This window comes from Coregonus clupeaformis, chromosome 18 (genome assembly GCF_020615455.1).
Source record: "Coregonus clupeaformis isolate EN_2021a chromosome 18, ASM2061545v1, whole genome shotgun sequence".
NCBI lineage: Eukaryota > Metazoa > Chordata > Actinopteri > Salmoniformes > Salmonidae > Coregonus > Coregonus clupeaformis.
The window spans coordinates 21,672,627-21,793,364 of record NC_059209.1 but is presented as its reverse complement, the minus strand read 5'-3'; the positions used below and the strand labels follow the sequence as shown (position 1 = coordinate 21,793,364).

The window sequence follows — 120,738 nt, the reverse complement described above, 5'->3', positions numbered from 1 at the left end:
CGCCAGGGACTCAAATCCTGCAGTGCCAGACGTGTCCCCCTGCTTAAGCCAGTACATGTCCAGGCCCGTCTGAAGTTTGCTAGAGTGCATTTGGATGATCCAGAAGAGGATTGGGAGAATGTCATATGGTCAGATGAAACCAAAATATAACTTTTTGGTAAAAACTCAACTCGTCGTGTTTGGAGGACAAAGAATGCTGAGTTGCATCCAAAGAACACCATACCTACTGTGAAGCATGGGGTGGAAACATCATGCTTTGGGGCTGTTTTTCTGCAAAGGGACCAGGACGACTGATCCGTGTAAAGGAAAGAATGAATGGGGCCATGTATCGTGAGATTTTGAGTGAAAACCTCCTTCCATCAGCAAGGGCATTGAAGATGAAACGTGGCTGGGTCTTTCAGCATGACAATGATCCCAAACACACCGCCCGGGCAACGAAGGAGTGGCTTCGTAAGAAGCATTTCAAGGTCCTGGAGTGGCCTAGCCAGTCTCCAGATCTCAACCCCCATAGAAAATCTTTGGAGGGGAGTTGAAAGTCTGTGTTGCCCAGCGACAGCCCCAAAACATCACTGCTCTAGAGGAGATATGCATGGAGGAATGGGCCAAAATACCAGCAACAGTGTGTGAAAACCTTGTGAAGACTTACAGAAAACGTTTGACCTGTGTCATTGCCAACAAATGGTATATAACAAAGTATTGAGAAACTTTTGTTAATGACCAAATACTTATTTTCCACCATAATTTGCAAATACATTCATAAAAAATCCTACAATGTGATTTTCTGGATTTCTTTTTCTCATTTTGTCTGTCATAGTTGACGTGTACCTATGATGAAAATTACAGGCCTCTCTCATCTTTTTAAGTGGGAGAACTTGCACAATTGGTGGCTGACTAAATACTTTTTCCCCCACTGTATGTAAACGAGTGATATAGAAATGTAAATATATATACAGGTTAAAAGTAATGACTAAATGTTCCACCCTTAAATAGAGTTGTGAAATGTTCTTGTTTTAAGTATGATTAGTACTTTCTTGGTAGTGACTAATTATTACACTCCGAAACTGTGTGAGGTGTGTTAGAATCTACTACCCGGTCATGTGTGAGCGTAGGGCAAGTTGAGATTACATTGTGTTGCTGTTTGGCAATGTGAGTGGGAGTTGGGCCGGACGGTGAAGAGGAAGAGAAACCGTTAGGCTTGGAAGAGAGTATGAAATTTGTTGCAGGATATTGTGAGAACGGCGATAACTGAGGAATGCAGCCTGCCCGAGCAGGGAGTAGACTATGATAAGAACATGTGTGTGTGTGTGTGTGTGTGTGTATAAAAGATGGACTCTGAAATTGTGATAACAGAATTCTCTGAATAAAGACCTGGCTATTGCAGTCTGGGATCTCTGTCCGTTTCTTGATCCAAAAGCCTTACAACCTTTTGGGAGACGCACAGAGACACTGAAATAGTTAGTTAATAAATGATCTTAACAACGAGCTATTTCTGTATTTTATTTTCAATAAATTTGCTAACATTTCTAAAAACATGTTTTCACTTTGTCATTATGAGGTATTGTATGTAGATGGGTTAGAAAAAAATATATTTAATCCATGTTGAATTCAGGCTGTAAGACAACTACATGTGGAATAAGTCAAGGGATATTATACTTTCTGAAGGCACTGTATCCATTGATTCTTGAAGAATATAACTTATTTGCCGTATCCCATCAGTACCCAATAAAACCCCATATACTACCCACCATTGTGACCTGTACGCTCTCGTTGGCTGGCCGTCACTACATATTCGTCGCCAAACCCACTGGCTCCAAGTCATCTATAAATCACTTCTAGGCAAATCCCTGCCTTATCTTAGATCATTGGTCACCATAGCAACACCCACCCGTAGTATGCGTTCCAGCAGGTATATCTCACTGGTCATCCCCAAAGCCAACACCTCCTTTGGCCGCCATTCCTTCCAGTTCTCTGCTGCAAATGACTGGAACAAAGATCGTACTTTTTGGAGAAATGTCCTCTGGTCTGATGAAACAAAAATAGAACTGTTTGGCCATAATGACCATCGTTATGTTTGGAGGAAAAAGGGGGTTGCTTGCAAGCCGAAGAACACCATCCCAACCGTGAAGCACGGGGGTGGCAGCATCATGCTGTGGGGGTGCTTTGCTGCAGGAGGGACTGGTGCACTTCACAAAATAGATGGCATCATGAGGAAGGAAAAGTATGTGGATATATTGAAGCAACATCTCAAGACATCAGTCAGGAAGTTAAAGCTTGGTCGCAAATGGGTCTTCCAAATGGACAATGACCCCAAGCATACTTCCAAAGTTGTGGCAAAATGGCTTAAGGACAACAAAGTCAAGGTATTGGAGTGGCCATCGCAAAGCCCTGACCTCAATCCTATAGAAAATGTGTGGGCAGAACTGAAAAGGTGTGTTTGAGCAAGGAGGCCTACAAACCTGACTCAGTTACACCAGCTCTGTCAGGAGGAATGGGCCAAAATTCACCCAACTTATTGTGGGAAGCTTGTGGAAGGCTACCCGAAAAGTTTGACCCAAGTTAAACAATTTAAAGGCAATGCTACCAAATTGAGTGTATGTAAACTTCTGACCCACTAGGAATGTGATGAAAGAAATAAAAGCTTAAATTAATTTTTACTAGGATTAAATGTCAGGAATTGTGAAAAACTGAGTAAATGTATTTGGCTAAGGTGTATGTAAACTTCCGACTTCAACTGTATACACAGTATCCTGACGGTAGGTGTCCACTGACGAAATATGCAAAATTCCAGAAAATAAGAGGGTCTTTTTTTTCTTTTTCTTTTTTTAACTGTATCACAATAGAGTCGTAAACAAAATCACAGCAATCTCACAAAATAACAAGTCAGTAAAAACATGAACACTGCACTCCAATCAAGAACTGTAAAACTGCTTAAAGCTAAAAGTGAATAACTATGTTTTATGTTTATTCAGGTAATGCTGCTCCATCCTCATCCACTGGCGCTTCCTCGACCCGCTCCTGAAAGTCACAATAACACAAATTGGTCATTATTTTCCGTAAACAATTGATCAAAATGCCGGTTCAACATTGACTCCCTACTACATTTATTTTGTACTAGCACAATAATTTACCTATACTGACCGACTGGATTAAAGTGAAGTAAACATTTTTTTTTTTTATCATACCTTTCTATTACTCTTGAGCCTAGCTGGTGCATGTTTGAGAGCGTCTGCTATTTTGTCATCTACCTCTTGGTAGGTAGCCTTGGGGTGTGCTTTCAGGGACGCTCCTATGTTGTGAAAAATAATTGAAATGGTACATCCCATGTCATATCATTACTTTTCCACAGAGGTTGGGTATTGTCCCTCTCGTCCCTCATAGGCAGTTTTGGCCATGAGACCTCTCTCCTTCACCTTTCCTTTGTCCTCTCACTCCGATCTTAACAGGTGGTAGGATATCACATTTAGTTTGTAACTGCCTTGTTACTGATTTAAATCATTTGAAATGTTAATAAATACACATTTGACTTACCATCACTTGACCAATAATACTATCTACTAAATAATAATAAATAACGATCTAAACTTGTGTATTTACTTACTTGTGACAGCATCATAGATTGATAGCTCATTGAAGGCCCTCTTCCCCTTCCTGCCCTTCAAGGAGTAGCCTGTCCACAGCTCCTCTGCTCCAATTTTCATCATTCGTCTGATTCCTGAGCCCAGGTCCGGGCCACAGCAGAGGGTTGGGTATCGGATCTGATAAAAAATTAAATAATACAAAAATAATTCCCACTCATTTGTGTGTTCCTCAGCTAAAACAGCTGGCCATACAGTTCTGATTGATAGTAATGAGAAATCATTTTTGTAGTGTATCATGTAATCATGGGCTAAAACTTGTGTAAACAGGCAGAGGCTGATCATTTCTTCTTAAGATAAGTTAAGTGTTAATTGGGAAATCAATCCAAACACTAAATAGGCATATGGCATATACAGTGGGGAGAACAAGTATTTGATACACTGCCGATTTTGCAGGTTTTCCTACTTACAAAGCATGTAGAGGTCTGTAATTTTTATCATAGGTACACTTCAACTGTGAGAGACGGAATCTAAAACAAAAATCCAGAAAATCACAATATGATTTTTAAGTAATTAATTTGCATTTTATTGCATGACATAAGTATTTGATCACCTACCAACTAGTAAGAATTCCGGCTCTCACAGACCTGTTAGTTTTTCTTTAAGAAGCCCTCCTGTTCTCCACTCAATACCTATATTAACTGCACCTGTTTGAACTCGTTACCTGTATAAAAGACACCTGTCTGCACACTCAATCAAACAGACTCCAACCTCTCCACAATGGCCAAGACCAGAGAGCTGTGTAAGGACATCAGGGATAAAATTGTAGCCCTGCACAAGGCTGGGATGGGCTACAGGACAATAGGCAAGCAGCTTGGTGAGAAGGCAACAACTGTTGGCGCAATTATTAGAAAATGGAAGAAGTTCAAGATGACGGTCAATCACCCTCAGTCTGGGGCTCCATGCAAGATCTCACCTCGTGGGGCATCAATGATCATGAGGAAGGTGAGGGATCAGCCCAGAACTACACAGCAGGACCTGGTCAATGACCTGAAGAGAGCTGGGACCACAGTCTCAAAGAAAACCATTAGTAACACACTACGCCGTCATGGATTAAAATCCTGCAGCGCACGCAAGGTCCCCCTGCTCAAGCCAGCGCATGTCCGGCCCGTCTGAAGTTTGCCAATGACCATATGGATGATCCAGAGGAGGAATGGGAGAAGGTCATGTGGTCTGATGAGACAAAAATAGAGCATTTTGGTCTAAATTCCACTCGCTGTGTTTGGAGGAAGAAGAAGGATGAGTACAATCCCAAGAACACCATCCCAACCGTGAAGCATGGAGGTGGAAACATCATTCTTTGGGGATGCTTTTCTGCAAAGGGGACAGGACGACTGCACCATATTGAGGGGAGGATGGATGGGGCCATGTATCGCGAAATCTTGGCCAACAACCTCCTTCCCTCAGTAAGAGCATTGAAGATGGGTCGTGGCTGGGTCTTCCAGCATGACAACGACCCGAAACACACAGCCAGGGCAACTAAGGAGTGGCTCCGTAAGAAGCATCTCAAGGTCCTGGAGTGGCCTAGCCAGTCTCCAGACCTGAACCCAATAGAAAATCTTTGGAGGGAGCTGAAAGTCCGTATTGCCCAGCGACAGCCCCGAAACCTGAAGGATCTGGAGAATGTCTGTATGGAGGAGTGGGCCAAAATCCCTGCTGCAGTGTGTGCAAACCTGGTCAAGACCTACAGGAAAAGTATAATCTCTGTAATTGCAGACAAAGGTTTCTGTACCAAATATTAAGTTCTGCTTTTCTGATGTATCAAATACTTATGTCATGCAATAAAATGCAAATTAATTACTTAAAAATCATACAATGTGATTTTCTGGATTTTTGTTTTAGATTCCGTCTCTCACAGTTGAAGTGTACCTATGATAAAAAATTACAGACCTCTACATGCTTTGTAAGTAGGAAAACCTGCAAAATCGGCAGTGTATCAAATACTTGTTCTCCCCACTGTATGACAACTGCATTTCGTTGACATTAAGATATTTGGATTCAATAATATTGCAGGTTGCAATCTTCTCTCAAATCTGGACGCATTCAAGGGGCTCTTGATAAACAGCTAACTTATTTTTGTCAATTGCTGTTAAAATACTACTTGATGTAGATTTCACATTTTCTACAAACAGATACATTTTAAATGGCCATCCCTACCATTTTCTTTCGATAGTGGGAGTCTTTAAGTGTTTCACAGATATCCTTCAGTTCCTCATTTGTTTCTGCTGGGTTTTGCAGCATTTCAAGTTGCCCCAAGGATTCCGACTCCTTTGGCTGCCGGGCCTCTATGGCCTCCATAACTTGGTTCAGAGCAGTCTTGTACGGATCATCTACAGTTTCAACATTATCCTCATCTCCACTGCTTGAAGATCGGCAAAATAATAAAGACTCAACAGTTTAGCTGCAAGCAGCGTGACGATACAAGCCATGAGTACCAGGCAGGACATGTATGAAGGCCATGTGAAATACCTCGATCAAAATATCCACCCTTCATATATATTAGTAGTTATTGATAACCATATATCTGCTGACAGCCATACAATTTGGAATTGATGTTGATAATACAAGAGAAGCAACATTTTGTAACATATAGGCTAGCATAATATACCTTTAATGTATCCAGCGGGCATCTCAGAAGCCACAGGCTCATCAAGCAGGGATGGCAGCTCTTGGTCTAAAATATAAGTAAAAAATCATGCTGTTATTTAAACTTTCTACATTTACGATTTCGAGATCAATATCTTGATGGCTAAAGAAACCTGATTCTGATGCTCTGTCTTGGCCAGCTTCTTCCTGGCTGCCACTTGGACTAACTGAGAAAACAGAAGGAAAAAAATTAAGACATACTTTGCATGCTTTTGAAACTGGCACAGAACCAAAAGTGAAGGGATGTCAGGCAGGAGCTCAGTGGGAAGGTTAATGAATCCCAACAAAAATAGATGCTAAGCATAATTTTGTTTTAAATAATGCTTTTAGTTTGATGGCAAATGCATACAGATATTTACAAACATTGCATCACACTTGTGTTTTACCCCAGAAGAATAGGGTGATTTCACTACTGTTGTAAATACAAGTTTCACCCATACACAGCACCACAAGTATTTGGAAAGTTCTAACAGTATGCACAAAGTAGTAATAAGACTTTAAATAACCTAATATGCAGAAATGTGATGGTATTCTATTGAGTGGCTTTGTAAGTCGTTCTGGATAAGAGAGTCTGCTAAATGATGTAAATGTAAATGTTTGTAAAGCTATAATACTTCATAAAATTCAATTGTTTACCCTAACAAACTACAACCAGACACTTACTGTCGCTCTGGCTTGAGGTGGCACATGGCCTTAAGTCCTCTGCATCTGCAACTTCAGAGAATATCACAGATGTCAAACCGTTACCACATTTACAGTACACATTTAACAGATTTTCCTGTTCATCCCATACAGTTGGTGGGAACAGAACTTTGAGAAAGTAGGCTTGTTTATCAGACTTCAAACATTATGTACCTTGTAGGGTCTTTTCAAAGACAGTGGCTCTTGAAGTTGCTAATAAAAAAAATAAAAAGAACTGTTACACTTTGGTAATGTGACTAATAATCAAGTATGTCAAGATCAGATGGGTGTGGTAATTTCTTGTCATATCAACTGTCATTAGGTTATGATTTCATGCCGTCTCAATTTAAGACTAGTACTTGCATTAACTGTAAGCTTTTCTTCACCCACATACTTGAATGTGTGTCAAACCTACCATCAACTTGCTGATTATACATTTAATGACCTAGTAGCCTAATGCAGGATCTTACCACTAGGGGCTGGTGGAAGCTGGGGCACTGTAAGCTGGGCTTGTCTGGGTTCATTTGTCTTTTTCTGGAGTGCTTCACTTCCATCATCATCTTACGAAGCACAATACAAAAACATAGACATTTATTTCATCTACTTCCTGATGCATGTAATACACACAATGGAATAAGAGCAGTTAAGAAATCCTCACCAGGTGGCTCTACATGGAATCTGATTGGTTTAGTCACCGCCCTCTTCGCTGGTTCCTCATCAGATTCAACATTGGAGGTGTCAACCCCCCATTTGGCTCGTTGCTCTGCCACAGAGTAATTGTCTGTACGTGCAATAAACATAGTCATAAATACTTTCCTATTAACACTGGCAAAACAGGGTATTGAGTATTTGTAATTCACATAGTAATACTTTCAGCAAATACATATAGTACTTAAGAGGGGGAAGTTCCTGACTCTACTGACCAGGAGTGGGTTGCACCAGTTAGACGCTAATAAGGCGTAAGAGATAAATTGGGCCTACCTACGCCCGACATAATGATTTAGAAAATCGAACAAGATGCAACATGACTAGTCATGAAACACTTACCTTGGAAACTAGTTATAGATTTATACTATACGTCTACCCCACATTACACTTAGCTTTTGCTACGCCAGGGTGTAAAAACTATTACTTACAACCAGGTGGTGACACAGGTTTACGCCTGGCTTAGAACATATTCTACGTTGGAACTAGCCTTACGTATAGGAGTATGTTCAACTGTACATTGCAATATAAACGGGAGTGGATGGATACAGTAAAATATTATTTTACCAGTGGATGAAATTATGGAAATTCTGTACTTCTCCCATAATATTTTGTTAGGCCGGTCTCCTCTCTTAATCATTGTTGCGCTGGCATTTCTTGGCCAGTAGCAACACAGGACCTGAAAGATATGAGACACTGTTTAAAGTTAACTATTTATCCATCTCTTTGCCAGAAATGGGTAAACCATTTAACTGATCAACTCACCCCATCTCTCTTCTCCACCCATTGCTCTGGTACAACTTCAACAGTGTTCTCTTTGACAAAATGTACAACATAATAACGCTGTGTGCCCTGTGCAGAAAAACAAAACACCAATTCCACACTGTTCAGTCTCTTGTTTTACCAGCCTTGAGTCACAAGGACTCCGCGTGTAAGATTCCAGATGCTGAAACACCCGGCAGAGGTAAGTATCAGAGGCATCTTCTTGGCTCACTACATCACAGCATGACCTATCATTAAGTATGTAGGCATTGTTTGGCCGTCTCATGTTGATGACCTGTTGGCGGGGAGAAGCTCTAACTGTGCGTTCTTGCACTCTGTGGTCCTCTGTAGCTCAATTGGTAGAGCATAGCGCGTGTAACGCCAGGGTAGCGGGTTCGATCCCCGGGACCACCATACATAAAAATTTATGCACACATGACTGTAAGTCGCTTTGGATAAAAGCGTCTGCTAAATGGCATATTATTATTATTATTATTTTACAAATTTGCACAAGTGGCTACCTCCCTGAACAGACCATCTTCTTTAGTTGTTGCAAGTAGTTCTCAAACTTGAAAGCACTACAGTTGTCAAGGAAGCCATGTTCTTCAGCATCAGCAGTGAGGTGTAGGAGGGAGTGAACATTATACACAAGAAATGTGTCTCCATACAAAACCCTTCCCTGCTCCACAAAGAAGTTCAGTAAAGCATGAGCATAGGCACTGTGGATTGAAGAAAGTTGAGGAGAAACTAAAATGCACATGGCCACACTGAAGGCCATGAAGTGTGTGTACTGTTCTTTAGACAATATTCTTCTCAGCACTACTTTCCCAGTATAGAGTAGAAACTGTCTGAATTCTGTGGCCTTCCAACGGTCAAGATCATCCAATCCCTGTGGTTTGCGAGCAAAGCAGTCTGGAAATGAATCCTTTAGTCGGTTTAGTCGTTGACTGACCTTGACTTGCACCAACGACAACCTGGCCCCAGTCTTTCCCCTAGTCAACATCATCAAGAGCTTCCGGGTTACTCCGAGGCAACAAAGGTGCATATAGTCAATTGGGAATGACTTCACCATATCAATGGGGAGGATGCAAAAAGGAGAGGTTTTCCCTTCATGGTGATGTTCTGGCTGTACCAATTCCCTAAAGGATTTGTCAGTTCTGAGACACAGGTTTCTTACCTGTGGTACGTCATCCTCCCATCATACCTGCCTTTTTGTGTGCACCTGTCACAGCCATAGTAGCCAGAATAAATATTTATGCATTTTACCATGGCTTTTGCAGGTGCATCACATGTTACAGAACAAACTTTCACTTGCAGTGTTGTGTCTCCCCACTTCAAGCCGGTCTGCATCAACTCTTTAAGCTCCAGCAAAGTGTCATTGAGGAATTCCAGGGAGCTTGGTTTCGATGATGCCATTGCAAGTGACAGGAAACACTGTGGGTGGTGATAGATTGATGGAGCACAAAAGACCATAAAGCCATAACGACATATTGGTACTTTTGAACAAAGGGAGACCGTCCAGATTAAGGGATATTTCTAAAACATTCAAATCTCCAACCACAGATTGAGGATAGATGCTTAGATGTTTCAATAATGTGGGGATTTTTTTTTTTTTAAACTACTCTCACTTAGGGGCGGACAACATAAAAAACTATTATATTAATTATGCATGTTGTAAAATGAAACGCCTTATGCCTTAAATGCTTATGGATTAAGAAACAATTAAAGGGTTAAAACAGAGCAGAGACATTTCTTTAGTGCAAATGCTGTGCTTCTAATAATGGATGGTGCCCTCTAACTCCCTGCAGCTGGTCTGGGTATGTCAATGACATGTGATGGAGCTGTGTGGAGATAGGAGTAACAATGGAACTAGTGTTGTCACTTCTTTGTGTTTATGACCTGACACACATAGTCACATGCACATAGTCACAAGGAAAAACCATAGCCACAAGGTCCTGGGAGGATGGCTGTTGGGAAAGGTTTAAATGTATGTGGTTGAGAATGAGTCACGCCATGACATGTGTAAACCATGTTTAAGTATTAATTGATATGTTTTATAATGTGTTATGAAATGATAAGGGTAAAACAGAATGAACATGATTGATACTTTGTACTCCAGATGCATGCCTGGATAGTGAATATAGTCAATACAGAGTGTGATTGTTCTTTAACGTATGTATATAATGTTTTGAGTCACGCCACCAATATAATGAGATAAGTGACAGAGGCCCCATTTAGAGAAGCGCACGTAGCCCTCGTGAGTAAACAACATGTGACACCGAAGGATGTTAATCATGTACATATAATGGAGTAACTGTGTAGGTTGTAAAAGCATGACTATGCATTTGTGGCTGTATAAAAGGAGAGCTCCGAGTCAGGGAAAACAGATGTTCTGTAGATCATCTCGGCTTTTCGTTACTTTGTGTAATAAAAGTCTATCTTCATTCTACAAAAACTCTGGAAGAAGTATAGTGGTAATTATCCACGACACTAACTCCACCTTCACTTTAAATCTGACAAACTCCACATTAGACTTGACTTCAACAAAAACATTGGTATTTTCTAGGAGAGTTCTAGCAGTGGAAGGCAAATCTGGGTGACCATTAGACTGCAGCATCTTCAGAAGTGCATCAACAGCATTGTGTTTCAATTGGAAATCACTTATCCAGGTTGCCAGGTCCTCTCTGAAGGTAGAATCTTTTTCAACGTCATCATTGTCAGAGTCAGTTGTCTTCTGAATTGCACAACCAGCATTGGCTTCAGTCACTGAATCTATGTCACTGTGTGATGGCAGTCTTGGAGGAGTACCACCTACTGCCTCAAGCTCACCATCTGACTCTTCCTCAGCGTGTGTTGGCAGTCTTGGAGGAGTACCACCTACTGTCTGAAGTTCACCATCTGACTCTTCGTCAGCATGTGTTGGCAGTCTTGGAGGAGTACCTTCCACTGCCTCAACTTCACTATCTGTCTCAATTTTGCTCTCAGATTCAGTAGAACTGGTATCTTCACTCTTCGTGTCAGACTGGCTGATGAGACTAGATCCACTTTCATTGTCATTGTCTTCCTTCTCTACCCTTTTTTTCTTGAGGTTAGTTTTCTCCCTTGACAATTTAGTCCAGATTCTATTGTATTCTCTCTTTCTTGAAGTACTTGACATCCGTGTTACACCAGTGGATTTAACAGTCTGAAAATGATTAAACAATGATATGACAATGGCTCTACACATACAGTACAAAATGAAATTGGACTGCCTTACTTGTCCATTTAAAATGAATAACCTGTTAGACAACACGTAGGTTTACCTTTTTTGAAGACATTTTCAATCTTCAGAACACTAAGTAAAGAAACGGAAAGAACATTAATCTCTACTACCCAAGACGTTATCAATAATATCCATCTAGAATCAGAACTTAAATGAGGAAAGAGGTGACTACAGCTTCTCAGGCTATCGTGACACTGCAAGGCATTTGAATAATGTTGGTGTTATAGAACGGATAAATTGCACTTTTCATTATCTGGATTGTGCAGATTTAGTCAGCCCTTTAGTAAAAATGTATGTATCAAGCCATATTCTGCATTATTTTTTTTTTACATGCTTATGCTAGTAATAGACCAAGAACACTTGTCAATGTTGTTCTTCATCAGGACCTAAGAACACGATTACTGAACCCTGTAACACAGGCTGTGGTTACACACGGCACTATCCAAGTAACGTAGCTAGGCTAAACTATCTATTAGCCAAATGGCTAATTAGCTAACTGGCAAGCTTCCTCGCTAGTTAGATAGCCTGACATCATCAAAATGTCTTTATCTGGGGAGCTGGGAGTACACTAACTAACTTGGTTTAAATAGTACACGCTGGATAACTTACCTTTCGTAAAAAACTTCCAAGAGGTGAACTGTGTTCGGTCAGTCGGAGTCGATGGCGTCTTCGCTGTTCCGCTGTGTTGTTTCGCTGTTCAGCTGTGTTGTTTCACTTTCACCAATTAGTACCGTAGGTGTTTCTTTCTTGCTCCAGCCTCAGTATTGTTAGTTGCCACACCCACTTTTATATTTGCAATGACGGATAATGGAGTCAAAAGGAATATTCAGGATGAACCGTCGTCAGGCCACCACTACTGCTAGCTGCTTTATAATGATTTTTTAAAAGTATTATTATTGTTATACATTCATAAATTAATATAATAAAAATATATAATTTTTTGGTATCGTTCCCTCTTCCATAGGCCTATACTGAGGTCAAAATTACATTATGAATTTCCATACATTTATTAAATCGGTAGAATTATGGAAAAATAAATTGCAGAGGGGAAGAGCTGGATCCACTTCCTTTACTCCAAGCACAAGTATGCTGGCCCCAATATATTGGGATCTAAAGTACTTATTTAGAACGTAACAAATGTTCCTACACACTTAGAAAGACAACGTTACAAGTGTACCACCATGTCACGCCCTGGCTCTGGGGACTCTAGTATGTTGAGCCAGGGTGTGAGTTTTCATGTGTGTTGGTTCTAGTTGTTGTGTATCTATGTTGGCCAGGGTGGCTCCCAATCAGAGACGGCTGTAGCTCGTTGTCTCTGATTGGGAGTCATACTTAGGTAGCCGTTAGGCATTCATTCATTGTGGTTTCTTGTTCCGTGTTGGTTTGTGTATGTAACCAGAGACGTCACGTTTTCGTTTTGTTGTTTTGATCGTGTGATCATTATATAAATAAATATGTTCGCATTCAACGCTGCACCTTGATCCTCCTCTGTTACCGACGAGCGTGACAGAAGAAACCACCAAGACTGGACCAAGCAGCGTGTCCAGGAGCCATCGCCAGGGAGATCTCTAGCAGATCTCCTTCGCCTCCTCGACTGGGTCAAGCCGGGTGAGGAAGAGAAGGGCTTGACATGGAGGCAGAAGGGCGAAAGGCTGGCGAGGGACATGGAGACCAAGTCAGTGGTGCGCTTCGTCAGCCCGGCTCGGCCCGTTCCTGCTCCCCGCACCAAGTCAGTGGTGCGCTTCGTCAGCCCGGCTCGGCCCGTTCCTGCTCCCCGCACCAAGTCAGTGGTGCGCTTCGTCAGCCCGGCTCGGCCCGTTCCTGCTCCCCGCACCAAGTCAGTGGTGCGCTCCGTCAACCGGCTCGGCCCGTTCCTGCTCCCCGCACCAAGTCAGTGGTGCGTTTCGTCAACCGGTTCGGCCCGCTCCTGCTCCCCGCACCAAGTCAGGGGTGCGTTTGCGTCAGCCCGGCTCGGGCCGTTCCTGCTCCCCACACCAAGCCAGTGGTGTGCGTCGTCAGTCCGGCACAGCCCGTGCCTGTTCCACTGGTGCCTGGTTCAGCACGGGTCAGCTGCTTCACGCCGGAGCTAGAGCAATCCGCTCCACCAGTGTGCAGTCCAGCTCCGGTCAGCAGGGCCAGACCGGACCAGGGGTACTTTGGGGGGTTAGAGAGCGAGTGGGGATCATGCCCGAGCCGGATCCGCCGCCAAGGCGGAGTGCCCACCCGGTCCCTCCCCTGTGGTATTTGGTTGGCGCGGTCGGAGTCCGCGCCTTTAGAGGGGTACTGTCACGCCCTGGCTCTGGGGACTCTAGTATGTTGAGCCAGGGTGTGAGTTTTCATGTGTGTTGGTTCTAGTTGTTGTGTATCTATGTTGGCCAGGGTGGCTCCCAATCAGAGACGGCTGTAGCTCGTTGTCTCTGATTGGGAGTCATACTTAGGTAGCCGTTAGGCATTCATTCATTGTGGTTTCTTGTTCCGTGTTGGTTTGTGTATGTAACCAGGGACGTCACGTTTTCGTTTTGTTGTTTTGATCGTGTGATCATTATATAAATAAATATGTTCGCATTCAACGCTGCGCCTTGGTCCTCCTCTGTTACCGACGAGCGTGACACACCACTTGACTTACAGACGATGTTCCAAAATGTATTTATATCATTCCGATTGTAACGTTATATGAAGACAAAAACCATAGCTCTAAATGTAACCTTATGAAATGGTCCTAGGATATCTCCAAAATAACATGATATTCAGAACCTTTCATGGACTACCAAGGAACGTTTTTAAAGTCCCTGTGATGTCTGTATAGCGACCAGATATTTATAACCTCTATAATACTTCTTAGAAACATTATGAATGTGCCTACAATGTCCCAAATGGGCTATGACATTCAGTACCTCTGGAAGACTTAAGGGGAATATTACAAATGTCTCAGTTAGGTTCCTTGTTACCTGGGTACACACACACAGCGCAACCTGAGTGGAATAGGCTATCATCTGTCCGGCAGCAAGAGAGCGCAAATGTTAACTGGTTGTCCATGGAGCAGCTCACAAAAGAACGACAGCAGTCGGGAAGGTAGGAAAGACGTTTCAATATATGATATCTAATAGTAAATGCTAAGGCAACAATGTGTATGCAAACCAGGTATTTAAAAAGTTTGGTCTGAAGTCTTGGTTAAATCTTTGCGATGAATAATTCAGTCCTCATTCACTGTTTGAATGACATTTTCCCCCAAAATGATTCGATGATGATTTGTATCAATCATGTCGGCATTTGTTTTGCAAACTCTGCCATAAAATCCCGCTATGCCCTCCGACGAACCATCAAACAGGCAAAGAGTCAATACAGGACTAAGATTGAATCGTACTACACTGGCTCTGATGCTCGTCGGATGTGGCAGGGCTTGAAAACTATTACAGACTACAAAGGGAAGCACAGCCGCGAGCTGCGCAGTGACACAAGACTTCCAGACGAGCTAAACCACTTCTATGCTCGCTTCGAGGCAAGCAACACTGAAGCATGCATGAGAGCACCAGCTGTTCCAGATGACTATGTGATCATGCTCTCCGTAGCCGATGTGAGTAAGACTTTTAAGCAGGTCAACATTCACAAGGCCGCAGGGCCAGATGGATTACCAGGACGTGTACTCCGAGCATGTGCTGACCAACTGGCAAGTGTCTTCACTGACATTTTCAACATGTCCCTGACTGAGTCTGTAATACCAACATGTTTCAAACAGACCACCATAGTCCCCGTGCCCAAGGACTCTAAGATAACCTGCCTAAATGACTACCGACCCGTAGCACTGACGTCTGTAGCCATGAAGTGCTTTGAAAGGCTGGTCATGGCTCACATCAACACCATTATCCCAGAAACCCTAGACCCACTCCAATTTGCATACCGCCCCAACAGATCCACAGATGAAGCAATCTCTATTGCACTCCACACTGCCCTTTCCCACCTGTACAAGAGGAACACCTACGTGAGAATGCTATTCATTGACTACAGCTCAGCATTCAACACCATAGCGCCCTCAAAGCTCATCACTAAGCTAAGGATCCTGGGACTTAGCACCTCCCTCTGCAACTGGATCCTGGACTTCCTGACGGGCCGCCCCCAGGTGGTAAGAGTAGGTAACAACACATCTGCCACACTGATCCTCAACACGGGGGCCCCTCAGGGGTGCGTGCTCAGTCCCCTCCTGTACTCCCTGTTCACCCATGACTGCATGGCCAGGCACGACTCCAACACCATCATTAAGTTTGCCGACGACACAACAGTGGTAGGCCTGATCACCGACAACGATGAGACAGCCTATAGGGAGGAGGTCAGAGACCTGGCTGTGTGGTGCCAGCATAACAACCTCTCCCTCAACGTGACCAAGACAAAGGAGATGATTGTGGACTACAGGAAAAAAAAGAGGACTGAGCACGCCCCCATTCTCATCGACGGGGCTGTAGTGGAACAGGTTGAGAGCTTCAAGTTCCTTGGTGTCCACATCACCAACGAACTATCATGGTCCAAACACACCACAGTCGTGAAGAGGGCACGACAAAGCCTATTCCCCCTCAGGAGACTGAAAAGATTTGGCATGGGTCCTCAGATCCTCAAAAAATTCTACAGCTGCACCATCGAGAGCATCCTGACTGGTTGCATCACCGCCTGGTATGGCAACTGCTTGGCCTCCGACCGCAAGGCACTACAGAGGGTAGTGCGTACGGCCCAGTACATCACTGGGTCCAAGCTTCCTGCCATCCAGGACCTCTATACCAGGCGGTGTCAGAGGAAGGCCCTCAAAATTGTCAAAGACTCCAACCACCCTAGTCATAGACTGTTCTCTCTGCTACCGCACGGCAAGCGGTACCGGAGTGCCAAGTCTAGGTCCAAAAGACTTCTCAACAGCTTCTACCCCCAAGCCATAAGAGTCCTGAACAGCTAATCATGGCTACCCGGACTATTTGCACTGCCCCCCCACCCCATCCTTTTACGCTGCTGCTACTCTGTTAATTATTTATGCATAGTCACTTTAACTCTACCCACATGTACATATTACTTCAACTACCTCAACTAGCCGGTGCCCCCGCACATTGACTCTGCACCGGTACCCCCCTGTATATATACCCTCCCTACTGTTATTTTATTTTACTTCTGCTCTTTTTTTCTCAACACTTACTTTTTTTGTTAAAAATAAATGCACTGTTGGTTAAGGGCTGTAAGTAAGCATTTCACTGTAATGTCTGCACCTGTTGTATTCGGCGCATGTGGCCAATACAATTTGATTTGATTTGATTTGATCATATGTAGGCCACGTCACTGTACATTGTAGCCTAGGTTACAGAAACAACGCTAGCCAAACACAAAGGTCTCTTGCTAGATGAGCAATTAAAGGGCAACTACACACGAACGCCATGTTATGAATAGTTTTTCATGTTTTTCTGTCAAAATAGCCTACTCTGTGAGTTCTCTCGGAGGTAGACTGTCTGTCAAAAAGTGGTCATGGTGCTGGCAGGCTTAAATAATAATGTTAAATCAATTGTACTAAGTTGTTGTTCTTTTTGTTTTTGCTGTCACAGTTTACCATAAGGTGTAGAAAATTACTCTGATGGCAGTTTGCAAAACAAATGCCCACATGATTGATACAAATCATCCTCATCAAATCATTCCTGGGGAAAATGTCATAGTACTTAAATAGTTTTCTGATTTTTATTTTTTAACGATACAAAACATACACATACAACCAACAGCATACAAACATCAACAACATCACACCTGCTTAGACCCACCTGCTCAAACCCCCCATCTCCAGCGCCCGCATCACTCTCCACCACATGGCCTCAAACTGCACCATTTTGTTTCTCTTCATCGCCCACGCACTTTCAACATTTAGATAATAAAGCATTTGACCTTTCCATTGTGTTAATGATGGAGGATTGGTTGATTTCCAGTTTTAAGTATACGTTTTTCAAGATGATTGACGAGAAAAGTATCATCCAATCCATCGGGTATCTCACTGCACCCTCATATGCCATGTCTTGAAATATGCAGACAGACAGACTAAAAGCACATTTACATTGTAATACTTCTAACAGCCAACTTTCTAACTCTGCCCATAACCTTTCTGACTTTATAGCATTCCCAGAAGGCATTGATTATTGAGTCATTGTTAGTTTTACACTTAAGACGTCTGCTAAATGACCAATTTATTTTATTTTATTTAAGACATGACTCTGCCATTGTGCTGTAATTCTGCTATGGAAATACATCTATTTCCTATTACCAAGACATTTACAGTTTTTATGCCTTTAGTTTTCCATGTGGACCAATTTATTGGTGAATTCTGAAAAGCTATCCAAGGATTGTTCCATAGGGTTATGTTTTTAGGAAGTGATATTGGTTCTTGTAGAATACGTTTCATTTTCTTCCATATTGTGATAGTGTTCTTAACTATGAAGTTGTTAATGTTCTTAGCTGTATCCTTTGAAAATATGTACCCATTGTTCCTCTTTAGTGCATTTAACTATATGTCGCAAGTATAAGCCTCGGGTGGCGAGTTGATACAATTCCATGTCTGGAAGGTTAAAAACCCCCTCAGACTTAGGAAGATGTAAAACTTTCCTTTTAAATTCTATGAGTTTTATTTGCCCATATAAAGACCTTTATGACCGAGTCTACTTTTTTAAAGAATGTCTTCAGTGGGGTAATTGGTATTACCGAGAATAAATATAAAAACTTTGGAAGTCATGCCATTCTGAATAAATGTATTCTACCTGTATTAGATTTATGGGAAGATTGTTCCATTTAATTAGATCTGCTTCCATATTGTTAAGTAATGGGATTAAGTTATCTTTATATATTTGTTGTTTGTCACTTATTAAGCCTCCTAAGTATTTAATATTTTTTGTGGTCCACTTAAAGGGTTGCTGTAGATCATGAGTTATTATTTTTCTTATTGCCATTATTTTGTTTTATTTCCACGTTAATTTTATATCCTGAGATTTTAGACTATTCTGAAAATATTTTTAGCAAGGGGCGGCATTGAGTTTTCAATGTTGGTCAGGTATATTTGGAGATAACCTGCAAATAAGTTTAGTTTGTATTCATGTTTACCAATACTGATACCTGTTACATTTGGGTCCAAGTGGTTCAATTGCCAGTGCAAACAGGAAGGGGGAGATAGGACATCCCTGTCTTGTGCCCCTTTCTAAAGTAATTTCATCAGATAATGTATTATTTGTGTATATTTTTGCTTTAGAGCATTTATATAATATTTTTATTGAATTTAAATGATTTCATCTGGAAAGTTGAAAGCTTCCAAAGTTTTGAATAGAAAAGGCCATTCAAGGCCGAGTGGCACAGCGGTCTAAGGCACTGCATCACAGTGCTTGAGGCGTCACTACAGACCCAGGTTCGTTCCCGGGCTGTGTTACAACCGTCCGTGACCGGGCGGTGCACAAATGGCCCAGCGTCGTCCGGGTTAGGGGAGTTTGGCCGGCGGGGCTTTACTTGGCTCATTGCGCTCCAAATCAAATGTTATTGGTCACATACACATGGTTAGCAGATGTTATTGCGAGTGTAGCGAAATGCTTGTGCTTCTTGTTCCGACAGTGCAGCAATATCTAGCAAGTAATATCTAACAGTTCTACAACAAAAACCTAATACACACAAATCTAAGTAAAGGAATGGAATTAGAATATATAAATATATGGATGACCAATGTCATTATCATTATCAGAGTGGCATAGTCTAAGATGCAATAGACAGTATATTCATATGAGATGGGTAATGCAAGATATGTAAACATTAAAGTGGCATTATTAAAGTGACTAGTGTTCCATTTATTAAAGTGGCCAGTGATTTTCAAATCTGTATGTAGGCAGCAGCCTCTCTGTGCTAGTGATGGCTGTTTAACAGTCTGATGGCCTTGAGATAGAAGCTGTTTTTCAGTCTCTCGGTCCCAGCTTTGATGCACCTGTACTGTCCTCGCCTTCTGGATGATAGTGGGGTGAACAGGCAGTGGCTCGGGTGGTAGTTGTCCTTGATTATCTTTGTGGCCTTCCTGTGACATCAGGTGCTGTAGGTGTCCTGGAGGGCAGGTAGTTTGCCCCAGGTGATGCATTGTGCAGACCGCACCACCCTCTGGAGAGCCCTGCGGTTGTGGGCTGTGCAGTTGCCGTACCAGGCGGTGATACAGCCCGACAGGATGCTCTCAATTGTGCATCTGTAAAAGTTTGTGAGGGTTTTAGGTGACAGGCCAAATTTCTTTAGCCTCCTGAGGTTGAAGAGACGCTGTTGCGCCTTTTTCACCAAACTGTCTGTGTGGGTGGACCATTTCAGTTTGTCAGTGATATGTACGCAGAGGAACTTAAAACTTTCCACCTTCTCCACTGCTGTCCCGTCGATGTGGATAGGGGGGTACTCCCTCTGCTGTTTTCTGAAGTCCACGATCATCTCCTTTGTTTGTTTTTTTACGTTGAGTGAGAGGTTATTTTCCTGTCACCACACTCCGAGAGCCCTCACCTCCTCCCTGTAGGCTGTCTCATCGTTGTTGGTAATCAAGCCTACTACTGTTGTGTCGTCTGCAAACTTGATGATTGAGTTGGAGGAGTGCATGGCTACGCAGTCATGGGTGAACAGGGAGTACAGAAGGGGGCTGAGCACACAACCTTGTGGGGTCCCAATGTTGAGGATCAGCGAAGTGGAGATGTTGTTTCCTACCTTCACCACCTGGGGGCGGCCCGTCAGGAAATCCAGGATCCAATTGCACAGGGCGGGATAGAGACCCAGGGCCTCAAGCTTGATGATGAGCTTGGAGGGTACTATGGTGTTGAATGCTGAGCTATAGTCAATTAACAGCATTCTTACATAGGTATTCCTCTTGTCCAGATGAGATAGGGCAGTGTGCAGTGTGATGGCGATTGCAGCGTCTTTGGACCTATTGGTGCGGTATGCAAATTGAAGTGGGTCTAGGGTGACAGGTAAGATGGAGGTGGTATGATCCTTGACTAGTCTCTCAAAGCACTTCATGATGACAGAAGTGAGTGCTACGGGGCGATAGTCATTTAGTTCAGTTACCTTAGCATTATTGGGTACAGGAACAATGGTGGCCATCTTGAAGCATGTGGGGACAGCAGACTGGAATAGGGAGATTGAATATGTCTGTGAACACACCAGCCAGCTGGTCTGCGCATGCTCTGAGGACGAGGCTAGGACCTGGGCCGGCAGCCTTGCGAGGGTTAACACATTTAAATGTCTTACTCACATCGGCCACGGAGAAGGAGAGCCCACCGTCCTTGGTAGCTGTCCGCATCGGTGGCACTGTTTTATCCTCAAAGCGGGCAAAGAACTCATTTAGTTTGTCTGGAAGCGAGATGTCGGTGTCCGCGACGTGGCTGGTTTTCCTGTTGTAGTCCGTGATTGTCTGTGGCGGGCTGGGCGCCTGCAGTCTGACTTCGGTCGTCAGTTGAACTGTGTTTCCTTCGACACATTGGTACAGCTGGCTTCCGGGTTAAGCGGGCGGGTGTTGAGAAGCGCGGTTTGGCGGGTCATGTTTCGGAGGATGCATGACTCGACCTTCACCTCTCCTGAGCCCGTTGGGAAGTTGCAGCGATGAGACAAGATCGTAATTGGATATCACGAAAATCACGCTACTTTGTCCCAAAATTTTAAATAGAATTCTATGGGCAAGGCGTCCATTCCTGGTGCTTTGGTCCCAGTGTCTAATATTTATTTTGGGTGATCTCTGTTTTAAATGATAATTTTTTGTCTGCTGATCATTTCTTCAGGGTTGTTGAGTCTAACAACAACCCTGAAGCCCTGTTGTTTAATTCTGATTTATATAGATTTTCATAGAAGCTTTTAAAATTGTCATTAATCGCGTTGGTGTTTCTAATTAACACATTTGTATCTTTATCTTTTAAAATTATAACTGGTTTGGAATGTATTCGTTTTGTGACGGCTGCGAGATGTTTACCAGGTTTATTTGTCATTAAGTAGTATGCTTTATTTGAGTTTAACATGTAGTTGTTGGCTCTCTTCAAAAGTAAAGGATCATATTCCTGATTAAGTTCTGACATTTTTATTTTCTTCTTTACCTTGTAAAGGTTTTTTATGGGCTTTTTCTAAGATATTTATTTTTATTTTTATTTCATTTGAATTTCTAACTCAGATAAAACTATTGCAGAGTATGAGATTATCATTCCCCTAATGTACGACTTAAAAGCATACCATATTCTGTCGTTAAGTGTATTTTCTGTTGGTGTAATTAAGCATGGTACGGAAGAATGATCAAATATCACAGATATATTTGAACCCAGTAAATTGTATAGTGCATTTTTTAAATAAAAATATGTAGTCAATTCTTGAATAGATTTTCTTACTTTGAGAAAAAAAGCAGTAGTCTTTTATAGCTGGGAATAGTAATATCCAGGTGTCCTGTAAATTATTTGTAGAGATCACATTTTTCAGCCTCTGGAGGCTCCTTGAATTTGCCTTTTTTATTGCTATGTCTGTCAATCTTATCGAATGTATCATTTAGATCACCTGCTAAAATAATAGTTACTGTCTGGATTTGATCTAATATAGCTTGAATTGTATCTAAAAACACCAGATTTTGCCCTGGTGGGATATACAATGAAATATATATGTATTTTTCACCATGTAACGTACAATTCAACATTAGGAAAAAGTCCTTCTTGGTCTGTGTGCTGGGATATGAGGGAAAAGGGTGAATTCTTATTTATCAGGATGCCTTCTGCTGTTACTACAGTAGGTGGCAGCATAGGCCTCTCCAACCCAGCTCCTCTTTAAATATTAAATGTATCCTTTTTTTAAATGTAGCTCTTGCAGGAAAACCACATCTGCTGACAATTTCTTTAAGTGTTCAAGAACCATATGCAGGTCTCCTTCTTCCTTGTCTTCTGTTAAGGACAGTATTCTCATGTTGTTTCGTCTCAGTCTGTTTTCTTGCTGGTCCAGTTCATCTTCTAAAGTTTGCAACTTTGTTTCCAAAATGCGAATTTTGTTGTCTTGTTCATTCATGCGAATGCCTTGTTTGTGCGTGTCTAACACCATAGCCTCTACTTTATTTTCGAGCAAATTTACTTTTGTAATAACAGATTGTAGAAGTTAGTTTGTTTTGGTGTGCATTGAGAACATTTTAGCTACGTTTTCCTGGATAGCCTTTAACTGTTCATTACTCTCATTTGCGTCTCCAAGTTGCTCCTTGTCTTTTCCTCTGGGGGAAGCCATAGTTTTTTGGATTTGCGTCGCGTTGCCGCTTTACCAACTGATTGGTTCGCTGATGTACATAACTGATCGCTCTCACTCTCCCAGTTACTTGGGGATATGTTGATTTGTCGATTTTAGAGGCTTGATTTAAACATTGTTGTCTGGTTTCTACATATAACCACAGTTTTCTCGGTACAAAACAGAGCTACTCACTCCCCATGCGTCCTATCAGTAGACGCATGCGCCTCCTTTTTTTTACTTGAGTAAATTACAATAGAAATAACAGTACTTTTACTTAAAGGGATACTTTGGGATTTTGGCAATGAGGTCCTTTATCTATTTCCCCAGAGTCAGATGAATTTGTGGATACCATTTTAATGTCTCTGTGTCCAGTATGAAGGAAGGTAGTTTTGTGAGCCAATGCTAACCAGCATTGGCACAATGGCTGGAAGTCTATGGATATGTGCTAGCATGCTATAAAATACCTACAATATTTACAGAGCTCTCTGCCTAGGCTACCTCACGGTATCATGGTAACCACGGAACCAAATATATACAGTACCAGTCAAAAGTTTGGAAAAACCTAATCATTCAAGGGTTTTTCTTTATTTTTAATATTTTCTACATTGTAGAATAATAGTGAAGACATCAAAACTATGAAATAACACATATGGAATCATGTAGTATCCAAAAAAGTGTTACACAAATCAAAATATATTTTATATTTGAGATTCTTCAAATAGCCACCCTTTGCCTTGATGACAGTTTTGCACACTCTTGGCATTCTCTCAACCAGCTTCACCTGGAATGCTTATCCAACAGTCTTGAAGGAGTTCCCACATATGCTGAGCACTTGTTGGCTGCTTTCCCTTCACTCTGCCGTCCGACTTATCCCAAACCATCTCAATTGGGTTGAGGTCGGGAGATTGTGGAGGCCAGGTCATCTGATGCAGCACTCCATCACTCTTCTTCTTGGTAAAATAGCCCTTACACAGCCTGGAGGTGTGTTGGGTCATTGTCCTGTTGAAAAACAAATGATAGTCCCACTAAGCGCAAACCAGATGGGATGGCAGATCGCTGCAGAATGCTGTGGTAGCCATGCTGGTTAAGTGTGCCTTGAATTCTAAATTAATCACCAATAGTGTCACCAGCAAAGCACCCCCACACCATAACACCTCCTCCTCCATGCTTTACGGTGGGAATTACACATTTGAAGATCATCCGTTCACCCACACCGCATCTCACAAAGACACAGCGGTTGGAACAATAAATCTCCAATTAGGACTCCAGACCAAAGGACAAATTTCCACCGGTCTAATGTCCATTGCTCGTGTTTCTTGGCCCAAGCAGGTCTCTTCTTCTTATTGGTGGCCTTTAGTAGTGGTTTCTTTGCAGCAATTCGACCATGAAGGCCTGATTCACACAGTCCCCCCTGAACAGTTGATGTTGAGATGTGTCTGTTACTTGAATCATTTATTTGGCCTGCAATTGCTGAGGCTGGTAGCCAGTTTCATCATAGCACTTGATGGTTTTGCGACTGCACTTGAAGAAACTTTCAAAGTTCTTGACATTTTCCAGATTGACTGACCTTCATGTCTTAAAGTAATGATGGACTTTCGTTTCTCTTTGCTTATTTGAGCGGTTCTTGCCATAATATGGACTTGGTCTTTTACCAAATACGGCTATCTTCTGTATATCCCCCTACCTTGTCACAATACAACTGATTGGCTCAAATGCATTAAGAAGGAAAGAAATTCCACAAATTAACTTTTAACAAGGCACACCTGTTAATTGAAATGCATTCCAGGTGACTACCTCATGAAGCTGGTTGAGAGAATGCCAAGAGTGTACAAAGCTGTCATCAAGTCAAAGTGTGGCTATTTGAAGAATCTCAAATATAAAATAGATTTTGATTTGTTTAACACTGTTTTGGTTACTACGTGATTCCATATGTGTTATTTCATAGACGTCTTCACTATTATTCTACAATGTAAAAAATAGTCAAAATAAAGAAAAACCCTTGAATGAGTAGGTGTGTCCAAACTTTTGACTGGTAGTGTGTGTGTATATATATATACACGTTCCTATCCACCAATCAGGGCTGTGTATGTAAATATATTTACATTTGTATTAACATGCCCACACGATCAGACTTAGCGTTTCAATTGCAAAAGGAGGCTCAGGGAAATTAATGATAATACATATGTGTGTATTGTTTTCATGAATAGACACACATAATTATTTATTAGACACAGTGATGACTTAAAAATAAAACGACTGCTTGTTGACTGTGATAAAGGCACTGGATTATGAGCTGTCTTGTTTGCTAAATAAACAAACGAAATAGGCAGTGACATGGCGAGAGCTTGAGACTATAAGGCTCTATCTGCATTTTTGTCAAAATGTAGTTATTGCCATAGCCTTGTTCTGTTCAGTGTTCTCTACCTATATAGACGTTGAATTGACTTCTGTGCCCAGTGGGATGTTTTCAGACTGTGTTTTACTTTCCTTGTCTCTCTGTCGCTTTGTCACAACTAGGTTGTGTTCATTTAGCACCAAACTGAAGAAAACGGACTGTTCCCAAAAATATTTTCTATGTTTTCCGTTGTGTGCCCTTATGAACACTGCCCTGATCTGAAGGGTTTAGAGAAGTGAAAGCAATATGAATGAGATCCAGCTTGTCGTTGGTTTCTCCATTTCAGAGGCCATGAAAGGAAGATTGGCATAGCCAAAACTTGACAGATATTGGTCTGCAGTGTCATGAGTAGTTAAGTATGCACCCAAGTCCATTTTAATGACACCACATCAAACACCAGTGGATAATTGGGCAATGTCTGAAATATTAATCAACTCAAAGTCTGCATAGTAAAAATCAAGGACTCTGAATAAATGAAACAAACAATAAAATAAGATGTTCATCATTAGCTTAATATATTACACTATGCCCATATGAACCATTAATATAGAAATTAAGATCTTACTTTAAACAAATATTGGATATTTTTGTCACTCATTGGATGCAGCCACAAAGATAGCCATAGCTTCAGGACAATAGCCTACAAGGTTTTTTCTTACCCAGTGATCTACTTTGTGGGCATGCATTCTTTCTCAATGGCCACAGAGGGGCAGTACATGATTTGTCTTGTTTTTGGTACCATGGCGATAAACTAGCTTGGAAATAGACTTGATTTGCCAGTCCAAGCTGTAGGCCAATTTTGGGACATAATACCACAGATGGAGGGGAAGTTAGTTATAAGCAGAGCCATTCATGGCATATTTTCAAGCCATTTTGCGAGTTAACTCAGGGCTGTTGTAATTAGCCATTACAATGAATAGGCTAACAGGCCTACTGCTTATCTACATAATATCCGGTTTATCAACGTTTACCGTTCAATTGTTATCACGTTGGATGATTGATGTGGACTATTTTCCCTGGAGCATTTGACAGAATATCTGGAAAAGACGTTTGAGGCGGTGTAGTGTGGGGTGGAGCTCCCCGGCACGCACCAATTCAGTTAATCCAGTTCCGGTGCAAGAGCCAGAGACCACTAATAAAACGTCCCACAATTCTCCCCTAATGCTTTTCCATTTCACTCACTCACAGCCCCTCCCTCCACACACAAACTCACCTCTTTTTCCAATAGGCCTCCCTCCCAAAAATTTTAACACATGAGTTTAAACTGCTCTGTATCTTATCCCAAGCAAGGTGAGAGAGGGTTAGTGCACTGGCGCCAAATCAGAACAGGATTCTGATAGGCCCAGGCAGGCGTGTGCCTATCATCACATGGCACATAATTTTGAAGCATGGAACCAGAGAGGAAGAGGCGAAGCGAGAGGGTTTACTCCGCCCAAAATCTTTCCATGGAAATAAGACCACGAAGTGAGGAATTTTTGTATCAGTAAGAGAGTGTCGAAGGTCAGTAAGCGAGTGTCGAATTTGGCCAACAAAAAATGTAGTTGCTAATTTCCTACTTGAGACTTATTTGATCGAATAGAAGTTTCGTAATGGTTAGGTTGTTATGAATGCACTGATGTAAGTGGAAGCACCTGGCATTTCGGCAACTTTAAAAAAATACGACTTTATATCAGAGTTGTGCCTGTTGTTCACACGCGTATCTGCCCTCTCATTGGCTGAATGGTCCCACCTGATCTCTCCTCCTCCCCCCACTGCCTTCCATCAAAGACAGTAAAGTGCTTCCATCTTTGAGGACATGTATTTCCATTGTTAGAGCGGTCACTCGACTATCTTGTCAATATAAAATATCATCTTTGATGTAACTGAGCTACAATGTGTAAACATATTAGTGCTGTTGGATTACTATTACAGCGACATTTCTTGATTTCTTGTTGGGGAAAAAATTGATTATTGTGTACTGTTTGACATTTAATGCATTGTTAGGAGCTAGTAACATAAGCATTTCACTGCACCCGCTACAGCATCTGCTAAACTGTGTACGTGACCAATAAACTTGGATTTGATTTGATATGCACACCGTACTGTGCTCAAACCCAAGTTGGAGACACCCCCATAGATTTGTTGAGACAGATTCAGCTCGGTAATTAGGCATATGGTCCTCAATACAGACATAGGCTACATCTTGTGCGTCACTGCGCACGTCACATCGTATCTGCACATGGGGAGAGCGCGGGACTCAGAACTAGTGTGTGTGCGCGCGTGTGTGTGTGTGTGTGTGATATGTCAACCCACTAAGCACGGACGGACACTAGCGTCTTTTGGACTTCTTTTTTTTGTCTATGTTTGGTTCAGATTTCATCCCGTCCTGTACTGAACTCTACTGTACTCTACTGTACTCTACTGAATTAAACTATACTGTATAGCACTGTACCGTACTGTAATGTACTCTACTCTACTGAATAAAACTCTACTGTCCTGTAACGTACCGTATTGTATTCTACTGTGCTCTACTGTACTGAACTGCACCGTACTGTACTGTGCTGTTCAAATTTTGAAACATAGCTTAGATGTCTATGATTCGTTCAGATTTGTTCTGGTCTGAAGCAACTTAGTCAGTGCATTCAACTTAGGTATTTAAACAACAAGTTATCACAGTCATAACAAGAAAAAAATATTTATGTAACCGTTACTGAGAATGTTATTGTAGTTGAAGTGGTCTGTTGATTTATTCTATAGGTTGGACTACTTTGAACATCATCACTGCCGGTTTTAAAGCTTAAAAAAAAGCTACCATAAGTGCATGTGACAGATGGGAGCAATAATAAATATTCTATATTGCAATCTTCAGTTGGCTCCTCTTTCCTATATTAAATGGATTTAACAATAATTATGTCGATATAATGCTTACTTCATTGAGAATGTGCCTTCAGAAAGTATTCACACCTCTTGACTTTTTCCAAATTTTGTTGTGCTACAGCCTGAATTTAAAATTGATTAAATTGCTATTTTTTTGGTCACTGGCCTACACACAATACCCCATAATGTCTGTAGAATTATGTTTCTTTTTTTTTTTTAACTAATTAATAAAAAAGGAAAAGCTGAAATATCTTGAGTAATTTAGTATTCAACCCCTTCGTTAAGGCAAGCCTAAATAAGTTCAGGAGTGCATATTTGCTTAGTTCCATAATAAGTTGCATGGACTCACTCTGTGTGCAATAATAGAGTTTAACATGATTTTTGAATGACTACCTCATCTCTATACCCCACACATGCAATTATCTGTAAGGTCCTTCAGTCGAGCAGTGAATTTCAAACACAGATTCAACCACAAAGACCAGGGAGGTTTTCAAATGCCTCGTAAAGAAGGGCACATTGGTAGATGGGTAAAAATAAAAACAGACATTGAATAACTAATTGACAGAGTGAAAAGAAGGAATCCTGTACAGAATAAAAATATTCCAAAACATGGATCCTGTTTGCAACAAGGAACTAAAGTAATACTGCAAAAAATGTATCAAAGCAATTCACTTTTTGTCCTGAATACAAAGTGTTATTTTGGGGGCAAATCCAATACAACACATTACTGAGTACCACTCTCTATATTTTCAAGCATAGTGGTGGCTGCATCAGGTTATGGGTATGCTTGTAATCGTTAAGGACTGGGGAGTTTTTCAGGATAAAAAATAAATGGAATGGAGCTAAGCACAGGCAAACTCCTAGAGGAAAACCTGGTCCAGTCTGCTTTCCACCAGACACTGGGAGATGAATTCACCTTTCAGCAGGATAATTACCCAAAACACAAGGCCAAATCCACACTGGCCGAGATACAATTTTGACTTACATTTATTTGAAGTCCTGAAAATGGTTGTCTAGCAATGATCAACAACCAGTTTGACAGAGCTTGAAGAATTTAGAAAATAATAATGGGCAAATGTTGCACAATCCAGGTGTGGAAAGCTCTTAGAGACTTACCCAGAAAGACTCACAGTTGTAATCGCTGCCAAGGGTGCTTCTACAAAGTGTTGAATCAGGGGTGTGAATACTTATGTAAATGTCATATTTCTGTTTTTCATTTTCAATACATTTGCAAACATTTCTAAAAACATGTTTTCACTTCGTCATTATGGGTATCATGTGTAGATGGGTGGGAAAAAAAACATATTTAATCCATTTTTAATTCAGGCTGTAACACATCAAAATGTGAACTAAGTCAAGGGGTGAATACTTTCTGAAGGCACTGTATGTGCAGTTGAAATTTGGCCATACAGTCAATGACCAAAAATAAATATTTTCAACTTCTGTAGGCTAAATTACCTGTTTTCTATTTCATTCAGACCCAAAAATTAACCTGATTTAAACATCTGGAAAATATTTTTTTTAAACATCCAGAAAATACGTATTTTCAGCATCAAGGAAATTCATATTTTCACATTTCATTCAGAACCGAAAATTAACCTGATTTCAATGTCCAGAGAAGATGTATTTTCAAAGCTTCATTTAGAACCTAAAATGAACATATCTTTTAGATGTCTTTTCAATGTCCCTCCACTACAGATGACATGTTATTGATTCAGTAGGCCTACATGCCGGCTAAAATCTTTATGGTTATGTAATGGAGCGTAATGATTTAATAAGGTGATGGAGGCTGGTACACGGCGGCTAAAGAGGGAATGATTGGTGACTGCCCGGATGTGCCAGTGGGATAAATCAAATGCAATTGAAGCAGATGCACACCTGCGCTGTCATTTCGTTTTTTAATTAACACATGATTTTCTATTCGAATACACTTTGGCTGTAAACCCAGCCCCATATCTCTCATGTCGATTGTTATGCTATTTGTCCGTTATAGCCTACAAGGACACCAACTCATCTCGTCGGACAGAGACACGTAGGCTACTGTAGGCTAAACACAAGACCGCCGGTGAATGACAGGGACGAGAGCCCTTTAACCCCTTGCCATCTGGAACAATCAGCGTGGAATCGGAACTAAAACAATGGCTAGAGGGCGTATTCTTGACGGCGATCTATAACATTCTGCATGTTTTGATGTTGGTAGGCCTACCCGTGCCGCCTCCTCCTCAGTGCACTGCTTGAACAACGTAACAATAAATGGTGTGCGCTTTCGGCTCCATCGTCTCTGTTCATGATCTATTCGTCCACGGCTCTGCATCTGGCAGACCTGCACAGGACATAGGGTTTTGTGTGGAATTATCAGTGCCAGTGTCATCTGTCTGAGAGAGAGCGAGAGAGAAGGAATCCTTGGCATACACACACGTCGGTGTCTCAATGTGAATTTGAGTGACTGACTGGATTCTTGTGGAGAAGGACAGAACCGATAAACCAATTTTCAGCATCTCACCCATTTGCGCGGAGAGCGGCTTGTGCATGCTCTTCTGGGTTGAGCATCTGACAGCGTCTTTTTCTGCTGGAGCTTGGCTGATCCGAGCGGTCCTTGGTCGGGCATGGAGGGAGCCGAGATGAGCGCCTTTCGGAGGTGTAGTGGGGTGTTTCTGTTGGGATTGTGTTGCGTACTAATGGAACTGTGGAGGCTCGGGGCCGCCTGCCCCGCGTCCTGCACCTGCAGCGGGACCAGGATCGCCTGTGTGGACCAGGAGCGGGGTATCATGGCTTTCCCCGTGTTGCAGTCGGAGCTGGAGATGGACAACATTACAGACATGTGAGTCACTGTCCATGATCCATCACGGGACCCAACATATAGGCCTAGGCCTATAACAGATGGGTCTTCCATGAAATGAGTGCCTTTTGAGTCACTTTGATGTTTTAAGTAGCAATTGTGCACCAATATCGAATTGTAAAAGCCTATTATATTCATTAAATTGTCCTTTAATATAGACCACATGGAGAATTCAATACATCTGAATAAAGATTTGCTAAAGTGCCTCCTGGGAAGATTCGTATCCACATAGTCCCAACATTTCAAAAAATTTACACCATCATTGTAAAGCCCTAGTTATTTTGTTGCTTTGACAGTCATTTCTGAAGATTATTCTTTATTTCATGTGGTTAGTGATTCATTTACATATGTCCCTCATTTTAAGGTCAAGCCTGTTACATGAACTGAACTCTAATTTTAATGTAGTGAAACTATTCCTTTTTAATACATCTAATAGTCAAACCACAGTGTAAAAGCAGGTGAGCTGGTTCTACTCTTTTTGGCCATGTTCTGGTGTTTTGTGGTGGAAAAGTGAGCGGGTCAAACATAACATGTCAACCCTGTTACCCATAGATAGACAGGCTGGAAATGTTTTAACAAATGTTTTGTTTGTTGTGAAGCTTACTTTCAATTGCCCCTTCCTGTTACACACAACAAACTTCAATTTCCCCTGTCATAAGGGGATGTATGGCTGTTTTAAGATGATATCGTCAACCCTGTTACTTTATTTGTTTCTTAATAGGCACTTACTATAGTAATTTGTTTTTTGAGTTGAACATGTGCTCTTTATGACAGAATGTAAACATTTGGTGAAATCAAACGTTTTTTAAAACCAAGTTACACTAGTCAAAAGGCACACAATTGGTGGAATGACCAGATATAACCTGCCTAATCGGCAAACAATAAAGAGGTGAAAAAAGCCTATGCATTTTAGACTATCAATGAGTAGAATTGAAGGTTCAATCGAATGGCCAATTCTCAGTCAACAGTTAGGCTATTTGAATTGGCTAATAAAACTTAGTTTATAGTTTTGCAGCAGTGATGTTAGGAAAATAAATGTGTGTGTGTGTGTGTGTGTGTATACACGTGCTCGAGTGTGTATGTCAGTGTGAGAGCGGTGGGCACGACTGGACCGCGAGGGATACTGATCGGTACCGATCGATGCTCCACCGTGACCCCGGGAAGAGGTGTAGTCCTACTCCCGCAGAAACTCAGTAGTCCAAATATTTGCAAAGACAATGCGCCCAAAAGCCTACAATTTTATATTCTGTAATGTTTAAATATTAAGCTATAGTCTAGGCAATTTTTCTTCTATTGTGAAAACAATGAATTGGCCTAGACTAAATACATTTCCACCCACGTTTGAGCTGTTTTCAGATTGATCATAGCCTAAATGAAGACGGAGAATCAAAAGTACAGCATTTAGAATGCATAATGTTGAGGACACGATGTGAGCGTCTCTTTGTCAAGACCATAGCAGACCCTTTGATGCATAGCCTCTCCTGTAAGGTTACAGTGTAAACATATGCAAAAAAGATATATAATTATAAATATATATTTGATAAAATATTGAATTAATGTATTCATCTGGAATAGTCGACTGTTAAAAATGACAAGAAGTAGACGACTTGAGTTAGGGCCTATCCTATATGTTGACATTCATCAGTCTATTTATGAAATTTGTATTTTCAAATGACCTTGACAAAAATCTGGAACAAAAACTCCCATCACTGAAAAACACCTAAACATTCACTGCTGAAAGGGGCCTTACAGATAATTGCATGTGTGGGTGGGGTACAGAGATGAGGTAGTCATTCAAAAATCATGTTAGTAACCTCTAAAAGTCTACTAACCTAACATATGGAATTGTTTTAAGATGGTCATACCATGGATCATTTAGTGATTTGATTCTGAATTCCAGGACCCCTGTAGGTGACAAAGAAGAAGAAACCCGAACACCACTCTTGCTAGGATCACTGCTCTTTAATAAGCTTTACGTATCGGCCTTTACGCCTGTAGGTAAAACAAAATAATCATAAGGAATAAGGTTTTGAAGGGTCTGTCCTACATCTAGGAGATATAACTAAGCTCAGGAAATATATATACTTTTCGGACATACAGTGCATTCGGAAAGTATTCAGACCCCTTAACTTTTTCCACATTTTGTTACGTTACAGCCTTATTCTAAAATTGATTAAATCGTTTTTTCCCCTCATCAATCTACACACAATACCCCATAATGACAAAGGAAAAGCAGGTTTTTAGAAATGTTTGCAAATGTATTAAACATTTATAACTGAAATATCAAATTTACATAAATATTCAGACCCTTTACTCAGTACTTTGTTGAAACACCTTTGGCAGCGATTACAGCCTCGAGTCTTATTGGGTATGACGCTACAAGCTTGGCACACATGTATTTGGGAAGTTTCTCCAATTCTTCTCTGCAGATCCTCTCAAGCTCTGTCAGGTTGGATGGGGAGCGTCGCTGTATAGCTATTTTCAGGTCTCTCCAGAGATGTTAGATCGGGATCAAGTACGAGTGGCTGGGTCACTCAAGGACATTCAGAGACTTGTCCCGAAGCCACTCCTGCTTTGTCTTGGCTGTGTGCTTAGGGTCGTTGTCCTGTTGGAAGGTGAACCTTCGCCCCAGTCTGAGGTCCTGAGCGCTCTGGAGGAGGTTTTCATCAAGGATCTCTCTGCACTTAGTTCCGTTCATCTTTCCCTCGATCCTGACTAGTCTCCCAGTCCCTGTCGCTGAAAAACATCCCACAGCATGATGCTGCCACCACCATGCTTCACCGTAGGGATGGTATTGGCCAGGTGATGAGCAGTGCCTGGTTTCCTCCAGACGTGGCACTTGGCATTCAGGCGAAATAGTTCAATCTTGGTTTCATCAGACCAGAGAATCTTGTTTCTCATGGTCTGAGAGTCCTTTAGGTGCCTTTTAATGAGGAGTGGCTTCCGTCTGGCCACACTACCATAAAGGCCTGATTGGTGGCGTGCTGCAGAGATGGTTGTCCTTCTGGAAGGTTCTCCCATCGCCACAGAGGAACTCTGGAGCTCTGTCAGAGTGACCATCGGGTTCTTGGTCACCTCCCTGACCAAGGCCCTTCTCCCCCGATTGTTCAGTTTGGCCGGGCGGCCAGCTCTAGGAAGAGTCATTTCAGAATGATGGAGGCCACTGTGTTCTTGGGGACCTTCAATGCTGCAGACATTTTTTGGTACCCTTCCCCAGATCTGTGCCTTGACACAATCCTGTCTTCATCCGTGAAGAGCAAACTTCTCCAGCATGCCATTGGCCATCGAAGATGAGCATTTGACGACTGAAGTCGGTTACGATGCCAAACTGCAGTCAGGTCAAGACCCTGATGAGGACGATGAGCATGCAGATGAGCTTCCCTGAGACAGCTTCTGGCAGTTTGTGTAGAAATTATTCGGTTTTGCAAACCCACAGTTACATCAGCTGTCCAGGTGGCTGGTCTAAGACGATCCCGCAGGTGAAGAAGCCGTATGTGGAGGCCCTGGGCTGGCGTGGTTACACGTGGTCTACGGTTGTGAGGCCGGTTGGACATACTGCCAAATTCTCTAAAACGACGTTGGAGGCGGCTTATGGTAGAAATATGAACATTACATTCTCTGTCAACAGCTCTGGTGGACATTCTTGCAGTCAGCATGCCAATTTCATGCTCCCTCAAAACTTGAGACATCTGTGGCATTGTGTTGTGCGACAAAACTGCACATTATATCGTGGCCTTTTTAATGTCCCCAGCACAAGGTACACCTGTTTAATGATCATGCTGTTTAATCAGCTTCTTGATATGCCACAGCTGTTAGGTGGATGGATTTTCTTGGCAAAGGAGAAATGCTCACTAACAGTGCATTTCAGCTCATGAAACATGGGACCAACACTTCACATGTTGCATTTATATTTATATTCACTGTACATATTTTATTTAACCCCTTTTTTGTGGTCACAAACCTACTTCCATACTTCCATAACATTTTAAAACCGGTACTGGGTTACCTTCAGTGAGTCCTGTGACACTTGTGGGGGTCATAGAGCAAAACGAGTCTCCCCTTTCCATAGTCGGGTCATATTAGTTTGTAGCCCAAACGGTTCGGATGCTACAGACAGAAGTTGGCACATTGACAGTACCGACTTCAAACGAGTCCCGTGGGGGTCGTATTAGTTTGTAGGCCAAACCGTTCAGACGCTACAGACGTTTTTATGAGAGGACCGATTTTCGGGATGTCTCCTGGTCTGACAAACAGCGCTGTAGCTCTGCTACTTTCCACAGCAGATGCGGAAGGCCGACATAGGCTGATGTGGTGGATTGAGATGCAGCCCATACAAAAAATGATATCTCTAGTTTAAACAGACAGATTTTGATGGGGATTTTTAAATATTATGTTAATTACATTGGCGCATGGGTGCGTCAATCGACTCTTAAGAATTTATATCTGTTGAAATGTGCTGCTGTGCATCTGTTGTTCACTGGGCTTACTGCCCCTACTTCTGTTATCTAACCTTTTTTTCTCCATTTCATTTTTGACAGATATATTGCAAATCAGAGTAGCTTCTCGTCCATCAATGACAAAGACCTGCATTATTACCGGAACCTCACAAATCTGTAAGTCTGTTATGTTATGTGATATCTTATACTTGTGGTCATGATGGGGCCCAGATTGTCACTGGTCTAATAGTGCAATATGATCATGTTTTTGTGTGTATTTGCTTTGCAGAACTGTGACTAACAGCCGGCTGACCTATGTGTCTCGACTGGCTTTCCAGAACAACCTCAAACTTCAGTATCTGTGAGTGGCTTCTATAGGCCTAAGGCAACATTTACAGTGGGGAGAACAAGTATTTGATACACTGCCGATTTTGCAGGTTTTCCTACTTACAAAGCATGTAGAGGTCTGTAATTTTTATCATAGGTACACTTCAACTGTGAGAGACGGAATCTAAAACAAAAATCCAGAAAATCATATTGTTTGATTTTTAAGTAATTAATTTGCATTTTATTGCATGACATAAGTATTTGATCACCTACCAACCAGTAAGAATTCTGGCTCTCACGGACCTGTTAGTTTTTCTTTAAGAAGCCCTCCTGTTCTCCACTCATTACCTGTATTAACTGCACCTGTTTGAACTCGTTAACCTGTATAAAATACACCTGTCCACGCACTCAATCAAACAGACTCCAACCTCTCCACAATGGCCAAGACCAGAGAGCTGTGTAAGGACATCAGGGATAAATTTGTAGACCTGCACAAGGCTGGGATGGGCTACAGAACAATAGGCAAGCAGCTTGATGAGAAGGCAACATAAGTATTGCATGACATAAGTATTTGATACATCAGAAAAGCAGAACTTCATATTTGGTACAAAAACCTTTGTTTGCAATTACAGAGATCATACGTTTCCTGTAGGTCTTGACCAGGTTTGCACACACTGCAGCAGGGATTCTGGCCCACTCCTCCATACAGACCTTCTCCAGATCCTTCAGGTTTCGGGGCTGTCACTGGGCAATACAGACTTTCAGCTCCCTCCAAAGATTTTCTATTGGGTTCAGGTCTGGAGACTGGCTAGGCCACTCCAGGACCTTGAGATGCTTCTTACGGAGCCACTCCTTAGTTGCCCTGGCTGTGTGTTTCGGGTCGTTGTCATGTTGGAAGACCCAGCCACGACCCATCTTCAATGCTCTTATTGAGGGAAGGAGGTTGTTGGCCAAGATCTCGCGATACATGGCCCCATCCATCCTCCCCTCAATACGGTCGTCCTGTCCCCTTTGCAGAAAAGCATCCCCAAAGAATGATGTTTCCACCTCCATGCTTCACGGTTGGGATGGTGTTCTTGGGGTTGTACTCATCCTTCTTCTTCCTCCAAACACGGCGAGTGGAGTTTAGACCAAAAAGCTCTATTTTTGTCTCATCAGACCACATTACTTTCTCCCATTCCTCCTCTGGATCATCCAGATGGTCATTGGCAAACTTCAGACGGGCCTGGACATGCGCTGGCTTGAGCAGGGGGACCTTGCGTGCGCTGCAGGATTTTAATCCATGACGGCGTAGTGTGTTACTAATGGTTTTCTTTGAGACTGTGGTCCCAGCTCTCTTCAGGTCATTGACCAGGTCCTGCCGTGTAGTTCTGGGCTGATCCCTCACCTTCCTCATGATCATTGATGCCCCACGAGGTGAGATCTTGCATGGAGCCCCAGACCGAAGGTGATTGACCGTCATCTTGAACTTCTTCCATTTTCTAATAATTGCGCCAACAGTTGTTGCCTTCTCACCAAGCTGCTTGCCTATTGTCTTGTAGCCCATCCCAGCCTTGTGCAGGTCTACAATTTTATCCCTGATGTCCTTACACAGCTCTCTGGTCTTGGCCATTGTGGAGAGGTTGGAGTCTGTTTGATTGAGTGTGTGGACAGGTGTCTTTTATACAGGTAACGAGTTCAAACAGGTGCAGAACAGGAGGGCTTCTTGAAGAAAAACTAACAGGTCTGTGAGAGCCAGAATTCTTACTGGTTGGTAGGTGATCAAATACTTATGTCATGCAATAAAATGCAAATTAATTACTTACAAATCATACAATATGATTTTCTGGATTTTTGTTTTAGATTCTGTCTCTCACAGGTGAAGTGTACCTATGATAAAAATTACAGACCTCTACATGCTTTGTACAGTGGGGAAAAAAAGTATTTAGTCAGCCACCAATTGTGCAAGTTCTCCCACTTAAAAAGATGAGAGAGGCCTGTAATTTTCATCATAGGTACACGTCAACTATGACAAACAAATTGAGAGAAAAAAATCCAGAAAATCACATTGTAGGATTTTTAATGAATTTATTTGCAAATTATGGTGGAAAATAAGTATTTGGTCACCTACAAACAAGCAAGATTTCTGGCTCTCACAGACCTGTAACTTCTTCTTTAAGAGGCTCCTCTGTCCTCCACTCATTACCTGTATTAATGGCACCTGTTTGAACTTGTTATCAGTATAAAAGACACCTGTCCACAACCTCAAACAGTCACACTCCAAACTCCACTATGGCCAAGACCAAAGAGCTGTCAAAGGACACCAGAAACAAAATTGTAGACCTGCACCAGGCTGGGAAGACTGAATCTGCAATAGGTAAGCAGCTTGGTTTGAAGAAATCAACTGTGGGAGCAATTATTAGGAAATGGAAGACATACAAGACCACTGATAATCTCCCTCGATCTGGGGCTCCACGCAAGATCTCACCCCGTGGGGTCAAAATGATCACAAGAACGGTGAGCAAAAATCCCAGAACCACACAGGGGGGACCTAGTGAATGACCAGCAGAGAGCTGGGACCAAAGTAACAAAGCCTACCATCAGTAACACACTACGCCGCCAGGGACTCAAATCCTGCAGTGCCAGACGTGTCCCCCTGCTTAAGCCAGTACATGTCCAGGCCCGTCTGAAGTTTGCTAGAGTGCATTTGGATGATCCAGAAGAGGATTGGGAGAATGTCATATGGTCAGATGAAACCAAAATATTACTTTTTGGTAAAAACTCAACTCGTCGTGTTTGGAGGACAAAGAATGCTGAGTTGCATCCAAAGAACACCATACCTACTGTGAAGCATGGGGGTGGAAACATCATGCTTTGGGGCTGTTTTTCTGCAAAGGGACCAGGACGACTGATCCGTGTAAAGGAAAGAATGAATGGGGCCATGTATCGTGAGATTTTGAGTGAAAACCTCCTTCCATCAGCAAGGGCATTGAAGATGAAACGTGGCTGGGTCTTTCAGCATGACAATGATCCCAAACACACCGCCCGGGCAACGAAGGAGTGGCTTCGTAAGAAGCATTTCAAGGTCCTGGAGTGGCCTAGCCAGTCTCCAGATCTCAACCCCATAGAAAATCTTTGGAGGGAGTTGAAAGTCCGTGTTGCCCAGCGACAGCCCCAAAACATCACTGCTCTAGAGGAGATCTGCATGGAAGAATGGGCCAAAATACCAGCAACAGTGTGTGAAAACCTTGTGAAGACTTACAGAAAATGTTTGACCTGTGTCATTGCCAACAAAGGGTATATAACAAAGTATTGAGAAACTTTTGTTATTGACCAAATACTTATTTTCCACCATAATTTGCAAATAAATTCATAAAAAATCCTACAATGTGATTTTCAGGAAAAATTTTTTCTCATTTTGTCTGTCATAGTTGACGTGTACCTATGATGAAAATTACAGGCCTCTCTCATCTTTTTAAGTGGGAGAACTTGCACAATTGGTGGCTGACTAAATCCTTTTTCCCCCCACTGTAAGTAGGAAAACCTGCAAAATCGGCAGTGTATCAAATACTTGTTCTCCCCACTGTATCTCAATGTGAAGGCCAAACTAGAGTTCTTACAAAAATAATTGTTTACTGTAAGACAGACAACCCATTGGGCAAAAACTGGTTGAATCAACATTGTTTCCATGTCATTTCAATCAAAAAATTAAATGCGATGACATTGAATCAACGTGGAAAACTGATTGGATTTGCAAAAAGTCTTGAATTTCATCTTTTTTTCACCCAACTTTTAACCTAAATCCATTGACAGGGTGAAATGTTTTGTTGATTTCACGTTGAATTCACATTAGTTGACAACTCAACCAAATGCAAATGAAAACTAGATGTTGAACTGCCCAGGAGCAGTTGTTGGAATGGTTGTACAGTTTAGCATTTCTTTTGGATATTTTGTTAGCATTGATAATAATGTTAATTCTGATTGACAGGAATTTGAAAGACAACAACCTGTCATCTCTGTCTTGGAGGATATTTCGACATTTAAACATATCAAATCTGTGAGTTGCTTTTTAAATCAACTGTATTCACTCTTATACTCGTCTGTCTGTCTCTATCTCTGTCTCTGTCTCTGTCTCTCTCTCTCCCTACCTCCCTCTCCCTTTTTAGCTCTCCCCCTCTTTCAGCAGTGTTTTATGTACCCCTGATTGACAATGTGTCATCATGGATCCCAAAAACATTAGTGTGTGTGTGCGTTTATGTGCGCATCTCTTTGTGCTTGTACATGCGTTTATGTGTGCATGTGTGTGTGTTGGTGTCAGTGTGTGTGATTCAACATTCAACGCTGTGTTTCTGTGTGTGTAGGATTCTTTCTGGGAACCCGCTGCACTGTTCCTGTGAGATCATGTGGATGAAGCTATGGCTGGGAGAGGAGGCCGATGCTCAGGAGCTCCAATGTATAGCGGAGGATGGCGGGAGGAAACCCCTGACCAGGCTCAAACTCCCTCACTGCAGTAATGGCCCCACTTCATTTTTTATATTGAAAATGTATCCTTCCCATCCTAATAATGCCCCCCCCCCCACCCCACCCTCCCCCCTGTCAGAGCGGGTTTACTGTCAGAGACATTAGGGTCACAATGGCTTGAGGGAGAATGGTTGTAATGGAGAGTGGGCAACGCTGGACATAGGAGATCCAGTTTCATTAGAGAGAACTTATGTCACGGACAGTCATTCTTTAAAGTGGCTCGTTTGGAACAACATGCCCTCGTTATTCATACCCAGAGAGTCAACTCCCTTCCAACCCTAAACTCAATAGTGTTCTTGCATTGTTTACTTTACAGGGCTTTCCGTAGAGCTTGTATTACAATTCTAAGCCATAGACATAACTCATTTCGAGGTAAGAAAACAGTTAAGGTTGGGTTAAAATGTCAGAAAATTATCCCTTTAATGGCTTTGCTGAATAAAGGAAACTGTCCTTAGATTCACATGCTGTATCCTAATGCTACATTTGCCCATTATGCGTACCCACAAACCAAAGCTGGTCTAGGATCAGTTTCCTCCTTCCACTCAGTAACATTCACCAGTGTGCATTAACACAGAGGAACCTGGGCCTGTACTAGTGTGCTCTGGGGTACAGAGGAGACTATATAATGACATTGATAACACTTATTGATCCGGCTGTCCAGCCTCCACTCCATTAGGATGCTATTTTCACCTTCGCCACGGTTACGTGCGGGCCCCTGGAGAGACGGCAGGGGGACTCCGTTATGAGTGACATATGAAGACGACACATGGGAGAGGCGTGTGTACGATACCCCAGGGCTGCCAGGCAGCCAGAAACAATGAGAACCCCCTCAACCCCCCTTTCTCTCTGCCGTTCTCTCTCTGACCATCTCACTTTCAGGGAATCTCTCTGTCGTTTTCAGTTAATCTCTCTGTTCATCTCTCCCTCTCTCTCTCTGTCATCCTGTACTATATGACATCCACAGTTCAGTGCAGTATTTTTGATGTGTTGGATGCAGAGGTTATCTGAGGCTGAGATATGGCCTTCACTGCTGCCTATCAATATTTATATTGGAGATGTTGATGCTGTAGGTTTTACTAGTGTCTAAAATGGGTTACAACCAGTATACAACCATTGTAACCAGTTTAGTCCACGGGGTGTTTTGTTAAAGATGGACACATTGTAAAGGCATACTGTGCCAGCTGGCAGTGCTTGTGTGAGAGGTGCTTAAGATGGTAAGGGCTGATATTGCGCTCTGAGTGCTGAAATGAATCGTTTTCTGGTTTTACAATGATTGAGAGGGTTGCCATGCTGTTAAGAGTCTTGGCGACGTCCCTGAGTGGAGATAAGAGATCTGTCAATTTTATCAGCCAGGACTTTCGACAGACATTGGCCCTTCCTCGCCAGACGCTCCCATGCCATTGGCCACAGCTAAGAGGCAGCCAAGCTTCTGATTGGACACATAGTCAGGTCACAGTCAGGTCACAGTCCCCTCCCCTCCACCGTCGGATGTGTTGTTGTCTCCCTTTAGAGAGGCTCCAGACAGTGTCCAATCAATTTTATCGGAGTTGCGAGACACATGGAGTTGGAATCTGTGTGTGACCACCGCTGTGTGTGTGCTGTGATTTTTAACAAAGATGGTACTGAATCTCCCCTTCGTTGTCGTTGGCAGTGGTTCCCATGGCGACTCTGAGCCCGTCCAAGGTGATGGTGCAGGAGGGTGCTGATGTGGTGTTGACATGCAACACCTCCGGAGAGCCCTCTCCTGAGCTCATCTGGAAAATGACCCCACTCATCTCCTACTATGAGGTCAGTCACCACACCGCCCCCCACCAAAAAGCACATGGCCCCGTCTCAAATGGCACCCTATTCATTGTAAATTGAGCTCGGGTCAAAAGTTGTGCAGTATATAGGGAATAGAGTACCATTTTAGACACACCCATGAGTAGGGCCAGGAGTTTTACTGACCACATGACCTGACCAAGAAAAACTCTGTGCCCTTGTTACTAGGGCCTCTAACTTGGGCCCAGATTTTTTCCTATTCAAGTAAAACTCCTGGCCCTACCCATCAGCAGGTGCAAAAATAAGTGGTATTTATTTTAAGCTGGAATCTTTAATGGTGAAACTGCCATGTCTGTTTGCGATATTACAACAACAAATACAGTGAGGGAAGAAAAGTATTTGATCCCCTGCTGATTTTGTACGTTTGCCCACTGACAAAGAAATGATCAGTCTATAATTTTAATGGTAGGTTTATTTGAACAGTGAGAGACAGAATAACAACAACAAAATCCAGAAAAACGCATGTAAAAAATGTTATAAATTGATTTGCATTTTAATGAGGGAAATAAGTATTTGACCCCCTCTCAATCAGAAAGATTTCTGGCTCCCAGGTGTCTTTTATACAGGTAACGAGCTGAGATTAGGGGCACACTCTTAAAGGGAGTGCTCCTAATCTCAGTTTGTTACCTGTATAAACGACACCTGTCCACAGAAGCAATCAATCAATCAGATTCCAAACTCTCCACCATGGCCAAGACCAAAGAGCTCTCCAAGGATGTCAGGGACAAGATTGTAGACCTACACAAGGCTGGAATGGGCTACAAGACCATCGCCAAGCAGCTTGGTGAGAAGGTGACAACAGTTGGTGTGATTATTCGCAAATGGAAGAAACACAAAATAACTGTCAATCTCCCTCGGCCTGGGGCTCCATGCAAGATCTCACCTCGTGGAGTTGCAATGATCATGAGAACGGTGAGGAATCAGCCCAGAACTACACGGGAGGATCTCAAGGCAGCTGGGACCATAGTCACCAAGAAAACAATTGGTAACACTACGTCGTGAAGGACTGAAATCCTGCAGCGCCCGCAAGGTCCCCCTGCTCAAGAAAGCACATATACAGGCCCGTCTGAAGTTTGCCAATGAACATCTGAATGATTCACAGGTGAACTTGGTTTAAGTTTTATTGTCAGATGAGACTAAAATCAAGCTCTTTGGCATCAACTCAACTCGCCGTGTTTGGAGGAGGAGGAATACTGCCTATGACCCAAAGAACACCATCCCCACCATCAAACATGGAGGTGGAAACATTATGCTTTGGGGGTGTTTTTCTGCTAAGGGGACAGGACAACTTCACCGCATCAAAGGGACGATGGACGGGGCCATGTACCGTCATATCATGGGTGAGAACCTCCTTCCCTCAGACAGGGCATTGAAAATGGGTCGTAGATGGGTATTCCAGCATGACAATGACCCAAAACACACGACCAAACACTTCTTGAGCCACCTTCTTGAGTGGCTCAACAAGAAGCACATTAAGGTCCTGGAGTGGCCTAGCCAGTCTCCAGACCTTAATCCCATAGACAATCTGTGGAGGGAGCTGAAGGTTCGAGTTGCCAAACATCAGCCTCGAAACCTTAATGACTTGGAGAATATCTGCAAAGAGTGGGACAAAATCCCTCCTGAGATCCTGTGCAAACCTGGTGGCCAACTACAAGAAACGTCTGACCTCTGTGATTGCCAACAAGGGTTTTGCCACCAAGTACTAAGTCATGTTTTGCAGAGGGGTCAAATACTTATTTCCCTCATTAAAATGCAAATCAATTTCTAACATTTTTGACCTGCGTTTTTCTGGATTTTTTTGTTGTTATTCTGTCTCTCACTGTTAAAATAAACCTACCATTAAAATTATAGACTGATCATGTCTTTGTCAGTGGGCAAATGTACAAAATCAGCAGGGGATCAAATACTTTTTTCCCTCACTGTAAGTACTGCAAACAATGAACATAGTTTTCCCCCCTCTGACATCATTGCATACGCGATAGAACAGCAGAATATGTATTCCAAAAAAATGTTGCACGTTGTGCGACGCTCCTCACCTCAGCTTCGTCAACAAAAAATAAACAGTAACGGCAGTGGGGCAGACAGTGGTGATGTTTCCCCTACTGCAGATTCCATCTTTAACAGTAAAGTTGATGAGAAGACTGGATCCAAAATATACAAATGCAGAAAATGTTTTGACAAAAATAATTAACTTGAAAAACAAACTTACTTGGCCAACAGCAAAATTACCTCAACTCGAGGAGGACTAAGGCAAAAAGTTTCAAACACAGGGCAAAACGCCTATAAACTCACACATCTGAGTATATGGCAGAGGTATAGCAACAGCGTGTTACCTAGACAAGCAGCTGAATGAGGTGAACAGGGATCCTAAAAGGACCTACCCTCATCTGGCATATTGCAGATCTTTTAACACCAAGGCTTTTATTTACTAGCATTGGCCTATAATGCTACTAGCTAATCTAGGTGTGTAACACCATTTGTTTAGCATACGGTTGAAGTCTGAAGTTTACATACACCTTAGCCAAATACATTTAAACTCAGTTCTTCACAATTCCTGACATTTAATCCTAGTAAAAATTCCCTGTCTTAGGTCAGTTAGGATCACCACTTTATTTTTTAGAAATGTCAGAATAATAGCAGAGAGAATGATTTATTTCAGCTTTTATTTCTTTCATCACATTCCCAGTGGGTCAGAAGTTTACATACACTCAATTAGTATTTGGTAGCATTGCCTTTAAATTGTTTAACTTGGGTCAAATGTTTCGGGTAGCCTTCCACAAGCTTCCCACAATAAGTTGGATGAAGTTTGGCCCATTCCTCCTGACAGAGCTGGTGTAACTGAGTCAGATTTGTAGGCCTCCTTGCTCGCACACGCTTTTTTAGTTCTGCCCACACATTTTATATAGGATTGAGGTCAGGGCTTTGCGATGGCCACTCCAATACCTTGACTTTGTTGCCCTTAAGCCATTTTGCCACAACTTTGGAAGTATGCTTCGGGTCATTGTCCAATTGGAAGACCCATTTGCGACCAAGCTTTAACTTCCTGACTGATGTCTTGAGATGTTGCTTCAATATATCCACATAAGTTTCCTTCCTCATGATGACATCTATTTTGTGAAGTGCACCAGTCCCTCCTGCAGCAAAGCACCCCCACAGCATGATGCTGCCACCCCCGTGCTTCATGGTTGGGATGGTGTTCTTCGGCTTGCAAGTTATCCGCTTTTTCCTCCAAACATAACGATGGTCATTATGGCCAAACAGTTCTATTTTTGTTTCATCAGACCAGAGGACATTTCTCCAAAAAGTACGATCTTTGTCCCCATGTGCAGTTGCAAACTGTAGTCTGGCTTTTTTATGATGGTTTTGGAGCAGTGGCTTCTTCCTTGCTGAGCGGCCTTTCAGGTTATGTCGATATAGGACTCGTTTTACTGTGGATATAGATACTTTTGTACCTGTTTCCTCCAGCATCTTCACAAGGTCCTTTGCTGTTGTTCTAGGATTGATTTGCACTTTTCGCACCAAAGTACGTTAATCTCTAGGAGACAGAACGCGTCTCCTTCCTGAGCGGTATGACGGCTGTGTGGTCCCATGGTGTTTATACTTGCATACTATTGTTTGTATAGATGAACGTGGTACCTTCAGGCGTTTGGAAAACGCTCCCAAGGATGAACCAGACTTGTGGAGGTCTACAATCTTCTTCTGAGGTCTTGGCTGATTTCTTTTGATTTTCCCATGATGTCAAGCAAAGAGGCACTGAGTTTGAAGGTAGACCTTGAAATATATCCACAGGTACACCTCCAATTGACTCCAATGATGTCAATTAGCCTATCAGATGCTTCTAAAGCCATGACATCATTTTCTGGAATTTTCCAAGCTGTTTAAAGGCACAGTCAACTTAGTGTATGTAAACTTCTTACCCACTGGAATAGTGATACAGTGAATTATAAGTGAAATAATCTGTCTGTAAACAATTGTTGGAAAATTTACTTGTGTCATGCGCAAAGTAGATGTCCTAACCGACTTGCCAAAACTATACTTTGTCAACAAGAAATTTGTGGAGTGGTTGAAAAACGAGTTTTAATGACGCCAACCTAAGTGTATGTAAACTTCCGACTTCAACTGTAGGTTCTCATACAGAAGAGCCAACACGATGCCAAATAATCAACAAATACTAGGGAAGGATATCTGTTTATAAATGGTAAACCATGATTTTACAATATCACTAATAACCAGCAACAGGTATTGTGTTTGCAAAAAAAACTGTTGACGTGTAAAAGCATTGGTAGTGTGGATGAGATGGGTACCTGACTCACTGTGTCTCTGTGTGTTCTTCTGCAGATAGAGGCCTCAGGCCAGGTGTCTGAGCTCCATCTCTATAACCTCTCCTCCCTGGACAACAACTGTAAGATCACCTGCAGTGCTGGGAACATTGTGGGCGAGAATGAGTCCACAGTTCTCCTCAACATCCTCTGTGAGTTCCAAACATGACTCACATCTCTAGACAAGAGGGGGAAAGAATGAGAATAATACCTACCTTAACTCGTTCCCGCTTCTTTTCCCCCCTCCTATGGCTTCTCCTATCTCACTCACTCACTCACTCACTCACTCACTCACTCACTCACTCACTCACTCACTCACTCACTCACTCACTCACTCCCTCACCCGCTAACTCACTGACCCGTTCTCTCTCTCTCTCTCTCTCAGTTCCTCCTAACATCAGTAAGTTGAGCGATGCCTACCAGGACCACCACTGGTGCATCCCATTCAGTATGTCTGGGAACCCAAAGCCCAAGCTCCGCTGGCTGTTAAACGGGGAGCCGGTCAATGAGGGACCCTACATCATGACCATGATCCATGACTTCTCTGAGAGGGAGTACCACGGCTGCCTGCAGCTGGACAGCCCCACACACATCAACAACGGACCGTACACCCTGCTGGCCAGCAACAAGTACGGACAGGACCGCAAGACCGTCGATGCCCACTTCATGCGCGACCCCTTTGAGGGAGGTATGTGTTGTGTAGTGTAACCACCTTCTGAATCTCAATTCAACCCCTATCCCACTTGTTTCAATCTGAGAGGATTGGATAGTCTGCAATATGGCAACAACTCCCCCTGGCCTATCAAATGGTAAGACTGAGCAATTACCATATTGTTTACACCTATCTGTCCAATCCTCTCAGATCTACTCAAGTTATTAGGAGCTAGGGGTCGAATTGCACATTGGACGGGTGTCAAACTCAATTCCTTGAGGGCCGTGTGTCTGTTAGTTTTTGTTACGGTAATTAGACTGAAAAATATATAAACACAACATGTAAAGTGTTGGTCCCATGTTTCAAGAGCTGATATAAAAGATCCCAGAAATTTTACATACGCACAAAAAGTATATTTCTCTCAGATTCTGTGCACAAATTTGTTTACATCCATGTTAGTGAGCATTTCTTCTTTGCCAAGATAATCCATCCACCTGACATGTGTGGCATATCAAGAAGATGATTAAACAGCATGATCATTACACAGGTACACCTTGTGTTGGGGACAATAAAAGGCCACTCTAAAATGTGAGGTTTTGTCACAAAACACAATGCCACAGATGTCTCAAGTTTTGAGGGTGTGTGCAATTGGCATGCTGACTGCAGGAATGTCCACCAGAGCTGTTGCCAGAGAATGTAATGTTCATTTCTCTACCATAAGCCGTGTCCAGCGTCGTTTTAGATCATTTTGCAGTACGTCCAACCGGCCTCACAACCGCAGACCATGTGTAACCATGCCAGCCCAGAACCTCCACATCTGGCTTCTTCACCTGCGGGATCGTCTGAGACCAGCCACCTGGACAGCTGATGAAACTTTTGTGGTGAAAAACTTATTCTGATTGGCTGGACCTGGCTCCCGAGTGGGTGGGCCTATGCCCTCCCAGGCCCACCCATGGCTGTGTCCCTGCCTAGTCATGTGAAATCCATAGATTAGGGCCTAAGGAATTTATTTCAATTGACTGATTTCCTTATAGGAACTGTAACTCAAATTGTTGCATGTTGCGTTTAAATTTTTGTTCAGTATATTTTCAATTGGTGTCCAATTAAGACCTAGACAAGCAGGTGAGCTGAGTTCTTAACTAATCTATGACCTTTATTGATCAATCAAGTGCTTTTTTTATTTTACCCAACAGGAACAGTGACAGAACCTCTTTACTATGGTGAGTTGCTGTTCAAATATTTACATGGAACATTGACTGTCTAAATTACTCATTGAACTATTTAGAATTAAACATTGTTCTTTCCTTTTTATGAATAAAATATGTCCTGAGGATTATTGACTTGAGAAATGCTTTGGAAACTGATTTCTGAGCTTTGCTTTTTGTGTTATAGAGTGTTAATACTTTATTTTCTCTTCTCTCTCCTCATGTCACACTGTCTCTGGGCACCACAGACCCAACTACAGGTATAGTCACTGTCCCTTCTCATGACCGATTCACACAGCAGAGCTTTCAAAGTCACCCTGACACACTCATAGAGGGAACACTTTACTTGAAGGGTACCTTCATAAGGACTTCATAACACATTTATAACCCAACCCATATATACAGTGAGGGAAAAAAGTATTTGATCCCCTGCTGATTTTGTACGTTTGCCCACTGACAAAGAAATGATCAGTCTATAATTTTAATGGTAGGTTTATTTGAACAGTGAGAGACAGAATAACAACAAAAAAATCCAGAAAAACGCATGTCAAAAATGTTATAAATTGATTTGCATTTTAATGAGGGAAATATGTAGGTACACGTGTTACCCACAGGGACAGACATATTTGATGAACTACATTTTTTAAATGAGGGATACTTTAGCATCTGCTGTCTTCTCTTCTCTTTGAAAACAGATGACACACCTCTAGATCCACCAGAAGACAGAGTTGCTGTAAGTCACACTCGAAGACACCTTATGTGCTTGTTTTGTGTTTGTGTGAGCCTTAAACTGTTGTGGGAGCAGTGCTGTTGTGGGAGCAATACATTTGTATTTAATGTTTTAATATAGTATTTTTTACCAGTACTATATTATTAATAGTACTATATAGTGTGTTTATAGTTGACAGTATGTTTATGTTTTATACATTTACAGTGCATTCGGAAAGTATTCAGACCCCTTGACTTTTTCCACATTTTGTTATGTTACAGCCTTGTTCTATTCATCAAACTACACAAAATACTCCATAATGACAAAGCAAAAACAGGTTTTTAGAAATTATAAATAAATATATTAAAAAAATTAAATATCTAATTTACATAATTATTCAGACCCTTTACTCAGTACTTTGTTGAAGCACCTTTGGCAGCGATTACAGCCTTGAGTCTTCTTGGGTATGAAGCTACAAGCTTGGCACGCCTGTATTTGGGGAGTTTCTCCCATTCTTCTCTGCAGATCCTTTCAAGCTCTGTCAGGTTGGATGGGGAGTGTCGCTGCACAGCTATATTCAAGTCTTTCCAGAGATGTTCGATCGGGTTCAAGTCCGGGCTCTGGCTGGGCCACTCAAAGACATTCAGAGATTTGTCCCAAAGCCACTCCTGCGTTGTTTTGGCTGTGTGCTTAGGGTCGTTGTCCTGTTGGAAGGTGAACCTTCGCCCCAGTCTGAGGTCCTGAGCGCTCTGGAGTAGGTTTTCATCAAGGATCTCTCTGTACTTTGCTTCGTTCATCATTCCCTCAATCTTGACTAGTCTCCCAGTCCCTGCCGCTGAAAAACATCCCCACAGCATGACGCTGCCACCACCATGCTTCACCATAGGGATGGTGTCAAGTTCCCTCCAGACGTGACGCTTGGCATTCAGGCCAAAGAGTTCAATCTTGGTTTCATCAGACCAGAGAATCTTGTTTCTAATGGTCTGAGAGTCTTTAGGTGCCCTTTGGCAAACTCCAAGCGGGCTTTCATGTGCCTTTTACTGAGGAGTGGCTTCCGTCTGGCCACTCTACCATAAAGGCCTGATTGGTAGAGTGCTGCAGAGATGGTTGTCCTTCTGGAAGGTTTTCCCATCTCCACAGATGAACTCTGGAGCTCTGTCAGAGTGACCATAGGGTTCTTGGTCACCTCCCTGACCAAGGCCCTTCTCCCCCGATTGCTCAGTTTGGCCGGGCGGCCAGCTCTATGAAGAGTCTTGGTGGTTCCAAACGTCTTCCATTTAAGAATGATGGAGGCCACTTTATTCTTGGCAGAAATTCTTTGGTACCCTTTCCCAGATCAGTGCCTCGACACAATCCTGTCTCGGAGCTCTACGGACAATGCCTTTCTAAATCATGTCCAATTAATTGAATTTACCACAGGTGGACTTCAATCAAGTTGTAGAAACATCTCAAGGATGATCAATGGAAACAGGATGCACCTGTGCTCAATTTCGAGTCTCATAGCAAAGGGTCTGAATACCTATGTAAATAAGGTATTTCTGTTTTTTATTTGCAACAATTTCTAAAAACCTGTTTTCGCTTTGTCATTATGGGGTATTGTGTGTAGATTGATGAGGAAAACATTTTATTTAATCCATTTTAGAATAAGGCTGTAATTTAACAAAATGTAGAAAAAGTCAATGGGTCTGAATACTTATCGAATGCACTGTATGTTTAATGTTTTTATATGGTAGGTGTCATGTATCTTGGTGGTAGTAGGCTACACACTGTGACACATTGTATTTTGGAGTTGCAGTGGTGGTCCTAGCTCAACAGCCATGTCATTCTTTCAGATATACGTGGTTGTAGGGGTTGCAGCCGTAGCCTTCACGGGTTTCCTCTTGATGCTGGTCATCCTAAAATTTGGGGGAAACTCAAAGTTTGGAATCAAAGGTAAGTCCCTTTACACAGTAAACTACTGTAGCCTATGTCAATCATTAGCATTGAAAGACAGGGTCTTTCTCTCAAATCTGAAATGGCACCCTATTCCCTAAATAGTGCACTTCTTTTGGCACTGGCACTGTATAGGAAGTAGGGTGACATTTGGGATTAACCCATAGAGTGGGGTCTGAATGGTGGTAAAGAGGTACTCAGATGTTGCTGGTGAATAACATGCATTTGGATCTCATTGATCCATCTCAATGTCTTGTTCCACACTAATCATCCCACAAAACTTTATTGTGTGTCCCAATATGCAGATAATGCTGCATTGTAGCCCATCTCTGTCTTTACTGATGCTGTTGTTGTCTAACGCAATTTGTTGTCTAACTTATTTAAGATGATTTAGATACTAACCGACATGAGCAGAAACAGTGGAGGAGTCAATTCACTCTCACTCAAATCTCTTAGTTTGTACTAATTCTGAACCATACTGGAAAATGATGATCAAAGTGTGACTATGGCTTCTAAAACCATTTTTGAAAGTGCTATCCTGAAATCCTCTGTCTGCAATGGATTGAATCCCGACCTGAGTGTGTATGAGTGTGTGTATTTTGGATAAGATTGTGTATGTAGGAGTCTGGGAAGACCAGAGCTGCCTCAATGTGGTCTGTTATTTTGACACTGATTGATTTATTGCCCCTCTGAGGGGGACAGGTGTGAAAGAAGCGGGAGAGAGGGAGTAGTGGTTTCTCCTTTCTTCTGCGGAAGTAGAGGATGAGGTTCCACTGGAGGCGTCGATTCCTCTCCTCCCTCTCAACACCTTCCCTTGCAGTGCATACGTGTACAGTGTGTGTGTGCGTAAATGTGTGTGTGTGCGCGCGCGTGTGTGTATTTGTGTGCGCGCATCTTAGTAGGAAGTTAGCTCGAGTTTCAGCATTGCCTCGAGTCTCTCGCTCTTCACTGCATTTCCTATCCTTTCCTTTCTGGTGGAGGAAGTGACACTCCTGTCACTCAAAAGCATGATCCACACTAAAAGCAAAAGTCTATGTGAGACTTGAAATGCCCAAGACAAACACTTTCACTTTTAGACACACACACACATAGGACAGTATGGATGTACAATTATGTGCAATACGAAAGGTGTGAAGAGAATGTAGTGAGCCCTGTTCTGTTTGTGCTCAGTCAACTGTTCAGGGACATGTGAAAGTGAGACAAGTAGACACACTTTCTCTAGACGCCTCAGTACACACACACAAAAGGGTGTACATGGTTGCTTGCATTTTTCATATCATCCTGCTACTGCTCTTCTGTCATAAATAAGACAGTACAGTAAGGATCAGAGATACTGTCTCTTACTCTATACTGTCTATGTGTGTGTAGATTTAAGTTGTTTTTGTATTTTACAGTTTGTTAGAGTCAATATGGCACAACGGCAATGAGTAACCTTGCCAAAGACCTGAAGCGTCAATACAGGACTAAGATTGAATCGTACTACACCGGCTCCGACACTCGTCGGATGTGGCAGGGCTTGCAAACTACTACAGACTACAAAGAGAAGCACAGCCGCAAGCTGCCCAGTTACACGAGCCTACCAGACGAGCTAAATCACTTCTATGCTCGCTTCGAGGCAAGCAACACTGAAGCATGCATGAGAGCATCAGCTGTTCCGGACGACTGTGTGATCACGCACTCCGTAGCCGATGTGAGTAAGACCTTTAAACAGGTCAACATTCACAAGGCCGCAGGGCCAGACAGATTACCAGGACGTGTACTTCGAGCATGCGCTGACCAACTGGCAAGTGTCTTCACAGACATTTTCAACCTGTCCCTGACTGAGTCTGTAATACCAACATGTTTCAAGCAGACCATCATAGTCCCTGTGCCCAAGAACACTAAGGTAACATGCCTAAATGACTACAGACCCGTAGCACTCACATCTGTAGCCGTGAAGTGCTTTGAAAGGCTGGTCATGGCTCACATCAACACCATTATCCCAGAAACCCTAGACCCACTCCAATTTGCAAACCACCCCAACAGATCCACAGATGATGCAATCTCTATTGCACTCCACACTGCCCTTTCCCACCTGGACAAAAGGAATACCTATGTGAGAATGCTATTCATTGACTACAGCTCAGCGTTCAACACCATAGTGCCCTCAAAGCTCATCACAAAGCTAAGGACCCTGGGACTAAACACCTCCCTCTGCAACTGGATCCTGGACTTCCTGACGGGCCGCCCCCAGGTGGTAAGGGTAGGTAACAACACATCTGCCACGCTGATCCTCAACACGGGGGCCCCTCAGGGGTGAGTGCTCAGTCCCCTCCTGTACTCCCTGTTCACCCATGACTGCATGGCCAGGCACGACTCCAACACCATCATTAAGTTTGCCGATGACACAACAGTGGGAGGCCTGATCACCGACAACGATGAGACAGCCTATTCCGAAGGTCAGAGACCTGGCCGTGTGGTGCCAAGATAACAATCTCTCCCTCAACGTGATTAAGACAAAGGAGATGATTGTGGACTATAGCAAAAGAAGGACCGAGCACGCCCCCATTCTCATCAACGGGGCTGTAGTGGAGCAGGTTGAGAGCTTCAAGTTCCTTGGTGTCCACATCACCAACAAACTATCATGGTCCAAACACACCAAGACAGTCGTGAAGAAGGCACGACAAAGCCTATTCCCCCTCAGGAGACTGAAAAGAATTGGCATGGGTCCTCAGATCCTCAAAAAGTTCTACAGCTGCACCATCGAGAGCATCCTGACTGGTTGCATCACTGCCTGGTATGGCAACTGCTCGGTCTCCGACCGCAAGGCACTACAGAGGGTAGTGCGTACGGCCCAGTACATCACTGGGTCCAAGCTTCCTGCCATCCAGGACCTCTATACCAGGCGGTGTCAGAGGAAGGCCCTAAAAATTGTCAAAGACTCCAGCCACCCTAGTCATAGATTGTTCTCTCTGCTACCGCACGGCATGTGGTACCGGAGTGCCAAGTCTAGGTCCTAAAGGCTTCTAAACAGCTTCTACCCCCAAGCCATAAGACTACTGAACAGCTAATCAAATGGCTACCCGGACTATTTGCATTGTCCCCCACCCCCTCTTTTACACTGCTGCTACTCTCTGTTTATTATCTATGCATTGTCACTTTAACTATACCTACATGTACATATTACCTCAATTACCTCGACTAACCGGTGCCCCCGCACATTGACTCTGTACCGGTACCCCCTGTATATAGCCTCGCTACTATTTTACTGCTTTTATTTTTTACCTATCTATTGTTTACGCAACACTTATTTTGCTTAAAACTGCATTTAAGGTCTACACCTGTTGTATTCGGCGCATGTGACAAATAAAATAGGATTTGATTTGACATGCATGCATGCGTGTGTGTGTGTCCAGAGTGTTAAGGAGTCCGATTTCTGTGTTACCAACTCAGAAAATGTAGTCTCTGTATAGATAGAATAAGTCCTAAGAAAAAAATCTGTGGTGGGTGTCAGAGAAAAGCGATTGTCAGGTATTGGTAAAATGTCCCTTCTAAATCTGTTTGTTTGCCAAAATACATTTAAATTAGAATCTTTGTCTGAACACTTGGAATTGGTCTTTACAAATATGTCGTTTCATGACAAAACAGACCTAACCTCTTTGAACTTCCTCTGGAACTGAAAAAAAGAGAGAAGAGCAGCGGAGAAAGACCGACAGAGAGAGAGAGCTATCAGGGACGAGAGAGGGAGAGAGGGAGAGAGCACTCCTGTATGCTTATCAATGATTCAGGAGGGCAGGTATCAGTTTTCTCTGGGTTTGGAAGAGTGCCGGACGATCAATACATCTCTCTCAAGGTCAGAAGTATCTCTGATCGGACTCTATAGAGCATGCTCACTCTGCGTGTCCTCCTCCTCCTGCAGTGCACACTTAGGCCCCGTTCAATTATCAAACACCTGCCCCCATGGACCTACCTCACAACCTGCACTACCCCTGTGGGGAATAGGATCTGTACAGAATGGGGCTTATGGTTCCAGAGGTCTTCAGAGGCCCACAAGCACATGTAGTGGAGGAACTTCACAGGCACAACGGCAATGAGTAACCTTGCCAAAGACCAGAAGCTTTAGCTTAATGGGCTATCCATCTTGAAGTACGCAGATGACCTAGGTATTTGGTATTTTATTAGGATCCCCATTAGCTGTAGCGAAAGCAGCTGCTACTCTTCCTGGGGTCTACACGAAACATGAAACATGACATAATAAAGAACATTAATAGACAAGAACAGCTCAAGGACAGAACTATATCAATTAAAAAATGGCACACGTAGCCTACATATCAATACATACACACAAACTATCTAGGTCAAATAAGGGAGAGGCGTTGTGCTGTGAAGTGTTGCTTTATCTATTTTTTTAAACCAGGTTTGTTGTTCATTTGAGCAATATGAGATGGAAGGGAGTTCCATGCAATAATGTCTCGATACCTGGTAGGATGCAAGCAAGATTCAGGCACACACATACACACACGTGCATGTGCACAAGCACACACACACACACACACACACATACTGTTCCCCCTGAGTGCTTGAGATGTGTGTGGAATGCTTTTGTGACAGCCTGTGGGTTTTTGGCGTCACTCATCTATCCTCGGTCAATCACAGATAAAGTGCCCACTTGAGAGGTCAGAGGTCAATGTGTGTGTGAGAGAGAGGTGCCGACTGGACAGGAAACAGCAGATCTCCTTCCTCTCCCATAGCGACAGGAAATGTCTCGTTGTTGCTGAGTGTGTTTGAGGATTACCGCATGGCCTAGTGACAACCTTCTATTCAAATTGCTAGAGCAGTTTTTTCTGCTCAGGCCACATAGAGAGGAAAAACTCCTGGCCCTATGACATCATGAGTTTTTACTTGGGCTCACTCCTCTTGCTTTCCCTGAACAAGTTGTTATTTGCGTCAATGGCCTTTATGGTGGACCTTGATCATTTTGGCAGCATTGTAAATGTCCTATAATTAGTTTGTATTTATCGAGCGGCTATGTGTCATGTTGCTCTGAGGTACTCCTCTGTCCACCTCTAATTCACCACCACATTGTTTCTGTGCAGTCACAGTTCTGTACAGAGCGCTGGGCTGTGCAATTTGGAACTGCACTACAGCAGAAAAGAGCTAAACAAAGGAGTTGATTGTTGAGGGAACATGTCCAATCCACATCAACGGGACTGCAGTAGAGAGTCAGCAGTTTTAAGTTCTTCGGCCCCACATCACCAAGGACTTGACATGGACCAACAACGCCACCACTCTTGTCAAGAGGGCACAACTTCCTAAGGCGGCTGAAGGAATTTGGCATGCCACCCCGGGTCCTCTCCAAATACTACCGCTGCACCGTCGAGAGCGTCTGACCGGTTGCATCACGGCCTGGTACGGGAATTGCTCTATCCACGACCTCAAGGCCCTCCAGCAGGTGGTGAGGACGGCCCAGTACATCACTGGGACCGTGTTCCCACCCATTCAAGACAACTACTCGAAACGGTGCCTGAGGAAGGCCAACAGCATCATCAAGGACCTCACCAGCCCCAGCCATGTGCTGTTTACTCCCTTACCGTCGGGCAGACTGTAACGGAGCATGAGGTCTGATAAACAAGCCATCAGATTGCTGAACACCTGCACTGACTCTCCGCACTTTAGCACACATGCACTCACTCACACACACACACACATGCTACAGACACCTCACAACTGCTGATACCAGACTCTTATAATGATTGCTAAATACTGCACAATTTAAAGACTTGCCCCCTATCCCCCCTTCCCCAAAACAGATGTAAATATTTGACTATAAATTGTGCCTTCCTGTATTATACTTATGCTTAAATGTTTATTCTATTCTACTGAGCCATTTACTTTATGTTCATATTTTATTATTTATTATTGTTGTTACATTGTTGAGAAGGAACCTGCAAATAAGCATTTCGTTGGATGGTGTATACCATGTGTATTCCATACATACGACTAATAAAACTTGAAACTTTAATATTGATAAATTGGGAACAGCACTATCCCAGATAGAGCTTCATTGATCGACTGATCTCAGGCCTGTCTGAAGCGGATTCCTCTCTCATGGCCTATCGAATCTTATCCCTTTCCATCACACTGCTTCGCTAAGGTCAGCAGACTTGTTCATGCGCTCTGTCTGTGTGTGTGTGTGTGTGTGTGTGTGTGTGTCCTGAGTTACAGGGCTCAGCAGATCATTGCTCCTCTATGTGCAGGAGGCCTAATGCAGGACTGCTGGGAATGGCATGGCTGACTATTGTACTGAGTGTTCAGTAGTGGGGAGAAATCAGCTGCAGTTAGTACCATTCAGGGAAGGTACTGCTGAATACTAAATAGTAAAACTGGGACAGAGTGTACTAAAATACACTACATGACCAAAAGTATGTGGACATCTGCTCATCAAACATCTCATTCCAAAATCATGGGCATTAATATGGAGTTGGTCTCCCCTTTGCTGCTATAACGGCCTCCACTCTTCTGGGAAGGCTTTCCACTAGATGTTGGAACATTGCTGTGGGGACTTGCTTCCATTCAGTCACAAGAGCATTAGTGAGGTCGGGCACTGATGTTGGGCGATTAGGCATGGCTCTCAGTCGGCATTCCAATTCATTCCAAGGGTGTTCGATGGGGTTCAGGTCAGGGCTCTGTGCAGGCCAGTCAAGTTCTTCCACACTGATCTCGACAAACCATTTCTGTATGGACCTCACTTTGTGCATGGGGCCATTGTCATGCTGAAACAGGAAAGGGCCTTCCCCAAACTGTTGCCACAAAGTTGGAAGCAAAGAATCATCTAGAATGTAATTGTATGCTGTAGCGTTAAGATCTACCTTCACTGGAACCATGAAAAACAGCCCCAGACAATTATTCCTCCTCCACAAAACTTTTGAGTTAGCACTATGCATTGGGGCAGGTAGCATTCTCCTGGCATCCGCCAAACACAGATTCGTCCGTCGGACTGCCAGATGGTGAAGCATGATTCATCACTCCAGAGAAGGCATTTCCACTGCTCCAGAGTCCAATGGCGGTGAGCTTTACACCACTCCAGGCGACGCTTGGCATTGCGCATGGTGATCTTAGGTTTGTGTGCGGCTGCTCGGCCATGGAAACCCATTTCATGAAGCTCCCAACAAACAATTATTGTGCTGCCATTGCTTCCAGGGGCAGTTTGGAATTTGGTAGTGAGTGTTGCAACCGAGGACAGATTAATTTGACATGTTACGCGCTTCAGCACTCGGCGGTCCCGTTCTGTGAGCTTGTGTGGCCTATCACTTCGCAGCTGAGCCGTTGTTGTTGCTAGATGTTTCCACTTCACAATAACAGCACTTACAGTTGACCGGGGAAGCTCTAGCAAGACAGAAATTTGACAAACTGACTTGTTGGAAAGGTGGCATCCTATGACGGTGCCACGTTAAAAGTCACTGAGCTCTTCAGTAAGGCCATTCTACTGCCAATTTTTGTCTATGGAGATTGCATGGCTGTGGGCTCGATTTTATACACCTGTCAGCAATGGGTGTGGCTGAAATATCTGAATCCACTCATTTGAAGGGGTGTCCACATACTTTTGTATATATATAGTGTACTAATCTTTGTTGAGTGAGTATCAAAGTATTCAGTGTTGTTCTGCTGATCAGGGTCTTGTGTTTCTAAAATGTGTGGCAGAGGTACGGTAGTGTTGAGTTCTATTGAATGTAGTGAGCTGTGTTGAACAGTGTTGAGTGGGATTGTAGTTTTCAGGAGGACTGCAATATGACACAGGAGGGGGATGGCCCCAGAAACCCACTGCATGCTTTTACCATGCATACCAACATCATAACCAGCCCTGGTTCAAATATGAATCATTCATGTCGGCCAAACTCAAAGACTGAATCAACATCGCACACACCCGCCGGACTATCTGCATTGACCTTCTTAATTTGCACAAACTTTTTTCACACATCACATACCCTGCTGCTACTGATTATTAATATTTTTTGGTAAGACTTTTGCTATTCTATTGCTTATCAGCTTTGTTATTAATTTATTGTCACAATTTATTAAACTTATGGGTCTGCAATCAGCAGGGGACTCTCCAGATTTTACTGGTTTTAATATAACTGAAATAACTGAATTTAGTGACGTGTGTTTTCATTTGTGTAAATAGGGGCGCTACTTTGTCCCAAAATGTTAAATAGAATTCTATGGGAAAGCCGCCATTCCTGGTGCTTTTCTCGGGCACTAATGTTTTAACAGTGTCTAATATTTATTTTTGGGTGATCTCTGTTTTTATTGATAATTTTTTGTCTGCTGATAATTGCTTCAGGATTGTTGAGTGTAAGAAGGCTTTAGGATCAGTCTAGCTGTTGTTTAAATCTGATTTATATAGCTTTTCATAGAAGCTTTTAAAATAGCCATTAATCGCATTGTTGTTTCTAATTAATTATTATCTTTATCATTGAAAATTATAACTGGTTTGGCGTGTATTCGTTTTTTGAGGGCTGTGTGATTTTTACCAGGTTTATTTGCCATTAAGTTGTATGCTCTATTTGAGTTTAACCTGTAGTTGTTGTCTCTCTTGAAAGGTAAAATATCATATTCCTGCTTAAGTTAAAAATATATATTTTCTTCTTTACCTTGTAATAATTTTCATGGGCTTTTTCTAAGAGACTGATTACTTTTTCTTTACTTTTAATTTCTAACTCAGATTTAACTTTTGCAGAGTATGAGATTATATTCCCCTAATGTACGCCTTAAAAACATCCCAAATTATATCTGGGGTTGGCTTTTCTCTGTCCTCTATGTCTACAGTCATGGTCAAAAGTTTTGAGAATGACACAAGTATCGGTCTTCACAAAGTTTGCTGCTTCAGTGCTTTTAGATATTTTTGTCAGATGTTACTATGGTAAACTGAAGTATAATTACAAGCATTGCATAAGTGTTAAAGGCTTTTATTGACAATGACATTAAGTTTATGCAAAGAGTAAATATTTGCAGTGTTGACCCTTCTTTTTCAAGACCTCTGCAATCCGCCCTGGCATGCTGTCAATTAACTTCTGGGCCACATCCTGACTGATGGCAGCCCATTCTTGCATAATCAATGCTTGGAGTTTGTCAGAATTTGTGGGTTTTTGTTTGTCCACCCTCCTCTTGAGGATTGACCACAAGTTCTCAATGGGATTAAGGTCTGGGGAGTTTCCTGGCCATGGACGCAACATTTCAATGTTTTCTTCCCCGAGCCACTTAGTTATCACTTTTGCCTTATGGCAAGGTGCTCCATCATACTGGAAAAGGCATTGTTCGTCACCAAACTGTTCTTGGATGGTTGGGAGAAGTTGGTCTCGGAGGATGTGTTGGTACCATTCTTTATTCATGGCTGTGTTCTTAGGCAAAATTGTGAGTGAGCACACTCCCTTGGCTGAGAAGCAACCCCACACATGAATGGTCTTAGGATGCTTTACTGTTGGCATGACACAGGACTGATGGTAGCGTTCACCTTGTCTTCTCCAGACAAGCTTTTTTCCGGATACGCCAAACAATCGGAAAGGGGATTCATCAGAGAAAATTACTTTACCCCAGTCCTCAGCAGTCCAATCCCTGTATCTTTTACAGGTCCGTGAGAGCCGGAATTCTTACTGGTTGGTAGGCGATCAAATACTTATGTCATGCAATAAAATGCAAATTAATTACTTAAAAATCATACAATGTGATTTTCTGGATTTTTGTTTTAGATTCCGTCTCTCACAGTTGAAGTGTACCTATGATAAAAATTACAGACCTCTACATGCTTTGTAAGTAGGAAAACCTGCAAAATCGGCAGTGTATCAAATACTTGTTCTCCCCAGTGTATATATGCACTCACTAACTGTAAGTTGCTCTGGATAAGAGCGTCTGCTAAAATGACTAAAATGTAAAAAATGTAGGGCTTTTAAGCTCCAACTCCTCTCCTAATGTACTGTCTGTGGATTACAGTACCTTCGGAAATTATTCAGACCCCTTTACTTTTTCCACATTTTGTTATGTTACAGCCTTAATCTAAAAATGATTAAATAGTTTTTTTCCCTCATCAATCTACACACAATACCCCATAATGACAAAGCAAAAACTGGTTTTTTGAAATGTTTTGAAATGTATTAAAACAAAAAAACAGAAATACCTTATTTACATAAGTATTCAGACCCTTTGCTATGAGACTCGAAATTGAGCTCAGGTGCATCCTGTTTCCATTGATCATCCTTGAGATGTTTTTACAACTTGATTGGAGTTTTTACAACTTGAATTCAAACCAAGCCATGAGGTCGAAGGAATTGTCAAGGCACAGATCTGGGGAAGGGTACCAATCAATTTCTACAGCATTGAAGGTCCTCAAGAACACAGTGGCCTCCATCATTCTGAAATGGAAGAAGTTTTTTAACCACCAAGACTCTTCCTAGAGCTGGCCGCCCAGCCAAACTGAGCAATTGGGGAAGAAGGGCCTTGTTCAGGGAGGTGACCAAGAACCCGATGGTCACTCTGACAGAGCTCTAGAGGGACAACCATCTCTGCAGCACTCCACCAATCAGGCCTTTATGGTAGAGTGGCCAGACAGAAGCCACTCCTCTGTAAAAGGCACATGACAGCCCGCTTGGAGTTTGCCAAAAGACACCTAACAGACTCTCAGACCATGAGAAACAAGATTCTCTGGTCTGATGAAACCAAGATTGAACTCTTTGGCCTGAATGCCAAGCATCACGTCTGGAGGAAACTTAACACCATCCCTACGGTGAAGCATGGTGTTGGCAGCATCATGCTGTGGGGATGTTTTTCAGCAGCAGGGACTGGGAGACTAGTCAGAATTGAGGCAAAGATGAACGAAGCAAAGTACAGAGAGATCCTTGATGAAAACCTGCTCCAGAATGATCAGGACCTCGGACTGGGGCGAATGTTCACCTTCCAACAGGACAATGACCCTAAGCACACAGCCAAGACAACACAGGAGTTGCTTCAGGACAAGTCTCTGAATGTCCTTGTGTGGCCCAGCCAGAGCCCGGACTTGAACCCGGTCAAACATCTCTGGAGAGACCTGAAAATAGCTGTGCAGTAACGCTCCCCATCCAACCAGACAGAGCTTGAGAGGATCTCCAGAGAAGAATAGGAGAAACTCCCCAAATACAGGTGTGCCAAGCTTGTAGCGTCATACCCAAGAAGGGGGGGTATCAATCAATTTTTGAATAAGGCTGAATCCTAACAAAATGTGGAAAAAGTCAAGGGGTCTGAATACTTTCCGAATGCACTGTATGTCATTGGAGAAAGACTGTCACTTAAGTACTGTGGTCAGTTTGTATTTGTATTACCTTGTAAATTTAAAGGGGAGAGTGAGTCCACCAAGAGACTGACGTGAGATGAGTGGAGGCCCCACACATACTTCAGAGAAGTGTCTGATGTCCTCCCAGTCACTCTGTCCCAATCCCCCGGATAGAGCCCCTCTCCACTCTGAGCTATAATGACAAACAAAGAATAATAATGACTCGACATCCTCTCCTAATCTGTCCAGAACAGTTATTCATTTTAAAGCACGTTTGCAAGTCAGAAAAATAAATACAATTACATTGTACTATAGTTAAATCCTTTTTTTCTCTCTCTCTCTCCCAAGCTAAACCATCCCTCTCCACCTCCCCCTCTCAGTTTGCACACCCTTCACTCCACCCAAGCCAAGTTTTTCCCAACCCATCCTTACCCACCCTTGCCCATCCAAGCCAAGCTTGTCCCAAGCCAAGCTTGTAGCTTGATTAGGGCTTCATCGGTGCTTGTGAACTCTATCCTCTGCGCTCCCCTCCACACCCACAGCACTGCCGGGAAGCGGAGCTGAGACTTGATCCTCTGTTCCTCCAGTGACTGTCTGATCGGAATGTATTCCTTGCGTTTCTCTCTCAACCTAGCAGACAGGTCCTGGACGAGTCGAATGGACCGGCCGTCCTTTCTCCCTGTGCCTTCAGAAATTTGGTCTGATAGTTCCACAGTTTGAAGATTACCATGCGTGGGTATTTAGGTGCTGCTGTTTATTAACTATCATGTTGCCTAGTCACTTTACCCCTACCTATATGTACATATCTACCTCAATGACCTCGTACCTCTGCACATCGACTCGGTACTGGTACCCCGTCTATCAGTGGCGATCGGTGACATTTATGATGAGGGAGGAAGATTTTTTAAAATGAGGATGGCCTTATTTCTATTACAGCATATTGGATGACTGTCATTCATATTACATTCACCCAGCTCAATGTAACATCAGTAGGTTTAGGCTACTACATGGTACTAAAATGTTCCCTATACCTATCATGAGGTTGCTACAACCTAGCCTATGATGAAAGTTTACAATGTAGTGCACAGGTCGAGATAAAAATTAAGTGTAATCAAGGTGACAGACAGTGACACATTCAATACTGACTTGCACACTCTTGCTTGCATCTAGCTGATCTAGGGTGTAATCATTAATCTAACAGTTGCAAACGAAAGTTTCTATTGGACAGATTCAGGTATATTTATCCCCATTTCGTTCCGTTTGCTTCCGTTTAAGAAACGTTTTTCAACAGAATTGGCGTTATGACCACCCCTGATCACACGCAAACACAGTTCACTTTCATAGCAGCCACATACAAACAGCATGATCATTTTGCTAGTTGTAGAATTCCTTCTCGCATCTACACGCTCTCCTCTTCTCAGCTTTTCCCTTCGCTTGTGGACTTCAGTGCACAACACATCAGCTGTCTGTGACCAGGCGAAAAAACCTTTCCAAGCCAAACCTTCATATCATAACCTCTAACCTCTACAGACAGCCTACATCGTTAATATCGCCATATTAGCTAACGTCATAGCTAGTCAACATAGCTACTAGAACTAACACATTAGTAAACCCGCTACAATCATGCAGTACAGTGCACAGTCAGCAAGCAGTTTAGCAGTTACAGCGGTGGATCCCGGTGGCAATAAATTATTAAAACCTAAAGCTTACCTTGACTTGGAAGAGTTCCAGTGTTGGAGAGCCAAAGCCAGCTAGATAACATAGCATCCCTCTCTGAGCCGGGTGTTTGAGTAGTCTAAAATAGTTAGCTGCATTCGCTAGCTAAGTGAAAGTGAAAATAAATACAACGAAATATAGCTAGTTATATCTCTCTCACTCTCTCTTGCTTCTTCATTTTTAAAGAAATTAATTTGTTCAAAACTGTTCAACTATTGTCTTTCTCTTTGAGTCAACCACTCACCACATTTTATGCACTGCAGTGCTAGCTAGCTGTAGCTTTTTCTTTCAGTACTAGATTCATTCTCTGATCCTTTGATTGGGTGGACAACATGTCAGTTCATGCTGCAAGAGCTCTGGTAGGTTGGAGGATGTCCTCCGGAAGTTGTCATAATTACTCTGTAAGTAATAATAATAATATAATAATATGCCATTTAGCAGACGCTTTTATCCAAAGCGACTTACAGTCATGCGTGCATAAATTTTTGTGTATGGGTGGTCCAGGGGATCGAACCCACTACCTTGGCGTTACAAGCGCCGTGCTCTACCAGCTGAGCTACAGAGGACCAAGGGGGTGAGAACCATGAGCCTCCTAGGTTTTGAATTGAAGTCAATGTACCCAGAGGAGGACGGAAACTAGTTATCCTCCGGCTATACCATGGTGCTACCCTATAGAGTGCTGTTGAGGCTACTGTAGATCTTAATTGCAAAACAGTGTGATTTAATCAATTATTTGGTTACATTAATGTATTTACAGTTTTATCTAAAAAGGATAACTTTTTTCACGTTTCTCTATTCTTTTTAAATGAAATTCACTGATGAGGATGGTCATCCCCTTCCTCCTCTGAGGAGCCTCCACTGCCATGTACAGTGGGGAAAAAAAGTATTTAGTCAGCCACCAATTGTGCAAGTTCTCCCACTTCAAAAGATGAGAGAGGCCTGTAATTTTCATCATAGGTACACGTCAACTATGACAGACAAAATGAGAATTTCTTTTCCAGAAAATCACATTGTAGGATTTTTTATGAATTTATTTGCAAATTATGGTGGAAAATAAGTATTTGGTCAATAACAAAAGTTTCTCAATACTTTGTTATATACCCTTTGTTGGCAATGACACAGGTCAAACGTTTTCTGTAAGTCTTCACAAGGTTTTCACACACTGTTGCTGGTATTTTGGCCCATTCCTCCATGCAGATCTCCTCTAGAGCAGTGATGTTTTGGGGCTGTCGCTGGGCAACACAGACTTTCAACTCCCTCCAAAGATTTTCTATGGGGTTGAGATCTGGAGACTGGCTAGGCCACTCCAGGACCTTGAAATGCTTCTTACGAAGCCACTCCTTCGTTGCCCGGGCGGTGTGTTTGGGATCATTGTCATGCTGAAAGACCCAGCCACGTTTCATCTTCAATGCCCTTGCTGATGGAAGGAGGCTTTCACTCAAAATCTCACAATACATGGCCCCATTCATTCTTTCCTTTACACTGATGTTTGAGGTTGTGGACAGGTGTCTTTTATACTGATAACAAGTTCAAACAGGTGCCATTAATACAGGTAACGAGTGGAGGACAGAGGAGCCTCTTAAAGAAGAAGTTACAGGTCTGTGAGAGCCAGAAATCTTGCTTGTTTGTAGGTGACCAAATACTTATTTTCCACCATAATTTGCAAATAAATTCATAAAAAATCCTACAATGGGATTTTCTGGAGAAGAAAAATCTCATTTTGTCTGTCATAGTTGACGTGTACCTATGATGAAAATTACAGGCCTCTCTCATCTTTTTAAATAGGAGAACTTGCACAATTGGTGGCTGACTAAATACTTTTTTCCCCCACTGTATATAGCCAAGTTATCGTTACTCATTGTGTTGAGAAGGGCCCAAGTATGAGATGTTGATGTTGCTGCCATTAGTGGTTTTATCTTTATCTGTAACATCTTTGTGTGAGGTGTGGAGCAGATTCTGTTCTCTCCCATGGCGTGTCTTTCCAAGACAGTTGATGGTTTCGACACCAGGAACAAAACACATTCTGATCCCTCCTTACTATTCCAGTTATCAACATGATGGCGATGAGGGTTTGCTTTTGGCTGGATACTCGCTCTTCACTCCGCCACTCATCCATTCCTAGGCAGATGGAAAATAATAATAATCATCTGTGTCAGCTCCTGTTCTGACACCCGATTAATTTCCAATAACAAACCAGGGGGCAACCATTGTGTGACTGCCATAAAAGTCTGAGAAGATACATCATTTTTTTTTGGGGGGGGGGGGGCAATGTGTCACTTTATCTGTCGTGGATAAAGGAAAATTCCACCCCAAAAATATATTTTGGTATTTGTTTCATTAGTACATTACTGATATAGTCCTAAAATGTTTTGCATGTAAGAAATCAAGTTTTCAAGATATATAACTTTAAAACCACAGAAATACAGCCGGTATGATGTATTTTGTATCATTTGATGCTGCGCCTCGGTGAGAGGTAAAACGGTTAAAGTTGAATTTGTCCCATCCGTTCATGAGCTGAAAAGACAAAGCGTTCTTTTAAAAGATTCTGTATAAAATAAGGCAAAGACAGGTTTGAATGCCTTGAACACCATGCTGATAGTACTGTTTAGCCTGGCGCTGTTAAATAGGATTAATCTTTTAACAATCTCATCCATTCACATCCTAACTGTAGATACACAGTGTACAAAACATTAAGAACACCTTCCTAATATTGCGTTGCACCCCCCCTCCCCTCCCCTTTTGCCATCAGAACAGCCTCAATTCGTCAGGGCATGGACTCTGCAAGGTGTCAAAAGCGTTCCATAGGGATGCTGGCCCATGTTGACTCCAATGCTTCCCAGAGTTGTGTCAAGTTGGCTGGATGTGCTTTGGGTGATGGACCATTCTTGGTACACACGGGAAACTGTTGCGCGTGAAAAATCCAGCAGCGTTGCAGTTCTTCACACAAACCGGTGTGCCTGGCACCTACTACTACCATACCCCGTTCAAAGGCACTTAAATATTTTGTCTTGCCCATTCACCGTCTGAATGGCACACATACACAATCCATGTCTCCAATTGTCTCAAGGCTTAAAAGTAATTATTTAATCTGTCTCCTCCCCTTCATCTACATTGATTGAAGTGGATTTAACAAGTGACATCAATAAGGGATCATAGCTTTCACCTGGATTCACCTGGTCAGTCTATGTCATGGAAAGAGCTGGTGTTCTTAATGTTTTGTACACTCAGTGTATATCTAAATATACTGTATCTTTTCATCTGCCCTTGCACTGAAGGACTAATTCACTAAACGGCCTTAACCCACCACTCAATGCTATTGATCCCACTAACTATACTAAGCACTACTGTCTACCAGCAACTGGGACCTACTTTCTACTTTTGGGGGATGTTTTACATTTAGATATGATTTGAATATATTATTTATAATCATCCATGCTTTATATATCATTTGTTTTATTATGATCATTGTCATGATTATGATTTCACCATTGTCCTTTATGTTGCTGCTCATTTTATGTATTGTGTCTGTGTTTTTCTTCAGGCTTTGTGTTATTTCATAATGTTCCAGTGGAGGTGGTTGGGCGCTAGGAGAGACGGACTCACAAACACAAACAGACAGACAAAAACAACAAGTGGAACAGACAACTAGCAGGATGGTGTCATGTAAATACAGTGTGGTGGTTGAGGTGTACACTGCACAGTAAAGGTGAGCTATAGGCCCAGTAGAGGCGCCGGCCATCCAATCAGCAGGAGGTCTGGGGGTGAGACCCTGAAAGCCTCTATGTAGATGAATAATGCAGAACAGAGGGGCTGAGATGAGACAGCCATTAACCTACATCTGGCCCACATCCACACACCACCACCACCCAATACAGCCTCCCCCAACAGGTGTGGCCATAGTGAGATACATGTTAGAGCCCAGACACACTCCACCTAACATTGTCTCAGCACTCTTGTGCTGAGATCTCATGTATTAAACATATAACTCTGGAAGACTGTGTGTTAAATTAATCATCACAGTAGAATTCCCCCAGCACTCCAACTCTGCGTCAGACAGACGTGTATTCACACAACACACACACACACACACACATAAATACATACATACATACACACTTTGTACATGCACATACTACTTTACACATTTACAAACATAGAAAACACACACAAATACATATCTCCACATGCTAATACATGAACATACATATACAGGGTCATACCAACAACCTACATTTCATTACCCACAATACTTTCAATATACACAAAAATGTCAAATGCACGCAACACACACACACACACACACACTCATTAAAGCTGCAGTTCAAATGGAAGTCAGGTTTGATGTATTTAATTGAAGATCTTACACAGGGTCACTGTTGAGACGCTTTTCTCAGACAGCTTCCATGAGATACAGATACACACCGTTACACTTCCATGGAAAATAAAACACAGGTTTTCATAAACCGTTAACCTTCTGTTACCAGGACATAAAGTATATCAACATGTTTCGCACATATTTGTACTTATTTAAGTGCTATATATTTTTTAAGATAAATTAAATAGTCATTCTAACAATAAGAAAGAGAAATACTGTATTAACATTTATTAAAATGGAAGTGCAGCTTAAAGGTCTAATGCAGCTGTTTTTATCTCGATATCAAATCATTTCTGGGTAACAATTAAGTACCTTACTGTGATTGTTTTCAATTAAAATGTTAAAAAATTAATAAAAATATCTTCTTAGCAAAGAGCAATTTCTGAGTGGGGAGGGGAAAACTAGCTGTTATTGGCAGAGAGGTTTGAAACTCTCTTTCTTATTGGTCTATTAAACAAATTTACCGCTTGGTGATGTCAACAGGCAGGCCAAAACTCCATCCTACCAAAACAGGCTGAAATTTCAGACGGTCTTTTCAAACAGCTCTTGCACTAAAATGGCATTATCATCATTTTCACAATTTCACAATTTCATAGTATTATTCCCTCAAAGTGTGGAAATATATGTGACCTATTTCAGGAAGCTAGGCATATGTCGCACATCACTACTTCACAGGAGAGGCATTTGAACATAAAAAAAAAAATATCAATATTAGTTTTTTGGTAGAAATGCCTTCTGGAACATATTAACTTTCATGTGCCTTAATAACAAACTTGTATGCCATCTGTAAATATGAATAAATGTGTTAAATAATTATGAGCCTAGTTGGTTTAGTTATGGAAAAAGACAGGAACCTTCCCAAGCCATGATTGGCTGAGATAATGGATGGGCTGGACATGCCGAGAGATGAGTTCAGATTGGTCTGCCATGTAAAATGCTTCTATCTATAACATGAGCTGCTCATTATGTGTACATAATCCTTGCTACAGCTGCTTTTTTGAAAGATATAACGTTAGCCATGGAGAACTGCAAAAGTGTTGCTACTGCCCTCAACAACATTGTTGACCTGAATTTAGCACGTGCTAACGACATAGATCAGTGGGAAAAAGTTGTGATGGACTACTTTCTGCACATGGTCAGTGTGAACTGCAGTGACTTGACACAACAGGCCAAACAAGCGTTCATCCATGTATACGGGTAAGAGTCTAGCAACATTTTCAGATATTATACACTGCATACGGAAAGTATTCAACCCCTTCCCTTTTTTCACATTTTGTTATGTTACAGCCTTATTCTAAAATTAAAATAAGAATAAAACAATGCTCATCAATCTACACACAATACCCCATAATGACAATGCGAAAACAGGTTTTTATAAATGTTTGCAAATGTATTCAAATTAAAAACAGAAATACCTTGTATTCACACCCTTTGCTATGAGACTCGAAATTGAGCTCAGGTGCATCCTGTTTACATTGATCATCCTTGAGATGTTTCTACAACTTGATTGGAGTTCACCTGTGGTAAATTCAATTGAATGGACGTGCTTTGGAAAGGCACACACCTGTCTATATAAGGTCCCACAGTTGACAGTGCATGTCAGAGCAAAAACCAAGCCATGAGGTCAAAGGAATTGTCTGTAGAGCTCCAAGACAGGATTGTGTCGAAGCACAGATCTGGGGAAGGGTACGAACAAACACAGTGGCCTGAGAAACAAGATTCTCTGGTCTGATGAATCCAAGATCAAACTCTTTGTCCTCAATCCCAAGCGTCACGTCTGGAGGAAACCTGGCACAATCCCTAAGGTGAAGAATGGTGGTGGCAACATCACGCTGTGGGGATGTTTGTCAGCGGCAGGGACTGGGAGACTAGTCAGGATCGAGGGAAAGATGAACGGAGCACAGAGAGATCCTTGATGAAAACCTGCTCCCGAGTGCTCAGGACCTCAAACTGGGGCGAAGGTTTACCTTCCAACAGGACAACGAGGAGTGGCTTCAGGACAAGTCTCTGAATGTTCTTGAGTGGCCCACCAGACCCCGGACTTGAACCCGATCAAACATCTCTGGAGGGACCTGAAAATAGCTGTGCAGCAACGCTCCTCATACAACCTGACAGAGCGTGAGAGGATCTGCAGAGAAGAACGGGAGAAACTCCCCAAATATAGGTGTGCCAAGCTTGTAGCGTCATACCCAAGAAGACTCGAGGCTGTAATCGCTGCCAATGGTGCTTCAACAAGGTACTGAGTAAATGGTCTGAAGAGTGATATTTCCGTTTTCTATTTTCAATCAATTTGCAAAAAAAATTTAAACCTATTTTTGCTTTGTCATTATGGGGTATTGAGTGTAGACTGATGAGGGGAAAAAACAATTTAATCAATTTTAGAATAAGGCTGTAATGTAAGAAAATGTGGAAAAAGTCAAGGGGTCTAAATATATGCACTGTATGTTTCTAATTCATTTTCATTGCAAGTTAAAAAGTACTGTTAGCTAGCTAGCGAACGTTAGCTTGCTTGCTCTCTAACAAACGTTACGTGCAATGTTCCCTCTAATTTTTTTCAGCACTAAGCACATTTCAGGTCTGCTGAGTGCAAACTTGAACGTTTTGAAAATTCGGTGCAACTTCAATCGCGTTTACTGTCAACACTGAGGCTGTAGACGCGTTAAGATAAATTGTTAAGTGGCCATATAGGCTACTGTGGCTATTTGATCATAATGTATGCCTACCAGAGTGGCCTACCATCAAAAACAATTCAGAAAATGCATCCCATAACATTTTAACATGGAAATAGCTGTTCTAAACACAGTCCAGTTCAAAGTAAATGGCACAGATCCATACAGTATATGGCAATGGGTCTATTTGCATATAGGCCACTGCAGCTCTGATTGTTTATGCCACACCGGTCTGTGTAGAGTACGGGCTGAGTAGTGCATGTCAATGCAATAGAATCTTACTCCGATGCGTTCTGCCTACAACCAAATCTCTTGCATAGTTCGTTTTGGTATGTTGCCACAGTAAAGGGAAACATTGATAGTTTTAACAGGGAAAACTCTAGAACAGTGGTCACCAACCTTTTCTGAGTCAAGGTCACTGAGTCAAAATGCAAGCCGAGATCTACCGCTCACCATTAACCAATTAAAAACAGTACTGTAGCAATGAGGTTTGTGCAGTAAGCTATAGGCCAAATACATTATCACCGCATATTGGCTTTGCTTGAATTGCCCTGCCAATGCATAATTTGAGGTAGGCTATATGATCACACCGGTAATAGATCCGTTGTTGTATTACTCCATTCATTATCCAAGATGGCGTAGCAGTGCGGTCGTGTTTTTTTCTGTGTCCTTGTGTAAATAGCCAGTTTTTTTGGTCTATTTTGTATGTAGCTCAGCTGGTAGAGCACGGCGCTTGTAACACCAAGGTAGTGGGTTCGATCCCCGGGACCACACGTACACAAAAAAAATTATGCACGCATGACTGTAAGTCGCTTTGGATAAAAGCGTCTGCTAAATGGCATATTATTATTATTATTATTGTATATATTTCTCAATTTGTACTTTTCATTCTTTAACTAAATCTACTTTCCTGCAACCCGCCTCACCCAACGTGGAAAGGATTCTATTATTTCTTTACAACTTTTATCAAGAACCTTAAGCTGAAACTAGTCTAGCTGCAACCGAATGGCTACTTGCTATTAGCCACCGTTAGCGTCTTCACCATTGTCCGTGGCCTGCACTACCCACCAGCCAGCTCTAGCTCTAGCCTAGACAATTTGTCGGCCAGTCTGCACAGCGTGCTATTGACCCAGAGCATATCGGATTTTCTGCCGGAATCACTGGACCCTAGCGCCGGATCATCGTAACCAGCTAGCTGCAACCAAATGGCTGTTGTCGTTGGCTAATTACCATTGCCCCTTAGCAAGCACCAGTTAGAGCTGAAAAATCTGGACCCCTACAAATCAGCTGGGCTAGACAATCTGGACCATTTCTTTCTAAAATTAGCCGCCGAAATTGTCGCAACCCCTGTTCAACCTCTCTTTCGTAACGTCTGAGATCCCCAGAGATTGGAAAGCTGCCGCGGTCATCCCCCTCTTCAAAGGGGGTGACACTCTAGATCCAAACTGTTACAGACCTATATCCATCCTGCCCTGCCTTTCGAAAGTTTTTGAAAGCCAAGTTAACAAACAGATCACCGACCATTTCGAATCCCACCGTACCTTCTCTGCTATGCAATCCGGTTTCCGAGCTGGTCATGGGTGCACCTCTGCCACGCTCAAGGTCCTAAACTATATTATAACCGCGATCGATAATAGACAGTACTGCGCAGCCGTCTTCATCGACCTGGCCAAGGCTTTCGACTCTGTCAACCACCGCATTCTTATTGGCAGACTAAATGTGGTCCTCTGTAGCTCAACTGGTAGAGCACGGCGCTTGTAACGCCAAGGTAGTGGGTTCGATCCCTGGGACCACCCATACACAAAAATGTATGCACGCATGACTGTAAGTCGCTTTGGATAAAAGCGTCTGCTAAATGGCATATTATTATTATTATAAATAGCCTTGGTTTCTCAAATGACTGCCTCGCCTGGTTCACCAACTACTTCTCAGATAGAGTTCAATGTGTCAAATCGGAGAGCCTGTTGTCTGGACCTCTGGCAGTCTCTATGGGGGTGCCACAGGGTTCAATTCTCGGGCCTTCTCTATTCTCTGTGTATATCAATGATGTTGCTCTTGCTGCTGGTGATGCTCGGATCCACCTCTATGCAGACGACATCATTTTGTATACATCTGGCCCTTCATTGGACACTGTGTTAACAAACCTCCAAACGAGCTTCAACACCATACAACACTCCTTCCGTAGCCTCCAACTGCTCTTAAACACTAGTAAAACTAAATGCATGCTCTTCAACCGAACGCTGCTTGCACCCGCCCACCCGAATAGAATAACTACTCTCGGCGGGTCTGACCTAGAGTATGTGGACAACTACAAATACCTAGGTGTCTGGTTAGACTGTAAACTCTCCTTCCAGACTCACATTAAGCATCTCCAATCAAAAGTTAGATCTAGAATCGGCTTCCTGTTTCGCAACAAAGCCTCCTTCACTCATGCTGCCAAACATGCCCTCGTAAAACTGACTATCCTACCAATCCTTGACTTCGGCGATGTCATTTACAAAATAGCCTCCAACACTACTCAGCAAATTGGATGTAGTCTATCACAGTGCCATCCGTTTTGTCACCAAAGCCCCATATACTACCCACCATTGTGACCTGTACGCTCTCGTTGGCTGGCCCTCACTACATATTCGTCGCCAAACCCACTGGCTCCAGGTCATCTATAAATCACTGCTAGGCAAATCCCTGTCTTATCTTAGCTCACTGGTCACCATAGCAACACCCACCCGTAGTCTGCGCTCCAGCAGGTATATCTCACTGGTCATCCCCAAAGCCAACACCTCCTTTGGCCGCCATTCCTTCCAGTTCTCTGCTGCCAATGACTGGAACGAACTGCAAAAATCTCTGAAGCTGGAGACTCTTATCTCCCTCACTAACTTTAGGCGTCAGTTGTCAGAGCAGCTTACCGATCACTGCACCTGTACACAGCCCATCTGTAATTATCCCATCCAACTACCTCATCCCCATATTGTTATTTATTTAGCTAATTTGCACCCCAGTATCTCTATTTGCACATCATCTTGTGCACATCTATCATTCCAGTGTTAATACTAAATTGTAACTATTTTGCACCATGGCCTATTCATTGCCTTACCTCCATAATTTACTACATTCGCACACACTGTATATATATTTTCTGTTGTATTTTTGACTTTGTTTTGTTTACCCCATATGTAACTCTGTGTTGTTGTTTTTATCGCACTGCTTTGCTTTATCTTGGCCAGGTCGCAGTTGTAAATGAGAACTTGTTCTCAATTAGCTTACCTGGTTAAATGAAGGTGAAATAAAATAAAATAAAAAACTTGGGAAGCACAGCTGAGTGAGCATACATTTAAATAATTTGCTTTGAATTTTAATGTTAATGGGCTGATGGTGCCTGCATCTGATGGTCAGTCTCAGTGGAGGGAGAGAGCAGCAGACTGAGGGGCCGCCTCTCAACATCCCTTGGCCCTTCCTTTCCTCCACTGACATTGACCAAAAAGGGACACCATCTTACATCTGGTGAAATTCGAGTCGCACCGCATTATTTCTGCCTCCTACACAAATTCATGTTGTTACTCCTATGAACAAAGAAAGTGAAATATTCCTCGATATTAAAAAAGCCACCAATAATAACAACAATGCAAGCCTATAGATACACTTTCCTACTCATGCATTACTTATAAAAGTGTTGAATACAAAGTGTTGACTGCTGAGTAAGAACTTAAACATAAACTCACTCATAGAAACAGCATCTCTTTGCTGTATTCGTTGACAGTCTCTCTCTAGTCATGGTTTTAAACGTTTTGAAATCTCACAGTATCAACTTTGCTGTAGCTTTCTTTTATGCCTGCTACGTTACTGCGGACATGGTCATCTGAGCCATCCAATTGGCTAGCGGTAGGCCTATAGCGCACTTAATTTGCTCTCTGGGCCCGCCAGGAAGGCAGACTTTGTACCTTCAGACACATGCAATGGTTCAAAATGGCAACAGTTCGCCTACCCGGCACGCAGGGCAGCTGAATCGGGTGCGCCTACCGCCAACAGCCTTGAGACAAATAAACAAAATAGGAACACAAGGCTTTACCGTTGTTTTTTTTACAGAAATGTTTGGCAATAGACTAGGAATACCTTGGAGATTGACCAGTTGATCACGATCAACCAGTTGGTGACCATTGCTCTAGAAAGTTGAGTAAAGTTAAATCTCGTGCTTCTCTCTGTGGGCCGATATTTCTGCGCGGCAGTCCCGGGGGAGCTGCGCGGCAGTCTCGGGGCTACTGCCCGCAGCTTAGAGGGAACATTGGTTACGTGTATGATCTGTGTAGTAATATTGTTTGTATCTCAGAAAGTCATTTGTATTGCTAGTTATAGCCTAATGTTAGCTAGCTAGCTAGCTAACATTGAACCTAGTTGGTTAGATTTAGCTACCTGCAGATTCATACAACAGCATTTCATGCATGGCGGCTAGCTATGACAATCCGTTTGTACTGTAGATATGGGTTTGGATTAATGTTCGTTGTTTAGCAAGCTAGCTAGTTAGCTACATGTCTATACATAAGATTTCACTTCGTCAGATGATTACATGGGGGTGATTACGGCCATCTATTGTATTTCATGAACATGTGTACATGTCTAGATAATAGCGACCCATCCACTTAGCTAGATGTGGCTGGGGGGTGGTTATAGCATTTATTTCACATTACCCATCAATTTAGGCAAGTGTGTCGGGTAAGCATCATCTAATATTTATACAATATTTTTATCTGGACTCATTCTATTTTTGATATTTCTACTATGCAAATATGCAAGTAACCATTTAACTGTACCATTTACACCTTCTGTATCCTGTGCATGTGACAAATAAACATAGCTTTTATTTGATATAATGTGTGTTTACCACAGACGGTAATGTAAAGAACAACATGACCTGCACCGAAGTCAGATTAGGATATAGGCCAAGTACTAGATAACGTGTATTTTTACTACTGCTTTTTGCTACTACTTTCACCACTTTTAGTCTTGACATTTTTGGTTGTTTACTACACTACCTTACTCTGTTTAGCACATGGCCTCACATGTGAATCCTTAAAGAGACGGGTGGGGCTAAGGCTTAAGAGGGTGTGAATGATGCTGAATGGGTGTAGACAAAGAAGAGCTCTCCAGTAGGTGTACCAAAACATTCAAGGGCCATTTTCTCAAAAGTGGGGTTACAAGTTTATCTACTTTCAAAGCAGAATTACTTTCCCATTCTTACTCAACTGCAGTGTATGATATACCATTTTGAAGTCTGTAATTTTATCCAATGTAAAAAAAAAAAAACATTTAAAATGTTGCTACATAAGACCGAATTGAGGTGGTGGATCACATATAAATAAAACATAGGAAAATCACATTTTTGATTGCACTTTTTTTCATTTTATGGTTGTTTTTCTATTGGAATATGTGTGTACACTCCGATATACAATATAAAATATGTTTTTATAGAGGCTGCTTGCTGGAATATCCAGGGCCAAGAGCCTCTTGTAAGTGTATTATGTGGTTGTTGTGCTATACATTATGGGATTGATTTCTGTAGTGTTTTTACGTCATATCCAAGAGGCATATTGAGGCTCACTCGTAGACAATAAAAACAAATGGAACTGTATATTAGTAGTCACTTAACATCATTGAAGTGAATGCTTTTTTCTCAAGTGTCCTCCCTCTCTGTCCTTCCTCCCCCTCTCCAGAGTGTGTGTTTGGGTTTTGTAGAAGCCCATCCACACACTCCGACCACACACAGGCCATGAGCGCAGCATGGACATGACTGACACACACACACACACACAGTTGCTGAAAGGGGGCAATTCAAAGCCCTCAATGACACTCGGACTGGATTGTCAAAATGTCAAACAGTATAGGGATGAACAATTTATGTTCTTTGCCTGTCTCTCTTTCTCTTCCCTTTTCATTATTCCTCCTCCCTCCACTCTACTCCATTTTCCCTCCTTTTCCTTCTCTCTCGTCACCTTTGCTTGTGTTGAGTGGGAGGAGGTGAGCTGGTTTCCTAGTGGCATATGAGAAGGTGAATGTGGTTTGTTTATTAAAAATAGAAAAGCACTGACAGAGAAAGAGAGCGAGAGAAATCTCTATTTTTACATGGAGGGGGTGTTTGGTTAGGAATCTGATATGCTGTTGACTGCAGCTAGGTCCTGTTCTGGCAGGTACTGAGAGGGCTGGATTCAGAGCCTGTATTTAAATTGCAGTGTAAATGAAATTGTATCCTTCCTTCTATCTCCATTAGTCTTCTCTCTCTCCCCCTATTCAATTAATTAATTTGCCCATCAACCCCCTGCCTATCTCCTTTCCCTCCATCTCTCCCTGCTCATAACCTTCCTTTCTCTATCCCTCCCCCTCTCCTCGCATTCCTCCTTACCCTTTTTTCTCTCCCCCTCCACCCCTCCTTTCCTTAGTGTATGTGAGATTGATAGATCACTTCCTGTGTTCAGCGGGGTTAGAGGTGCATTTAGAGAGCAAAATGATCGTGTTACCCTGCTGGAGGGCACGGGGGTGGCTGATAGGGGAGTGTCAGTGGACCAGAGTGGTGACAGGACACTTTGCCGGTCACTCTACATCACTGCCGGTTAGCACTGAGCACGTCTGAAATGGACGTTCAATCTCCTCAGCATCTCACCTAATTTTAACAACCCAGACATAATGCCATTTTAAACCGTTTAATACACTCCACATGTCCATAACCCCAGCAGCCCTTAAACCCCATGTCCAATAAATGTTCTGCTGCTGTCTGTCTGTCTAAGGAAGCGCGCCCAGCGAGCCAGAGGAGATCAATATAGTCAGCCAGGTCACCGGTGATACAAGTTAGTATTCGACGTCCGTCCATGTCTGAGGACGTCGGGAGATGATGTGGAAACCGGCCACTAAGCATCTGCCTTTGATTCCAAAGGTTGCAAGTTCGAATCCAGCGATAGAAAGTTGTTTTTGAGATTTTTGTTTTAAGCCTATCCTAAACCTTAACGCTTACCTTAACCAATCAGAGTTAATGCCTAACCTTAAGAATTTGGAGTTAATGCCTGAACTTAACCTTAAACACTTTGAAATTTGACGTTTGGAACAACTTCAAAATTTGACGTTTGAGAAACATGGATGAACGTCTAATTCTGATGTGAGACTGTGAGAGCTGGTTGATATAGTGATGGAGTCACACCCCAGTCCAGCCAGCCAGCCAGCCCACCCCACCCCAGCAGCGGAGCAGCTCTCTGTCTGTTAAATGGTGTTAGGTCAGAACCTGACCCCACTTACGCTTTTACCTACACCCCCCAGCCCCAAACGACTCCCCGCGGCCCACCGACCTGCTCTGTGGCCCCATTCCCTCCCCTCCCCTCCCTCCTCCAGGCTAAATAGAATTTATAACGATCTGACCCCGGACCTCACATTAAAAGTGAGCAGCCCCCCCACATACACACTCACTTACAGACAATAACCTGCTAGGGATGCTGTGTGTGTGTTTTTTTTATGCACATGCCCTCTAATGTCTTGGCTGAAAACCGTAACTCGCTAATTACTGTAGTATCTGGCGTTTGATTGAGATACAGAATGAGGAGAAGTTCATTACTCTCAGATTGTGTCAGGCCTAGAGTGTGTTTCTGTGGGGTTCAGAGAGGCCTGTATGTGGGCCTCCTGACGTCACGGTCTCTGGTAAGTCATATACATCATCCAACTGCCTGTCGTCTACCAGGCTGTGCACTGCAGGTCAACCTGATTAGACCAGCCGTGCTCAGAGGATCACTGCTCTCAGTCAGAGCAGTAGTGGCTCCACTGCCCAGAACAGTGGGGTCCAGTCAGATCCAAGATGGACGCCTCTCCAGTCTCAACAATGCATTGAAGTGCAGCCACTACTTTACAATATGGTGGCGTCATGGCTCTTCCTGAGGATGGAGGTGGAGAGGGGGGCATAATGGTGGCACATAATTTGAGCACCCACATGGGAGAGAGAAGCCTGTTTGCGGAGAAACCACTCAACACATTAGTGGTGGAGAATGAAAGAGCTCCTCTGTAGAGTGCTAGTGTCCTCGCCCTGCTTGAACCTCAAGTAGCAGAGAGAAGCCACGGGAGCCCAGCAAAGAAAGGCAGGACGAAAGAAGTCCGGTGTTATGAGATTGGAAAGTTTAGTTGGATTCTCAAACCGCCAGGAGGCAAGGCTCGCATTTAGTCATAAACTAGGACCCCTATAGAGGTTTTACTGGTCAGATGTCATGGTGAGGAAAAACTCCTGGCCTTAGTCAATATGAAATAGGGTAAATCATCCCAATACGGGATAGTTAACTTGCTAACCACTGCTCCACTAGGCTTAACCCTCTTGAGGGAGATCATAACTGCCTCTTTATTACCTTGGTAAGGGTCGCTACAATACTTTTCATGAGTGCTGCTGTCATGTGTCAGGGGTTATTGTGCTTCCTTCCAACACAATGCAGTGACTGTTTTCGACAGACCTGTGCTTTGACTTGTAGGAACATACCAGTCATTTTTCACCACAATCCAATGATCAGGGTGCATGCATGGAAGCATCAACCCACACACACACACTAGCACACAGACATACAAACACACACACACACACACACACACACAACCTTAGAAGCCTGCTGAGAGACAATCCTGCTTTGTTTTCTCTGTCCTTTTCAACTGCCTCCTCCTTCTTAGGAATGCACCACTGCCATGACTCTACTGCTCCAAAAACAACACTGTTGGGCGTGTGTATGTGTTCGTGTTTAGAGATTGAGACTGGGTGTATGAGAATAAGAGCTTAATTATTTCTTTTGGGATGGAAGTGGAAACCAGAGAAGAAACAAAGTTTGGTCCACAGAGAAATGATGGACAACAAAGGAATGAGCACAGGCTCAGCGTCAGACCATCATTCTCTCTCCACATTCACAAAGTACTCTATCAACACACTTTCTGTCACCATGACCTTAACTACTGCTGTACATTTATTGCCCATGAGGGGATACATAAATACAATTGAATAAAAAATTTTTTTAAAGAGGTAATTTGCAATTGCCAAATCCATTCATAGACTTGTAAATTCATGATATATGATCTTGAGGAACTTGACTGTAAATGCCTCATGAGCTTAGTTCTATTGTCTGATCTTGCATCCATAGCTGTCTATGCATTTGAGAGTGGTTACATTTCTCCAGCCCCATCCCTTAGCTGTTTACGGGAGGGGGAAAGTTGCCTAGTGATTAAGAGCGTTCGGCCAGTAACCGAAAGGTTGCTGGTTCGAATCCCCGAGTGGACTAGGTGAAAAGTCTGGCTGTGCCATTGAGCAAGGCACTTAACCATAATTGCTCCTGTAAGTCACTCTGGATAAGTGCGTCTGCTGAATGTAAAACTTAAAAATGTTTACCGAAACAGTGGTGGGGAATACACTGTTGTTGTTTGAACCACAGATTTCCCTTTTAAAGACAATTTTTCTGTTGGTGGGTCAGAGGAGACCAATGAAATCCTAGACAGTAACAATTCAAAATGTACTCAGAATGTACTATTTAACAATATTTGAGTATTACCTCTTGTAACATTGCATATAAAATGACGTTAAACCTGTATTACGTGCTTTGGATATGGGTTTTGACAATGAACAAGGACAGGTGTGGTGATTGGTAAGTAATTGAGATTTGTGCTTTTTGCTAAGACAAAAACATGCCTCCCCTTCCATTTGTTTCTTTCATTCTTCCACTTTCATTTTCCTCAAACACCATTTCTCCCTTCTCCCTTTCTCTTCTCTTCTCTTCTCCTCCTCTCTTCATCTCTTCTCTTCATCTCTCTCCTCTCTTTTACCTTCTCTCTCACACTTAATTCCACTCTCCTCGCTTTCTCTCCTCTCTCAGGTGCATCGTCTGTGATCAGTAACGATGACGACTCAGCCTCTCCTCTCCACCACGTGTCCAACGGCAGTAACACTCCGTCCTCCTCTGAAATGGGCCCAGACGCCGTCATCATCGGCATGACCAAGATCCCCGTCATCGAGAACCCTCAGTACTTCCGCAGCAACAGCATGCTTAAATCAGACACCTGTGAGTAGTACAACAAGACCATGGCTTACACACACACACACACGCACGGAGACAAGTATGCGACACCCATATGAATGGCTTTCTTTCACCACCAGTTCCTTTCAATGGGTAACAACATATTCTGACCAGACATAGCCTACTATAACAAAATAGACTAACTACGATCACGGATATCCTACCAACGGGACATTAAAAACTGTAATATCTTATGTTTTACCCGGTCGTGACTGAACGATGACATGGATAACATACAGCTGGCGGGATATACGCTGCATCGGCAAGATAGAACAGATGCCTCCGGTAAGACAAGGGGTGGTGGTCTGTGTATATTTGTAAAAAACAGCTGGTGCACGAAATCTAATATTAAGGAAGTCTCGAGGTTTTGCTCGCCTGAGGTAGAGTATCTCACGATAAGCTGTAGACCACACTATTTACCAAGAGAGTTTTCATCTATATTTTTCGTAGCTGTCTATTTACCACCACAAACCAATGCTGGCATTAAGATTGCACTGAATGAGCTGTATAAGGCCATAAATCAACAGGAAAACGCTCATCCAGATGCAGCGCTCCTAGTGGCCGGGGACTTTAATGCAGGGAAACTTAAATCCGTTCTACCTAATTTCTACCAGCATGTTAAATGTGCAACCAGAGGAAAAAAAACTCTAGACCACCTTTACTCCACACACAGAGACGAGTACAAAGCTCTCCCTCGCCCTCCATTTGGCAAATATGACCATAACTCCATCCTCCTGATTCCTGCTTACAAGCAAAAACTAAAGCAGGAAGCACTCATCAATAAGGAAGTGGTCAGATGATGCAGATGCTAAGCTACAGGACTGTTTTGCTAGCACAGACTGGAAAATGTTCCGGGATTCTTCTGATGGCATTGAGGAGTGCACCACATCAGTCACTGGCTTCATCAATAAGTGCATTGATGACGTCATATGTACATACCCCAACCAGAAGCCATGGATTACAGGCAACATCCGCACTGAGCTAAAGAGTAGAGCTGCCGCTTTCAAGGAGTGGGACTCTAACCCAGACGCTTATAAGAAATCCCTCTATGCCCTCCGACGAACCATCAAACAGGCACAGCGTCAATACAGGACTAAGATTGAATTGTACTACACCGGCTCCGACGCTCGTCGGATGTGGCAGGGCTTGCAAACTATTACAGACTACAAAGGGAAGCACAGCCGCGAGCTGCCCAGTGACACGAGCCTACCAGACTAGCTAAATTACTTCTATGCTCGCTTCGAGGCAAGCAACACTGAAGCATGCATGAGAGCATCAGCTGTTCCGGATGACTGTGTGATCACGCTCTCCGTAGCCGATGTGAGTAAGACCTTTAAACATGTCAACATTCACAAGGCCGCAGAGCCAGACAGATTACCTTGACGTGTACACCGAGCATGCGCTGACCAACTGGTAATTGTCTTCACTGACATTTTCAACCTGTCCCTGACTGAGTCTGTAATACAAACATGTTTCAAGCAGACCACCATAGTCCCTGTGCCCAAGAACACTAAGGTAACCTGCCTAAATGACTACCGACCAGTAGCACTCACGTCTGTAGCCATGAAGTGCTTTGAAAGGCTGGTCATGGCTCACATCAACACCATTATCCCAGAAACCCTAGACCCACTCCAATTTGCAAACCGCCCCAACAGATCCAAAGATGATGCAATCTCTATTGCACTCCACACTGCCCTTTCCCACCTGGACAAATGTGAGAATGCTATTCATTGACTACAGCTCAGTGTTTAACACCATAGTGCCCTCAAAGCTCATCACTAAGCTAAGGACCCTGGGACTAAACACTGGATCCTGGACTTCCTGACGGGCCGCCCCCAGGTGGTAAGAGTAGGTAACAACACATCTGCCACGCTGATCCTCAACACGGGGACCCCTCAGGGGTACTCAGTCCCCTCCTGTACTCCCTGTTCACCCATGACTGCATGGCCAGGCACGACTCCAACACCATCATTAAGTTTGCCGATGACACAACAGTGGTAGGCCTGATCACCAACAACGATGAGACAGCCTAGAGGGAGGAGGTCAGATACCTGGCCGTGTGGTGCCAGGATAACAACCTCTCCATTAATGTGATCAATTACCTCGACGAACATGTGCCCCCGCACATTGACTCTGTACCAGTACCCCCTGTATATAGCCTCGCTACTGTTATTTTACTGCTGCTCTTTAATAATTTTTTGTTATCTATTTTTTACTTGACACTTATTTTTCTTAAAACTGCATTGTTGGTTAAGGGCTTGTAAGTAAGCATTTGACTGTAAGGTCTACACCTGTTGTATTCGGCGCATGTGACATACAATTTGATTTGATTTGTAGCGAAGAAGAGTAACCTGCAGACTAGGAGATCTCAGGGGATCTGAGTGCTGATGTGACCATGAATCTGTTACACCAACACATATTTTAGATGCCATCTAAGAACCCACACCTGAATGTGCGTATGCATGGGTTGCCATAGCAACACCATCTCTGCTGCTATGGAAATGGCCTTGGAGCTGCTGATAAAATGTGTTGAGTGGGACAGGACACGTTCTCTCTCTCTCTCTGTGTGTGTGTGACAAACACACACAAACACACGAAGTTGTACAGACTGACATTTTATTTCAAAAAATTTATTGGCTGGCCTCCCGAGTGGCGCAGCGGTCTAAGGTATTTGGAATGTTATTAGGATCCCCATTAGCTGTTGCAAATGCAGCAGCTACTCCTCCTGGGATCCACACGAAACATGACATAATACAGAACATGAATAGACAAGAGCAGCTCAAGGACAGAACTACATACATTTTTTTAAAGGCACACGTAGCGTACATATCAATACATACACACAAACTATCTAGGTCAAATAGGGGAGAGGCGTTGTGCTGTGAGGTGTTGTTTTATCTGTTTTTTGAAACCAGGTTTGCTGTTTATTTGAGCAATATGAGATGGAATGGAGTTCCATGCAATAATGGCTCTATATAATACTGTACACTTTCTTGAATTTGTTCTGGATTTGGGGACTGTGAAAAGACCCCTGGTGGTATGTCTGGTGGGGTAAGTGTGTATGTCAGACCTTTGTGTAAGTTGACTATGGAACAATTTGGGATTTTCAACACATTCATGTTTCTTATAAAAAGAAGAAGTGATGCAGTCAGTCTCTCCTTAACTCTTAGCCAAGAGAGACTGGCATGCATAGTATTTATATCAGCCCTCTGATTACAATGAAGAGCAAGATGTGCCGCTCTGTTCTGGGCCAGCTGCAGCTTAACTAGGTCTTTCCTTGCAGCACTCGACCACACGACTGGACAATAATCAAGATTAGACAAAACTAGAGCCTACAGAACTTGCTTTGTGGAGTGTGGTGTCAAAAAAGCAGAGCGTCTCTTTATTACGGACAGACCTCTCCCCATCTTTACAACCATTGAATCTATAGTTTTTGACCTAAAATCTCCAAAAGTCCCCACAAACATAGTAAAACAAGGACAATTTTCCCTCGTGGGGACATTTCCCACCTCCCCATGAGGACAAAGGATATATTAAAATTAAGGGTTAGGTTTAGTGTTAGGGTTGCAATTAGAGTTAGAATTAGGGTTAGGAGTTAGGTTTAGGGTTTGAGTGAGGGTTACAGGTTAAGGTTATGTTTAGTGTTAGGGTTAGGGTTATGGTAAGAAAAGGGTTAGGGTAAGGGTTAGGGAAATTAGGATTTTGAATGGAAATTAATTTTAGGTCCCCATGAGGATAGAAGAACAAATCGTGTGTGTGTGTATGTGTGTGTGCACGTGTGCATGTATGTGCATGTCTGTCTCCAGTTTCTTCTCCTGTCTGGGTCAATGGAGAGAAGGCTGTGGTCTGACTGGTCTCTGCAGCCCAAAAAAATAGATTCATAAAATGTCAGTCAATGACACTCAATACTGTACAACTTAGTATATGTGTGTGGTCGTGTGCGCGCGCATGTGTGTCTGTAAATGTGGTATTCACTTTGATGAGGAAGAGATAAACAGTGTAGGTAAGGTATTCTGTCAGGGGTGTGGGTGTGACTAATATCTTAGAAAAATATCAATGGCCTCCATTAGTTTGTCCACTTCATTAGAGTGGACAGAGCTCATTAAGAACGGGAGAGACACATACACACACACACACACACACACACACACACACACACACACACACACACACACACACACACACACACACACCGGCTGATAGACACACTCACAGATACAAATGCACTGTCAACTTGCATGTCTTGCAACTGAAAGATTAAAGGCCGGCGCAACAGAGGTTTCCTCCTTTGCTAGTGCAGTCTACTCTTCTCTCAACCCCTGTTTCTTCCTCTTGTTCTCTCCATCCTGGTCTCTGGGTTTAGAAGGATTAACATTGTACTGGAAAATTTGATTCACAAATGTATTTTTACCAGGATGTTTACTTGCAGAAGGGCTGTCCTCCTGTGGAAATTCTCCCATTCACCCATGACATCAGAACACAGGGACTAAAGTCTAAAGCCAACCCCTATCCCACCATCCAGAAGTGAGGCTTTGGAAAAGCACAACTAGTTAGCTGAAACTAGAGAGGATGAGAGACAGTGGAAGGGGGGTGGATTTGGACAGGGAACATGCCTCTTGTTGACATGTATATATTACATACTTACAGAGAATGATAAAAGAGTACATGTGTAGAGTTTGGTTGTGTAAATGTACATTTACTGTACATTAATTGGCGGTAATTGTTGAGTTGTATGGATGTAATGGTTGTAATGGTGAAAATAAGTGAGTTTTAAATTGAAAGTATTTGTGTAACCATGCTATTATGTTTGGGAAAGAAGATAATTAGTGAGCAATGGTAACGAGTTGTGGCTTTTGTGGATAGATGTTCTGGGAACTGTGGGAACTTACATGTAATTAATTCCCTGAGCTGTTGTTTTGGCAGATGTGATGTCATCAGGTTCACACACACACAAAGCTGTGCTCAGGTCTTGAGTCTGTATGTGCTGGTCTAATGGCCTAGGCTCTTTCTCTCCCTGTCTCTTTACATAATATTGGGTTATGGTTGTCAGTAAGTTAGTGCAGATCGATGCAGCTTCAAAGTCTAGCCCTCTGTAATGCAATAGCCTGAGTGGTGAGCTTTCCTTCAAATGCATTTCTTAATCAGATCAGAAATAAATCTTGATGGTTTGTGTCCGGGTCCACTATTTTTCTCTCTGAAGACAGTAACCTGCTGATGAATATGTTTTGGTGTTCTCCACTTTCCTCGCGCTGTAGAGGGAGGCCTTGGTTGAGTTAAGTGGGTGCAGAGCATCTACAGTATATGGCTGCATGAAAACCGCTCTGGGAGAAAGCACTGGGAAAAGCCTGCTACTTTATTACCACCAGCCTGATCTCAGCATTTGTTCAGTCAAAAATCGCTGTTTCAAATAGACTTTCAAACATAAATTTTTGACGATTCCCACTATAGTAAAACTCACTTTCAGTTGAAAATACAGTGATTAGACAATACAGCTCACCACCATAAATATAAATAAAATAGTAGATAGATCATTCGGTGCAACCAATGATGGCTCCCAGTCCCCTTATCCAACCATCAGCCATCTCTTACCATCTATGATACATCCATTTTAGGAAGTCACACTGATATCCGTAATAACTAGGTTCTCTCTGTCTTGCAGTTGTCCAGCACATCAAGAGGCACAATATAGTGCTGAAGAGGGAGTTGGGAGAAGGGGCATTTGGCAAGGTTTTCCTGGCCGAGTGCTATAACTTGTCTCCTGAGCTCGACAAGATCCTGGTGGCTGTCAAGGTAACACTGCTCATTACTGTATATCACAACCTACTGTAGGCTACATTGTTTGGCCAATTTCCAAATGGACTCCTAACCCCTAACCCCCTAACAGTCCTGTAAGAAAATCTGCCAATAGCATGCTTCCACCAAGAATTCCAGCATTCCAAGTCTGTGGTGAAACGAGATCTTATTGGAGAGTTTTCATAAAAAATACATGACATGATGGGAAAGAAACCCCCTCCCCCTGACTTCCTGTCCTTTCTGTGTCCCACTGTGGGACTCCCACAGTATTCTAAGTGTGAAGTGGGGCTTTTCTGTATATACTAGCAACCTGCCATTGAAGATGATAGATGTGACTTGGCACTTACCAAGTTGCCGTCTCTATGGTCTAACATACTCATATCCACTAATGGTAATGGTTTTACAAGAAAACATTGGACAGGCATGCAGCAATATAGGCTAGGCTACCATGTTTATGGAAAAATACACAAGGGAGCCATCGATCAAGATACAGAACAGTAATATTAGTGATATTAGCTAATGCATTGGCAGTCATGAAAAGATGCTAGAAGTCACACAGGCAATCAAACGCACCAATGTCCTCGCGGTCATACAATATCATAGGTAAATCACGTTCAGGGGTGAGTTTCCTGAAAGCTATGTGTGAACAAACTTCTACTGTATGTGTGAACAAACTTCAGAATTCGTAAAAAGAAGCACTTCAATGTTGGGTCATTCGTGCACGGACGTGCAGTAGCCCTAGACTGCCTTGCCGCTCCCAGGGACTGCCATGCAGAGCGCAGAAGAACTATCAGCCCACGGAGAGAAGCACAAGATTGAACTTCACTCAACTTTCTAGAGTTTTCCCTGTTAGTTAACACTATCAACGTTCCCCTTTACTGTGGCAATTGTGATCGAATCAACGTAATATTAGCCACATTCAGTGCAACATACTGAAACAAAACAAACTATGCAAGAGATTTTGTTGTAGGCAGAACGCATCGGACTAGGATTCTATTGTGCAAGACTCATCCTGTACTCTACACAGACCGGTGCGGCATAACCAATCAGAGCTGCAGAAGGCCTATATGCAAATAGACCATTACCATATATGGATCTCAGTGGAGAACGGCTCATAATAATGGCCGTAACGGAACAAATGGAATGGCATCAAACACCTGGGAACCATGGAAACCATGTGTTCGATGTATATGATACCATTCCGCTCCAGTCATTACCACGAGCCCGTTCTCCCCAATTAAGGTGCCACCAACCTCCTGTGATGGATCTGTGCCATTTACTTTGAACTGGACTGTGTTTACAGCTGTGGTCGTGAGTAGATGTGCTTGTTTTGAGATCAAAGCAAGAGCTGCATGTAGCACATTTCATATCCTTTGCTAGTTAGTGAGCTATTAGCCCAGTTATAGATAATTTGTAGTCAGCAACAGGGGCGTAATTGCTTCCTACAAGAGCACAAAACGTGTACATTTCTAGACGTCTTTGAAAAGTGAGTCAGTTAAAGAGCTTTTTTTGTCTTAAAGGGGCAGTGTTGTATTTTGAGACAGGCTTGAATAAGCTAAGTAGCCAATAGGCAGAGGGTAGCATAATTTGTCTGATTCTCTGTAATAATGGTATGGGAATAATAATGCATTTTATTTTGTAAAGTGGTTTCTTGCATCAAACAAGTGGATAAACAGGTTAATGTCAAGCCCTTAATGTTTTTTTTTTCAAAAGTCTCATGGAATGTAGGCCTACATTGAACACCACACATTGGCAGCTACTGTAGGCTGAATGGTAGAACAGCTATTTCCATGTTAAAATATTATGGGATGCATTTTCTCCATTGTTTTTGATGGTAGACCACTCTGGTAGGCCTGCATTATGATAAAAAAGCCAGAGTAGCCTACTTGGCCACTGTTAAAACTGTAACTTAAAGCAGCTACAGCCTCAGTTTTACAGAATTTTCACAACGTTCAGGTTTGCGCTCAGCAGACCTGAAATTTGTTCAGTGACAATTTTATTTGAGGGAACATTGCCCAAGTCCATTTCTGTTCTGATCATAATGATGAGTCCTGTTTCCTGGAATGTAATTAGTTGAACATGGCGGTGGATTAACCAATTTTTCTGGCATCTCAGTATTCAAGCTGGGGGTCAGAACAGAGGGTCAGCCTTTGGCTTCCTTAGCTCTCTCCTGTTCCTATTTGTAAACGGACCCTTCAGTTCTCTGTAAGCACAAAACACCCTATATACTCATATACCCACTATCTGTAGGACCAAATAAATTATTCATTCAGAATATTTTCTATATATTTCTGTAGATATGAATATTGGCCCATATCACTTACATTTCCTGAAACTCTCTCTCTTCATCCCTCTCTGTTTCTCTCGTTCCCTCTCTCTCTCTCTCTCTCTCTCTCTCTCTCTCTCTCTCTCTCTCTCTCTCTCTCTCTCTCTCTCTCTCTCTCTCTCTCTCTCTCTCTCTCTCTCTCTCTCTCTCTCTCTCGCATTTGCCTCTGCACTATTATCGCTATGACAGATTTCATGAAAATAGCAAAGATCAGAACACGAGAACCAACAACACTGCTTCTGTAAACAATGTCACAGTAATCAAGGATACATCACCTCTGCTTGGTCATTGCCAATAAGCTAACATTGTGGGCTATGGTTAGGTTTCTCTAACTCATTTTTACTTTAAGTCTGCACTTGAGCCAAAAACATCTTATGGCAGAATATTACCCTCTCAGTAAACATTTCTCAAACTCAGTGTGCATGTAGTGAGTTCTGAGTAAACGTAGGTAGTAACCTTTGTGTGTGTGTGTGTGTTCAGACCCTGAAAGAGGCCAGTGAGAATGCGAGGAAGGACTTCCACCGAGAGGCCGAGTTGCTGACCAACCTGCAGCACGAGCACATCGTCACCTTCTACGGTGTGTGTGTGGAGAGCGATCCCCTCATCATGGTGTTTGAGTACATGAAGCACGGGGACCTCAACAAGTTCCTCAGGTAAACCATTCTTTGGGCATGTTCAAATAAGGCATATACTGCATAAAAGCCCACTTTTAATGACACTGCTAGCTTATTTTGGGTTAACTTTTTTAAACTCCAAGCACAGATAGGACAGATGGAAATTCATTTCCTTAGCATTAATCATGCCTAATTAATTTTTTATTGTGACACGGCATCAGTGAGATTCAAACCTATTATCTTCTGTTCTCTATTGATGGAATTAGTCCACTGCGACACCAGGATGAAGCTAGCATGCCATGTTAATTTACACATACAAAGCTGTTCATTTTAGTCTATTCAAACAGCCCCCATTTCAAAGTAAACAAAGCGCTCAATTAGTGGGCGGCAGGCGCGGCCAACATACCTGAACACACTTAACAAGATAGAGGATAGAGAGAGTTTTGTTGTTGCTGAGAACAGAATATATATGTTTTTCTCGTTCTCTGAACGTTACTAAAGTTTCCTTGTTGTTTTTATGGAAAGTTTTCTTAACGTTCTGAGAACGGAATGTATATGTTTTTAAATAACATTCTTAGAACGTTTTCTGAACGTTACCAAAGTTCCTTGTGGTTTTTATGGAAAGTTTTCTTAATGTTCTCGGAACAATTTGGAACATGACTTTAAATAGAACCATGAGGAAACCTTTATGAAACATTATGCTGAAGTACTGAAATTCCCACAGAAGAATGTTGTTTCCTAACGTTCTTGGAACAATTTGACAGCATTACTTTAAATAGAACCACAAGGAAACCTGTAGGGAAACGTTATGCTGAAGTACTGAATGTCCCACAGAAGAACGTTGTTTCTTAACGTTCTATGAACTATTTGAGAACATTCCCAATGTCAAATCAGATGGAGAATGTTTCTAGAACATTACCCTCATTGAAATATAAATGTAACCATGTTTGAACTTTTAGGAAAAGTTTGGTTCAAATATATATATATATTTTTTTGTCAAGTTCCTTAATTACTGCAGTCTTAAACAAATTTAGTTTGAAACAAAAGTATACACCTCACACACATGGTTATGGTTAAAAAAAAAGAAGACACCTGTACCATGTCAGATATAGAGTTGAAATATATGTAATTTTATTTTATTTATTTATATTCCATTTTGAGTTTGCATCCCAATATTACACTGTATATACATCACAGAAGATTGAAATGTAACAAAACTGTTTGACATAGAAACACCGGATTTTATCGGGTTTTTGGAAATAATCTTGATGAATTATGACATTATGAAAAAGATGAATAACAGTCCACCCATGAGGCCAAAGAGGGTGATTTTGGTCATTTGTATTTATTAGGGATCCCCGTTAGCTGTTGCTAAGGCAGTATTTGGACCGTCTAAGGCACTTACATTACACATAAAACAAAAGATAAAACAGTACATCATATAACATTATTACACCACTACATATCTACGATACAAAATGTATAATACCACCATACAACAATATTACAATGTACAGTGCCTTCGGAAAGTATTCAGACCCTTTGACTTTTTCCATATTTTGTTACGTTACAACCTTATTCTAAAATTGATTAAATAAAATATCATCCTCAGCAATCTACACACAATACCCCATAATGAAAAAGCAAAAACTGATTTTTAGCTATTTTTGTGCATCCTGTTTCCATTAAACATCCTTGAGATGTTTCTACAACTTGATTGGAGTCCACCTGTGGTAAATTCTATTGATTGGACATGTTTTGGAAAGGCACACACCTGCTATGTTAGGTCCCACAGTTGAAAGTGCATGTCAGAGCAAAAACCAAGCCATGAGGTCGAAGGAATTGTCTGTAGAGCTTCGAGACTTGATTGTGTCGAGGCACAGATCTGGGGAAGGGTACCCAAAACAATTCTGCAGCATTGAAGAACACAGTGGCCTCCATCATTCTTAAATGGAAGAAGTTTGGAACCTCCAAGACGCTTCCTAGAGCTGGCTGCCCGGCCAAACTGAACAATCGGGGTAGAAGGGCCTTGGTCAGGGAGGTGACCAAGAACCTGATGGTCACTCTGACAGAGCTCCAGAGTTCCTCTGTGGTGATGGGAGAACCTTCCAGAAGGACATTCATCTCTGCAGCACTCTGCCAATCAGGCCTTTATGGTAGAGTGGCCAGACGGAAACCACTCCTCAGTAAAATGCACATGACAGCCCGCTTGGAGTTTGCAAAACCTAAAGTCTCTCAGACCATGAGAAACAAGATTCTCTGATCTGATGAAACCAAGATTGAACTCTTTGGCCTGAATGCCAAGCGTCAAGTCTGGAGAAAACCTGGCACGATCCCTATGGTGAAGCATGGTGGTGGGAGATCCTTAATGAGAGATCCTTAATGAACACCTGCTCCAGAGCGCTCAGGACCTCAGACTGGGGTGAAGGTTCACCTTCCAACAGGACAACGACCCTAAGCACACAGCCAAGACAACGCAGGAGTGGCTTCGGGACAAGTCTCTGAATGTCCTTGTGTGGCCCAGCCAGAGCCCGGACTTGAACCCGATCGAACATCTCTGGAGAGACCTGAAAATAGCTGTGCAGCGACACTCCCCATCCTACCTGACACAGCTTGAGAGGATCTGCAGAGAAGAATGGGAGAAACTCCCCAAATACAGGTGTGCCAAGCTTGTAGCGTCATACCCAAGACGGGTCGAGGCTGTAATCGCTGCCAAAGGTGCTTCAACAAAGTACTGAGTAAAGGGTCTGAATGCTTATGTAAATGTCATATTTCATGTTTACCCTGTTCTGAGACAATTGTAATTTTCCTAAGTCCCTCTTTGTGGCACCTGACCACACTACCGAACAGTAATCCAGGTAGGACCTGCCTTGTTGATAGTGTTGTTAAGAAGGCAGAGTAACGCTTTATTATGGACAGACTTCTCCCCATCTTAGCTACTGTTGTGTCAATATGTTTTGACCATGACAGTTTACAGTCCAGGGTTACTCCAAGCAGTTTAGTCACCTCAACTTGCTCAATTTCCACATTATTCATTACAAGATGTAGTTGAGGTTTAGGGTTTAGTGAATGATTTGTCCCAAATACAATGCTTTTAGTTTTGGAAATATTTAGGACTAATTTATTCCTTGCCACCCATTCTGAAACTAACTGCAGTTCTTTGTTAAGTGTTGCAGTCATTTCAGTCGCTGTAGTAGCTGACGTGTATAGTGTTGAGTCATCCGCATACAGACACACTGGCTATACTCAAGGCCAGTGGCATGTCATTAGTAAAGATTGAAAAAAGTAAGGGGCCTAAACAGCTGCCCTGGGGAATTACTGATTCTACATGGATTATGTTGGAGAGGCTTCCATTAAAGAACACCCTCTGTGTTCTGTTAGACAAGTAACTCTTTATCCACAATATAGAAGGGGGTGTAAAGCCATAATACATACGTTTTTCCAGCAGCAGACTATGATCGATAATGTCAAAAGCCATACTGAAGTCTAACAAAACAGCCCCCACAATCTTTTTATCATCAATTTCTCTCAGCCAACCATCAGTCATTTGTGTAAGTGCTGTCCATGCTGAAAGTCTGTTGTCAATTTGTTTACTGGAAAATAACATTGTATCTGGTCAAACACAATTTTTTCCAGAGGTTTCCTAAGGGTTGGTAACAGGCTGATTGGTCGGCTATTTGAGCCAGTAAAGGGGGCTTTACTATTATTGGGTAGCAGAATGACTTCTGCTTCCCTCCAGACCTGAGGGCACACTTTCTAGTATACTTAAATTGAAGATATGGCAAATAGGAGTGGCAAGATCATCTGCTATTATCCTCAGTAATTTTCCATCCAGGTTATCAGACCCCGGTGGCTTGTCATTGTTGATAGACAACAATAATTTGTTCACCTCTTCCACACTCACTTTCATTATTTGGTCAGATATACTTGGATGTGTAGTGTCAGCAGTTGTTGCTGGCATGTCATGCCTAAGTTTGCTATTCTTGCCAATGAAAAAATCATTGAATTTGTTGGCAATATCAGTGGGTTTTGTGATGAATGAGCCATCTGATTCAGTGAATGATGGAGCCGAGTTTGCCTTTTTTCCCAACATTTCATATAAGGTGCTCCAAAGCTTTTTATTATCATTCTTTAAATCGTTTATTTTTGTTTCATAGTATAGTTTCTTTTTATTTAGTTTAGTCACATGATTTCTCAATTTGCAGTACGTTTGCCAATCGGTTGGGCTGCCAGACTTATTTGCCATACCTTTTGCCTCATCCCTCTCACCATACAATTTTTAAATTCCTCATCAATCCAAGGGGATTTAACCGTTTTTACAGTCATTTTCTTAATGGGTGCATGTTTATTAGTAACTGGAATAAACAATTTCATAAATGTGTCAAGTGCAGCGTCTGGTTGCTCCTCATCACACACCACAGACCAGCAAATATTATTTACATCATCAACATAAGAATCACTACTAAACATATTGTATGACCTCTTATACACTATATTAGGCCCAGCCTTTGGAACTTTGGTTTTCCTAGATATGGCTACTATATTGTGATCACTACCTCATATGGATTTGGATACTGCTTTAAAGCTAATTTCTGCAGCATTAGTAAAGATGTGATCAATACATGTTGATGATTTCATTCCTGTGCTGTTTGTAACTACCCTGGTAGGTTGACTGACAACCTGAACCAGGTTGCAGGCACTAGTTACAGTTCAACGTTTTTTCTTGAGTGGGCAGCTTGATGAAAGCCAGTCAATATTTAAATCACCCAGAAAATATATTTCTCTGTTGAATTCACATACATTATCAAGCATTTCACACATATTATCCAGGTACTGACTGTTAGCACTTGGTGGTCTATAGCAGCTTCCCACAAGAATGGGCTTTAGGTGAGGCAGATGAACCTGTAGCCATATTACTTCAACAGTATTTAACATTGAGATCCTCTCTAAGCTTTACAGGAATGTGGTTCTGAATATAGACCGCAACACCGCCCCCATTGGCATTTCTGTCATTTATGTAGATGTTATAACCATGTATTGCTACCACTGTATCATCAAAGGTATTATCTAAGTGAGTTTCAGAGATAGTCAGAATATGAATGTCATCTGTTAAAAGCAAGTTATTGACTTCATGAACCTTGTTTCTTAGGCTACATATGGTAGTATGGGCTATTTTTAGGACTTTTCTGGGTTGCTTGATTGTTTTTAATGCTTTACTGGGAAGCTTATCAGAAGTAAACTTGCTCACATTATTTGTATTGGAGCTGATAGTGCACGGTGAGCTGCACACAGTGGACTTCCTACTAGGGCACTCCGCCTCAGTGCTAACAGTGTAACTCTAGTTCATAGGCACATGATTACTGCATACAATAGCTGTAGGATCAACAGAGGTATTCAGGGCAGTTAGGGGGACATACATTAAGTTACTTACATTGTGTCTGCCAATGCCCCTAGGATAATGTACATTTGATACAGCATTATGACAACTCAGCGTCACAATGGTAGGGATTAACTGAGCTGGTCTTGGGTCATTGATAAGTCATTGTCTCAACGCAGCCTTGAAATGCGTGGACAGAGTCCAGGAGCCAAGATGATTTGGATCGATTCCGTCATTCCTGTAGAGTATCTTCTGTTTCCAGAAGGTGTCAAAGTTATCTATAAAAGTGATTCCAACAGAGCTACAGCAATCTTTTAGCCAGGTGTGTAATGCCAATAGCCATTGACTGCAGAAAAGGGCTACATATGCTGAGAATGTTCTAAGCCAAGCAACTATCCTGCACCATTCCTAGGAAGTTGTGGGAAAGTTGTATGCAAAATAACAATAGAACAACCATGCTCTCACTAAGTTCTAAGAAACATATGGGATGTCACATTTCTGGTGGTGATTTGTAATTTCAATGTATTTTCTCTCCCCTCCTCTCCTTCTGTAGGGCTCACGGTCCCGACTCTGTGATGATGGGTGACGGTCCGACAAACCGACCCGTGGAGCTGACCCAGTCCCAGATGCTGCACATCGCCCAGCAGATCGCTGCAGGCATGGTTTACCTGGCCTCCCAGCACTTTGTCCACCGAGACCTGGCCACACGTAACTGTCTGGTGGGAGAGAACCTGCTGGTGAAGATCGGTGACTTCGGCATGTCCCGAGACGTGTACAGTACGGACTACTACAGGGTAAGTGTATGTGTCGCCCTCTTTTTTCTTGGCCTCCTATTACCCCCTTTGCATGGGCCTCTCTCTCTCCCTGCATGGGCATGACTCGATCAGTAGGCCCTGGGCATGGTATGTTCAATACCTAGGAGATGATTAGAAGATGGAAGCTGTATAGAGCAGTGTTTCTGAATGTTCTATGTTCCACAGGACCAGCAGGCTATAGTCTTCGTCCTCCTCAGAACTGCTACAATAAAAACAAGTATTCGAGCACTCATTGAATTTCAAGTTTCACATTTTTTATGTCACATGCACAAGTACACTTAACTGCCTTTTTTGCAAACTCAAAACCCAACAATGCAATAATCAATAACAATGTAATACTAGAAAAAACACACAAGAAATAATAAGAAATATGAAGAACACAATAAGTAAGTAAGCATACTATATGCAGGGTCAGTTCCAATACCATATTTACAATGTGCAGGGATACTGGATTGATGGCGGTATATATATATAAGGGAAAGGTGATTAGGCAACAGGATATAAGATAAACAGAGTAGCAGCAGCGCCGGAGAAGATGGCTGCCGTTTTACAGCCCTCTAACCAATTGTACTATTATGTGTGTTTTTCCACGTTATTTGTAATTTATTTTGTACATAATGTTTCTGCCATCGTCTCTCTTATAACCAAAAATAGCTTCTGGATATCAGGACAGCGATTACTCACCTCGTATTGGACGAATATTTTTTATTCAACGAGGCGGCCGCGAAGGATATCCTACAGACACCCGACAAGGCCCAAATCCCTGTCATTCACATGAGGAAGAGACTGAGATATCTTGGACGTAGGTCCGGGTGCCTTGTAAGGATCCGACGGCGAGCGAGTAAACTGCCGCTCCCATCAATCCTATTAGCCAATCTTCAATCATTGGAGAACAAATTGGATGACCTAAGATTACGGTTTTCTACCAACGGGACTTTAAAAACGGTAATATATTATGTTTCACCGAGTCATGGCTGAACGACGACATGGATAACATACAGCTAGCGGGCTATACGCTACATCGGCAGGATAGAACGTCTGACTCCGGTAAGACAAGGGGTGGCGGTCTGTGTATATTTGTAAAAAACAGCTGGTGCACAAAATCCTAATACTAAGGAAGTCTCGAGGTTTTGCTCGCCTGAGGTAGAGTATCTTATGATAAGCTGTAGACCACACTATTTACCAAGAGAGTTTTCATCTATATTTTTCATAGCTGTCTATTTACCACCACAAACCCATGCTGGCATTAAGATTGCACTGAATGAGCTGTATAAGGCCATAAATCAACAGGAAAACGCTCATCCAGATGCAGCGCTCCTAGTGGCCCGGGGACTTTAATGCAGGGAAACTTAAATCCGTTCTACCTAATTTCTACCAGCATGTTAAATGTGCAACCAGAGGAAAAAAAACTCTAGACCAACTTTACTCCACACACAGAGACGCATACAAAGCTCTCCCTCGCCCTCCATTTGGCAAATCTGACCATAACTCTATCCTCCTGATTCCTGCTTATAAGCAAAAACTAAAGCAGGAAGCACCAGTGACTCGGTTAATAAAAAAGTGGTCAGATGACACAGATGCTAAGCTACAGGACTGTTTTGCTAGCACAGACTGGAACATGTTCCGGGATTCTTCAGATAGCATTGAGGAGTACACCACATCAGTCACTGGCTTCATCAATAAGTGCATCGATGATGTCGTCCCCACAGTGACCGTACGTACATACCCCAACCAGAAGCCATCGGATGTGGCAGGGCTTGAAAACTATTACAGACTACAAAGGGAAGCACAGCCGCGAGCTGCCCAGTGACACAAGACTTCCAGACGAGCTAAACCACTTCTATGCTCGCTTCGAGGCAAGCAACACTGAAGCATGCATGAGAGCACCAGCTGTTCCGGATGACTATGTGATCACGCTCTCCGTAGCTGATGTGAGTAAGACTTTTAAGCAGGTCAACATTCACAAGGCCGCAGGGCCAGACGGATTACCAGGACGTGTACTCCGAGCATGTGCTGACCAACTGGCAAGTGTCTTCACTGACATTTTCAACATGTCCATGACTGAGTCTGTAATACCAACATGTTTCAAGCAGACCACCATAGTCCCCGTGCCCAAGGACTCTAAGATAACCTGCCTAAATGACTACCGACCCGTAGCACTGACGTCTGTAGCCATGAAGTGCTTTGAAAGGCTGGTCATGGCTCACATCAACAGCATTATCCCGGAAACCCTAGACCCACTCCAATTTGCATACCGCCCCAACAGATCCACAGATGCAATCTCTATTGCACTCCACACTGCCCTTTCCCACCTGGACAAGAGGAACACCTACGTGAGAATGCTATTCATTGACTACAGCTCAGCATTCAACACCATAGTGCCCTCAAAGCTCATCACTAAGCTAAGGATCCTGGGACTAAACACCTCCCTCTGCAACTGGATCCTGGACTTCCTGACGGGCCGCCCCCAAGTGGTAAGGGTAGGTAACAACACATCTGCCACACTGATCCTCAACACGGGCGCCCCTCAGGGGTGCGTGCTCAGTCCCCCTCCTGTACTCCCCTGTTCACCCATGACTGCATGGCCAGGCACGACTCCAACACCATCATTAAGTTTGCCGACGACACAACAGTGGTAGGCCTGATCACCGACAACGATGAGACAGCCTATAGGGAGGAGGTCAGAGACCTGGCCGTGTGGTGCCAGGACAACAACCTCTCCCTCAACGTGACCAAGACAAAGGAGATGATTGTGGACTACAGGAAAAAAAAGAGGACTGAGCACGCCCCCATTCTCATCGACGGGGCTGTAGTGGAACAGGTTGAGAGCTTCAAGTTCCTTGGTGTCCACATCACCAACGAACTATCATGGTCCAAACACACCAAGACAGTCGTGAAGAGGGCACGACAAAGCCTATTCCCCCTCAGGAGACTGAAAAGATTTGGCATGGGTCCTCAGATCATAAGACTCCTGAACAGCTAATCATGGCTACCCGGACTATTTGCACTGCCCCCCCACCCCATCCTTTTACGCTGCTGCTACTCTGTTAATTATTTATGCATAGTCACTTTAACTCTGCCCAAATGTACATATTACTTCAACTACCTCAACTAGCCGGTGCCCCCGCACATTGACTCTGCACCGGTACCCCCCTGCATATATAGCCTCCCTACTGTTATTTTATTTTACTTCTGCTCTTTTTCTCTCAACACTTTTTTTGTAGTTGTTTTATTTTTTACTTTTTTGTTAAAAATAAATGCACTGTTGGTTAAGGGCTGTAAGTAAGCATTTCACTGTAATGTCTGCACCTGTTGTATTCGGCGCATGTGGCCAATACAATTTGATTTGATTTGATTTGTATGTGAGTGGGTGTGCGTGTGTGTAGAGTCAGTATAAATGTACAGTATGTGCATATTATGTGTGAGTGAGCAGATGATGGAGTGAGTGTGTGTGTGAGTGTGTAGGGCCCTGTGAGTGTGTATAGAGACAGTGCAAAAATAAAAATAGAAGGTCAATAAAGATACAAGGTTAACTCAGATAGTCCATGTAGCTATTTTGTTAGCTATTTATCAGTCTTATTGCTTGGGGATAGAAGTTGTTCAAGAGCCTGTTTGTTTCAAACTTGATGACCCGGTACCGCTTGCCGTGCGTAAGCAGAAAGAATAGTCTATGGCTTAGGTGGTTGGAGTCTTTAACAATTTTCCGGGCCTTCCTTCCACACCGCCTGATATAGATGCCCTGGATGGCAGGAAGAACTGCCCAGGGGATCTAGGGTGGTGCTATTGCCATACCAGGCAGTGATGCAGCCAGTCAAGATGCTATCAATGGTACAGCTGTATAACTTTTAGAGATTTGAGGGCCAAACATTTTCAACCTCCCGAGGGGGAGGAGGCGCTGTCGTGCCTTCTTCACGACTGTGCATGTTTGCTTGGACCATTTTAAGTCTTAAGTGATTTGGACACTGAGGAACTTGAAGCTCTCGACCTGCTCCACTGCAGCCCTGTTGATGTGGATGGGGGCGTGCTCGCCCGCCCCGTTTCCTGTAGTCCACGATCAACTCCTTGGTCTTACTGACATTGAGGGAGAGGTTGTTGCTCTGGCACCACACTGCCAGGTCACTGACTTCCTCCCTGTAGGTTGATTCATCGTCGCCGGTGATCAGGCCTACCACCGTCGTGTCGTCAGCAAACTTGATGATGGTGTTGGAGTCATGCGTGGCACGCAATCATGGGTGAACAGGGAGTACAGGAGGGGACTAAGAACACACCCCTGTGGGGCTCCTGTGTTGCGGGTCAGTGTGGCGGAGGTGATGTTGCCTACCCTCACCACCTGGGATCAGCCTGTCAGGAAGTCCAGGATCCAGTTGCAGAGGGAGGTGTTCAGACCCAGAGTCCGAAGCTTGGTGACAAGCTTGAAGGTGACAATGATGTTGAACACTGAGCGGTAGTCAATGAACAGCATTCTCACATAGGTATTCCTCTTATCTAGGTGGGTGATGGCAGTGTGGAGAGCAATTGAGATTGCGTCATCTATGGATCTGTTGGGGCGGTATGCAAATTGGAGTGTGTCTATTGGTGTCTGGGATGGTGGAGTTAATGTGTGCCATAACCAGCCTCTCAACGCACTTCATGATTACAAAAGTGAGTTCTACAGGGCAGTAGGCATTGTGGGATAAAGCCTTAGAGTTATTGGGGACAGGAATGATGGTGGTCATCTTAAAACAAGCGGGGATTACAGACCCTAGTCTGTAAGGAGAGGTTGAAAATTACCTTGAATATGCCTGCCAGCTGTTCTGCGCATGCTCTGAGAACGTGCCCTGGAATCCCATCAGGCCTTGCGGGTGTTGACCTATTGAAAGACCTTTCTCACGTCGGCCTCTGAGAGGGAGATCACCCAATCCTCTGGGTCGGTGACGGCCCTCACACCCGGCCCAATGTTATTGTTGTCAAATCTTGCATAAAATGCATTGAGTTCGTCTGGTAGAGAGGCATCATTGGGCAGATCACGGTTGGGTCTTTCTTGGTAATCCGTAATGGACTGTAGCCCCTACATTTACATTACATTTTAGTCATTTAGCAGATGCTCTTATCCAGAGCGACTTACAGTTAGTGAGTGCATACCCCCGTGGGAAACGAACCCACAACCCTGGCGTTGCAAGCGCCATGCTCTACCAACTGAGCTACAGGGGACTACACACTATCACATGTGGCGGGCGGCAGAGCCTGTGTAATAAGAGTCCACCTTATTCCTATATTGTCCTTTTGCTCGGTTGATGACTGCGGAGGTCATAGCGGATCTTCTTGTACGTATTCCTGTCCTCAACCGTAGCATCAGGGTTGTCTACGATAGCTTTGTGTGCGGTAACCCTGTCCTTTAGTTTAGCACCAACCTCAATGTTAATCCAGGGCTTTTGATTGGGGAAGCAGCGAGCCCTCACCGTGGGGACAATGTCGCCGATGCATTTTCTACTGAAGCCGGTGACGGAGGCGGTTAGCTTGTAAATGTTATCGGCGGAGTCTCGAAACATATTACAATCAGTGCTAGCAAAGCAGTCCTGTAGCATAATCTCTGATTCTGGTGACCATTTCTCAAGTCACGGGTACTTCCTGTTTGAGTTTCTGCTTGTAAACAGGAAGCAGGAGTACGGAGTCATGATCGGATTTGCCGAATGGCGGACGAGGGAGGGTCTTGTATGCTTGCTTATGGGTAGAATAACAGTGGTCTAGGACTTTACTGCCCCTAGTGGCGAAGGAGACATGTTGTTGGAAGTTGGGCATCACGTGTCTTAGTGATGCAAAATTAAAATCGCCGGCAACCAGAAAAGCAGCCTCTGGATGTAGGTTTTCTTGCTTGCAGTGAACTAACTAATCAAGTATCTAACTAACTGATGGATCGGTCAGTCAGCAGCAACATCCTGTATGGACTGTGCCCAATGGGGAGGTTGAGCAACACTGTAGAGGCCTTATTCATAGATGTCAGTGTATAGATATCAGTAGTACAGTGGTTACTATTCAACCCGGCCTCAGGTCAATTCGTAGGAATTGGAATGTAAATTTGATTTGCTTTAGTAGGATATTTTACATTACCAATGGAATACGAATTAGAGGACATATAGTATCATGTGTCTTACCCGGCCATACAATATCATATGAATCGGATGATGTAATTTATCATACATCTTGGAGGATATATAGTATTATACGTCTTGCCCTGAGGCCAGGCTGCTTGTTGCATGTAAGCATTTATGGCTAACGTTAGCGGCTAACACTGCAGGTTAGGATACTAACGCAGCAAGTTAGGAGAATTAACGTAGCAGGTTAAGAGGAATTACGTAGCAGGTTAGGAGAAATTACGTAGCAGGTTAGGAGGAATTTCGTAGCAGGTTAGGAGGAATTACATAGCTGGTTAGGAGAAATTACGTAGCAGGTTAGGAGAATTAAGTTTAAGTTAGGAAAGGGTTAAGGGAAGAGTTAGCTAAAATGCTACAGTTGTCCCCAACACGACTCAAACACGCTGGACGGACGCATTATACGGCCACCCATCCTCCCTGACCAACCTATCTACTTTTGTTTCTATGTTAAGTAACCAGACCATTATTTAATTTGTAACGTAACACATAATACTAAATGGATGTACACAAATGTATGTAACATATCCCCGACAGACAGACGGATGGACAGCTGAGAGCTCTGTCTGTCTGTGCTCTGCTATGGATTAACATGATTGACAGGATCCTAAAAGGGCCCTAAACAACACCCACCCTTGGCTCTAATAGTGTCTCCCTGTCTCTGTCTTTGGATCTCTCTTAATCCCTCTCTTCATTCCTCTATCTCTCTCACCCCGTCTCTCTCTCTCTATGTCTGTCTCTGTCTGGTCACCTCTCTATGAAGTGCCAGAACATGCCACTGAGATATATTGTAGGAGCTGACCTTGGCTTGTGCTGTGTTACTCTGTCTCTTTGCTTTCACTATCTATTAGTTAGTGTATGACGACATACAACTACTATCCCCCTGCACACACCCCTCAGAAACACACTCCTCTCAGTACAATTAACCACTGGAGTGTCACCATAGCAATGGGCAAAGGCAGCACATAGCTTAAGTTATATCAGACAGTCCCTATCCAAAAAGTAATTAAAGAACTCTATTAGTATGCAGCTCCAATACTACAGAGAACGAGAGAGAGACAGAAAAAGAGGGAAAGAGAGAGAGAGAGAGAGAGAGATGGGGAGAGAGAGGGGGAGGCGAAATGAAGAGTGAGTCAAAGAAATCAACACAAATAAAGATGCAAGAGAGGAGGGGTACAGGAGAAAAGAGAAGAGGGGCTTTAGAGTGAAGAGGTTGAGAGAAGGGACCGAGTGTGGAGAGAAAGTAATTAGAAAAGAGAAAGGAGCCAATGATAGAAAGAGAGATGCTGAGAAATAGACTGAGAGCTGCTCCCTCCCCAATGATGTCATAGGAGGGATCAGAAGGTGGACCAGCACAAGTTGCTTCCTGTCTAGAGATTATGCCTGACAGTGGTTGCATCTGAAATGGCACCCTATTCACTAGTGCAATTCAGACGCACGAACACACTCAGAAAAAAAGTTACCGAATTGTACTTAAAGAGCAGCCTCTTTTATCATTTCTCTTTAATCCATATGACTACACAAATCTGTATGCTTTTTAATTACAGACTGACAGACAAGGCTCGTTATACCCACTCCTGGGTATAAGAAACACAGTGATTCCCATTGGAATGACGATCTCCATAGAAACACAGGGCAACTCAATTCAGTCTACTGGAAAAAGGAGGGGGAGGGGCCTCCTACTGAAGCCCCTCCCACGCAGCCGGCCTAAAGCATCCCAAAAGCGCTCTTTCAAACCCGCCTGGTTGCCATGGATACCACGGCCTCTGAGGTCACTCCACTAAACTCACAATTCGTCATTTTTTCTTCTTCTTTGAGGTTGTCTGGCTCAGACAAGCAGGAGAGAGAGAGAGAGAGAGAGAGAGAGAGAGAGAGAGAGAGAGAGAGAGAGAGAGAGAGAGAGAGAGAGAGAGAGAGAGAGAGAGAGAGAGAGAGAGAGAGAGAGAGAGAGAGAGAGAGAGAGAGAGAGAGAGAGAGAGAGAGAGAGAGAGAGAGAGAGAGAGAGAGAGAGAGAGAGAGACTGCTTTTCTTAATATTTGATGAACCCAGGATGTTAACAACAATTAATCAGGGGCTTCTTCACAAAGAAACACTCAAACGCTCACACAGATATTAACACAAACAAGCACACACACACTCACTTATGCACATGTACACACAACGGGTTGGAACCAAAATTCCGTTCCACTGTTCTGACCAGCAAAATAAATGTCTTAACCTGTTCCTTTTTAAACCTTTAGACCAACATTAAATTACTTCACCAATAAGTGCGGATAGAGCAGCTTGCTATGGAGCAGGCAAGCTATTTACAGTGGGGGAAAAAAGTATTTAGTCAGCCACCAATTGTGCATGTTCTCCCACTTAAAAAGATGAGAGAGGCCTGTAATTTTCATCATAGGTACACGTCAACTATGACAGACAAAATGAGGAAAAAAAATCCAGAAAATCACATTGTAGGATTTTTTATGAATTTATTTGCAAATTATGGTGGAAAATAAGTATTTGGTCAATAACAAAAGTTTCTCAATACTTTGTTATATACCCTTTGTTGGCAATGACACAGGTCAAACATTTTCTGTAAGTCTTCACAAGGTTTTCACACGCTGTTGCTGGTATTTTGGCCCATTCCTCCATGCAGATCTCCTCTAGAGCAGTGATGTTTTGGGGCTTTAGCTGGGCAACACAGACTTTCAACTCCCTCCAAAGATTTTCTATGGGGTTGAGATCTGGAGACTGGCTAGGCCACTCCAGGACCTTGAAATGCTTCTTACGAAGCCACTCCTTCGTTGCCCGGGCGGTGTGTTTGGGATCATTGTCATGCTGAAAGACCCAGCCATGTTTCATCTTCAATGCCCTTGCTGATAGAAGGAGGTTTTCACTAAAAATCTCACGATACATGGCCCCATTCATTCTTTCCTTTACACGGATCAGTCGTCCTGGTCCCTTTGCAGAAAAACAGCCCCAAAGCATGATGTTTCCACCCCCATGCTTCACAGTAGGTATGGTGTTCTTTGGATGCAACTCAGCATTCTTTGTCCTCCAAACACGACGAGTTGAGTTTTTACCAAAAAGTTATAGTTTGGTTTCATCTGACCATATGACATTCTCCCAATCCTCTTCTGGATCATCCAAATGCACTCTAGCAAACTTCAGACGGGCCTGGACATGTACTGGCTTAAGCAGGGGGGACACTCAGGATTTGAGTCCCTGGCGGCGTAGTGTGTTACTGATGGTAGGCTTTGTTACTTTGGTCCCAGCTCTCTGCAGGTCATTCACTAGGTCCCCCCGTGTGGTTCTGGGATTTTTGCTCACCGTTCTTGTGATCATTTTGACCCCACGGGGGTGAGATCTTGCGTGGAGCCCCAGATCGAGGGAGATTATCAGTGGTCTTGTATGTCTTCCATTTCCTAATAATTGCTCCCACAGTTGATTTCTTCAAACCAAGCTGCTTACCTATTGCAGATTCAGTCTTCCCAGCCTGGTGCAGGTCTACAATTTTGTTTCTGGTGTCCTTTGACAGCTCTTTGGTCTTGGCCATAGTGGAGTTTGGAGTGTGACTGTTTGAGGTTGTGGACAGGTGTCTTTTATACTGATAACAAGTTCAAACAGGTGCCATTAATACAGGTAACGAGTGGAGGACAGAGGAGCCTCTTAAAGAAGAAGTTACAGGTCTGTGAGAGCCAGAAATCTTGCTTGTTTGTAGGTGACCAAATACTTATTTTCCACCATAATTTGCAAATAAATTCATAAAAAATCCTACAATGTGATTTTCTGGATTTTTTTTTCTCAATTTGTCTGTCATAGTTGACGTGTACCTATGATGAAAATTACAGGCCTCTCTCATCTTTTTAAGTGGGAGAACTTGCACAATTGGTGGCTGACTAAATACTTTTTTTCCCCACTGTATATGCATTGGACAGACAAGTGTAGGGTGAGAGATCTGACTGAAATTTTGCGGGTGTGGAGAGAGCGAAAGAGGGTGTAGGAGTAGGATTGGCTTGAAGCACTGGGCATCTTGTTGTCATGACATGCATTATCTTAATTAAGCCCACAGAATTATACCTACAGAGGAGTGGCTTCTATAAAGAAACTTTGAATGTCTTTGAACTTCAGAAAGTTGGCTTAACGTTGGACCAGAGCTAGCTAGCTAGCTGGCTAGCTAACAAGATTGTGTGTCTTACCTTTTTGTAGTTAATACATTTTTGTGAAACATGATAACTATAGTATCCTTCACTAGAATTGAAAAAGTTAATCAATTTTTCTCTAATTAAAAATCTCTTTCCCTAATTTCTGAATCATGCTTGTAACATCAGTAGGCTATGCTTCAGAGGGGGAGGGACACGTAGCCTACACACGGACACACACTGGCAAAGATTTTTAGCTGGCAGGCAGACACTGGATTAAGTTTCTGAGTGACAGACTGAGGGCTTTGCATAGGCGCTTTGTGTACGTTTTTTTTGTGGGACTGGAAAAAAATGACAGGAATGTAAAATAACATTATTAACCGGTTCCCATGCCAGAACAGTATAGCTCACTTTCGTTCACGGTTCTGATTCTGTTCCTCATTTTTTTGTAAAAATATTTTCCAGTTTTCAGAACCTGTTCCAACCCCTGTTGGAAACGCACACACACACTGCTGTTAGGAAACTGTAAAAAAAAGTTGCAGTCACTAAAATCAGGAGCGCAGCATTAATATTTCAAACTACTCCACGTTTTAGAATGTGTTAAACAAACAACAATAAATAAATGCGACACAGTACACTCACTGGATGTTGGCTTCGCCTTCAACCCCACACTGTTCTTGACCATGAATCCATGGACATACAGTGCATTCAGAAAGTATTCAGATCCCTTCACTTTTTCAACATTTTGTTATGTTCATCCAAAAATGGATGAAATTAAATGTTTTCCTCATCAATCTACACACAATACCCCATAATGACAAAGCGAAAACAGGTTTTTAGAAATGTTTGCAAATGTATTAAGTATAAAAAACAGAAATACCTTATTCAGACCCTTTGCTATGAGACTCGTAATTGAGCTCTGGTGCATCCTGTTTCCATTGACCATCCCTGAGATGTTTCCACAACTTGATTGGAGTCCACCTGTGGTAAATTCAACTGATTGGACATGATTTGGAAAGGCACACACCTGTCTACATAAGGTCCCACAGTTGACAGTGTATGTCAGAGCAAAAACCAAGCCATGAGGTCGAAGGAATTGTCCGTAGAGCTCCGAGACAGCATTGTGTCGAGGCACAGATCTGGGAAAGGGTACCAGCATTGAAGGTCCCCAAGAACACAGTGGCCTCCATCATTCTTAAATGGAAGAAGTTTGTAACCACCAAGACTCTTCCTAGAACTGTCTGCCCGGACAAACTGAGCAATCGGGGGAGAATGGCCTTGGTCAGGGAGGGGACCAAGAACCCGATGGTCACTCTGATAAACTCCAGAGTTCCTCTGTGGAGATGGGAGAACCTTCCCGAAGGACAACCATCTCTGCAGCACTCCACCAATCAGGCCTTTATGGTAGAGTGGCCAGACAAATCAAATCAAATCAATTGATTAAAAAAATTTACAAATAATTAAAGAGCAGCAGTAAAATGCAAATAGTCTGGGTAGCCATTTTATTAAATGTTCAGTAGTCTGGTATAGAGGTCCTGGATGGCAGGAAGCTTGGCCTCAGTGATGTACTGGGCCGTACACACTACCTCTGTAGTGCCTTGCGGTCGGAGGTCGAGCAGTTGCCATACCAGGCAGTGATGCAACCAGTCAGGATGCTCTCGATGGTGCAGAAGCCACTCCTCAGTAAAAGGCACATGGCAGCCCGCTTGGAGTTTGCCAAAAGGCACCTAAAGGACTCAGACCATGAGAAACAAGATTCTCTGGTCTGATGAAACCAATATTGAACTCTTTGGGACTGGGAGACTAGTCAGGATCGAGGGAAAGATGAACAGAGCAAAGTACAGAGAGATCCTTAATGAAAACCTGCTCCAGAGTGCTCAGGACCTCAGACTGGGGCGAAGGTTCACCTTCCAACAGGACAACAACCCTAAGCACACAGCCAAGACAACGCAGGAGTGGCTTTGGGACAAGTCTCTGAATATCCTTGAGTGGCCCAGCCAGAGCCCGGACTTGAACCCGATCAAACAATCCTGGAGAGACCTGAAAATAGCTGTGCAGCGATGCTCCCCATCCAACCTGACAGAGCTTGAGAGGATCTGCAGAGAAGAATGGGAGTAACTCCCCAAATACAGGTGTGCCAAGCTTGTAGCGTCATACCCAAGAAGACTCAAGGCTGTAATCGCTGCTAAAGGTGCTTCAACAAAGTACTGGGTAAAGGGTCTGAATAATTATGTAAATGTGATATTTCCGTTTTTTTTTTTATACATTTGTAAACATTTCTAAAAACCTATTTTTGCTTTGTCATTATGGGGTATTGTGTGTAGAACTACAGTATATACAGTGAGCTCCAAAAGTATTGGGACATTGACAATTTTGTTGTTGCTTTGGCTCTGTGCTCCAGCACTTTGGATTTTAAATGAGACAATGACTATGAGGTTAAATTGCACTGTCAGCTTTAATTTGAAGGAACCGTTTAGAAATGTTTGTGCATAATCCCCCCATTTTAAAAGTATTGGGACAAATTCACTTATACAGTGCTGTGAAAAAGTATTTGCCCCCTTTCTAATTTTCTCTACTTTTGCATATTTTTGATACTGAATGTTATCAAATCTTCAAACAAAACCTAATATTAGATAAAAGGGAACCTGAGTGAACAAATAACACAACAATGACATACTTAATTCATTTATTTCATAAACAAAGTTATGCAACACCCAATGCCCCTGTGTGAAAAAGTAATTGCGCCCTTACACTTAATAACTAGTTGTGCCACCTATAGCTGCAATGACTCCAACCAAACATTTCCTGTAGTTGTTGATCAGTCTCCCACGTCACTGGGGAGGAATGTTGTCCCACTCTTGCATGCAGAACTGCTTTAACTCAGCGATATTTGTGGGTTTTCAAGCATGAACTGCTCATTTCGACTTTGACTAGGCCATTCCGAAACTTCAGGTTTTGTTGCTTTTTACCATTTTCATGTAGACTTGCTACCATGATTACGGATAATCATTTTAAACCAGTCAGTGTGACCACCATTTGCCTCATGCAGCGTGACACATCTCCTTCGCATAGAATTTATAAGGCTGTTGATTGTGTGCTGTGGGACGTTGTCCCACTCCTCTTCAATGGCTGTGCAAAGTTGCTGGAAATTGGCGGGAACTGGAACACGCTGTCGTACACATAGATCCAGAGCATCCCAAACATGCTCAATGGGTGACATGTCTGGTGAGTATGCAGGCCATGAAAGAACTGGGACAAATTTTAGCTTCCAGGAATTGTGTACAGATCCTTGCGACATGGGGCCGTGCATTATCATACTGAAACATAAGGTGATGGCGGCAGATGAATGGCACGACAATGGGCCTCAGGATCTCATCACGGTATCTCTGTGCATTCCAATTGCCATCGATAAAATGCAATTGTGTTCGTTGTCCGTAGCTTATGCCTGCCCATACCATAACCCCACTAACAGGGATGTAAACAAATTTGTGCCCACAATTTGAGAGAAATAAGCTTTTTGTGCGAATGGAACATTTCTGGGATATTTTATTTCAGCTCATGAATCATGGGACCAACACTTTACATGTTGCGTTTATATTTTTGTTCAGTGTACTTTAAAGAATTCAACACAACTGGTGACTTGGTACCAAATGATGCCTAGTTGCACTTGATTTAATGAATTCCAAAGAAATAAACAAGTAATTTGCAGGTCATTAATGTTAAATGACCATTTTAACAAGTTGTTTCACAGCAAATAAATTCAAATTTCTGTACCGTTAAAATAAAATGTGTGTACAGCAGAACAGTGTCCAGGCTGACTGTGTGTGTATGTGTGTGTGTGTGTGTGTGTTGGTGTAGGTGGGCGGTCACACCATGCTGCCCATCCGCTGGATGCCTCCAGAGAGCATCATGTACAGGAAGTTCACCACAGAGAGTGATGTGTGGAGTTTGGGCGTGGTCCTCTGGGAGATCTTCACCTACGGCAAACAGCCCTGGTATCAGCTCTCCAACAACGAGGTCAGTCTCACCTCTCACCTAACCTTAACTCTAACCCTCTGACCATACTCTACCTCCATCCTAGCCTGGGTGCCAGTCTGTTTCTGCTCTCTTGCCACCTCCTTATAACAGTTCCATGAGGAGGTGGCAAAAAGCAGAACAGACTACCAGGCTACCTCCAACCTAACTCCCTAACTGTAATATTATTCTAAACCCTCACATCCATTCCTTTGGTAAAGCTTTAGCCTAAGCCTATATGTGTAGGTCTGAGAGTATTGGAGAGTAAGAAATGTAAAGACAATTAAATCTGGCCTATCAGCTGGCAAGATGGAGCTTGTATGTCTACTTGTGGTCTAATTGAAGTGATTCTGACACTGACCCCATGTATCTGCCCCTGTGCCCCCCCCACCACCCACAGGTGATTGAGTGTATTACACAGGGGCGTGTCCTGCAGCGGCCTCGCACCTGTCCCAAAGAGGTGTACGACCTGATGCTGGGGTGCTGGCAGAGAGAGCCTCACATGAGACACCACATCAAGGAGATCCACAGCCTACTGCTCAACCTAGCCAAAGCTTCTCCTGTCTACCTGGACATCCTGGGCTGAGCGGGCGTGCGTGTGCGTGTGTGTTGTGGCGTGTGTGCGTGTGTGTTGTGGCGTGTGTGCGTGTGTGTGCGTGCGTGCGAACATGCACGTGGCTGTACAATACAAGAGGGAATGAGTGTGTGCCTGTACGTGTGTGTCTATTGATGCACCTGTCCTTGAGTGTGTGTTTAAAGCTACGATCAAACTCTTTAAGGCAATCAGAAGATTCCCCAACTGTTCCCTTGTGCCCTCCTCTTTCTCTCTCTCTCTTACTTTCCACCTACTTCTACTCTTTCATGCATCTCTTTACCCACCATCTTCCTGCTCAAGAGACGTTAAGAATGGTTTGCAGTGGGAAGGCTTCTCCCATCGCTACAAAGGCTTTTTAACTGGGGCTAAATATTCCACAGTAAATGGCTGAGGGCTCTATACGAGCAGGCAGTGCCGTTTGGTCCAACTGGTTTCTGGAAACTCCTTCCTTCTGTAAATAAAACCCCTTAGGTCCAGAAGAGGTGCCTCCACTGCAGATAGGCGGATTCTTCTCTGTACATAGAGGACATACATCTACCAGACATCGGACCCTGCAATGTCCTGCAAAGAGTTGCGATGCATTGCGCCATGTAAGGAGACATGGAAGCAACCAGACTATTATTTTCCCCTCATGTCAACAAGACATGACATAACAAGATATAGTATTTCCCCTCATGCTGACGAGCAGCAACAAATTAAATGCTACTGTCTAACTGAAGCAATGATGAAAGTAAACTTAAAAGGGAGATTTGGGGCTGTTCCCCAATGGGTGTTCTTCAGCTCAGTCTGTCTGTAGTCTTTGTCTGTGACTATGTACACAAAAGAGGGTATTTGATACATTTTGGGGGATGAAGATGTTTCAATTCCCATGTCAAGTGCTGATGTCATGTCATTTATCGATTTATGTGTCCAACATTCTCTGACAATACTGAGAAAGAGAGTATGGGCGGGGTCTGTGTCAGATGGCCCTTTCATGGTCAGTGATGAGGATCTCCGTTTAGGCGTGGTTGGGTCAACTGTGGTAGGATCATGGCACTCACACACACACATCCCCCACCCCCTACTACACACACACACACTCAAAAGGCTTCTGAAGGAAATTGAATTTTGCATGTTTTATTATTTTAGCCCCACAGTGCTTTAGCGACGCAGCCCCAGCCCTCGTCAGTAATGGTGTAATGTATATTTCATTAAGGAGCTAATGTTGGACATTAGCACAGTCTCCCCTCAGACATTTAAGACGTATTGTTTTATGGGAGAGAGGGAAAGGAGATGAGGAAGTGGAGAAGAGGAGAGAGAGACAGCGAGATGGAGAGGAGTGGAGAGCGAGAGAGGGAGGGAGGAGGCCTGAATGTCTGCAGGGAAATAGAGAGATAACATCCATCATCGTGCGGTCTTGTCGGTTTTAGAATCCACAGCTGTTTACTTCACACACCTCGCATTCCTATGGTGGGTTCCTCAACCTCACACACACACACACACACACACACACACACACACACACACACACACACGGGCACCACACACAAAACCTTCTCTTACACACATTCAATATCAACTGTAGGCTCACCTACAGACTTTCAAGATCAAAAGCCTACACTCACATACAGTACCTTACATGTGGTTTACACTGTCATTATCATAGACACACTATAAGCAGACTTATTCAGATGTAATAACTTCATTCAAGACTGTTTGAGTATCATGATATTGTCATATGTTTCTGTAACTGATTGCATTTTACTGGTTTGGTCATATGCTCAGTACTTGATGGTATTGATATTTGTGTTCTTATTTATTATGTTATTAAAAAAGTATAAATTTTTTATGAGACGTTTCTGAGGTCTAAGTCAATTATTTGGTCTGAATCGAGGCCTGACTCAAATTTAAAGTGAGTGATCTAATTGATTATGCGTGTGCCTCCGAAATAGTGCAATACTTGGGCCCACATTGGGCTGTGGTCAAAAGTAGTGCACTATATAGGGAAGAGGGTGTCATTTCAGACGTAGACTGTGTGTGTCTGTTTGGGCCCATGCACACAGTCTTTGTTGCATTTTCCTGCCTGCCACTTGAAACATACATTAGGTCCAATAAATACCATCCATTCCACAAAGAGAATGGATGTCTTTCTGTGCAAGAGCAAATGGAAAAATGCTTTACAGGTATTCAATATTGGTTACACAATAATGTTGTGTAAAACAAAGCAACATTGTGTGCAACGACCTTCAGTGTGAGTGTAGTTGGCAGTGAAATAACTGCCAGTGTGAGAAAGAGCACTGTGTGAATACAAATGTGTCCATCGAACTAACAAACCACTCTTAATGCGCTATGTGGAAATAGCCTACATGAACAGGCTAAAGTGGGATATGGCAATGGTGAATTATCTATCAGAGAACTGCACTGGAAGACATTTCTATGTGGCTCTCTTCCATCACAATGGACCCAGTCTGAGTTTACTCTACATCCTGGACAAGTTGCTGTGACTAATTATGGAGCCTACCCAGAATCCATTCTGTTGGAGGTTCAAACCATTTCCGCCTACCAATAGGCTCTAGGCAATGGGCGGCACCAATCGCAGTGCTATCGATCTCTTTGCTAAAAAATTGACACCTCAAAAGACTGACAATCACAACCCTTAACAAGTGACCTGCTGTATAGTTACAAACCTCTCCTCTCTCTAATGTATCTTCTCTTTCTTTCTCGTTCTCTCCCAGCGGTTACATTGTCCAACTGTGACATCCTTGATGGGTCAGTGAGAGGAGTGTGTATATGACCCAGCTCTGAAGGCTTTAGTCTCAGTGCTGTGACTGGAGTTTCTCATAACGTGTGTAATAATAATGTGATCTGCTTCTCTCGATGAACGGACCAGACTGTTGTGATACGGTGTCATTAATAAAAGTGTAATGTCTTACCTCATCCTGAGCAGATCTGGTGTCTCTGTGTGAATGAGGGAATGTTAGCACAATGAGTGTGTGTTGGAGTGTTTGCGTACAGTAGCCTATAGATTACACTTTAAAAGAGCTATAATTTATGTATATAAACTGGCTTCACAAATCAGTTGTAATGTCACAGTAAGGGTGATATAACAGGTCCTTACATCTATGCATAAGCTTTATAAGCTGTGGCATAAGCTTTATACAACCCTTTATACTGTGACATTTGCTTAAAAATGATTTGAGAAGTATGTACAGTGCCTATCATAAATATTCACCCCCCTTGGATTTCTTCACTTTTGTATTGTGTTACAAAGTGGGATTAAAATGGATTTACTTGTCATTTTTTGTCAACAGTCTACACAAAATACTCTAATATCAAATGAAAAATAAAACACTAATATACCTTGATTAGAAAAGTATTCACCCCCCTGAGTCAACACATGTTAGAAATACCTTTGGCAGCAGTTACAGCTGTGAAAGTTTCTAATGGGCTGATTCAGATTTAGGAATTTACGCCTTTCCTACTCACTTCTCAGTATTTGGTATTAAAATGTACCTTATTCAGTCACGTAACACACTCTGCAGTTGTGGCTACCGTGCTCACTCGGAATACATTTCCTTCAACCACTGACAACCCTCCCACTTGCTGTCCAACATATTTTCTCCTGGAGTTTTTATTCAATAGGGTTTTCAGTACATTTATCTTAAGACATCCCTTTAAATACGGTGTACCTTTTAGTTTGAATTTTGTCGACAGACTCACTACAATACAGTGCCTTCGGAAAGTATTCAGACCCCTTGACTTTTTCCACATTTTGAACGTTACAGCCTTATTCTAAAATTGATTTAATTGTTTTTTCCCATCATCAATCTACACACAATACCCCATAATGACAAAGCAAAAACAGTTTTTTATAAATGTTTGCTTATTTATAAAAAACATTTTTTAACTGAAACACAACATTTACATAAGTATTCAGACCCTTTACTCAGGACTTTGTTGAAGCACCTTTGGCAGCAATTACAGCCTCGAGACTTCTTGAATATGATGCTACAAGCTTGGCACACCTGTATTTGGGGAGTTTCTCCCATTCTTCTCTGTAGATCCTCTCAAGCTCTGTCAGGTTAGATGGGGAGCGTTGCTGCACAGCTATTTTCAGGTCTCTCCAGAGATGTTCGATCGGGTTCAAGTCCGGGCTCTGGCTGGGCCACTCAAGGACATTCAGAGACTTGTCCCGAAGCCACTCCAGCGTTGTCTTGGCTGTGTGCTTAGGGTCATTGTCCTGTTGGAAGGTGAACTTTTGCCCCAGTCTGAGGTCCAGAGTGCTCTGGAGCAGGTTTTCATCAAGGATCTCTCTGTACTTCGCTCCGTTCATCTTTGCCTCGATCCTGACTAGTCTCCCAGTCCCTGCCGCTGAAAAGTATCCCCACAGCATGACGCTGCCACCACCATGCTTCACGTAGGGATGGTGCCAAATTTCCTCCAGACATGACGCTTGGCATTCAGGCCAAAGAGTTCAATCTTGGTTTCATCAGACCAGAGAATCTTCTTTCTCATGATCTGAGAGTCTTTAGGTGCCTTTTGGCAAACTCCAAGCAGGCTGTCATGTTCCTTTTACTGAGGAGTGGCTCCTTTCTGGCCACTCTACCATAAAGGCCTGATTGGTGGAGTGCTGCAGAGATAGTTGTCCTTCTGGAAGGTTCTCCTATCTCCACAGAGGAACTCTGGAGCTCTGTCAGAGTGACCATCGGGTTCTTGGTCACCTCCCTGATCAAGGCTCTTCTCCCCCGATTGCTCAGTTTGGCCAGGCGGCCAGTTCTAGGAAGAGTCTTGGTGGTTCCAAACTTCTTCCATTTAAGAATGATGGAGGCCACTGTGTTCCTGGGGACCTTCAATGCTGCAGAAATGTTTGGTACCCTTCCCCAGATCTGTGCCTCAACACAATCCTGTTTCGGAGCTCTACGGACAATTCCTTCAACCCCATGGCGTGGTTTTTGTTCTGACACGCACTGTCAACTGTGGGACCTTATATAGACAGGTGTGTGCCTTTCCAAATCATGTCCAATCAATTTAATATACCACAGGTGGACTCCAATCAAGTTGTAGAAACATCTCAAGGATGATCAATGGAAACAGGATGCACCTGAGCTCAATTTCGAGTCTCATAGCAAAGGGTCTGAATACTTATGTAAATAAGGTATTTCTGTTTTTTATTTTGAATACATTTGCAAACATTTCTAAAAACCTGTTTTCCCTTTGTCTTTATGGAGTATTGTGTGTAGATTTTATTTTTATTTTTTAAATCCATTTTAGAATAAGGCTGTAATTTAACAAAATATGGAAAAAGTATAGGGGTCTGAATACTTTCCGAAGGGTTCAGAATATTAGGGATCAATTTAAGAAAGCCATCTAAATGTATGCATATTTGTCTCCATTTCAGCACCAATTGGTAGATTTAAAAATACTCTGATCTTGTAGATGCCTTTACGCACGAAAGAAAGAAAGCGGTGGTTTGATTCATTTTACATTTACATTTTAGTCATTTAGCAGACGCTCTTATCCAGAGCGACTTACAGGAGCAATTAGGGTTAAGTGCCTTGCTTAAGGGCACATCGACAGATTTTTCACCTAGTCGGCTCGGGGATTAGAACCAGCGACCTTTCGGTTACTGGCACAACGCTCTTACCCACTAAGCTAGATGCTTTTTCAACTTGGAACCAGTAGGTTCGCTAGACCTTATTCATGGTTTCCTGGTGCGTAAAGGTGGTGTAATTATTAGGGAATTAAGTCAAGATCAGAATATGTAGACAGACCTCCACCACACCTTCATTTATTCGATCTCCACCGCAAACGAATAGCGGGTGAATAGCAGGATATTCTCATGCTAAAGTTCAAAGTCAGAATATGCATAGAGAGAAAGGTGTATAAAAAGGGAATTACTTTCCAGTTATGCGTACTTAACTCTGGTCAAAATTCCACCCTAAGAGCTTTGCACACCTGGATTGTGCAATGTTTGCTCATTATTCTTTTCAAAATTATTCAGGCTGTCAAGGTGTTGGAGATCATGGCTAGACAGCAATTTTCAAGTCTTGCCATAGATTTCCAAGCAGATTTAAGTCAAAACTGTAACTTGGCCACTCAGGAACACTAACTGTCTTCTTGGTAAGCATAAGGCTTTGCATTGAGGCCAAAAAGTGTATTCCTTTGCTTTGCCTTTTTAAAAGTATTACTGTAGTGCCTTGTTGCATGTTTTTTGGAATATCTCTATTCTGTATATTTTTATTTTTATTTTCACCCATTTAGGTCATTATTGTCAAGTCACTACAATATTGTTGATCCATCCTCAGTTTTATCCCATCACAGCCATTGAACTCTGTAGCTGTTTTAAAATCATTATTGGCCTCATGGTGACATGCCTGAGCGGTTTCCTTCCTGTCCTGCAGCTCAATTCAGAAGGACAACTGCATATTTGAAGTGTCTGGGTGGTTTAATACATCATCCACAACATAATTATTAACTTGACCATGCTTAAAGAGATATTCAATGTCTGATTTGCTATTGTTACACATCTACCAATCACATCCCTTCTTTATGAGGCTTTCAAACAGCTCCCTGGTCATTGCAGTTGAATCTGTGCTTGAAATTCAATACTTGACTGAGGAACCTTACAGATGTTGTATGTATGTGGTCCAGAGGAAGGGGTAGTCATTATAAAATTGTGTTAACCCCTATTATTTCACACAGAGTGAGTCCATGTAACATATTGTGTGATTTGTTAATCCAAGTTTTACACCTGAACTAATTTAGGCTTTCCAAAACAAAGGGGGTGAATACTTATGCAATAACTATATTTTAGTTATTTAATTTTTATTAATTTGTAAAAATGTGCCAAATGTTCTTTTGACTTTGACATTATGGAGTAATTTGTGTAGAGCAATGACAAAATATCACAATTAAATCTATTTCAATCCCACTTTGTAACGCAACAAAATGTAAATACTTATGATACCTTATAAAGGGCTAATGAAGGCTTCGGCTTTAGCTTGTTTATTAAGGTGTGACCAGCCTCTAGATCCTGTGCTCTCACATACACATGAGCCAACCCAATTACAGTAATCACAATGGGGTCTGACAAGGTGCAGATGAAGTTTCGAGAGAGTTTCTAAATCCCTTACGCAATTAAGAAACAGTTGGGCTAATCCATTTTTTTTGTGTCTAATAAGTAGCTCTATTGTCTTTTTACATTGAACAAAACCTTTGTCGAAAATTAAATGAGAAAATGTATAAAGGGTCAACTCTTTCCCTGTGTCGGTGTGTGTGCCGCATGCGTGCGTGTGTGCGTGTAGGTGCGGACGCGCGCATGTGCTGTGTGTAAGGGCAAGAGTGAGGGATAGTACGATTCTCCATGGTGTGCAAAGCATTGAATCTCTGGACTCAGCACTCTGCCCTCATAAAGAAGACTTTTAATCAGTGCACAGTGTAGTGAGGCAGAGAGAGAGGCCATAAACTCAAATCAATGTCACAGAGAGACACAGAGGAAAAGCTGTCTATGTATACAGGACATCATTCAAACAAGTAAATAGTCAACACACACTGTCCTCATACTGCTATATCTCTATGGCAAATCCTCCACAACCAAATAATCATTCACCATACTAGCTCCACACACTTATTCAGACATACTGTACTCCCATTCAGTAGTGTACAATATCTGATGTACAGTCGTGGTCAAACGTTTTGAGAATGACACAAGTATTGGTCTTCACAAAGTTCGCTGCTTCAGTGTTATGAGATATTTTTGTCAGATGTTACTATGGTATACTGAAGTATAATTACACGCATTCCATAGGTGTCAAAGGCTTTTATTGACAATTACATTACGTTTATGCAAAGAGTCAATATTTGCAGTGTTGACCCTTCTTTTTCAAGACATCTGCAATCCGCCCTGGCATGCTGTCAATTAACTTCTGGGCCACATCCTGACTGATGGCAGCCCAGTCTTGCATAATCAATGCTTGGAGTTTATCAGAATTTGTGGGTTTTTGTTTGTCCACCCGCCTCTTGAGGATCGACCACAAGTTCTCAATGGGATTAAGGTCTGGGGAGTTTCCTGGCCATGGACCCAAAATGTCGATGTTTTGTTCCCCGAGCCACTTAGTTATCACTTTTGCCTTATGGCAAGGTGCTCCATCATGCTGGAAAAGGGATTGGTCATCACCAAACTGTTCTTGGATGGTTGGGAGAAGTTGCTCTCGGAGGATTTGTTGGTACTGTGGTGTCGAGACAATGATGCTGATATGCTGTGATGACAAGAAATCCGCTGACACTGTCCTTGATTAGAATGGTTTATTACATCAAAGATTACAGTATCAATTTACAGACTCCTGCAGGAGTCCGGAGAACAACTGACCCAATCTCTAATATGTTATGCTCTCCGTCCTTTGTTCAAAAACATGGTATTCATATCCTATGTAACATAATATGGGTGGTTTTAATAGACCAATCCCTGGCCTCTACATAGCAGACTCTCCTCTGTTTTAGGGGGCCCCTATAGTAATGTTTTCCAGATGTTTCCGTAAGCAGAGCCAAGTTCTGGAATGTTCAGATACTACATATTTCCCCCCTTCGAGACTAATTAAGTCTCGAAAACAAAAATAATAGGATTATGACAAATCTTGTGTAACTTTAACAATAAAACAAAATGTATGTAGTGTGAACAAATTTTTATGAAGTGTAAGAGCGAAAAACCTGTCTGGCAGCTTTCTTTCCAAATATCCATCAATCAATCAAGATAGTAAAATTCTCTCACGGCCCCTCTGCCCCAGGCGACCACCTAAGTACTCCAGATCAATTTATAAATCTTTATCAATGCATTTTAAACTATGATGCAATTGAATACACATGAAAGCCTCAGAAAACAAAATACAATCAAAAATGTCCACATTCAGGCTGGTCGACCCATCGGACCCTCCTGTGGATTCTCTCTGTCCCTGCCTAGACCCAATATCCCTAAGCATCCACGAAAAAAACAAAAACATCTGAGGTCCCCACATGTACCCAACAACAGAAAACATAATTCTTCAAAAATTAATACAGAAAGAATATGACACAAATTATGTATTACACATGCAAATATGTCTATATATATATATCATTGCAGACACTGGAATGTAGTCCACTACACTGCATCTCCTCAGCAGTGTCGACTTTCAATGCAACGTCGATGATGGAATCTGAACATTTCCACACCTTCCTTGTTCCACTTCCTCCAGTCCATTCATATTGTCCATGTTTGAGTATTTGAATCCCCTCTACACATTCCCCCATATGCTTCTGGAAGAAAATAAAACACCAACCAGTATCTTTTGCAAAACAACACATGCAAATTAAAACATCAATTTCAACAATAATATAAAAATGATATATAAAAATGAATCACATTCCATTTCCCCCCTTTGATTCATAAAAAAATACTAAATATCACAATAATATGTAAAGACGTGAAAAATGATCGGATATTCAAAATGGATATCTATCCATCAATACTCCATCCAGTCCCACTTGTTTATCTCCATCTAGATCAGTAACAGTTAACAACGGCATCTGAGTGTTGTCTCCAGGCATCACAACTCCAACCCATCTCAATATCATAGCCTTCGCAAAAGTCAATAACAAAGTACAAAAGCAAAACATCACACACAGCGCTACAAGAGCTGCTACTAAAATCTGAACTATCACTGCTCCCGCTGGGCCTAACTGATCTTGCAACCAAGCCTTCGCTGACCATCCAGCTCCTTCAGATCGACCAAACGCATCCCTTATATTCTTCAATGCATCTTTAACACTAGTGATATTATCGGAACTTTCGGGGATCAAAGTATAACAATCATCCCCCGTCAAGTTCATAGCCAAACATAAGCCACCTTGTTTGGCTAAAATATAGTCAAGAGCCATGTCATGTTTTAACAGCGTCAGTCTGTGACTTCC

The 120,738-nt window shown here is 42.7% G+C and overlaps 1 protein-coding gene and 1 long non-coding RNA gene across 3 annotated transcripts; one reads left to right on the top strand and one right to left on the bottom strand.

Moving 5' to 3' along the window:
• Positions 1 to 6,243: 6,243 nt before the first annotated feature.
• Positions 6,244 to 6,975, bottom strand: LOC121550882. The gene is made up of 3 exons (XR_005996997.1): positions 6,945 to 6,975; positions 6,395 to 6,448; positions 6,244 to 6,309 (listed from the first exon to the last, which is right to left on the bottom strand). It is a non-coding gene; the product is annotated as an uncharacterized LOC121550882 (long non-coding RNA).
• A 23,032-nt stretch (positions 6,976 to 30,007) lies between these two features.
• Positions 30,008 to 113,730, top strand: LOC121550303 (BDNF/NT-3 growth factors receptor). Of its 2 annotated transcripts, none has more exons than XM_041862517.2 (18): positions 30,008 to 31,007; positions 35,564 to 35,638; positions 35,751 to 35,822; positions 39,756 to 39,824; positions 40,129 to 40,277; positions 41,940 to 42,076; positions 46,448 to 46,580; positions 46,814 to 47,116; positions 48,274 to 48,300; positions 48,534 to 48,545; positions 48,981 to 49,018; positions 50,827 to 50,926; positions 80,828 to 81,013; positions 86,688 to 86,818; positions 89,628 to 89,800; positions 95,692 to 95,932; positions 110,064 to 110,222; positions 110,620 to 113,730. In XM_041862517.2, the coding sequence occupies exons 1-18, from the start codon at positions 30,793 to 30,795 to the stop codon at positions 110,803 to 110,805; spliced, it is 2,406 nt and encodes an 801-aa protein (XP_041718451.1). In that variant the 5' UTR covers positions 30,008 to 30,792; the 3' UTR covers positions 110,806 to 113,730. The 2 variants fall into 2 exon arrangements, with proteins under 2 accessions (XP_041718451.1, XP_041718449.1); XM_041862515.2 differs by having other exon boundaries at positions 95,692 to 95,938.
• The last annotated feature ends 7,008 nt before the right edge of the window (positions 113,731 to 120,738 follow it).

Coding starts and splice junctions, on each gene's coding strand:
- LOC121550303 (XM_041862515.2), top strand. CDS start 30,793: ATGGAGGGAGCCGAGATGAGCGCCTTTCGGAGGTGTAGTGGGGTGTTT. Junction 35,823..39,755: donor AACCTCAAACTTCAGTATCT/GTGAGTGGCTTC, acceptor TCTGATTGACAG/GAATTTGAAAGACAACAACC. Junction 47,117..48,273: donor GCGCGACCCCTTTGAGGGAG/GTATGTGTTGTG, acceptor TTTACCCAACAG/GAACAGTGACAGAACCTCTT.